Below are 135,769 nucleotides of genomic sequence, written 5' to 3' on the forward strand. Positions count from 1 at the left end.
TTGGGGACCCTGGGTTTATGGACCCGTTAGGAGCCCCTGAGCCCCTTTGGGGCTTTGTTGAAGCCGTGAAGGGGCTTTCGATCGGCAGGTTGCCGTTCCGTCAGGGGGAACACATAGTGGTGTTGCTTGTTTTTGTCTTATTCGTGAAGCGGACAAGCCATATTACGGGGTCTGACCCCGTTTCCAAGATGATAAGGATGAACTTCCACGGGGTTCATACCGTTGCCTCGTGACCCGGTACCTTCGCCTCGATTTCTGATGCCTTTTACCGCGTAGTAGTCAAATGCGTAGGGTAGCCGAGTAGGTTCAGGCGTTCTAGCTCCCGAGTAGATATGGGTGCCCAGCCCTCGAGAGGACAAGTGGCAGAGGCCGCAAGGGCACGTTAGATAGATGCTGACACCTAGATCCCAAGGGAAGGACTAGCATGGGCCGCGGGTGCACGCCGAGTTGCGGAGGGTGCCCGGCTCCCGAGAAGGAGACTTGTTTGTAGTCTGCCTTCTGTCAGGTTTGAGCGAGCGGACCCAGTGGGTCTAGCCCCCGAGCCTGCGACTAACTAAGGAGTTTTCATGCATCACCCCGTCCGCGGTCTCCTCGACCGGAGGGGTTGAGTTAACGCCGCTTGCCTCGATAGCTTGAGTGACGTGCTCGGTGAGCTCGCTAATAGGCATGTCCGAGTGGAATCCGGGTCTGTTGTTCGTAACGGGGTCGGCATAGCCCTCATGTGGCATTCCACTGCTCCTTAACCCGCCTCCCGGTAGATGCCCAAGCCGTTTCGGAGACCGACTCAGGTGGCCCGCTAGCCTCCCCTCGATGGAGATTCTATGGGCATGGATCGAGGTCAGAATCGAATGAGAAGGTTGAGATGATCCCGTCCGCTTCTGAGTGGGTCAGGCGAAGGCCGTTGGGGCTCCATCCGCGTTTTCCCCTAGCTCTGTTTAACGCGAGGCAGCCTCGAGCCCTTCGCGGGCCGACCTTCGAACCCCGGTCGATCGCAGCTCATATTGAATGAACCGCTATTGCTTCTTGACACGACGCAAAGCAATTAAGATGCAATGGTTGCACGTATGAGATGAATGTATGATGCTTGAATGGATGCATGCATGCATGAAATGGATGAATGAATGCGTGTTCGCTCGTAGAGAAAGTAAGTGGGGGGCTAGTAAAGTTACCTTGGTCAGACATTCAGGCATCACCCCATCTGTGGTTTTTGCACCAGAGGGGTTAAGCTGTCGTTGCTTATCTCGACGGTTTGAGCGACAGGCTCGAGGCACCCTTAACGGGTACGCTCGAGTGGAATCCGTATCCGTCGTTCGTGACGGGGTCGGCATGTCCTGCATGTTAGTTTTCCATTTGTTTTTGCTTGTCTCCCATCGGATGCCCGAACCGTCCGACTGACCCAAGTGGCCTGCTGGCCTCGGTTCGACGGAGACTCTGACAGTGGGTCCCTTTGCTTTGTTCAACTGACCCAAGTGGCATGTTGTCCTCGGTTCGATGGAGGCTCTGATAGTGGGTCCCTCTGCTCCCTTGCCTCAAAAGGCGAAGGGGCGCTTGTGTGCGGTTGTGCCCTGTTTTTCGCGATTTCGCTGCAATAGCAGGTGGGCTCCTCCCGGGCCATGCCCCATCGCATAGGGTCGCGTCCCGTCAGTTACGTCCTGTCTGCCAGGGCTCCGCGCCCCCTTCCCCATTAAATAGGGGGAGAGGCGGAGGTTTTCTAGCCCGTCCTTTCATCTTCCCCGATCGCTACTGCTTTCTCTTCCGCCCTTCCGCCAAAACTTCCTTGCGCACTGTGGTGAGTTTCGGTAGAGAGGAGGGTCAAGGGAGAGAGTGAAAGAAGCCTTACAGATCCATTCGTCGCCTCCCGTTGCGCGATGTCGAACTGGAAGCCGTCCATCGTGAAGGAGGATTTGCTGGAGGACTTCACGAGGAGGCGGTTGCGGGTTGGAGAGTGCCGGAGGCGGGGACCATCATCCCACGACCCGAGCCTGACAAGGTCATCTCCTTCCTCGCTTTCCATGAGCGTGGGCTTGGATACCCCACGCATTGGTTTCTGCGTGGGCTCCTTCACCGCTGAGGGTTGGAGTTGCAGCACCTCAACCCCAACGGGGTGCTGCATATTGCCGGTTTCGTCACCGTCTGCAAGGCATTCCTCGGGATGGAGCCGCACGTGGATAGCTTCACGCGCGAGTCAGGAGGGTACCACCAATTCTGATGCAGTGGTGCAAGCTGGGACGGAGTCGGGCGTTGTCCCGACCGGGACCGACCCAAGCATCGACCCGACTGCGACTGGGGAGCCCTCGTCCTTGTCAGTTGCGCCGCCAACCGATCCGGCCGAGGGGGAGCAATAGAATAGGGATAGTTAATTTCTTTATGTATGAAAGAAGTTTGCGGGGGACTGTGAGCCTCCGAGTGAACAATTTTAAGTTCGTTTGTGATCGTGATGGGGAGCTTGTCCCGCCCGTTCTTGTTTTTGCCCTTAAGCAATTTCTACTTTTCACCCTTTCCCTTTCAGACCTGCCCGTTGACCGTAGGCTGCAACCTTAAGAACCCGGGCGTGGCCCGCGAGGCTCAGCTGCTCATAGCCGTAGCCGTGGCGGGGTCCGATCAGTCCGCAAGCTAGAGCATACGTTGCTTTTAGGGCGAATTAGAGGATGGGGTGCCCTTTCCTTCGGCACGCCCTTTTGTTCGGGCGAGGCGTGTGATTACGCAAAAAGTAAAGAGGAGGTGGTGCCGCACCCCCGTGGAGCCCCCGAGCAACCCAGGCCGAGAGTGCTCGGGCTGGGGTGCTGTAGGAGCAAGTGTTGAATGGAAATGGACTAGTAATAGACCGAGTTAAGGAAAGAAATGGCGCAACTGCTCAATGTTCCAAGTGTTGGTGAGGATGTTGCCGTCGCCGTCCTTCAGTCGGTAGGCGCCTGGTTGGATCACCTCGACCACCGTGTACTGTCCTTCCGATGGCGGAGAAAGCTTGTGCTTATCCTTGGTTGTTTGGGTCCTCCAGAGCATGAGGCCACCGATCTCGAGGAGGGGCCCTCGTCGCGATCTTCGCGCTTGTCCTTGCCCTTGTCCCTACTGTCGTTGAAGACCGTCCCGACCGCCTCCTCGCTGGAGGCATGATTCGTAGCGATGTCGAGCAGCTCGTGGGTGGTTCGGGGCTTGACGCGGCCGAGCTTGTGGACCAAGGACTTGCATGTTGTCCTCGAGAGGAATGCGTTGACGAGGTCTGCATCGACGATGTCAGGGAGGGAGTTGCATTGCTTTGAGAACCTGCGGATGTAATCCCGTAGGGACTCGTTAGGTTCCTGCTTGCAACTCTTAAGGTCCCAGGAGTTCCCAGGGCGGACGTATGTCCCCTGGAAGTTTCCTACAAAGACCTTCTTCAGTTCTGCCCAGTCGCGGATGTTGTTGGACGGAACGAACTCGAGCCACACTCGAACGAACTCCCCTACGCAGATGGGGAGGTACTGTATAATGAAATAGTTATCATCGGCTCCTCTGGCTCGGTAGGCAAGCCGGAAGTCTTCAAGCCACACTTCAGGTTTAGTCTCCCCAATGTACTTGGTGATCTTGGTGGGCGGTCGGAAGCGCTATGGGAAAGGTGCTTTTTGGATACGACGACCGAAGGCCCACGGTCCTGGTCCGTTTGGGCTAGGGCTCTGGTCACCGTTCCGGTTGCTCGGTCGACCGACTCGCCTAGGGTGCACTTCTTCGCGCTTCTCGTCGGATCGGTCGTGGGCCACATCAGCCGCTCTTGCTGCCATCTGTTCAACGTCAGCGTCGTGCCGTGCCAGGCGTCGCGCGTGGATGACGCTACGCGCATCACAGTTCAGCCCGATCTGCTCGCGCATGAGCTGACGCCGCGGTGCTGGTGCCGGGTCGGGCTATGGAGCTGTTGTAGGGCTCTGCCCTGCCCGACGTGCCTGCAAGGGCGAGCGGATGGAGTGGTTCGGCTGGTGTGGCCCCAACGCTCCGGTTGGGCAAGAGGTTGCGTGTCGCGACGCGGAGCTCTCCGCCTGCTATACAGCGGCGGTTTCCACCAGTGCCCAAAGGTTCCAGTGGATTGCCTGCTCCTGGGGGTCAGCTGGCTCGGGGAGGCTACGCAGAAGTATCACTGCGGTGGCGATGTTCTATCCGACCTGAGCGAACTACGGGAGGTCGTCCACTCCTGCCAGGATGTTGCGTTGGACTTGGCGGGCGCGGCCTCAAGCGCCACTTGCTAGGTTGCGCGCGTACGGCGTAGAGTGATGCGTTGGGTGCATTGGTCCGGCTGCCGCTGTCGCAGCTCGTCGCCGTGCGCCTACGCTTGCGTCAGGGCCTCCGCACGGTTTTTCGATGGGGTGTGAGTCTCAACAGACTCCACCACCTCCGGAAGCTGTTCCGGGGTGTCAGCTATGGCACACTCCCAGGACAGAGGATGGTCAAGTGCCATCATGTCGTCAATGCTGGAGCCGTCACTCTCGAGCTCCTCATCGCAGAGGTCGTGGAAGGAGGCAGGAGCATAGTCCGCTGTTCCCACGAACTCGCACGGGTGGATAGATGACGTCATGACCCTCTAGAGCCCCCATATGTACGCGTCCACGGGGGACGCAAGACCGAAGGGGAGCCAACCACATGGCCAACATGGTAGGGACAACGGAGCTCCTTCGGAGAGCTGGTTGAAAGTGTTAGCTAGTGAATACATGATAGTATCCACATCATTCATCATGTGGATCGTGCCCAGCATGGACTTGATGCGGAGCGTAAGTGCCTTCACGTCGAGGTCGTCGAGCGGCTCGCGGACGACGATGTGAGCCACCTTTTCCGGGGATGCCGGGAGAGTCATCTCCTCGCGGAGGCGGAGTACGCCGAGTTGATCGGTGACGAAGTCCAGACTTCCAAAGCGAAAGGCCTGGGATGGCACGAAGATGGGTGGAACCCACGTCCCATCGAGGGTGGGTGTAGGAAACTCCAGCGAGCCGAAGCGAATCGTATCGCTCCAGCCCTCCATGCCGAAGATGGCGGTGAGGTGGGCCATCCGATGACCTGCAGAACGCGAACGCAATGCCGCATTCCCCACGGACGGCGCCAACTATCAGTGCGAAATTTGGCTGACAAGTAAATATTTATAGTTTTGCCGTGCGTTAGATCGGATGTGGCCTATCACACAATGACACAGGATGTATACTAGTTTGGGCAATGCGCCCTACGTCCAGTCGGGTTCAGTTGGTCAATTTTATTCCTGAGCTCAGGTGCTTAAAGTTTGCAGTGGAGGTATAAACAAGAGGAGGATGAGAGTGGGTGCCTGAGTCCTGGCCTTGTTCTCATCTCAGTGGAAGAGAGTGGCAGGAGCTCCGACGTGCGCTAAGTGTGTGAGAGTGTGAAAACGTAAGAGTGTAAGAACGTAAGAGTGCGTAAGTCGTAGAGGTGGAGGTTCTGTCTCCTTTTATAGTACAAGGGAACGGCCTTATAGATCGGAAAGGATAAGAGAGTGAGTGTACAGGCGCTGCCTAATCTTGTCGAAGCCCACGTCGTCTGGTGCGGTATGACCTCCGTCCTCGGTTCCTGTTCTCCTTGTCAGGCCAGTCCGTCGTAGCGAGTAGGTTTATGGCGGTACTGTACAGACATGAGCAGGGCGTGGCACTGTACGGTTCTACGTAAGGTCGGCTGACCCGGGTGCTTCCTCGTTATCTGTCCCACTTGCTCCTTGGGCCCACACTGAGCGGGCGTTCCCGGTCGGTTGTCCCAGTCGGCCCCGAACGAGTCGGTTGGGAGTACCCAGTCGGGAGAGCTCAATCAGGGTCGGACTGTGATCCAACTCCTGATTGGCTCTTTCCGACCAGGTTTCCTGTTCGGAGGAGTCGGCTGGTGGCCGGATCGTGATCTCGGCCCAGCTACGTGTAGTTGGGCTGACGTGTATTGTTGCTGTGCACTTTGTTAGGCCAAGTGTCGCGGGAAGGTAGTTCCGTTGGGGTTTCCGGGTCTATGGACCGGTCACTATGTATAAAAAAAATCAAAAATAATTTAGGATGGAGGGAGCAGCATTTTAGCGTCGATTGTGGAACTGTTGCACAAGGAAACGTGGCCGGTACTCCAACCTGCCAGAAAAACTGAAATGCAATGAGATTTACCGGTAATAAGTACAGAATCAAGTAAGGTGGCGACACAGAATCTTCATAATAGTTTTAAGTACACCAAGTTTCGTTTCCTAATCTGTATTCTTCCTTCCCTTTTGGTTGTCCCTTTCCTCTGTGCTTTACTCTCCTCCTGTCCCCCTCCCTCCTGTGCGGCGGTGCCCATCGCAATAAAAATAAAAATCAATAAGAGAGAGAGAGAGAGAGAGAGAGAGAGAGAGGAGAGCAACACCGGCTGCTTAATCTCTTCTTCTCCCCGGCTTATCTCCAAGGGCGCATCTCCAGAAGCGGGAGGGAGGAGCGGAGCGGCGAATTCTTGTTTTTGCGCAGGATGTCTTCTCCAAGCAAGCGCCGGGAGATGGACCTCATGAAGCTGTGAGGATCCTGGGGGTGTTTCAGTGATTTTCCTTTGGGATTTCGATGGGGATTTCCTTGATCTGTGTTTCTGTTGCCTGTTGATGGCTGCAGGATGATGAGCGACTACAAGGTGGAGATGGTGAACGATGGGATGCAGGAGTTCTTTGTTGAATTCCGTGGGCCTAACGAAAGTACGGATTTTGGCGCAGGAGGCCGATTTGATTCCATCTCTTTCGTCGATGATTGTGTAGCTTCTGATTTCTAATCTAGATAAATTGAAGAGCGAGTTTTCAGGAAGCTGAGTTTTTCTTGATCATTGTGGGCTTGTGGCCTTTAGCTTCCATTGATGTAGCTCTGAGGACAGCTATAATCAGATCCCCAATTTAACCTGTTGCTGAGCTGCTTTTGCTTTCTGTATTGCCATTAGTATCTGAATGATGTACTTGAAGCGTCAGTCTTGTTCCGCATTAGTGATTTAGGATGATCAGCAACACTATCTGAAGGATGCTTTGTTGAATTTAATAGGCATTTATCAAGGAGGCGTGTGGAGGATTAGAGTAGAATTGCCAGATGCATATCCATACAAATCCCCATCGATTGGTTTCATCAATAAGATATATCACCCAAATGTGGATGAAATGTGAGTACCTTGGACTCCATGATCTGTTGATTTGTCAATTCAAACCACAATAACAGTCTAGTTACTAACCACTTCTGGATCAATGTGAACTGTAGGTCTGGTTCAGTTTGTTTGGATGTCATCAACCAAACATGGAGCCCAATGTTTGGTAATAATCGATCCTTACATTGCATTTGCTTGTATAGACATCCAGTTAATTTTTTGTTTTTTTAAAAAAGACATCCAGTTAATTTTCTCTGTTCTGTGCAACTGGAGCCCCAGTTGCTTTGTACTCTGTTGCAAGAGGGTCAAGTTTAAATATCTATGTGCGATGTTTTGCAGACCTTGTCAATGTATTTGAGGTCTTCCTTCCACAACTTCTACTATATCCGAATCCTTCTGATCCATTGAATGGAGATGCAGCTGCATTGATGATGCGTGATCGGCCTGCTTATGAACAAAAAGTGAAAGGTAAGAAGGTTACACATTGTCTGTTTATTAGTACCTTTATTGCAACCTGCTTGGAGATTACATAAAATATTTAACAATGGCACTGAGCTGAGATGCAGTCGTACTGAATTTTCGTTGCAGTTTGCACCAGTAGAATGAGTCAATCCATCTTCTATACATGGCAGTCTTGTAATTCTGACTAATCAATTTGATCTCCCACGCTATGTTTGTTTAGTGAACAACCCATCTTATGTGATAAATACAAGTTCAAGAATACTTCCAGACAGGTTTTTAAGTTCTTACCAAAAGCCTTCCTAGAATATTGGTTATTATAGGCGCTCATTGGGTTCACCATATATAAGTAAATACAACTGTTAGGTTCTAGTAAATATTCTTGACTAGAGCAGTTTTATTGAGTAAGGCCTTGTTGGAAATTGCTTATAGGTTTTGAGCTCGGCATGTGGTTTGAGTGGACTTCGAATCTGTAAGCTGATAAAATTGTTTAGTTGCCAATGTAAGAAAATCCCTGTGTCAGGATGGGAGTTGGCACAGGATGGGCTGTTTCTTATTGATGCGGTCATGGGGACAATGCAAACAAACAGGGTTTATTGGTTGCAATGTGGATGTCCTCCATATCCACAAGAAATCCTGAAAATATTGTAGAATATGAATATATATCTTCAATTGGAATTCTCTGGTGGGGAAGTTCCATGGACCTTCCAGCACGTACCACGTGTTCTGGTGTTAAGAGCTTAATTATCCCTGTCCTTTAGAGTTCCATTTCATTCACTGAATTAACTTATCATGATGCTATGGAGCTGTTCCTCTACTAGAATGTAGTTCCTTAGCCATTTTGTTTTTTTATTGAATCCTAGTCTCTTCCTCAGTACTCAAGAGATGAGTTTTCATTGACCATGTTTCTGCAGAATACTGCGAAAAATACGCCAAACCAGAGGATGCTGGGGTAGTCCCAGAAGACAAGTCTAGCGATGAAGAGCTAAGTGAAGAAGAAGATGACTCCGGTGATGAGGAGATCCTTGGGAAACCAGATCCATAGTCAAGTTGGAACCTATATCTCTGGTTGATCAGCACACAATGTTTATTGCAGCAACTGCAATGAAACAGTCTCTGAACCCTTCCCGTGCAGTCTGAATGTCGTGTAAATAAACTGCAGTGTCATGTTCCCTAATGTTGTTTCCATCCTCAAATTGACCAATTCGATGTCCAGCAGCACTAGTTTGCCCCCAAGTACCATGATGTGCAGATTTCTGCATTGGAATTGGCCGATTGTTTCAATATCTGCGCAATTGTTCACAAGCAAATACCCCAATAATTCAGATGATGTTGGGATTGCTGGCGTACACATTTTCAATCTGTGCAGAGCTTCTTCACCCTCCTTGAGACATTGACTGACAATGAAATCCTGAATTGTTGGCTAGCCTGGTGGTATATGAATAAAAAGTACTCCGTACATCATAAGTGGTGGTGTGGATGCAAATTCTCCGAAGATTTTAATTCTTTTGGATTAGCAATGCGATTTAAGAACTACTTATAAGGTTTTATAAGCAAAATCCTCATGGCTTCCATGCAACTCGGAGATGGAATCAAGCCACATGGAGGAACACGCAACAGATTTGACTTGATCAAGCCGTTTGCGTCGTGCGCGATAGTGATTTGGTTTGCCACGCTTGTGCCGTTGGCCGCCCAAACCACACCAGTCCTCACATGGCGAGATTGGCGTGGCAAGGCGCACTCGCCGCCGCCTTCCTCCTCCTGTGCGCGGCCGCGGGGGTGGCGCTGGGGGCGAAGCGGGTGCCCATCCCTGACGACCTGCGGGACGTGGTGGACGACGAGGAGGACGACGAATGGCGCAACTGGGGCGCGAGCCATTCGCGGGGGCCGAACCGCGGCGACGGCCCGCCGCCTGACCTGTCACGGATGGATCCGGCCGCCCTCCAGGCCGAGCTCCTCCGCGGCCAAACCGGGCCCTCGTTCGGCTTCGTCAAGCTCCGCCCCGGCACTCCTCGCTCACGGGTGCGGATCCCTCGATCGCCGCCACGGCCGCGCGCTCGTTGCCTCGTTTGACCATGGCATTATTTTTTTTCCCAGGAGGATGTGGTGGGGATTGCAACGAGGTGGAGCAATGTGCTGCGGACCGGATCGGTAGAGGCCAAATTCGTTGCTGTTGATTTTGGGACGCTCATGTTCACCATGGAGAGAGGGCATGACATTCTAGAGGTTGGGGCTTGCTTCCTTTGGATTGATCTTCTTCTTTCTTTCTTTCTTTTTTCTGAACAATGCTGGGCTTGACGATAAAGTGGGGTAGTACCGTGGTCTTACGACCTAAATAATGCTACCCTTGATCTGACCAGTTCACCTCAAGGATTAGGCCTTGAGAAAATGTGATCAATTTACTGGAACGCTCTCGTTCACGTTGAGGCTCCACTGGTTCAAAAGTGTAATTAGTAGGGTAAGGTGAGGATCGGCTAATATACTTCAACTCTACCCTTTTAAATGGGATTGTGATGTAAACTGGAAGTGGACTGCAACTAGTTTTACCTGAAATTTGTGGTAGCCATGTTTCAAAAGTGGCTCCTTTTGGCTTTGATGAGACCATATTTGTACCAGTTCATCCAAAAGTTTAATTTCTAAGTAAACTTAAGCAGTATGCATTATCAGCATCTGCCACAGATCATTAGCTGAATAAGTGTTTATGCTTATCTATGGCCATGGAGTAAAAATTTTATATACGGATACTAAAGGGAATAGTAACAAGTCTACAAATGTCTACTGATCTCACGGTTCTATTTATATTTGCATCTAGAATGGACCTATTTTTTTTTTAGAATGTACCATTTTTCCGCTACAATCTTATTGTGATAACTCAATGGTAGTGACTAAGCATCACAATTGTTATACCAGAATAAGTAACAGACGTGATTATCTTTATACCATTGGGATCGAGGTGTTTTCCCAGAATTGCATCAGTTGCCATTTTCATAGCATAGGATGTGAATTGAGGCCTCAGACTACCGGAAAACGTGATTGTGCAATAACCCATTCAGTTAAGCATGATCTTTGCTGTTGGATTTTCTGATTCTGTTCTTTTCATTTTATTTGTTCCAGCTGAAAGAGTTTATCTTGAGCCAAGCTGAGGCCTACGAGTTTAAGATTGGTGATCAGATTTTCCGCAGACCTGGAGACCCACCCCTGGACCAAGTTCTTGAGAAGCTAAAGAAACAGAAGAGTCATAAATCAAAAGATGAACTGTAGTAGATTCATTTGCTAAATCGTACTGCATGCCTTGTAACACAAGTTCCTTGGCCTATTCGTTCATACTTGTTTTACAATTTCGCTTGAGTGGCCGTTTTACATTTTACAATCTTGGACGATCACAAGTAGTCCTCTTTGGTAGAAGGGTTCTCTTCCTTTTTTTTCTTATTTTTTTGTGGAGGGCTAGAACGGTTCTCTTCTTCTAAATGCTCTGTGTCACTGCTCGAGTATTGTAACCACCATGCTTTTGCCATCCATTTTGAGTGAAAGAATGCGGTCGTCCTTGATGCTAGACGTTGCCCGTTGTTTTCTCTTGCTGTTTTGTCAGTTCATTTGTTGCTGTCTGTGTCTGGCGTAGTATTTGTAAACTTTTGTTGAATGTGCTCAGCACACTGTGAGCGGAACTGAAGAACCAATCATTTATGAGCATCAGAAGCAACTGCCAAGATCCTCATCCAGAAACCAATAGCGACACCGACACAAGTACGTGATGCCTTTGGCTGTCTGGCGTAATCAGCGACCAACAGCGACGTCACTGCCCATCACTGAAGCCTAGTCGCGTAGAGACCGCAGGCCAACAGCGACGGCCGCCATGCCACCATTTGCCTGTCTGTCTGTCCAACGCGGTGTCTCTTGTGCAAGCCACTGCAGTGTTGAAGAACTCTGTCGCTAAACTTAGTATCATGTCTTGTTAATCCTCTGGCATACAGAAGTGCACGACACCAAGACCCTGATGGAAGTCGTCGTCGAGCTTCGACTTCCGCGAGCAGTACACCAGCGCGCTCTGCACCGAATCCTACAACAACTTCTAGGCGGTAGGCGCGCGTCCTGGACATCACCCTTGCGCAAGGCGCCGGCCGGCCTGGTGCCGCGTCCGGGCGGCGGCACGGCGTCCAAGCGCCTCCCCTCCTACCGCCTCTTGGCGTAGGTGGACTAGCCGCGCTCCTGCCCGTTCAACTTCAGGACGAGGCCGTCGGAGCCGCCGCTGTAAGAATCCGCGCCGCCGCCGTCGAACGCGCCGCTCTCCGGGCCGCGCAGCAGCGACCCGCGGAGCGGCAGATGCTGGCTCCGGCTGCCGTCGATGGTGGCTGTCTCGGAGACGGGGCGCGCGGCGTCGCACCGCGGGAGGAGGAGGTGCAGGACGGCGAGCAAGGAGATCGCCAACGTCAGAAGCTCTTCTTGCTCATGATGACTCCCATGGTTGTGGACTGCTTGGACCTTGCACTGGTTAGCACCTTTGCCGGGTACGGCGCCGGCAGCAAGTCAGGTAGGTCCCTCCGCTAGTCCGTGAGCAGATCCCAGACGGTGAGGGCGCAGCCCCCGGAGACGTCCCTCTTGGGGTCCCAGCGCAGGAGAACGCGACAGCGGCGGCGGGCATATAGCGCGCGCCAGCCGCGGAGGCCGGCGGCGGGCATCTAGCACGTGCCCGGCGAGGCGTTGCAGAGGAAGGCCAGCGTGGGTGGCGCGCGGTGGCGCTCGCGGAAGCCGGGGCCCGCGACGAGCGCGGGTCCGCGGGCAGGAAGCGCGGCACCTCGACAAGCTCGAGCTCCGAGATCGACGTGACCGTGGCGAACCGCTTTGACTTGGTCATGGGATCCTAGCCGTGCGAATGGGATTCGACGGTCCAAGTTGCCTAAGGCCCGGACGGTAAATGAGATACCGTCCGGGGTGGGCGGTAAATGAAATACCGTCCACCCCGGGCGTCCAGCGCGCGCTCCCCGCTCGCCGCCGCCGTCGCGCCGCCCCGGCTTCGTCGGAGATCACGGCTTCGCGTAGATGCGCCGCGCTCCCACCGGAGGTCTTCGTCTCCGTGTCCGATGCCACAACGCCACCCGTTCCTGAGCGCCTCCTTCCGGCGCGGCGCCTTCGCACCTATACTCGCCGCGCAATGCCCGCGCACGCGCTGCGATGAACCGTGGCGCGCGCGTGTCGCCGCCGCCTCGTCGTCGCCGTGGCCCGCCGTCCTGTTCTCCTCCGAGATAACCGCCGCCGCTTTAAGGTAATCGCAGACGGTGGCCGCAGCCTCCGCGGTGCCCCTGTCCTGCTGTCCACGACAGCGCTTGACCTCAGCTTGGGCACTCTTGCTTGAACTTGACTGACACGGTGGGAGCGCATGTCTGTCTACAATGGCATATCTGCACAATACACGGAGAATCGCGTCGCCCGTACACTGCAAATGGCAAACTGATGGTTTCTTCGTGCAGATTATCAATCAGATCACAATCAGCAACACGCATGGATGGCGGACTGGCGGTGAACAGTCCGTTGCGTGCTGTCAAAATTCCAATCAGAAATGGGGCCGGAAGAGAAGTTAAACGACGCATCTAATGTTCAGAAAACGCTCCAGCTAATGTCGCCCGACTAAATGATCATCTTCTTGGGACTAACGTAACGTTCCTGTATACCTGATTTCAATCCGTGCATGATGTACATTTGACCCGGAACCTTTCAGATCTCTGAAGTCTTACTGCTCTATACCCTTATCAGTGTCTGCATGTTACTCATTCTTCTTTTCCTGTTCAAGGCTAATGTTCAGGAACAGGTGCAGGCTAACGCATCAAAACATAGAGCAGCATTACCCATTATTCTTTCCCTTCTAACTCTACGGTACAGGTGGCTGATCATATCAGTAAAACAACTACTGTAAAGTGAGCTGAACTTTTGCTCACACAGAGATTTACTCGCAAAGCATTAGAGCACCAGCACTTTGCCTACACATGTATTCTGAAGCATCAGAAAGAGCAAAGGTTGACAAACAAAACTTTGACTGTTCTGAATGCTTAAAACTGCAACAAAGTGTAACATGCTGTCTGCTGCATCTCAGGACCTGAAATAAAGATGATACGCACGCAGCAGTCGGGGTGATCGCCGTCGCCCGCGCAGAGCAACGCGGCGGCGTTCTGGCGGTACGGGTACGGCGGCGCTGGCAGTAAGTCAGGTAGGTGAGGAAGAGGGCGCAGCAGGACGCGACCGTGGCGGAGGCTGGTCGGTTGCGCTCGCCAGGAGCGGAGGCCGGCCGGGACGGAGCCGGGGCGAGCGGAAAGTGGAGACGGGGACGAAGTGCGTGCCGGGCCAGGCGTCGCAGGGGAAGCTGAGGATGGGCGGCGCGCGGTGGGGCTCGCGGAACGGGCGGCGGAAGCCGGTCGGGGCCCGCGACGAGAGTATGGTCGGCGGACGGGAAGCGCGGCACCTCGACATGCTCGAGCTTCTCTCCCGTCGTGCGGTCGTGGCGATCCGCTTTGACTTAGCCTCGAGCTCCTGGCCTCGCGAATGGGATCCGACGGTCCAGATGGCCTAAACCCCGGACGGTAAATGAAATACCGTCCACCCCGAGTGTCCGGCGCGCGCTCGCCGCCGCCGTCGCGCCCTGCTTCGTCGGAGATCACGGCTTCGCGTCGATGCGCCGCGCTCCCACCGGAGGTCGTCGTCTCCTTGTCCGAGGCTATAACGCCACCAGTGCCTGAGCAAATCCTTCCGGCGCGGCGCCTTAGCACATATACTCGCCGCGAAATGCCCCACGCACGCGCGGCCCGCGTGTCGCCGCCGCCTCGTCGTCGCCGTGGTCCGCCGTCCTGTTCTCCTCCTAGGTAACCGGCGCCGCTTTGAGGGCCTTGCCGGCGGTGTCCGCGGCCTCTGACATGACCCTGTCTGAAACAGCGCGTGACCTCATCTTGGGCACTCTCTGCTGGAGCTTCACTGACACGGCCGGTGCGCGTGTCTGTCTGCAGTAGCATCTCTGCACGAAACATGTAGGATCGCATCGCCCCTACGCTGTAAACGTCATCGTGATGGTTTCTTTGTGCAGTGCAGGTTATCAAACATATTACAATTGTCAGTTCATCTGTTGCTGTCTGGCGTAGTATTTGTAATTTTTGTTGATTGTGCTTTGCACACTGTGAGCCGAACTGAAGAACCAATCATCTTTGAGCGTCGCAGAAACAAACTACAAACATCCTCATCCAGAGACCAATAGCGACGCAAGTACGTGATGCCTTTGGCTGTCTGGCGTAATCAGCGACCAACAGCGACGTCACTGCCCATCACTGAAGCCTAGTCGCGTAGAGACCGCAGGCCAACAGCGACGGCCGCCATGCCACCATCTGCCTGTATGTCTGTCTGTCCAACGCGGTGTCTCTTGTGCAAGCCACTGCACCCTGGCCACCCATTTTGCCCCTCGGCTGGCTGGGCCGGCCACGATCACGAGGAGGCTTGAGATACCCGCAACCCGCCTATATCCGAACAATCCCCAGCTCCACATCCGCGTCGTCGTCACAACTCACAAGAGAACACTGTTCCTTAAGGCAGAAGGCGAAGTATAGCGGGATAGATCCTCGGAGCCCACCCCTTTTGTGCGGCACCGCAGAATTAATCAGGGATCAGAGAAAGATACGGGCGCCCGATTAGAAATATCTCAGGCTCTCAGCAGAACGTTCTCTGAGTGGCACGTATCTAATCCTCCTGCATTCTGGACCACACGGCCCTGTGCCGTGACGCCGCCATGCCGGTGGCGTTCGCAGCTGGCGAAACGCTCGGGCAGACGCAACGCAACCCGCGCGTCCGGATTTCCCGGTGCATCCACAGCCACCCTCATGCACGTCGCGGTCGCGCCCATGGCTCGCCACGCGGGCAGCCACGGGCAAGCAACGAACGGGGAGCGCGGGGCCGGGCCGGGGGGGGGGGGGGGGGGGGGGGGGGGGGGGGTGGGTGCCCCACTTGCCACGACCCGACGGGCGGATGGCGTGGCTGCTGTGACATTCCAGTACGTGCGCGTGTCGTCTGCTGGCCTCGCGTAGACGCGCGGCCACGGCGGCGGTTTTCTTTTCTCCCGTTGAGTGCTGGCCAACCTCTTGTGCTTCCTTCCAAGCTTCCGCCTAATCGCAGAGGTCTAGATAGCGGGTGGCGAGCTGGAGATTGAACGGGGAGACTTGTCTTCGCGCCCAAGGCCGGTTTCCACGTCGAGATCGATCGACAGATATCTTGGACGGAGCCGGCCGCGCGCCCGGGCCTTATAAGCTCTCTCTCCGCCCCCTGGCTCTCCTCACTTTGACTGGAAAGAAACACGGGTCGGATCGATCGAGCTACAGGAAACTGAACGCTCGCACTTTGCCTTGCCGAGGAGAAGGAAGGAGCTTATTGGATCGATCGAATTCGTCGTCGGCCTCGATCGATCGGCAGCTTGCATTGGTCGATCGATGGGCGTCGCGTTCGGGTGCTTCGGACTCGGAGGAGGGTGCGTGCCGCGCGACGGAGATCACGGCCAGCAAGGTATGCATTGCATTCGTGTATGTACATTACATTGATGCATTTTAGTGTGAACTGAATGATCATGTCGTTCCTACATTGATATAGGATAATGCATGCGCACCTGTCGATTAATCGTACAATGTCTGATCATGCTATCATCACCGCGCGCACGTGCTTTGAATTCGTGCGGTTGCGTCCGTGCGTGCATGCGTGTAGCGACACGCCAAAAAAAGGACCAGCCGCAAAACATCCGTAAACGATGCATGTTGTCGCTTCGCTTTGACACATAGCAAAATGCACAATCTTGTTTACATCATCCATCATTTCTGCATTATTAGGAAACTTAAGAAATTATAAACCCACCCCGTATATAAAGACCCTGCGTGCACATGCATACCCATTCACGAAACCTTGTGGACTACTGGATCATAGAATGGGTGGTAATAACATGCTCAAGTGTTTCGGAGCTTGCATCCATCACCATCATCGCCAAGGTAGCTGCGCTGCGGACATCCATCCATGATGCGTGTTTCGTCTAACTAGCTTCTTTGCTTCATTAAGGTCTCGTGACCCATACACATTTAGTGGATGTCCAAGAACTCTGTCGCTAACCTTTAGTCTCATGTCTTGTTGCTCTGGCATGCACAGCAGTGCACGATCCCAAGCCGCTGATGACGCCGTCGTCGAGCTTCGACTTCCGCGAGGAGTACACCAGCGCGTTCCGCACCGAGTCCTACAACGACTTCTGGGCGCGCGTCCTGGACATCACCCTCGCGCACGGCGCCGGGCTGGTGCCTCGCCCGGGCGCCACCGGCACGGCGTCCAAGCGCCTCCCCTCCTACCGCCTCTTCGCCGAGCACCTCCTCGAGCCTGACCAGCGCGCCGTCCGCGCGGCCCTCGCCTCGGCCCGCAAGGGCCGCCTCCACCCTGGCGTGCGCGACCTTCTCGCCGCCTACTACAACGAGACGGCCAGCGCCTCCTTCCTGTGCAGCCACCTCCTCAAGGACATCGAGCAGATCCGCCTCCGCTACCGCCCGCTCAAGAACACGCTCCGAAAGCTCGCCCGCGACGTCGGCGTGTCCAGCCTCGCCGACGTCTCCGCCGCCCTCGGCCAGCCGTTCACCGCGCTGGCCGTGTCGCAGGGCAAGCTCCGCCAGGTGCAGCTCAGCTCCGCCGACCTCCTCAAGAGCCTGGACTCCAGCAGGAAGAAGGCGCGCCTCCGGATCAAGACCCTCGCCCGCCTCAGACAGGCGCTCTCGGTCTCGCTCATCACGGTCGTCGCCGCCGTGGCCGTCGTCGGCGCCTTCATCGGCGTGCATATCCTGGCCGCGTTCGCGGCCTTCCCGATGATCATGTCGCCGGCGTGGCTGGGCCTCTTCTCCGGCCGGACGGTGCGGCGAGCTCTGGTGCAGCTGGAGGCTGCGGCCAAGGGCACATACATACTGAACAGGGACATGGACACCATAAGCCGGCTCGTGGCGCGGGTGCGCGACGAGGGGGAGCACATGCTCGCGCTGCTGCAGCTGTGCGTGGAGCACCGCGCGCTGGCCGGCGAGAAGGGAAGGCTGGTGCAGGAGGTGTTGAAGCAGCTGTGCAAGAACGAGGAGAACTTTAGGCAGCAGCTGGACGAGCTGGAGGAGCACCTCTTCCTGTGCTTCATGACCATCAACAAGGCTAGGAGCATGGTGATGAACTTCATGGCTGCCGCGGAGCAGAGTTCCGGCTGACCACGAGAAAGACAAATTTGTGCGTGTAGAATGTAGAACAGCGTGTACATACATGCATACTAGTTTTTATTTTTCAGTACAGAAAAAAAGAAAAAAAAGATAGGCAAAGAATTCTCAACACAGGCCTTTCCGCTTTTGTTTGATTTTTTTCCTACCCATAAACAGCATATTAAACATTCGGAATAATAGCCTGATCTAGTCTAGGGTTTAAATACCCAGCATACATTGAATTTCAATATAATGAAGCGGAAACAATATCCACTCAATTTTTCTGGAGCTATGAGTACAATATTAAAGTGCAACCGCTGGGGTCACTACTAAGTATGCTGAATACAATAATAGCCTGATTTTGGGTTTTACTACCCTGCAAATGCTGAATACCAGTATTGTGAAACTGAACCAATAGCCACTCTAAGAATTTTTCAAGAGCTCAGAATACAAATACCCCAGTGCAATCACAGGAACTTTGTTCATTCACTACTAATATGTACTTATGCCTTTACAGAACATATGACACGATGCAAATGGCCCATGATGGGAGTTTTCCACTTGATTGTCTAAAAAACCAAGCCGCTTACATAAGTACATAACAGCAGAATGGTGAACAGAAGGAACTGTAGACAAAACTGGTGCCAAAACTTGTAAGGCTCAAATTTCGATCTACACTTCTACTATCATATCATAAATGGCAATTGAGCAGTTTATGTTATAAATGAATTTTCATCCATGTAGTAGGGAGCCAAATCAAACAGGTGAAATTCTCCCTTCAGGCATCTTTCTCTCCACTTGGCCAATCTTTGAGGGTGGCCAAATGATGTGGGTCACCCTCCCCTGAATTAGACCTATGGGAATCTGAAAAAAAACAGCACAAAAAATATTAAGTACCAACGCAGCATACTTTATATTAACAAATGATATTGGTTTCTTATAATTATTGTGAGTTTATTCACTTTTGCGGCTCAAAGTAGCCAAGAACAAACTGTGCGCCCAATTTAAGCTTTCTCGCCAACCCCTATATCAACTTGTTGATTGGACCAATGACAAATGAACTGAACCATAGTGTCTATCTAAACAAGCACACTACAAATATTGTTGGTAGCAGTTTTAATGCTTTATGATTCAATAATTCCCATGCTTGGCAATCAATAAAACAATATGTTCAGAACACAGACTAAACCAAGTTTGTTGCCTGTTTTTTCCTGATGTAAGATCAAAATAGAGCTATATAAACAGGAAGACAGTTCTGCAAGTTGTTAAGCCTTTACTGTTCTCATCAAGTATAAAAGTGTGTGATCCTGACCTCAGGTGCACTAACATGATTGCTTGTTGTGAACTTCTGATATAGGTTGTCTTGACTGTCACACTTTTTTGCTTTGTTTTCATTTGTCAGTTTCTGCTTTTTTTTGTATCTAGTTTGTGCAGTTTTGTCCATTGTCCGCAGTGTCCATAGGAATTTGATTTTCAGCAAAAAAGATGCAACAAGGAATAAGAGATAATTTACCATTTTGTAATAATCTTAAGTATTGTAGTTTGATATTAACTATGCATATTTGAATGTTGTAATGTATAATATGATATAGCATTATTCAAAGAGATACCAGCAAGGGCAAGCATGAATGAATTTTGTATATTCTGGTGTGTTTGGTTATCTGCTGCCCTCTATCACCTAATGGTTAATCTAGCCCCAGATACTCCATATGCACATTCTAGGCACCCAGTCTCCATTTAAAATGATGGGTAAGTATCTCAGAACTTGACCAGAGCACTCCCATGAGTTTCAAATTTTATAACAAGAAGTTAAGCCTCAAATTCTTTGCATAAGTACCAGTGCTGGGCGGTTTGCTACAGCCTCCATAGATTTCAGATCCACAAGCGTATTAAGAATACTGCCCCTCACGATTGAAGTACGAAAAAAATCCAACCATGAAACAAAAAGTTCCCTAACCTGTCAAAATTCGATACTAAACAAGAACACTGAATGCATTAATAATTTTCATTCAACCAACTTGTACATTATTAACCCAGACAAGGGTACAGATGCAGGTTTGGAGAAGAAGCAACTTACTGGGCCAAATGCTCGAGAATCCCAACTACGAGCAGCATTATCACCTTCAACCCAGCAATGCCCTTCTGGGATCTTAGTAACCTTAGGGGACCCAGGGAGCTGTATCCACTCACCAGGAAGTGCAATCAATCTCTTCACAAACAACTCCTTATGATTGCTAGGGCACCTGCAGACCACACAAGGAACAATCAGACTCGACTCTCGAGACATGGAACAAGTTAGCGCATCAATCTTTTTGTGGAATTGCCCCCATCCTTACTTGAACAAAACCACATCACCATGTGAGAACTTGTACTTCTCAAGGCATCTTCTTTCTGCTAAAACGAAATCACCTGGTTCCAACACCCTGGTCAGCACAAACGAGAAGACAAACTACTTGAATAGGGAAGAATGAACCAACTGTCCATGACAGCTTGATATGTACAAATTGAAATCACAATACCCTGTAAGACACTGTTGGCTGCTGTGAAGGTAGGATACATAGATTCACCAGTCACCGAGACGAATGTCACACAACGATCGGAAATGGTGACGCCAAGTAGAACTGCCATTACATTCTTCTTGGCAGTTGACCAAATATGGTTGTAGATTCCCATATCCAAGTACCCAACTATCCAGGCAGTCATAAAGATAGCAACAGTAAGTGAAAATACTGAATAAACACCAGTACATCAATAACTGGGCAGCTAAGACAATGAACGGCGTATACAAGAAATGTGTGGAAGCAGAAATTCCTCCGGCGGATTTAACTTGGAGCATGTGAAATCAATCAAGACTTACCAAGAAATGGGGGTAAGGTTGGTACGGGTGGGTTTCCACTGATCCAGCGGAGGGACGAGAAGATTTAGCGCTGGAAATTCGGAGAAGCAACTGCACTCTTGTACAGTTATATTACGGGGTAGATCGAGGATGCTTCCGAAGAGGCGCCCGAGAAGAACGGTGGGATGCTGCCGTCGTCGTCGGCGGCGGCGGCGCGGGCGCGGGGGTTTGGTTTGGGTTGGGCCTGTTCAGTCGGAGAAGGCAGTGCGCGCCCTAGTCGAAAAGAAAAGGCAAAGCAGCCGTCCGATCGCGCATCAACGGTGTAAATTAAAGCCCGTTTACTGGGGACTGGTGAGGGCGTGAGGCTGGGGGTTGGTACGGGTCTGGCTCCAGCCGAGCTGAGCCGAGGGAGGACCCAACTGTGCATTAGGTCGGCTCCGACTCCGACCCGCAGCCGGCCCTGCCCACAGACATCGCCCCCTGCCACCGTCGGCGGCGGCGACTGACCCCCGTAGCAAGGCGCCACCGCCACGCTTCGCCCCTGTCGCGCCGCGCGGCCACTTTCTGCGGCTGCTCTACCCCAGGCGAAACCTCCCATCTCGTCACGGTAAGCACCACTTCTATCACCGGGCGTCCGCGCCCTGTATCCGTGCTCTTGGATTCGACGAAATCTGGCTTCGCACGGGCTTCTGTAGTAGGGTTTTTGCGTTTCAAATAACGAAATTTTGGGTTCGTCACTGGTCCGCCATGCTGTTGCTTACAGCTTAAGTCACGGCCATGGATTTTGATTAGGGTTTATAATATGGTTTAGCGTCAGCAAAGTCTTGTTATCGGTGCCTGTCTCAGGAATAGGGTTTTGCGTCTCGGTAGAATGTGTTATTAGTGGCTTAAAGCGGAGCTGATGATCAGTTTGCAGCAGCGGGTGGTAGGCTAGAGAATGCCGTGGATCCTCAAGTCACAAATGTGCAAATTATCCATTTGTCCGGATTTGATCTGGTTTTAATTGGGTTTCATTTTTCTGAGTCTGTGACCTCTGTTCTATGTTTTAGTATGGGATATTTGATGCTATAGTAATTTTGATACTGTTATTAGAAGGATTGTGGAATTTAGTTCCATGATATATGAAAAGTTATGGTGTCAATTACTCATTGCTGTGTTTATTGAACTTGTTGCCAGTCAATTGTATACAAGTTTCTTGTTTTCCCCAATGCCATTTTTAGATTTTTATCTTATATTACAGATTCATCCATTACTTCCAACTCGTTATAGTTAGGATTCCCTTTTATAGTTATAGCAGCATAGCAGACGTCTGTGGTTCCTTTTTGGAGTTCCATTGTACTATTGGAATTTGTATGCTTATTGCTACTACTAATGCTTAATGTGCAGCAAATTTATATTAGAGACTTCCTTTCGATTGCAGACCTTGTTCTGCAGTTCTATTATAACAAGTTCAACTGTGGAATGCTTATTTCCTTTTGCTATTGTCTACCTCAATTTGATATTGTTTATCATTCTTTTGTGTATAGATACCTCAAGTTTCTAGCTACCTGACTGTATGCAGTAGGAACTACGATGGATGGGTCTGAGTCTAGTAGAGGTCGCAGCAAGCAGGAAGTTGAGGAAAATGTTAATACAAGGAGCAGTTGGAAGGAGGAACATGAAAATCAGGAGAATGCAGATAGCAGAAAGTATTCTGACAGATCCAGAAAACATGGATATGAATATGAAGTTGGGCATCAGGATGATGATAGGATGATCACACCTTCAAATGATAGGAATGAATCAATGAGGAACTCAGATAGAAGCTCAGGCCTGGCCCGCAGTGCTGACGAAGACATCTATAATGTGAGAAAGGACTCACGATCACCCAAACTTCCAAGGAGAAGCCCTGATGATTCCAAGGATAGGGACTATGATAGAAGGAGGGGAAGAGAGGACAAGAATGAATGGGAACCTTCAAGAAGATTTAGCCCCGATGCTTCTGCTAGGAGTTCCGAGAGGAGGGAGGGTAGCAGGGAGAAGCAACAACGGGACCAAGAGGAAAAGGCTTCAGTCAGGAGGACAGATGAGGTTTATGCTGATGAAAGTGGTGGTTCTCTTAGGGTTGACACAAGAGAAGCCCAAAGGGATGATAAATCAGACAGAGGGAGGGACAGAAGTTGGAATGAGAAAGCCCGAGATCTTGAAGGGTCTAAGGATTATGGTAGGAACAGTCAGTTGCGAGATCCTAAGGAGGCAAATGATGCTGAATGGAGAAATGCACAGGAAAGGCTAGATGGTGGGAATTTCCATGGCCGAGGTGGGTACCGGAGAGATTCTAGGGGTAGATCTGAAAGTGTTAGAGGTCCCTCAACCTATGGGAATCGATATGACAATTCTGATTCCATAGAGATTCGGCCTAATAGTAATCTTAATTTTGGAAGGGAGGGCTCTGCTTCTGGGAGAAGATTTGAAGTGGGAGCACATCGGGATTCAGTACCAGGAGGAACTGATGATAAATCCACTGATTATCCTGAATCAGATCCAAGTGGCGGCACCAGCATGGTTTCTTCATTTCCTCAACAAGGTCCAAAAGGTGATAGACCATCTAGAGGAGGAAGGGGGAGGCCAAATGGAAGGGATTCTCAAAGAATTGGAGTTCCAATGCCAATCATGCCTCCTCCATTTGGTCCTCTCGGCCTGCCACCAGGACCAATGCAGCATATGGGACCAAATATTCCGCATTCCCCAGGTCCTCCTCTTCTACCTGGCGTCTTCATGCCGCCATTTCCAGGACCTCTTGTGTGGCCTGGAGCACGAGGTGTTGATGTGAATATGCTTTCTGTTCCTCCCAACCTTCCCATGCCTCCTCCAGTTGCTGCTGAACATAGGTTTACACCAAATGTGGGAGCTGGTTCTGGTCATAATATTCACTTAAATCAAATAGACACTGGGTTAGGTGCTCCAACAGATGTATCAGGATTGGGTTACAATCATATGGGCCCGCAAAGCCGTGACATGCTCCATGATAAACCAGGTTGGACGCCACATAGGAACAGTGGACCAAACAGAAAAGCTCCTTCAAGGGGTGAACAAAATGATTACTCACAGAACTTTGTGGACACTGGCATGCGGCCTCAAAATTTCATTAGAGAACTGGATCTTACAAGCGTAGCAGAGGACTATCCAAAGTTGAGAGAACTCATACAGAGGAAGGATGAAATCGTTGCGAAGTCAGCTTCACCGCCAATGTATTACAAGTGTGACCTGCGGGAACATGTTCTTTCTCCAGAATTTTTTGGTACCAAGTTCGATGTTATTCTTGTGGATCCTCCATGGGAGGAGTATGCCCATCGTGCACCAGGAATCACAGATCACATAGAATATTGGAATGCTGAGGAGATTATGAATTTGAAGATTGAGGTTATTCCCGTTTCTTTCTTCAAACCTTTCTCTTTTGGGGGTTCACTTATGCTGCAGAATTAACTTGTCAAAATGTATTTTTGAATCAACAGGCTATTGCAGATACACCCTCCTTTGTGTTCCTTTGGGTTGGCGATGGTGTAGGCCTTGAACAGGGTCGTCAATGTCTAAAGAAGGTAGTATAGCTGCTATTTTTTTACTTTTAACTAGCTGGTTGCCTGTGCTGTGCATCATATTTCCATTAAAAAGCATATAGAATTCTAGGCTCTAACTATTTGATTACATATAAAATTAAGCCACAAAGGAACCACATATGTATAAAGTGGAAGGCCCTCTATGCATTATCTTACACACATAGGTACACACAATTGCCCAGAAGATCCATATGTAGAACCAACCACTACTATCACTAACTGTGCTTTCTACAGAAGTAAAGATACTTGCACAATTATTCTTTTTGTAATGACATCCCTTTTGGGGGGTGGGAGATTGAAATCAGTTTACAGGAGGGCGACCTGGCTGCTATAGTCGATCTGCTAAACTTTACCCATGATGTGCTTCATTCATGCATTTTGCCCTCTGAGGGAAGGCATAGCAATATAAACAATGTTCTATGCTTTCATTTCATCTAGATATGTCTTTAAATTTAGAGCTGTTGATGAAATGCTGCATTAACTAATATATGATGATCCTGACTGACTTTTTCTATTTTCAGTGGGGATTTCGTAGGTGTGAGGATGTTTGTTGGGTGAAAACGAACAAGAAAAATGCAACACCAAGTCTGCGGCATGACTCACATACATTGTTGCAGCATTCAAAGGTAATGTTGTAGTTAACTAGTATGTGTTGTATCATTGTGCTGCCTTGTTTATATTTTTTTGGAAAACATGCCACGCTTATATTCTCTTATCCCTGTATTCTCTGTCCGTCTTATGAAGTATATACTCTTTCCATGTGCAGGAGCATTGCTTGATGGGCATAAAAGGAACAGTGCGTCGTAGCACGGATGGTCACGTCATCCATGCAAATATTGACACAGATATAATTATAGCTGAAGAACCAACTGATGGTATTGTTTTCTTAGGTTTTATATGATCTTTATTCCTGTTCTTCGTATATGCTTGTGATATACTATTTGCTTTATGACCAAGGGTTATCATTTTCAATGATGGGGTGCATAAACTCAATAAACTTAACTTCTCCAAATTTTCTGTTCTGTTTTCGTTGCTGCGATGGTATGAATATTCCGGTTTGGTCCACCAAAATGTAGTACTGTTTTGTAAATTTGGCTTGGTTGGCAAAAACATATTTGTCTTGGCTTTTTAGGAATTTGGGATTTACAAATTATGTGAAGCAAATTGTTCGTTGCTACCATTTCCTCTGGGACATGCTTAGTTGTTCATGGTGAGCTTGGTGTCTTTTGATCTACAATAATCAGAATTGTGATTAAAAAAATGAAACTAGATCATATATTATTGACTTTACTCAAACACCTATAGCAAGTATTCCGGTAGGTCTGCATCTCTTAGTGGTAATATCACTAAGCCCTTATTGTAATAATCAAATTGTATGCATGATTGTGAATTATTTTTTTCATTTTTTTTCGTATGGTTGATCTTAATGTGTTCTCTTCTGTAGGTTCAACAAAAAAGCCTGAGGACATGTATAGGATCATTGAGCATTTTGCTCTTGGAAGGAGGCGGCTTGAACTCTTTGGCGAGGATCATAACATCCGTCCAGGCTGGCTTACTCTTGGGAAAAATTTATCTTACTCGAACTTCAACAAAGAGGTATAGCTGGACATACAACATCATGAATATACTTACACACGCAAGCCCTTCTATGCCATCAGCTCCGCAGATCTTTTTACATAGTCTCTGTTATGATTTCTCTCTTGCAGACATATATTAGGAATTTTGCGGACAAGGATGGAAAAGTATGGCAAGGAGGTGGTGGTCGAAACCCTCCCCCAGAGGCTCCTCACCTTGTTGTGACAACTCCGGAGATCGAAAGCCTGAGGCCCAAGTCACCCCCAGCAAAGAACTAGCAGCTGTGGTCAATTTTGCAGAGCTGGCTACATTTTTGAAACTGTAGCTTTAACGCTGTTGAAGGTCCAGCTGAGGCCTTGTGAATTTTCCGTCCGCACAATTAAAATTTTTCCGACGGCTCAGTCTGGAGCAACTATCTGTGATGGAAAATACGATTCACTTTCTCCTATTGGTGTTCTTTTAATGCGTCCAATACTTTTATGCTCCTCCTTGTTGCTTCAAGGTTGCAGCCAGTATATTTGTTCTTGCTGCATGCCAAGCCCCTCAGAATAGTAAGGTTGATTCTAAATTCGGATGCTCCCATTGTGTCTGTCGCATCGTGCAAGAAACAGAAATTGTCTATGCCAGTTTTGCAAATCGTTTCTGGAACCCTGCCTACCCTGCCTACCTGATTGATACTAAGATGGAGCCATGGATAACTATCCGTGGTATACAAAAACCATTTTTATTACGGTGTTATATTTGGAAGGAATTCTCTCGAGACATGCACGCGTACGCTTTCAGACAGGCGCCGATTTGACAAACCCGGGATACTGACGATAGTTTCAGACTAAACAACTCGGCAAGGCGCTAACCTGATTAGCTAGCATTACGTTACAGCATATGTGCAACGACAGCACTGCTTTGTCCTTTTTATCGGCCGCAACGAAGTGGAATACCAACCGTGTGACGCACGAGTCGTTCTCGCCCAGAAGCCAAACCGGACCGTCTCGCCGCCGGATGATTGCAATGCATCTTTTTTTGAAATGGTTTACGCGTTGTCCCTGCCGATGGAATCTTGCAGGGGATGGAGATTTTGCCGCGTGATTCGAGGGCCACGACGCACGCTCCCATTGCGGGCCTCCATCAGCTTCGTTTTGGCCTGGCCCCAAGCTAAATTATTCGCCGAATCTGCTGCTGCTTGTTTGTTGTACTACTACACTAATTAGGTGAATTTGTACTACTACACATTTTGCTTGGAGATGATAGGCTTCAATGAATTGTCTGGAATTATTATCTTGTGTGTCTCTTGTCCTCTCATGTCGCTGTTGTGTCCTGTACTCCTGTTCTTGTCAGCCCTTTGCTTAGGATCTTAGCAACATTACCACTTGGCCGCGATATCCCTTCCGAGACAAATCCTCTATTAATGGCTACAGCGACGGATAAAGCGTAGAAATCCGGCCATCCATCCACTCATCATCCCTTCCTCTGCAACACACAAGTCAATACTTGGATATATCTTGGTTTAAAAAAATACTTGTATATATACAAATATTCCAGCTGCACGCACAACACACGGCTGTACAGTACAGCCAACGTCTCTGTCCCGCTTTTCACCGTGTCTGTCCTCTCCCTCGTCTGCACTACGCTGTCAGCCATCAAGGAAAATCACAGTGGCACACTTACTCGGGCATTGACCTCAGCCTGCAGGGTGAAAACGATGGCGCCGTGCCGGGTTAACCTCTTCACAGGATCTGAAACGGCTGCTGGATCCTGATGGAGAAAGAAGAAAGCACGGCACACAGTTTGCACGCTGTAGCCTGAAACAACCCTCAGGAAAACGTGCTAGTGACCCATCGCCGTTCAGACGTGCATGCAAATTATTTCGCGAGGCGATTGATGGATGGCGCGCTGCACCTTCCAGGAGCCGAGTTGGTCGGAGAGAGCGCGGCGCAGGACACGATCGGACGGCCTGGACACGAGAGAATGGACGTGTTTTTTGTTGGGTTTCTCTTCTCCGGTGTCCCGCTCCGTCGGCTTCGCGGCGGGTTGTTGGGGTTGGGTTCGGTGTGACGCGCTCCGGATTCTGACGCGCGCGGGTCAGGTGAGGTAGCCGGCCAGGGCTTCCCAAATTTGTCAGGGAATCGTACCAGCTGGGTGTCGGGTTCGAAAGAACCGGCAGGGTGAAGGCTACCACCAGCCGCTGCTGCTGCTCCACAAGATTTCAGCGTCAGGCGGTCAGTGTATCAGTGATGGATGGACGCACGTACAGTGAGCTGGGCTCCTGAAGAATCATGAGCCTGCCTGGCTGAAAACAGCTCGCATCGCGTCCTGCTCTGCTCCTGTGCGCGCGTGTTCGATCGAGAGAAAAAGGAAGCATAGTATTTACTAACGGTAGTAGGTAATGGATGTGTGGATCGATGGAAATGTACAGATAGCCTTGACATTTGCGGCCACATCTTGCAAAAATATCTTCTCAACACTAAGGTTGCACTGGACTGAAACGTGAACTGGGTGTGCATATCTATCTAGCTTGCTGGATAGAGGGAATGGCGTGTTCTAACTAACCAAGCTAGCTAGTTCACTTCGCGTACTACATACAGACTAGGCCGGCACAAAGTTCCAAGAGATAGGATGTGTAGGGTGTAGGTCGAGTACCCATAGCGTACAATCTCATGCATAATCAAATCCGGTAACACTAACCATGGAAATTAACTTTGGGAGGATCTGATGCATTCCCACGTTTGTCAATTGTCAAAGAACCCTAATGATGAAAAACGTACTATACTACTCACTGCCGAACAAATTAAGGAAGACCATCGACCGATCAGCTAGCTAGCTGAAAAATGGATCCAAACAAGCTGCTTTTGTCAATGCCTGCTGTTACAGCTTTGACTCGATCAGTCGTCTTATCGTCCAGAGTAGCTTAAATTAAAGTACGGCAGCAAGTCAACAAGTGAGGCCATCACACAGGTAACGATGAACCGCTTTATCTTGTACGTACATCGGTACATGTACATCACCCAGCAGGTGCCACGCATACCACGATCCCAAAAACCCTACTACACGTCGTACGTACGCGAGCAACAGTGTCCATGCATGTATCCATCGATCTCAACATCTGGGAAATGCTTGTGTGGTCGTCTGTGCTCATGGTCCAAAGTCCAAGCCGTAGCCTTCAACCGATCCCTAGCGGGAGATGATTGAGCAGCGACCATTCCACTGCTGTTGCTGGGGAAAGCGTCTCAGTATCGGTTTCTAACCCCCTTTTATTACTGGTTGTGCAACCGGTATTGCTACTTCGGTACTAAAGGGTCCCCTTTAGTACCCTTTAGTACCGGGTCAAACAACCGGTACTAAAGGATATTAAAAAAATAAAAAAAGAAATCCGGCCGGCCGCCTGGCCCTGCATCCCGCTGGCCGCACCCGGCTGCCCCGCCACCGCGCCTCGTTGGCGCCAGCTACCCCTCCCCCGCGACCCGCATCCCGCTGGTCGCACCTCGCTGCCCCGCTGCCGCCTGCCGACATCTGTGGCCCCACTAGATCCGGCCGGCCGCACCTCGCTGCCCCGTCGGTCTGGCAGCCGCCAGAGCTTGGAGCGCCGGAGCTTAGGCACGGTAGGAGGGAAGGGAGGTGCGGGGGAGGGAGAGGGGCGTGGTGGCGCCGCCGCCGTCAGCCCCGGAGCAAAAAAGAAAAAAGAAAATACCTATGCCCCGCGCGTCGCCGCGTCCGGCCTGCCGCAGCACCCCTGCACCCCGCCGCCTCCGGCTGGCCGCTGCTCCCCCGCGCGCTGCTGCACCCCCACACGTCACCGCTTCCCTGCTGCCGCTCCTCACTGCCCTGCACCTCGCCACGCTGCCGCTACTCACTGCCAGTGAGGGACGAGTAGAGGGGGAAGGGGAGGGGCAGCAGAGCTGGCTGGCGATTGAGCAGAGATTGGGGGAGCGAGAGAGGAGGGGGTGAGGCCTGCGGCGGGAGAGGGGGCGGCTGGGGAGAAGAGAGAAGGGGAAGAGATAAGTGTGAGAGAAGAGGAGATAAGTTTGAGAGAGAAGAGATAAGGAGGCGGGTGGGCAGTTAGTACCGGTTGGGAGCTCCAACCGATACTAAAGGTTGCACATTAGTACCAGGCTCAGGCACATTAGTACCGGGTGCAGACTCCACCCGGTACTAATAGGTGACCTTTAGTACCGGTTGGAGCCAACCGGTACTAAAGGGGTCACGGGAGGCTCTTGGGGAACTAGCCGTTAGACACGGTACTAATGCTCATATTAGTACCGAGTCAAAAATCAACCGATACTAAGGGTCAGAACCAATGCTCAGTTTTCCAGCCAGCGATTTGAAAGTGAAGCCGCAGCATATGATGGAGTGCTGGGAGAGCGAGAGCATTACATGTGCTGATAGATGGTGTGAATGGAGGGAAGACTTCGCAGGGAGCTAGCGAGCTAGCTGCATGCCGTCGAAATCGATCGGAGGACCATGGTTTCGTGGCGTGCAATTATTTTGGCGAGGCGACTTGTGAACGCATTCAATGCGCGGGCACCATCTACTCCCAGTATAGCTAGCTTATCGACGACGTGCATCAGTGCCTGGCTGCAACTGGCATGCTGTACGCACTTGCAAATCGTAACGCTGACAATTCGGTGTACTAAGTGTATCTACATCTATATATATCGGTAGTAGGTCGAATAGGAGTATAAGACACATCAATTACATCGTACAGCCAACAGAATTGGTGTGATATATAACACGTGAGTACGTGACAACAAAGACAACCACTCTGTCGTCTGAAATTGCAAGGGTGGTTATTTCAATTCTTTAGAAAAAAGGAGCAACCATTATTCTACTGCCACATAATTTTTGCGATACAAGGTTGATGCTAATAGATTTATATTTAAAAAAATACTTTCTTACAAATACACATTTATATTATGTAAACAACATATTAATAGAGTAATTGTTGGATATACATAACTATCTTACTAGAACATGAAGCTTCAATCATGTTCTGAAGTCAAGAGCAGTTAAAACGGAGGAAAAACTGCAGTACACGACGAGGCCGTGGACGAAATCATGCAGCTGCTTTTTCAGTGTTGAGGTGATATCCAAATACACGCATTGAAACTCGTGGGGACGAGCATCCATAAATGCCTTCCCACCTGGACAAGCACGCGACCTCGTCCGCTTGCCCTTGATCCTACCGAATTATTTTTTTATTTTAACCCTTTTACATCTAAAATTTTGAAAATAACCCCACCCAATCTAAATTACCAAAAATTAGCGCTTTTGGTCGCGCTAAAAGATGCGGTTCGACTTATAACAGAGTCACGCCACATACAATGGTGTGACTAAAATACCACAATGGTGCGGTCACGCCAGCATGTATGGCGTGACCAGCGTCGAGCTGGTTGCAGGTTGCTAGCCTGTGTAGTAAGTGCAAAAAAATCAGTTCACTTAACCTTATTTCCTTTTATACTTTAATTAGCTAATCAGCACTTAAATTCTCCAAACTTGATAGACATAATACATAAAGTATACATGTTCCATTTTAAGTGCTTGCACTCCAAAATATGATGTAAATAATGAAAAATCCTATTTCAAAATAGTCTAAGAGTTATTGTTTCCCAAGTGGCTGAAATGTCTGTGTTGTGGATATGTTATCAAATAGCCATGTTGAGGGGTGTGGATTTTTAGATTTTGGCCAAACACTCCAAATTTGGACAACATGAAAGTTGGAGTAGAAATTATACACATTGTCATAGAAAGATTATGGTTCAACGATCTAGAGCAATGAGAGTTCAAAGATCAAGTCCAAGGTTGCAAATTATCCCATTTTCAGCCTCGACGGGAAATCTCACCGAGTCCTGAAAACAGTGATAACTATGCTTCTTTGGATTATGTTTTAAAAAGATTTCATGTATCAACTTTGGTTCACCTGAAAATTGAGTAGAAATATCGGGATTTGGGAAGTTAAGAAGGACCAAAACGGAGACTTGATTATTTATTTTGGAGCCTAAAGTTTGAACTTATCACTATTTTTAACCATGACAGGATATCACCGAAACTCTGAAGCTAAGCTCGAGATCACTTAACCTATTTATAAATTGGATACTTCATTTTATACACCATATTTTAGAGTACCAACACTTAAAATGGAACATATACACTCCATGCATTATACCTGACAAGTTTGAAGAATTTATGATCTCATTAGCTAATTAAAATATAGAAGGAAATAAGGCTACTTAGAAAAAGGCTAGCAAGGAGCTTGTCATGCCATACTTTGGCGTGACTGACCGTCACACCACGCAACTTGGCACGTCAGCCCCACGTGGTGACCGCGCCATCATGGGATTTTAGTCACACCATTGCATGTGGCGTGACTCTATTATAAGTCGTGCCACGGCTTTTGTGACTGACCGTCACACCACGCAACTTGGCACGTCAGCCCCACGTGGTGACCGCGCCATCGTGGGATTTTAGTCACACCATTGCATGTGGCGTGACTCTGTTATAAGTCGTGCCACGGCTTTTGGCACGACCAAAAGCGCTAGTTTTTGCTAATTTAGATTGGGAGAGGTTATTTTAAAATTTTAGATTTAAAAGGGTTAAAATAAAAAAATTCTGATTCTACCGGGGTCGGAATGGATAGAATTTAATTTGGTCAGGGATCCATACTGCCAATAATCATACAACTTGGAGCACTTTGTTTTGGAGCTACAGTACTACTAGAACTCGAGGGCAGTCGCAATGGCAGTCATCTCCATGATCGCACCGTGAGAACTCGAGGGCAGTGCACATGCCGGTGTTGGCGGATTCACATTCAGAACTTTCAGATGATGAGGTTCCGGCATGAACGAAGGGATTAGGCAAAAGCAGTAAGGGGAAGCAGGGTTGGAGCTAGAAAGCCATTTTTCCGTTTTTTTTGGGGGGGGGGGGCGCAATTTTTCTTCAAAATTTGATCAAATTCAAAAATTTAAAGGACCATGACTAAAGAAGGCAGATTCTGAAATACTTCTGGAAATATAAGGTTCATGTTAATAATAGATTCATCATGAAATACACTTTCACAATATATATATATACAGCAGTCATTTCTATTTAAAACAACAGTACAGTTTTTACACATATTTTTTGAGCAAATGTTTTTATAAAATATTTGCACAGTTAAATTGACACATAAGAGATCGCGTCGATGATGTCTAGATGAACTTATATTAATGATCAAGATGAGCTATTAGGAAAGCGGGGGAGCATACACGAAGCGAAACAGAATCTGGTTGAGATGGTGCCAATAGCAAATATTTAGATATGCACACTGAGGCATCGATCCCTACTAAAATTATCAGATAAAGAGCAAACAAAATTTCCTACATTTAGCATATCCAATCAATCGATCGTCTATATCATAGAGCAATCATCAGAGCCGTCGAGATGACCCATTTGAGCTCATTACGACAAGACCGAAGAAAGGAAAATAAACCTATCAACTTCTTCTAGGTCGTACTACAAAAAAAGTTTGTTTAACATTTGTATCGTTTAAGCAAGAGCAACAGCTAGCATGATTGAAGCTTCCTTGCTTTTTGCCGTTGCGGAGATGACGTGGTGCTTAATGTGCTAATTAACATTGGACAGCAAAGATTGTTAGATTATCACAATCTCATCAGCTCCCTCCTCCTCCTCTGCCTTCGTTCGCACGCCTTCGTTCGTACTTGGAACCTAGGATACACATACACGCATCTATGCTGTGCCTATGCGTGCGTCAACCGATCAAAATTCAGCAAATAATTAATACCGGGACATGATTAGCAACGATTATAAAGACATTTTACTGCATTGATCCTTCTCTCTGCCAGCCGGTCAAATATCCAATCCGAACGAACGTCGTTGATCTGATGCAGTGCCATCATGCTCGCTTTACGGGGAAAAAAGCGCAGCCATCCACCAGTTCATGTTCATCCATGGATAGATTCTGCCGCAATGCAGGCACGGATTATCCTTCCTCATCCATAGCATTAAGATGGTCATCTTCCCCATTATCTAAAAAAAAAGATGGTCATCTTCCCCGGCCGGCCCTGTTCATCGGCTCTTCCAGTTGAACAGTCCCGGGTCCCCCACCAAACACAAAGCGATAATCCAACGCGATTAGTTAGGTAAACCACGCGTTGTTAAACCTTAATGAGCCCGCCTGACTTTTTTTACCCGCACCACGTACCCAGGGTGCGCAACGCACGCATACGACCGGCCGACGGCGACACGGCTGCGGATGGATTGGGCGGACGGCGACGAGCCAACCGTCCTGGCTCGTCCCCGGCGAGAAAGGGATCGGATTCATACGAGCTAGTAGCTCTTAAGCTGTGGTGCTGCTGCTGCGAATGAAGCTGCGGCGTCGCTGTCGGCGTTAACAGGGCCGTGGACCGGTGGCGTCCGTACCTACAGAGATCGCGCCCCGGCGGCAGATCGATTCATGGAGCTGCTGGCATTAGAAAAAAGAGCGCGGGCGCGGCGAGCCTTTGGTGGCCGCACACGTACGTCGCCCGCCGCGCCGCGCCGCTTATTTAAGCCCGGCGTCGTCTGCCTCACTTCACCACCACCACCAAGCAGCCGCAGCCATCCACCGGCCTACCAGCGCAGCGCTGGACGTATATAAACAAGCCTGGCCGCCTCGTACCAACTACGAAGCAGGTAGGCGCGCGCACGACAGATTGAGCACCGTGCGCTCGCCAGCACAAGAGAGTTTGGTGCCGTGTTGGGCGGCATCGGTCGGTCGGCCGGCCGGCGGCCATCATATCGGAGGATAGTCAGCAAGGCGCAAGCTGAAGAGCCGGCTGCTACGCGGAATCGGGGCATTGTGTAAGTTCCTTCTGTATATCTCAACTCCTAGTTCGTCCGATCCTTGCTGGTTCTTGCTTTGCTTTCAGGCATGAATGGTAAGATAGGGATGTGTTATGTGACATGATATATAGCAAGGTGCACTTGCCGCCGGCCTGCTAGGTTTGTATGCATTTGTATCCGTGAGAAGGAACGCTTTCATAACGTACATATGCACGTACGCGTACCTACCTTTCTTTTATTTGACCTCGTATATGTGTGTAGTACTCCGCAGCTTCAGCCTTCAATCTCTTTCATCAGTCTATCCCCTGAACCGATCGTCATCAGAGTAGATGATGGTGATCTCGAATTTGAAGCCGGCCGGTCTGATAAGTACAAAGTACTAGTAACTGGAGTAGCCAAAGAAGCGAGCGAGGAGTAGTGCACATGTTTCGAATCCAGCGTACGTACACAGCAAGCAGTCGTCGCGGCTGGACTGAAACGCTCATGTGTGCATACGCGCTTGACTGTACTCGGTGCGCATATATACGTACGTCTCGGTATGTGCATGCGCGAACAAGTTGCAGCACTACATGACATATCCTGAACTAAAGCCAGATCGCACTAGTATAGATCGTACATGCAGTATAAATAGTTGCAGCACTAGAGTAGGAGTAGTTCATAGTGGAGACTGGAGAGACATGGGTGCAGTACTGGAGCCGGCACTACCAGAACAGCATGCACTGGTCGATCGCCAGCAACTTGGGACGGGATCACGGGGACACGCACACGCATACGGCATACATGTCGCCAGGGCCAGGGCAATGAGCTAGCGCCCGGGCAGAACTTGTTGGAAGCGCGAGTACTTCAACATCCCCGGCTCCCTGTCATCAGTGAATTTTCGATCCAAATGGGGGCACCAATCATCCATTCACAATATTTGACAAGTCAGCTCGAAGATTTTGTGCACAAAAAAAGAAGAAAAAAACAGCATCAGCCACAGGTACAGTAACAGTGCAAAAAATCAACACCATTTTTTACGTTTTTTTTTTCTGTCAACACGGGATCACTGCGGTGGTAGCTAGGTAGGTAGGCGTAGTTATTTTGAGGAGAATCAGAAGGCATCGATGATGTGTCCTGGGCGGGCGGAGCAACCGTGACAGGCAGCAGATCGAAATCGAACCGAAGCTTATCCCTGAAACAAGTTGACAACCCGGGCCTTTTTTCGCGGTGTTCCTTGAAGCTGCTGCTGCGAGTCTGCAACGATCAACTTTTTATAGCTCCCAAAGCGACGGCCACGAAAAAACCTGACACCATCTTATCCTATCCCCCTCTCTCTTTCCCAGCATGTGATTGATTGCACGGACGCGGGCCTCAGTTGGGCCAAAAGCCCGGACTTGGTGGACGGCTGGATGTTGGTGTCGGTCGCAGGCTGATCCGATCGAACGGTGATGCGTAGCCCTGATGCTGGCTGTTGTGCTGCAGCAACTTGCGGTACTTGTAGGTGAATTGTCCCGGTCTGATGTCGTTAGGGCACTTATGAAACACACCACATGACCTTGTCTTCAAATCAAATCAGACGACGCGCGCGGGCGATTAAATTTGACGCCGCCGCCCTAGCTATCTGGGGGATGGAGGCATCAAGCTCTGCATCTCGTCTCTGATCGATCACTGTTCTAGCTAGGTTTACTGGCATGCAGTGAAGCCACAGGACAGTAGGCTATCTAGCTGGTCGGCGTTGCTGACATGCAAGTTCAGGGCTTCCATCGGTGGCCACTTGCCAGTGTTTTCTCTTTCAGTTCATGGGTCTGGCACTTCCAAGTTTCCAGCAGTGTAGTGTGCCACTAGGCTCCGTGCTCTGCCTTTTGTTTAGACAGGGTAGGTCATGTGCCCAAGCTAAATTATTTTTTTCCTTCATCTGATCTGTGGCTGTCCACAAGTTTATTGACACGTGGCTCCGCTCTTTGCCACTATTGAGACTGCAAATCTCTTTAACAAAAATACAAGCAGATGACAGAAGGCACCATCTGAGGGAGCACTGTTACTAGTGGACACTGTACTGGGTCTAACCGCACTTTTAAGACCTCATCACAGCTGATGCCACTAACGTCAACCCATCCCTGTCAGTCAGTGCAACCGACGCTTGATGATGAGCTAGACTAGAAATAAAGCTTCGTTTCAAGTGCCGGAATTTTCTCTTATTCCTGTAGGAGTGGATCATATTTTTCTTCTTTTCCAAGCATATGTCCTTATAACTATGACAGGTTCCTTGTACAGCTCCTACCAAAATCTAAAATTGATCATTGTCCATAGAAATCCTATTTTTATTACACCGAAAACATGTCGCATAGGGTGGTAATGGATCATGGCCCCATATCTTCTTCACAATCCAATTCAGCCCTACGTTCAAAACCATATCATATTATGTGATCCGATCTTTATTGAGCCTGATCCTTTACCTCTCCTAAGTAGTAGGAGTACTCCTATTTCCTCGTAATCCCAATATCTCCTTTTTATTCTCCAGAAAAGATTTTTCATAATTGCATTTATTCCCCGGACCGGATATATACCGGGGGACGTAAAGCAATCGATATTGATAGCTGCCCTCTAGTTTTGTCGCTTCAACCGGACGCGTTTTCTTGGATCTGAAGAAATGGGCACCATCAGCAGGAATCCAATTCAAACATCAGTCAGCTGGGCAAACTCCCACGCGCTAAATTCCAAATCTGAAACATCAAAAATCTGGGTTCCGTCTCTAATCGTAGTTCTCTCAGGAACCGAATAACGGATTCACTAGCACGGGAAAAGGAAAAATGCTAGGTGTACTCTGATGACAACAGCTCCATACGAAAATTGAACCAGTACCCAACACAAATTCGACCGTTACTTTCCATGACATGCCCCTTTTAGAAGTCGACCAAAGTTTGGTGATGTGAGGGCATTTTTGCATGGCAAATCTATTAGTAGTCTCCTTATCCATATTGCAATGTATAGTTTCAATAGAAAATGGTCTTCAGAAATTATTTTTTATGTTTATTTTCTCATACAATATATTTTCAAACTTAGGATTTTGCACCAGAAAAACACCCGATCCTATATCCCGAAAAGAGTCGCGAGAGGAACATGAACTTTTTTATGTTTGCGACGCTCAATCTAGTCCCAACTTACTAAAAAGATTGTTCACGATACAAAAAGAAGAGCAATTCCTTCACAAGAAAGCTAAATAGGCTATCCATGAATTAATCCAGTTTATTAGATGCACTTTGATCCACGAATTAAAAAAAGGTTATCCAGGTACAACCTGTCCATATAACGTTCAAGTATAGTCGGAGACAGTAGCGAATTATGTTTCTATACTTAGGGTACGTTTGTTTTCCTCCTAAATTATATAAGTTGGATTATGGTCCAAGGGTAGGAGGATAAAAAATCATCATCGGACCGCTAGAGGATCACAAATAATCTGAAATAAGCTAGCCTTGGATAGCTTATTTCAAATTATACATGGTCCCAAAGTAATATTTTACCATAGTACCCATGACCCATAATCCAACTTATTATAATCCCAAATAAACATGGCCTTACAGGATCAGAGAACAAACATATCCTCTAGACGAAAATAATCACCCATTACCCAAAAAACGGGAGCTCCGGCTGAGTACGCGTAGTAAAATGCCATCCTAGAGCCCCACTGCATGTGGAACCCTTGACCCAAGTCCACCACATCCCGTGAAAGCGGAGGAGGCACTGCCCTCCCCCACACGCCCGCCCACACGGCTCCCATGGCGACGCGCCCCTATTTAGCCGCCCCCACCTCCATGCCTCCATGCCCACCACCGCCACTTTATTCTCCCCTCCGCTTCCACCAATCCACCACCTCGTCCTCCTCCTCCTCTAGCAGCCTGGCAGCACTGTGGACTAGCCGCCCTCCCATCCGATCCCCTACTCGAAGGTGAGCAGCCCTGCGCCATGCCAAATTTCTCTCGCAATCCGATCGTAGCGTAGCACACAAATACCCCTTATTGATACCGGTGCCTTGCGTGGATTTGTGCCGGATCTTCTGTCTTCGGTAAGGCCGGCTCTAATCCACTGCAAAACCAGTTTGATCTGCACCGAAATCTTGTAGGGGGCATGTAGGGTTCTAGTGTTTTACCTGCTTGTTCTAGTCGTAGCAGCAGCAGCAGCAGCTGTCCAAAATCTTGGGATCCTTTTGGCTTTATTTGTACTAACTGTGTGAAAGCTCTGTATTGATAAAGGCTTTTTTTTCTCTCGCTTGAATTGTTGCAGGATACACCGTGAGTAGGCGTGATGGTGCTTGATACCAATACGTGTTCCCCGTTTTCGTGCAGTCTAACATCGTTTCATGCTAAATCGCATTAGTTTAATGGGACGAATACACTACTTCATTTGAGATCATTGCACATCCTTTAAGATTTTATTCTCTTTTCTTTTTTTAGCAATATTACTTTCTAGCTCTTTGGTTTATGTCCAACATTTTTGTGTCTGCTCCAATTTTGCAGGGTCTTGAGTTAATTGGTTGGGCAAGGAGGTGGTTGATTCCAGCAGGACCCTTCTCGTGAGCCTAGTCTGACCGGCCTTGGTATTTGGGGGTTGTTCTGTACTCTCTTTAATTTGTGAGTTGTGACAGGTTCTTGAAGTGCAATTGTTAGAGTTTTAGTTGTAGCAGAAGAGAGAATTTGCTAATATGGCGTTGGCAGGGACTTCCAAAGTAGTGCTGGGATGTATCGCCTTTGGGATTTTCTGGGTGATGGCTGTCTTCCCCACTGTCCCGTTCATGCCTGTTGGACGGACGGCTGGGTCCCTCCTTGGTGCTATGCTAATGGTCCTGTTCCGTGTCATCTCCCCGGAGGACGCATATGCTGCAATTGACCTCCCGATCATCGGCCTGCTCTTTGGGACAATGGTCGTCAGCATCTTCCTTGAGAGGGCTGACATGTTTAAGTACCTCGGTAACCTGCTCTCATGGAAGAGCAGAGGTAGCAAGGACCTGCTCTTCCGAGTTTGCATTGTGTCTGCCTTTGCAAGCGCACTTTTCACCAATGACACATGCTGTGTCGTGCTCACTGAATTCATCCTCAAGGTTGCTAGGCAGAACAACCTACCACCACAGCCTTTCCTTCTGGCCCTTGCCACTAGTTCAAACATCGGCTCTGCTGCGACGCCGATTGGTAACCCTCAGAACCTTGTCATAGCAGTGGAGAGTGGGATTTCATTTGGTCAGTTCCTGCTAGGAGTTTTCCCAGCAATGATTGTTGGGGTTCTGACAAATGCTGCTATCCTCCTTTTGTACTTCTGGAAATACCTGTCTGTGGAGAAGGATCAGGAAGGTGGGCAGCCAGAAGGGCCAGAGGTTGTTGCCGACGATGAGGTTACCTCACATCGGTTCACACCGGCTAGAATGTCACATGTTTCTTCCCTGAATCCAGATGATGTGGATTGCATAAGTGAACCAATCATCAGGAGCAACAGTGTCAGTACCAGTGTGAATGAGAACCTGAGGAGCAGAAGCATCAATTCTGAGGCTGACATTCAACTCGCCATCAAGTCTCTGCGGGCATCGAGCATGTCACACGAGATGGTAGAGGTCTCGACGGTTCCTGATAGGAGAGATGAAGGTGCATCCTCAAGGAAGTTCACTAGAACTGCTAGCCAACAAAGGAGTGTGATAATAGAGGACCTGCCACCCTCCCCTGACACCAATGGGGAAAAGGACAAAGAAGCTGAAGTTGCAGAGAAAAGGTGGAAAATTCTTGTGTGGAAGACTGCTGTTTATCTTATAACTCTCGGTATGCTCATTGCACTTCTAATGGGGCTTAACATGTCCTGGACTGCAATTACTGCAGCTCTTGTTCTTCTGGCACTTGATTTTACAGATGCACAGGCTTGCCTTGAGAAGGTATGTTCCTCAAATTTTGATCAATGCTTAGAGAGTTGATACTTTTCTTAGCATGAATGATGATCATCTTCTTGACTTGCAGGTGTCATACTCATTGCTGATCTTTTTCTGCGGGATGTTTATCACGGTTGATGGTTTCAACAAAACTGGCATCCCGAACACATTATGGGAGTTAGTGGAACCATATTCACGAATTGATAGTGCCAAAGGTGTTGCACTTCTTGCGGTGGTGATTCTTATCCTTTCAAATGTGGCCTCAAATGTTCCCACAGGTACTTTTTCTCAAATTGATTTCTTTTGGGCACTATTGGAAATTTTATGAACACGGCCATCTGTAATCATTTAATACTTTATAACATATATGCTATTTTGTTTAAGAAATCTGTTATATTGGTATTTTAGAGGCTGTGTGCTCATATGGCCTTCTGGTCTCTCTGTTCTTTTCTGGTGCCTAGCATGATTAAAGGAACTGGAATATTACTCTAGCATTTGGTGCGCAAAACTGAAATTTGTACATCATTTGCAAAATTTGTACAGAATTAAACTGAATTGCCACAACAATTCATGATCCACAAAGAGGAACACTGACTTTAGTAAGACTTAAAATATTTGTAGTGCTTTATCAGAGTACTTTCTGTGCTGTAAAACATTCAACCCTGAGCCTATATTTGTGGAAAGTAATCATGGAAGTTATATTGTTCTCACAGAAATAGGTTTGAAGGCATTTAATTTATCCAAACCAGAGATCTATATATTATACTGAACTGAGCAACTTATGGTCTTTTAGTCTGTACTGTACTTCAGAACTCAGAAGTTTGCGAGAGTAATTAGATCCAGCATGTTCATCCTATATCGGAACTTTTCTTTTCTTTTTTCAGTATTGTTGCTCGGTACAAGAGTGGCTGCATCAGCTGCCGCAATTTCTCATGGTTCAGAGAGGAAGGCCTGGCTCATTCTTGCATGGGTCAGCACCGTGGCTGGGAACCTCACCCTCTTGGGTTCCGCCGCGAATCTGATCGTGTGCGAGCAGGCCAGGCGAGCCCAGTTCTTCGGCTACAATCTCACCTTCTGGAGCCACCTCCGATTCGGGGTGCCATCGACCATCATAGTCACGGCGATCGGGCTGCTCATCGTCATCAGTTACTGAAGTCAGCTGAAGGCAGGCGATAGTGTACGAGAAGCAGAACGGATAAATCCATCCAATAAGAAATCACATGTAAAATAGGCTTGTAACTCTCGTGTGTGTGTCAGTATGTGTATGCCTCCGTCTGTGTTCTTGCTCATTTGGCGCTGCTAGCAGACTGCAGATAGCTGACCGTGTAGCCTGCATTTTCATTCCTGAACGGATGTTGCAAATAGGGTTAATGAAGAACGGTATGATAATCTGATTGCTGATTTTGTGTTCTAGATGCTTAACCGTGAGTTTCTCCAAGCTTGTGTTTCGATTTCTGGAGCAAAGCGTTTAAATAGTTCGTTTCCGAAGCTGAAACTCTGTTAACTTCTGCTTTCAAATAAAAAATCCGAAAGTGAAGTTTGGGCAAAAATTGGAAGCAGCCCATCACCTCATTGGGCTTATTGTGCCCAACAGCTATAACTTTCGCCCACCCACCACTAAGCCTAGGCCCAGCGGAGAGATCCTTTGCAGTTCGCCCATTCCCGCCGCCGCCGCCGCCATCGTCAACGCCGACAGGTCCACGAGCGCGGCGCCCGCGGCGAGAGGATCATCCTTCTCCGCCGCGATAGAAGTGGACGCGGAGAGGCCTCAGTTCGAGCCTTCTTCGAGGCGCTGATGCCAAGCGAGATGAACGGCGGGAGGCCCCAATCCCGGAAGTAGCCAGTGCCGATCCACCGGTTCGCGCCGCTGTAGAGGTGTCGGATGGAGAATTGGAGATATACACTCCCGTCAACGGGTACATGAAAATCGACATCCGCATGAACCTTAAGGTGCGTGGCGTGACCTTGTGATTTGCGCTTGTGCTTTTTTATTTGAGCGTGAAAAGCGTCTGGAGTTGTGGTTATCCTTGCATCATGGATTATATGAGTCTGCAAATCCTTAATAGTCCATTAGACAACTGTTCGTGTAATTTTGTAGGATGATATCCCAACGTAGAAGGTGTATATTTGACGAATGCTCATATAAGCTGAAGTATAGAACCAACAGTGTAGATGATGGTGTGCTGTTGTTATTATGAGGATGGAATTTGTGGACGGGCTGATAAATTCGATCAGTGTTGGAGTATCTGTGCTGAAGGGATAAAATTCAGTAGTATAATGGATCCAGCTTTGCTGCGAATCCGAAACAAGTAGTGCAAAAAATAATTCTAATTGTGGATCCCTTCAATCACTTCTGCCTGTCATGAACATAGTTATTCAGTAAGGGGTTCCAACTTCATTTTTAAAATGAGCAAGCACAATTATTCGAAAGGATAGCTCAGTACTTGTTCACAAATACCATCAATCATTATTTTGATCTTCATAGATATGCATGACAACAGAACCTTATATTTTGAATAATGAAAATACTTTCTTTGTTGAATTGTTGTGAGCTGTCATGACGCTTTGGCTCAATGGATTCCTGTATTATCCCCTTGTTTTTTTTTGTTTAAGTGACGATATCACCAATGCTTGCAAGCCTAGACCTCCTGACTACTGTTTCCTGAACGAATTGTCATTATTTTATTTCGTATTCCTTAACCGCTCTGCTGTATGGTTAGGCCATTTCCTACGAAGCAAACCCATTAAAACAATAACTATTTCGTCTACCTCAGGCAGGAAGGGCAGAGCTGAAAACAAGCAAGGCACACCTGACGTGAGCAACCTGCAGAAATGCTTGGACTTCTTCGTGCATGCATTCATGCTTGGATTCGGCATTCGGATGCCATCGCCTTACGACCTTTACGTGGATTCATTCGAGGTAAAAGGACGTGAAGAGGCTCCGAGGGGAAGGTAGGCAAGACCAAGTATATGCCGTCGAGGACTCGACCAGGCCAGGACGCGGACTGTTATCACGGACACGGAGATCCATATCCTTGGGTCCTTTCAACATTGTGATCGATGCCGTCCAACCGTTGCTAGCCGCGCCGCCCAAGTCCCTCGCCGGGAGGCCGCATCCCCTGGGATTCTACGGCCCGGCCGGAATTGGGCGCGGGGCTTGTCATGTGCGTGAACAAAAACAGCACCTATGTTTCAAACTTACAAATCACAAAACGTCCAATGATTTAACAACAAAGTACTTGCAGCAGCAAACTTATTAGAATACCAATTCTCATCATCTCATCTCAACGTATCAAAGAACACACATATGCCTCTCATGCCAACTCATCGGCACAATCAACCACTTCACATATGGATCAATAGCAAGTAAGATGGTGACTTAATCAACACATATGGCAAGAAAAATACCAAATCAATAGTAGACACCAAGATTCATGTGGAAACCCCTTGCGGGAAAAAACCACGAGCGGCGGCAAGCAATCCACTATATGAAGAAGCAATATAAGAGGTGGGAACCAATAAGGATGGGAAGCTCCAAATCCCCTACGGATTTCACTTTCTATTGGATGGATTTGGTGGATCTAAACCTCTCCTCTCCTTAACCCTAACTCTCGTCCAAGGTGGAAGAACATAATAGAATACTCTGTTCCTATTCGAGTTGGGCTGCCCTTAAAATAGCAAACTTGTAAAGAGGTTCCAAAGTTGCAGATTGTCACAAACAGCCCCAATTTCAATATACAACATGTATAGGCAAGGTTTGCCATAACAAATGAGCTAATGGGCTTCCAAATTGATGAAATTAGGAGCTGGACATCAGGCACAGGGTTGGCAAAGCTTCGCGCGCGTGCACGCACGCCCATTGGATGGAATTGGCACTTGGCAGATCAGTGAACGTCCTGTTCGCTGCCGTACGTAGCTAGCTGTGTGACCGCGTCTGTGTGCACGGCGTGCATGCATGTGCATGGCACGCATCGGTTCAATTATTTGCACCGTCAAGTACTTGCATTGGTTCTTTCTGCATGCAGTAAATCACTCAACGCCCAAGGCGAAAAATGGCCCCTCGGCCGAGTTGGTCGTGTCATTTTCTTTTCTTTAGCACCAAGGGGACAGGGTGACGTGTTGCCTGATCATCATCGACCCGGCGGTCGTTGCAACATCGATCAAAGCCTACGAAAAGGGTCCACTTTGCATGCTACAAACGTTGACTGGGGGGCAAGGAGAGAAGAGGCAGGAAAGTACACAGCTCAGAGCTTGACGCATCTGATTTATTTTCAGTCGGTTGCGTAGCTTATATGTTCATCGTATAGATTTCTGAAACACAACAAGTAATTTTCCAGATAAGAAATAAACCAGAACAGATAAATGCATGATAGAATATATCTATGGGACCAAGTATTTTCTTAAGTGTTTGAAAACAAGATAGATTTCACCGTCAATCTATGTGATAGTAGCGCGCGGAACAATCACGACACGGGTGGAGTACGTATACACTGGAAGGATAGCCACAAGATATGGCATGACATACGCCAGGAGTAATAGCAGGGAAAATAATCGTAATAAGCAAATCACCGTCTAATACTAGTTTGTTTCTCTAGATCAACAGCAACCACCATAATACGTAAGTAGCTGGTTGTTGATCTTGATCCAAGATCCTAATACGGCGATCGAGCAAATAAATTGTTTTCAAGCACTTGAAAAATAGCAAAAATCAGAGGCCTACTACCAATATTGGTTGTGAACAAAACAATCAGCGGAAACAATACATAGGATGATGGATGCCGAGATACACGGAGGCAATCATCAACATCTTTGCACACAGCTTAATATCTCAACTTCATATTATTGATGACAGTAGTCAACGCATTGAGGAAACCGGGTAACAAAGGAGTAGCGCGCTACAACACCAATTAACTAATTATTAGCGGTACAAAAGAAGAACACCAAGGCTTATACCACATATCACACCACTTCGATCATAAACCCCTGGATATTGGTACAGATACCCAAGAACACAAGGTTCATCCCCCTATCTTCATCCACGTACCCGTCATCAAGATACACTACCACCCCCAGATCAGACCAGAACAATTGCCAAAGGATACAAGTTGCCCTACCTTAGTAGAGAGGTAAAAACACGCCGCCGTCGACGACGCCGAGGCCACGGCCGCGGCCGTCACTCCTCAACGAGGGGAGTAGCCGCCGTCATCTCCATGGCCACGAGCCCACGCCCCCACCCTATAGGCGTCGTCCGAAGCGCAGCCACCCGTTGCCGAGACACACGCACGCTCCAGAATAAGAACACGGCCACGCACCATGACATAAGCCTGTAGATCTTTGCGTGTGCTGCTTGGATAATGTGTGGAGCTCGCGTTCCCCCCTGCCGCCGCCCTGGGCGTACGTGGGCTTAAGAGGGGGAGGAGAGGGAGCTCCCATTGGGCGCTTTTATTTGGACGCTTCGCTGCCTCTTTGAGGATCCGAGGGGGCTTTCTGCAGAAACGTTTTTTCTAATGCCAAAAAGCTCCTCGCCTACGCCTATGCTACCTAAATCCTCGCGGTTTTGCGCCGAACAACAACAATTTCTCACGAACCACGATCTGGTCCAGATTCCGGAGCAAGCAACAGCTCCAGCTTTGCCTACCTGTTAAAGCAAAGCGAGGAGCACCAGCGTAAAGTGATGACCACACGGGAGTGTGCACATGACCTGAAGAAGCGTTGCCGGTGGCTTGCATGCAATTGTTGAGGAGGAGAGGGTGCGGACGCGCAATCTGCCCGGGGGCGGGGCTGCGTGCCTTCCGTCCCGTGCCTGTGCAGCGGCGGGGTATCTTCCGGCGGATATGCGGCGAGCATTAGCGCTTTCTCGGGGTGATGCCACCAACTGCAACTTTGGCGTGGCTTTCGGTCTTTAATTTTTGCGGCACTTTCCCCCGGCGCCCACATGAGCGCGGGCGGCATCTCGGGGATATCCGACGCGAGGTGCCGTGCCCCCGGCAGCGCGGGTGCGTTCGTGTTCCTCCTCTGGGTGCCCCGGCCGGCCCAGAGTGCTTTTTGGTGATCGATGTTGGGGAGGAGCACAGCCAGTTCGTGTTGCCATAGTGTCATCATCAGCATCCAGTGCTCGGCTCTTTGCCAAAGTGATGACAAGTGCTCGAAATCTTCGCGAGATCGCCGAGAGATCGATCGATGCATGTTGGAGGCAGCCTGATGAAGAGCTATACGGGTTTTTGTGGTGTCATGGCCCATGAGGGGAGGCTGTGGAGCTACAGTTTTGCGATGGGTCGAGCCATCAGCGTCCTCAGTTGCTTTTGTACTTCCTTTTGGAGGAAGTCAATGTGTACGCCACTAGTAGGTACGATGTGATGTATTGTACATCACAATCATGACTGACCGATGTGTGCCAACATTTGCTCGCGGGAAGGGAAATGATGGTATCAACTATATTTTATGTAGTTCAATTTTTGACGTGGCTTCATTAGAGCATTGAGTTTTGGGTTGGTGATGAGCAGGTGTGCTCACAGTAGTAATGTACCATGTAATTTTATAGAGAGATCAGGGGGAAAACCAAGGTTCAGCTGGTCAGATAATGAAATTTCTGTATGATTTACTAACGTCTATCAGTAATTTTATAAACAATAACCGAAGTGACATTGTTTAATGGTAGGATAATAACGTGCGAACTCTGAGCTCAACACGAGCTAAGTAACACTCTTGTTCACTATAATACACAAAAGCACCAGTGGTCTAGTGGTAGAATAGTACCCTGCCACGGTACAGACCCGGGTTCGATTCCCGGCTGGTGCAACTGTTTTTTCCAAATCGTTCTGATTTTCTTTTATGCCGGTCAAGTTCAGCAATTATTCCTTCTATCTTCATGCGCTACGGCTCCTGATATCGAGCGAACATTTCTTGTTTGAATCATAATATTTGTTGCAAATTTCTTTTTGGTTGGTGATCGCACAAACTCGCTATTAGGAAGTGAAGCTGAAAGTTCAGATGAGCTTTTGCTGTCTGCAGGTTAGATGCTAGACGAAAATGTTTTGGTGTGATTACACAAACAAAAGGTAAGACGCTTCCAGAAATATTTTGCCACACAAAGAAAAGGGATATGAAATATTACACCACATCGATTGAAGGTGCATATTCAACACATGTTACATCAAAGGAAATTCAATAAATAATCATCAAACTGCGAGGGGTTGCTGTACAGGTGTAGGGAAGATCTATAGACATGGCAACTGAATTTGTATCTCTACAGTTCATATCTTCAAGGGAAGAACAACAATATACACAAGCATGTACAACTTGAATACTGTACATATACAAGTAAATTTACAAGAGTGGTCTGGCTTCTGTCACCTCTATTGCTCTACGTGCACATCATTCGGACTTCCTCCTGTTCTTCCTGAAGTTCCGATGGTGCCTTAGTATCAGAATCACCACTCTGCGAATTGCGTGACGATTCTGCTCGATCAAATCGTGAAATCATTGACCTCAGCATGTTAGACCTCTTTATAAGAATGCCCAGCGCAGAAGATGCTGCCGCCCGAACAATTGCGTCTGGTGATTGGCTCATTCTACCTACCAACGTAGCAAACACCTTGACACAAAAGAATGTTAATCAGTTCATCAAGAACTAACAGTAAATAAACCACCAGAATCTAGTATTAATACCTGGGAGAAATAAGGGGCGATGAAGCGTTGATCATCCAAAAAGGATAGCATGCAACTCACCAAACAAACTGCATTTGCTCTTATGACCGGCCAAGGTGCATCAAATGCCTAAACCAAGCAAAAACAAGAGTTGGGTTTGCTTCAGTAGTCTCTTAGTGTACAACCTCTCATGTAGGGAATTCTCTCTAAAAAAAAAAAACTCCAGCAACTAAAAGTTGGCCGTCTATTAATTAAGTAGATATAGGCACCCAAATGAGTTGATTAAGAGTCAAACCTGGGTGGTAGGAATATACACCTCACACCTACCTCCCACCAGCTGAGCTAGGCTCACTTCCTAATGTACAACTAAAAAGAAAACTGTACCTGTATAGCAGATTCTAGGTAGCTGTCAACTCTGGCAGGAGACAGTCGGCAAAGTTGTCTTGCTAAGTCCTTAATGAAGTCCTCATAATCAGAACTGTAGGGAGAAAAGCACTGAAAATGTCACTTAAAAAAACAACAAATCACAAAACAAATAGCTAGGAAAGTTCAAAACAAACCGGCGATCAGAAGTAAAATACTGCTTGCTGAGGAGCAAAGATAAACCATCTACTTCCATCAATGGGGCAAGGAGCTGAAATGTGTTCTGTTTTGACAAAACAATGAATGGTAACATATGCAAGTTGAAGCAAATGTCTGGTAAGGGGAACGTAGTGACTATATACCCGACATGCAAGACGAACACTTAGGTCATCATCGTGAAGATGGAGGATCAAACGGGGAAGGGTTGCATGTATCTGCATTAGGCATAAGAAAACAAGTAACAGTAAAAGGCACATGATGCGCGCATCAAATTGTAAAAACTATCTAGTTTGTACTTCCCAAAAATTAATACAATAAGAAAATCAAGTGTCATGGATGGCACAACTTTATGTAACATTTTTAAGTTTGTAATTGCCTTGACATTTTATATGGTCTCTAGTCTCCACAACCGCATCCTACGAAGGTAAGCACTATAATGCAACTAAAGTGGAAGCTGTATGCTACCTGCTCAATGAAAGCAGTCCGCTGCAAGCCTACACCATAGGCACTTAAAGCACCATAAGCTGCAAATGCATTGGACCTCATTTTTGTATTCATCGAAACCTGTTACACAACAGTTGCAGAATAGGTTAAGCCATGAGCTGTCAATTTCAAAGAACAAAATTATAAATAAGCATACCACCTGAGTGTTTTTCGCTAAAAACTAAAACACATGATAAATTTAAATAACAAAAAAGCTCCAAAAGGAACATCAGTGAATTCTGATTTACTTGTGCAACATGCAAAATGTTGAAGTTTCCATTAACCATAGAGAACTACAACAGTCATCTTGCATCACCAAAACCTTATATAAGAAATATCTGAAAATTTTAAATACCAAAAGCTTGAGGATTCTTTGAACAGAGATCAACCCAAAAATTCATGAAGCACTTAGGTTGCATGTACCTGTTATTGGTTAGTACAAAAAAAAAGATAAAATCTAAGGCAGTGCTCTGGTCTTCACAATATTGCCAGCTAACACCAGAGCAAGTGCTACATGCTAGTTGGGTCGATGCTATTATGTGCAGACATTATGGTTCCAAATTATTCCCTCCATTTTTAAATATATACGAGCTAATTAGGGTGTCCTAAACGTCATATGTTTAAAAACAGAGGGAGTGCATATTCACTTTAATTCCACATTATCTCACAGATACATCAACACTCTGGTACAGTATAATCCATGCACTCCCTAAATTATGCTATTAAAACAGTAAAACAAAAACGCTAGATCTGGATGGTGACCTGGAGATTCCGCAGCCTTATTAAGAGATTTATTAAGATGGGATCAACAGCATCTTGCTCTGACAAATTAAGAACCTGAAACCAGTGCATGCTTTTAAATATTCTGTTAATACTGATAAAAATAGAATTACATTAAAAATAAGAACTCACAGTTAACAAGCATTGGACAGCAGTTAATTGAACAGATTCATTGGGGTCTTCAAGTAGTGCTAATATAACTCCTAAAACTTGCTGGATGTATTTAAGCATGTGGCTGTCAGGAATCTGAAAGAGAACAAAAAAGCAGATCTCATGGTTCACTCAGCAATTAGACTACGTTAGTGTACTAGCCATAAAACCATACAATTTGCGGGAAAGAAAACGCAGGATCTGATAAGTAGACAAAATAACATAGATAGGTGAATGATCGTGAAAGAAGAAAATAGAAACACCTTCAACTCTATCTTAGTGAAGCAACATCCAACCTATATTACTCAAATAACAAAACAGTATCTAATGAGAGAACAGGTATCCATGCTTTATTCAAATGATAACCTGCACAAGTCCACGCAAACAGAGACTCCTGACAGTCGGTGAATCATCAGAGACATGCTGACACAATTCCTCAACCAATTGTTCAAGCAATGTAGGTTCTTTTTCACTGCACAAGTAAGCAGCAAAAGTTATCAGTGAGTTTATTGGTGTGGGAAATAAAAAGACAAACTTGTTTTCAGTCCCATGCAAAATGTAACCCTGATCCTAAATATGAAACCAGAAACTAAACATACCAGAGGTGCAGAGAGCATTTCCAGATTCAATTAAATTAGAGAAAGGAGCACTATTGTAAACTAGGGAGTTATTCGATTACATGTGGCGTATAAATTCTGATAGTGCAGCAGCAGCAGCCTCCCTTTCAGCCCTCTGATTTCTGTTCAGAGCTTTACTCAAGATAACACAAGTTGGCAGAACCTGCGGTAATAATATACAAACATCAACGGTGCCACTGAAACATATATAAGGATCCTCTAGAATCAAGAAAATACCTCTTTTGGTCGTTTTACTGAGGAACTACATGCAACCTCTTGAACAAGATCAATCCACTTCTCCTTCTCAGTTTGTTCTCCATCTCGAGCAAATATCTATCAATGGTAGGTATCTTACATAGTCAGAAATCAGAATTGATCCACATATTTGGCAAGAAAAAAACAATTAAGAAAAAGCACCTTTCCCATTTCTACATCACCGACACACTCACAAAATGACTGAAATGCAATTAACAACGATCTGCAGAATATTGCGCCACCCAAAAAAGACGTCCTTCAGTTCACAAATAGTCTTGATGTATTATGTTACAAGCTATAAATGGTTTAATTGTTACCGCAGAAGTTCATTTCGGCCCAACTCTGCAAGACCATGAAGACTCCCCAGTTTTAGTATAAGGCCAGCAAGAACGGAAGGGTAACTTTTCTCAACTGCTTGTTTCCCAATCTTCCCACCACCTCTGTAATGTTAGAATATTAAGCATGTAAAATTGGCAGATGGAAAGGTGGCCACCATCAGTCAACATCAACAGTCAGCCATCAAAATGGTGAGTGGTGAACAATACCTCATAAATGCATTGACAGCAAACATAGTTGCTTGTAGAATACAGTCGTCAGCTGATGACTCAGAGGTGGTTTCTCCCTTCTCTGAACTGTTTATTGTGACAGGTTCTTTATGAAGTATAGATAAGGTGTACTCCAAGAAGAGAAGTGCAAGCTCCTTATGCTGGGAAAATGCCTGAAATGGAGGCCAAACGATCAAATACACAATAAGAAGTGTAACTCCATGGTTCATGAAGCTAAATTCTGCTAAGTTTTCAGGTAATAGAAATTATAAATTATTTAGCAGAAAAAGCAACGTAATTCAACTGCCATCCTATAGACTTTAAAGCCTATTATTACATTTACAGTGCAAGTATAAACAATGTAGTAAATCATGACATACCTAAACCAAGTTGATCCTGGTCTTACAGACAATTGTAGGTAGTATTTTTTTTTTTAAAAAAAAAGTTAATTGTAAACTATGTTCATTTAACTAAACCGAAGGACGAAAACTCGATTCTCAGTACATGATGGTTCTAAATTTTGAATAATATGTTCTTATTTTTTTCATACCAACACAATGCTCAATAATTTGTGCATTTCTGAGCATGGAATCTAGTGCGGTAAACTAATTATAGGTTTAAAAAAATCAAATGCTAATTAGCATATTTCAGATTGTAACACTCTATACATCACTTTGTAAGTCATGAATAGACACAATTACGTGGTAATAGGCCCTTTAGTCCATTATCTTAGCTATGATGCTAGTTCAAACTTGCAAATACCAGAGTAGACAATCAGGCAGGATTATCAACTACTTCCATGAATAAATATTCTGTTGCACAACTTAATATCGCAGTAATGCATAACTAAATGAAACAAAGATAATATATTAATGCATGACTATAGTATTAATACATATTCAATTAGTTCTTAACACATGGTACTAGTAACTTGCAGAATACAAGCACAAAGGCACCACCCAGTACTCACATAAAAAACATCCTGTATGGCCCAGCCTCCACGAATCCTTGGTATGTCTTTTGTACAAATATCTCTTCCAGCCACAGATAGAACCTCATCAAAGACCACAATGTGATTGGTGTTTTCTGCTAGGCATGATATCTATCTCAAATTAAGGTGAAAGCAGCTTAAGGTATAATCATAAACTGGAATATTGATATTGAAAAGGTAAACCATATGCATGATCAATAAAATCAATGATGGATACAGCATTCAAAACCTCTTGGCGTGAGTGCTTGTCAGTAAGAGAAACAGCAGATGAGAGTAAAGATTGAGTTGTCCTATAACATCAAAAATAGGATCATAGAAATATTAGATTCTTGCAAAGAAGAAAAAGAGGCGCATTGCACTGTGCTAATACTTAGATCAACAAGACAACTACCTGAAAAAGATGCAATTAAGAAAATTACATCACATATTCACATCATCAAAATAGTCTGTCTACGCAAATTGCCATGTCACTTTATCAACATGACCACAAAATAATCCTCTTTGGTGTCATTCTTTTGCTGGATATATCTTTGTGATTTATATGGCCTCTCTAGAAATTGTCTACAGCAGCCCTACTCTGGTAAATGTGGTGCCATGGCAACCTAAAGCTACTGTTGTATGCATATCCCTCTATATCCTCAACTGAAACATAGGGGCGATTGGAATTTCCCAGCTAGAGATCTTATTTTGCAAACACGTGTTTTCTAGTGTCATCTAGCATTAGCTATCTATTAGGATGCATATTCTGTTAATAAACTAATTTCATCTTTCATAAACTATCTATTATTATCTTTTGAAATGTTAGTGAATTAAAATCATCTTTCATAAACTAACCTCGAGACATCAGCTTCACGTAGTTCCTTGCCTCTTCTTGTAATAAACATGATAATAGCTTGAATGGAAGCATCTGCTGATTGTTTTACTTTATCACATGTTGCCAACGTACAAGAGTGTAGCAAGATAACCAGCTAAGCAAGTAGACAGATATGTTAATAGCGACCATGGCATTGTAGAACTTCCACTTAAATTGAATTAAATTAGTTACCTCATCCTTTGATAATAGAATACACACTGAGGAAACAACCCTCTGAAATACTTCTGTCTGGTCAACAGATGCCTCCTGAGAATAATATAAACATAACCTCAACAAGTTGCTCGTTGAAGTGCATTGAACAGATTGTAAAGTAACACATCATCATACTTACCCTTCTGACGACAGAGACTAACTCCTCAAGGGAGGACAAAGCACTATACGAGGATTCCAGATCAATATCATTAGCATATGCCTTCTGCTTCGGAAGTGACAATGAAATGTTGAAGAAAAGTGCAATGATCTACGAGAAAAAGGATCATATGATCAAAACAACTTGATGTGCTCAATTTCAACATAAGATGAAAACTTTAAACAATTCGGTTATACATTATGCATGACAGTGTCTTCTGCAAACATAGCTATTTCACAGTATAATCATACAGCACATGCCAAAATGGAAAACTGCACTTTGGGCGGAAGGGTAGAAACATACTGTAACAAACAATACAATGCAACTAGCTTTGTTTGCACAAACCTGAATTGCAGCTTTCCTAACTTCAGCATCTGTATCTGCACAACGAGGAAGGTATGCCATTGTCCTCTCTCCCAAGCTTAAAGAATCTCGACTAGGCAACACAAATGCAGCTGCCATAAAATTAAAGGCATCTTACACAGAGATGATATCATACACTTATAAAAGCAATCTAAGAAGATCATTAAACATACACGGCAAACTTGATAAGCTCCTAGTCCCTCCTTGATCAATTTGTTTGTTCATTGTGAAAGTTGGATAGGAGCCCAATGCACCGAATCCACCAGAACAAAGATTGCGGAACTTTATTAGCACCTCCTGTACAGCAACGCATCCTCTTCTTCTTTGGTGTTCCAAAGATGACGATACATATGGATCAAGCTGCCTAAGAATATGCAACAACTGCTCTGCTCGACTTCGACCATCTTCACCACTGACAAAGGGAATATAAGGTAGGTGATAGGGATTAAGGAATACAAACATGAGATGTACTAGAATGTATTGGCTGAAACAAACATGATCAAGCTGCCCAGGATTCCAGGAACTAATATGTTGCCTATTACAGGTACTTACAACCCTTTCTAGCATATATCTACTTCACCTCATGTTATTTCAAAACATTAAAGTCAATCCTTTGTGCCTAATTAGTTGCAGCTGACCCGTACTGAAGAACTAAACACAATTGTTAGACAGTTACTGCAACAGAACTTGTGGAAATTACCTATACTCCCTCACTTGCAACATGTCTACTGAGGAAATGAACGATGTTGTTCTTGTAATATTTCAACTCACCGTAACAGGTTTAAAGCTGTAAATAAGGTCAAGTAGTTATAGTATGCCATTTAAGAGTACAACTGGCCCGATTGAAAGTTTGGTGCTTCCTTGGTCTGTTTAAATGGTAGGCTAGGACTTATATTTTCAAACTAACGCAGTATACACAAGAAACCAGATATTCTCACAACACAAGAAGACACAACTAATGGTAGAGAAAAATTGGCCTTTCATGAAAGACGTAGCAAGTAGCACTAAAAAAATGAAAATACAGAAGAAATTCACAGAATAATAAGAAATATTATTTAAATAGAGAAATAATACAATTGAAATATAAGTTTACAGCATTACCTTGTAAGCAAAATGGCACCTAACAGAATAATGAGGTTTGTTATGAGACTCTCAACAATGCTTGAGGGCTCTGTTGGCAATGCAAAAAAACCTAATGTTGCCTGAAAGTGGAATATAAAACAAGTCAAAACAATACCATTATCGTTCAAGTAGTAGACAGACCATTAGAAAAGTTTTGCGGTGTTGCAACATAGCCATGCAGACCTTCATGACACGGTTTCTTGTTTCCATAGGTAATCTTGGTTCTAGTGAAACCAGAGTAGTACAGGCACTTAAAGCAACACTCTGCATATGTATGAATAATTTAGAAAAGGGTACAAAAAAGTTCTAAACTTGAACCAGAAACTGTATTGTTACATAGTGAACAGAAGTGAAAGAAATATAATTCGTTCTACATATGGAAAGAAAGAAGGGTCCAAATTTGAGCAAATACCTGAGTGTGCAAAAGCTCAGAGTTGAAATCAGTGAGATCATCACTTTGATCCCTACCCATTAGAGTTAAAACGTACTCCAGCAACTGATCTCTTCGTTTCAGTGGGAATGAGATTCCCATTTCAGCAGCGCTAATAACAGCTCGGCCTAAACAATAAGACTGATCACATACGATACAGCGAAATGTACATAACCATGAAGTAAATATTGTAAATGCAGAAAATTAGCTGCTGCTATATGAAAATTGGTACCATTCCCATTGTACTAAGATTGCATAGTAACTTGGTTATGCTATATGGTTACATGATATTTAGAATTACAGATAGCTTAATTCAGCTGGCACTATCTTACACCTACCCACCACCTCAAGGGTCAGGACAAACTTTTTTTTTTATGCACCCATACATCACCCAGCACTCAAGTGTGAATTGGTATGTGCATTTGATATGACCCCTCATAAGCAAACCAATCTCATCTGCCAAATACGCATGAAGGTCTCGAATCCAAAGGAAAAGTGGGGTACAAAAAATATGTCAATGTGAGCCTTGATCTTTTGTGGCCAGGGTCGATGCACCTCATTACCTACACTATAGAGGATGCCTCAGTATGCTTGCTGCTCCATGTTTCTACTTAAATTTCAAATGGTGTAGCACAAATCTCAGTGCTCAATGGAGTGGATATGAGCAAGGCAGATTTGTTAGGATGTTCCCCTACTGTTCTCAGGAAATAAAAATATATTTTGAATGAAAAATGGAATAACGGATTGATGCACAAACATTGAATATTAGTATCAAAGGTATAAAAGAGATCATATTCTGTGTGCAAATCTATCAAATGCAAACTGCCAATTAAATTTATCATGGGAGTAATAGAGAACAGCAAATGATCAAATAGTGTACCGAACCATTTACAATGGAAACATCTATACTCTCTTAGTATTAGTTTTGCCTTGGAAAGCTTTTAAGTTAATTCTCAACTCAGTCATAAATCAGGGGAATCGGACATTTTGCTTACACTTCTTTTCGACAATATTTTTGCATAATGTATTCATGTAGTGAAACAATTACCAAAACCTGGCAGGAATACATGGGAATTCTTAATATCACAATGAGATTCCAGGTATTTTTGCCAATGCTTGTTTCTAACCAGATTTCTAAAAATTAAGATGAACAGTCATTATGACGTACATAAAAATGGATAAACAAAATACATAAAAAAACAGAGTTGAAGACTACAAAAGCCATTGCAATAAACAAATAGAAAAAGACTTGTAGAGCAATAAAGGTATTTGTCTATGCTATCAAAAGTAAATTCACAGAACATATATCTACCAGCTGAAAAGTTTATAGTGAAACTAAGATACGATTTGCAGCCATGTCATAAAGGAAATCACCTAAAAGGTCGATTGCAGTAATCACAGCTTGCTTTGCAGTAGGATGCTGAACATGAAGCAACCTTCCAAGCATATTAGTCCCCTGAGTACAAGAGAATGGTATTCATTAAGCTAAAAAACGAAATAAACCATATTTGAATATTCTATTGACCAGAACAAGGATACAGAGGTGATTTAGTTAAAGTGTCTAAAAATACAACAGTGTAAAATCTGGTCAACACTAAATATAATGTACAGTAAATAAAAATGGCCATAGACATGGCAGATGCCATATTGGTGGATGGAAATTTGGGTTCAAAATTCAAATAAAGGCAAAAGATTGACAGACTATTTGTGTACCATTCAAAATAGAGTGTTAAGACTGAACAAAACAATTTTTTTATGGAGTGCTTGAGTTGGTCTCAAATGCATGCGTATAATATTATCCATCAGATTGGTCGTGTAAGAAAAAAAGTTGTTTATAAGTGGGATAACATACCACAAGTGCATTGATTCTGGCTTCAATAACAGTTGATGGAGCATATCTTGCAGCATAGCCATACATCAAAGCCAATGCTGCATACGTGTCATCCACATCATCCACCTTTGCACCAAATGAGAAAAATGAGAGGAACCTGCAGAATTGGATGTCATAAACTCATCAATAATCTGAACCAACTGGATACATGACCTGCAAAAACGAACTACAAGCTACAATAGTGCCTTCATATCCACTTTTGAAAGGTCTAGCCTCCATTTCTGTTTCTTCAAATACAAGATGGGATATGGAATGAAGTATTACAAAAATGAGGCAGACTAATACCAGATAACTGAGTTAAGAACAAAGTACAGGATCCCATTTGGGCACAAAATTGGCCACAGGAGTGTACATGTGAAGCAACACAATCGTAGTGTTGGTACAGCTTATGAATTGCAGCTAAACATGACTGGCACTGAGAAGAGCACAATAGATAGGTCTCTCCTACCAAAAAGATAATATAAGTACCTCTGGAGAGCACTTTGCCCTGCGTTATCTAGTATGTTCTTCAGTTTTTCCAACACTGTATCCAAATGAGAAGCTGCAACCTGCAAGGGAGACTTTAGAGCTGAAAGCTCCAAAATAAGCCCAAAATAAAGGGCTTCACAATGGCACCTTACCAGCCCGATGCCTTGTGCAAGTCCAAGGCGATTAATAGGAATAGACATGCTTGAGTGTCTACACATCCAATCAATCTTCTCGCTGACATAGATCCTATCATCAACCTTCTGAAGAAGCATTCCTAAGCATCTGCAAATGAAAAAGGGTAAAGCAATGCCAGTTTGCAGCCTCATTTTCATGTAGATTCTATAACATGTCAGTCAATATCATCAGTGAAGGATAGCATGGGGTCCTGACTCTGCAGCATCTGGCAAAATTAACTACAACAAAGGGTAGAATCTATGCTGGTAATCGGACATGTTGCACTGGATTGGTATCATGTGAACGGTTAAACTTGCTATTTTGTACCTCAAATCATTCATGTAAATCTTGTATACATGCTTAATCATATCAGTCCCTTTTTTGTTTCAAATATCAGATCATTTGATGTCAATGCAGAATTAATTATTCAGATAACACTTAATGCTTTATTAATAATGTCAGATAGGTTAACCATGTCAACCGAAAACCAGCATAAACAGTTTAGTGTGTTGGATTTTGACAGATCTAGCACAATGATTAACAAGTGCCAAAGGACGAATGTACAGAATCTAATGTGAAACGATGAGATGCCAATTCACTCTGATGTAGAAGTGCTCCAAAAAAATCTGACAGAAGAGCACTTAATGATCCATCTACTGAGCTCCAAATATATAATAGCAGAAACTTCTTTGCTTATTCTTTTTCTATGGTATTGCATTAAGTTGGCATAAGGATGGCCCTACCACATTATTGACTGATTGTACAAAAGGCAAGTAGATCTTGAAGCAGTTGGCTTATTTAAGAGTTAAATTAGCTCTCTCTGAAGGAACCACACGAAATACAAAAAAGAGACTGCAGTCTCAACAAAATGATGAGCACCACACGAAATACAAAAAAGAGACTGCAGTCTCAACAAAATGAAGAGCATGTGGCACATGTTCAGAATATTTTGTATGCATCGAAACCAAAAGCATAGCTTCCATAACATAGACAACATGGCACCTAGTAATTACTAAAGTAGGTATCACATTGTGAAGCATCCAGTATGGAAAGGTACCCTAGAACAGCATTGATTTAATTGTACCTGTGCAGCAAAGCAGCGTGTCCATCAGATATACCATACAGATCATACTGTCGTGCAAATGCATCACCCAAAGAAATGACCCACTCACTGTCATTCACAACATCCAAAGATTCTGATAAAAACTGAAAGATGACAGAAGATTAGTTCTCCAGGGAAGATAGTATATCATCTGAATACTTACCAAAAAAACAGAGAGACAAGTTCTAAATATATAGATTCTTCGTATTATAAAGATTGACATAGTATAGCAAATCGAAGTATCAAACACAAATGAAAGGCCTACAATGTCCATGGAACCATTACAGACCTGCACTGCAACCCTTATGAGAATGCGGTGATAGCATTTGTCCAAATTGGGAATAAGTTCCTTAAAACATGCACCACCCCAAGGCTCCATGAATAACAAATACACAATGACAGTAATGACAAAAAATTGGCCATTTGAACACTGTACGCCGTCATTTTTTCCTCGTATTTTTGTTTTGCCCAACCTCTTAACAAAATTTGACTAAAGCATCTAGCACTACAACGTTATCATGATTCTAGCTGCTAGCAGCACACTTGTAAGCTCCTTGTTACAACATGAATATCATCTGAACCAACAAAAATAAGATACTTACATTTATTATCATGTCATCCCATATTTCCTGGTATGTGCTATCTTGCTTTAGGTCTTCAGGATCACTGATGTAAGCTTTCATCTTAGGGACCTAATACTTGCCAAAAGATACTTTTTGTAAGCCTCTTTAACAGCAGGATGACGGAAATGAACTTTTAAATCTCTTTTGTTTTTAGGGTGCATTATACAAATAACTCAAGCACAGCACAAGTATCATATGAAATACCGGGTACGGCCAGGATTTGCAAATAGAACTTTATTTGGGGGATTTAACATTAAAAACGAAAGAATCAAAACTTTAAGATATGAATGCTGCAAGATATATAGAAAATATAACTTCATCCTTAATACTTTACTTTCTGTTCTAACAAAAGAATGGTAATTAATAGAAAACTGGAATAAACATGCAGTCTTCATGTTCTAACAATACTGGCCAGTTAAGTGCTATACCTCATCTTGCCAAAATAATGAAAGGTTTCTGGGGAAAAGTGGACCCAAGTAGCACAGAACCTACAAGATACAAAGGCAAAGTGAACGCGGATATAAACAATATCTTAGGGTTGTTTCTTTCAATCAGCAATCTTCGTGAGCCCAAAGAGTAGAAAATGTTACAAATATAATCGCTTATTGCAATGACAAGCAAGCATTCAGAAATGCCCAAGTATCATATAGTACAGATACCAGAGTAAAGCAAACAGTATCAGAATCCCATCAAAAAGGCAAATAACAGCAGGTAAACCTATCACTCACCCAGTACTTCAGCTATTCTAGCGCTTTCGCGGAGTAACCTTTTTTCATACTAAAATAATGTCTCATCCCCCATATGAGTATAATGTCTGTAAAAGCTAAGAGTGCTAGATAATATAAAAAATGGATGAACACAAAGTCACCAGGACTAAAAAGGACATGCCCAAAAACAGTTGTCAAGATCATCCATTGAAATCTTATTTTAAATTGGTAAGCGGACAAACCGTCAGGATCTGGGTGGCCAGTTGGCCCCTAGCAAGTGGATTATGCAGAAGCACAACCAAACGAGCAAACAAGTCCTGCATAAAGCACGTCATCATGAGAAATAACTAGCTAATTGATGAAAAGATTTATTATAAGATAAAAGCCATCAGAGAACAAGCAAGCTACCTCAGGATTGGGGGTTTCATTCAAGGCGTTAAATTCAGTATATAGTGGGTTTGTCTGTGACAATTTATGCCTACACAATTCAGTTATGCATTTGCAGACCTGCAGATATCTCCATGTTAATCATATCTAGAACATAAAGTGTGAACGGTACAGTATTTATTCACAGCAAACATAAAGCTCTGCAAAGTCTTTGTATGAGTGTACCAAATGCTCACCGTAGCTACTGCACCCGTATACTTCTTCGGGATTATCAACTTCAAGATGAATGGCCATAGAACAAGCTGGAAAATAGGAAAATTAAAGTGCAATATTTATTTAACTATGATGAACATGATTTGCATAAATTACAAATTATTTGAAGCCAGCTAAGCAAACTGATTTCCTGATTCGATGAGCATAATGCAAAGAGCTTTTACCTCCATTTCAGGAATGGTGATCGCTAATAAAAGTAGGCCCTTTTCACATATAGTTCTTAGTTCTGATAAGCCAGCAAGGCTTACTTTCATCTGACAAATGGAAGTAGAATACTAGAATTAGAATACGTATCATCCTAAAGCAGTGACCCTTAACAATTAATTAAATAACACATAATCTAAAATAAATACAACCTCAAATCTTTTGTCCTGGAAGTAGTCATTTTTCAGAGTGCCAAGATCATTTAGATCTTCATCAGTTATAGCACTATGCTGCACCAGGAACTCAACTGCCAGCTCAGCAGGGGGTCCACTTAAATAGCAGTGTGAAGCCATAACAACAATTAGCTGTACGCAATTCAAGTAATGTCAAAAAAATGAAAAAATGGATTAAAAAAAAACAGAAATCAGTATCATATATACTATTGCATGTATCAAGCATTAAACGAGGATTGGCCATAATAAATATTTGTAATCCAACTCTGCTTCATGCAAACAAAAATGACTAATTCCACAAAAAATTTACATTGAATGCATTACCTCAGCTAGCGCCATACGTATGGCCAAGCTCTGGTGCTCTAAAAGAGATTTCATGATTTCAACCAGTGGTGCTTGTTTAGTATGCCATGATTCCAACAATCTATAAATAGATCATAGGAGTTGTCACAAACAGTTTTAAAAGCAGGCACAGAGCAAGAAAGATCAATGAATAGACGGACAAATAGAGAACCTGGGCAATAGGTGTTTTATTGTGCTAAGCGCCCCAACAATAGATGCTTCATCTTTTGACTTGCATTTCTGTATAGCAATAGACAGTAGCAAAAATAATATTATTCTACACAAGCCTATCTTGTGCAAACTTGAAATTGTCATGAAACATGGAAAAATACTTACATTCAAAAGGAACATGCAAAGATCCTCAGGATATGCTAAACCAATTACCAAAAAGCAATGCTGGAGTTCATTGTATGTCTGCGAGCAGATGAATTGAAACATGAGAATCTCTATAGACAGCAGTATGCATATATTACACAGCAATGCAAATTTTTACAGGAAAAATTGTATGGAAACTTTGCTTAAAAATTAGACAATAACACGGTCTCACAGAAATACTGGAGAAACACTGTATCTTCATCATTTATACTTAGCAAGTGCTAAAAAAAACTTTATTTTTTCAGCCCTTCAATTGTCCTTTCTACCAGTCAAATTGATATGGCTAGTTGATTGGATAAGAGTACAATAGCAGATCGGCAGATACCTACTCGCCCTCCCTGGGAGGCTCTGAGTTTAAGGTCTGTCTCTGCTTGATTCTAATCTATGGCGCCTATGGCCCTTATATACTGAGCCAGCCAACAACTCTTATCTGACTAGGATTCTTATCTCTAATCTGATTCTGTTACAAATCTTAACTAACTAGGAATCTAATCCTTATCTGATTCTAACTAATCTGCTGAGCCAGGAGTGGCTGGCCCTTTGTTCCTTCGGTGGAACTTCTTGCCAAAGAAGTTGTCCACAACACTTCCGCCCCCCTGACAGAAAAGCTCGTCCTTGAGCTTGAAATCAGGGTAACTTTCCTTGAACTGGTCCAGCGGCTCCCAGGTTGCATCAGCAGCATCACGACCCGCCCATTGCACCAGAAGGTCCCAAGACGAGGCTGTAGGCTTAGCGCGCACCACTTTCTCTGGAACAGGAACGGCACAGCCATGAACCACAGGCGGCAGTGACACAATCTGCGCAGGGACAGGGCCCTGGTGTTTCTTCAGGAAGGCTACATGGAAAACATCATGAATCCGAGCCTTGGGTGGCAGTCGAAGACGATAGGCCACCTGCCCAATACATTCAACCACCTGAAATGGCCAATAGAAGCGTGGAGCAAGCTTTGCATTAGTCTTGTCAGTGATGGCCACCGCCGAGCGTTGATGCAGGCGCAACCAGGCCCACTCGCCCACTTCAAATTCCAGCGCCCGGTGATGCTTATCATGCGAGGCCTTCATATAATCCTGAGCCTGAAGAAGACGCTACCAAATTTCCGCCAAAAACTCGTCGCGCTGGATGAGTTGTTTGTCCAACGCGACAACACGCGCCAAGCCTGGCTGGTAAGACAACAGGGAAGGCGGATCACGGCCAAACACCATGCGGAACGGCATGCTCTGCAGGGCGGATTGGTAGGAGGTGTTGTAGCAGTATTCCGCCCAAGGTAACCAGCGTAGCCAACTGCGAGGTCGATCACCGGCCAAACAGCGAAGATACACCCCCAAGACCCGATCAGTCACCTCCGATTGGCCATCTGTTTGGGGGCTGAAAGCTGAACTCAAGCGCAGCTTGACACCGGCAAGGCTGAAAAGCTCCTTCCACAATGCACTGGTGAACACCGGACCACAGTCACTGACAATATTGCAAGGAAGGCCATGGAGACGAACGATGCCATCAAAGAAGGCATGAGCCACTGACAGGGCGGTGTAGGGATGACCCAATGCAATGAAGTGCGCCATCTTGGAGAACCGGTCGACCACCGTGAGGACAACTGACCGGCCGCCCACCTTGGGAAATCCCTCAACAAAATCCATAGCAATGTCGCTCCAAACTGACTGGGGAACGTCCAATGGCTGCAGCAATCCTGCCGGATGGAGATGTTCTGTCTTGTTTCGCTGACAGACAGCATAGCCCCGGACATAGTCGTGTACCAACTTGGGCGCATGCGGACTGTAAAAGGAAGCGCGCAGCCGATGGAGTGTTTTCTGGGTACCTTCATGGCCGGCGCCATGGGCGGCAGCAAGGAGTTGTGGCCACAGGACAGAAGAATCAGGAACAAAAATTCAGCCCTGATGCATGACGAACCCATCAACAACAGACCATGCCGCCCCTGCTGTACCATCCGCAATTTCCTGTTTCTTGGCCTGCACCTCCGGCAAGGATGATGCCTCCTCCCGGAATTCTTCGAACAGAGCAAACTCCGGGCGAGATACGGCGTGGACTTGGCTGGTCAGTTCCTGTTCATCCCGGCGAGACAAGGCATCTACAGCGGCGTTCTGTTTCCCAGGCTTATATTCAACTTGGAAGCTGTAGCCAAATAGCTTGCTGACCCATGTATGCTGCAGAATTGTGGACAAGCGCTGATCAAGTAAATGCTTCAAGCTGCAGTGATCTGTGCGAATGATGAACTCCCTGACCCAAAGATATGGCCGCCAATGCCTTACTGCCTGGACCAACCCAATTAACTCCCGTTCATATGCCGCGAGTTTAGCACGCTGAGGGGTGACTGTCTTGCTGAAGAAAGCTATTGGCCCTGCGCCCTGATGCAACACAGCTCCAAAACCAGACCCGGACGTGCCACAGTCCACAATGAAGGGCTCATCAAAATTGGGTAGCTGCAGGACTGGTCCCATCGTGAGGGCGGCCTTGAGTGCCTCAAAAGCCGCTGTTGCCTCCGAAATCCACACAAAAGCATCCTTCTTCAGTAGTGTCGTCAATGGGGCAGCAATGAGGCCATAATTGGCAATGAACCGGCGATAGTACCCGGTGAGCCCAAGAAAACCCCACAGCGCCTTGACAGGTCGAGGACGGGGCCAAGCTTGGACAGCCGAAATCTTTTCAGTATCCATGGCCACGGCGTCGTCAGCAATGACGGCCCAAATAATGCACCCGGCGTTCCCCAAGAAGGCACTTGGACCGCTTGAGGACGAGGCCGTGCTCGCGGAGGACGGAGAACACGGTGCGGACATGCTGCAGGTGCTCAGTCCAGGATCTGCTATAAATCAATATGTCGTCGAAGAAGACGAGAACGCATCGGTGGAGGAACGGCCAGAGAACATCATTCATTAGCGCCTGGAACGTGGCCGGCGCATTCATGAGGCCAAACGGTATGACCAGGAACTCGAAGTGGCCATGGTGGGTGCGGAATGCCGTCTTTGCAATATCGTCGGGGTGCATCCGCACTTGGTGATAGCCGCTGCGGAGATCGAGCTTGGTGAAGAAAATAGCGCCCTTGAGTTCGTCCAGGAGCTCCTCCACCACCGGAATTGGGAACTTGTCGTGGATGGTCTTGAGGTTGAGGGCGCAGTAGTCAACACAGAAGCGCCATGTACCGTCCCCCTTGCGCACCAAAAGCACCGGCGAAGAGAAAGCTGGCATGCTGGGACGGATGATCCCTTGCTTGAGCATGGCCTGGCATTGGCCTCAATCTCATCCTTCAGAAGCTGCGGGTAGCGGTAGGGGCGTACCACCACTGGAGAAGTCGCCGGAAGGAGATGAATGCAGTGGTCAAAGGCGCGCAGCGGCGGCAGCCCTGACGGCGTGGCGAACAGATCAGCAAACTCTTCAAGCAACAGCCCAAGCAGGTCCGAGGACTGAGCGACGGCTAGGAGAGGGCTGGCCATTGACCCCGAACCACTTGACGCGATGATCCTTGCGCCAGAACGCCATGGACAGCCGTGTGAAGTCCCAGAGGATGGGCCCCAAGGTGCGAAGCCAGTTGCAGCCCAGGACGAGCTCGTAGCCGTCAAGCGGGATGACGAACAAGTTGATGTAGAACTCCTCCTGGCCGATGTGGACGACGACGTTCCGGTAGATGCCGGCGGATGGAACGCGGTCGCCGTTGGCGACGCCGACAGTGAGGCCTTGGCGAGCCTCTAGGGTAAGCCCAAGCGGGGCGGCGGTGTCTACGGCGATGAACGACGGTGGCAAGCTGCAAGGTGGAGCTCGTCTGTATGCCCGTGATGGCGTTGCGGGAGATCGTCGGCTCATCCTCAGCGGAACCCTCCGAAGCGTCGCCGTCGCCTTCCAACTCCATCCAGTAGATGCCCTTCATAGAGCACTGCTTGGCGTGCTCGCACGAGAACTTCTCCGGGCAGTTTGAAACAGAGCCCCTTGAGGTGACGCTACGCCATCTCCTCCGGTGTCAGACGCGTGAAACGAGCGCCTGGTGGAGCCGCCGGCTTGACTGGAGCGCCTAGAGTCGATGACGCCACACTAGAAGCTGGCGGTGTCGCAAGAGGCCGAGGCGGAGTAGAGGAGAACGATCCAGTGCGGCCAGAAGGGCGCGACGGGCGCACCAAGGAGCAAGCGCCATCGTCAACCACCTAGGTGTGGCGCTCGTAGGCACGCGCTAGCGCCATGGCGTCTTCCAACGTCTCGGGCTTATGCATCTCCACATCAATGCTCATGGGCTGAAGGAGGCCGGCGGAGAAGATGGCGATCTGCTGCTGCTCGGTGACGCCCTCGCATCGCACCAGGAGTTTGAGGAACTGCTCCTGGTAGTCGTCGATGGAGCCCATGCGGCGAAGATGGGCCAGCTCGCCGAGGGGGTTGCTGCGCACCGGTGGTCCAAACCTCTTGTTGACGCCCTCAACGAAAGCCGGCCACGTGGGGACGCCGCGATTCTTCTCCAGGCGGTAGTACCACTTCTCCAGCCATTCCATGGCATGCCTCCCCTGTGGATTCCTTTTTCTGGGGCGTGCCTGCGACCGCTGCGAGTCCCGAAGCATACATGCACGCCCTCTTGTTGACGCCCTCGCACTTGTGAAGCCAACCCAGGGGATCCTCAGAGCCGTCGTACTTGGGGAAGCGGAGCTTGTGCACTGGCGGCGGCGGCAGCCCATACTTCCCGTCACCCCCAGATGAGGAACCAGAGGCGTCGAAGCGGCCGTTCTTCTTCAGAAGCTGAATCTGGACGTTGCTGATGGACGAGGCAAGGCGGCCCTGCTCCTGGCGGACGATGCCCAGCTCCCTGTCCAGTTTCATGCTGATCTCATTCATCTTGGTGATCATCTTAGCAACGGCGTCATCGAACACAGCCTGGGTGACGAAAGAATCGCCGATCTTTGCGGTGGAAGCGGTGGGTTTGGCGGCGCACAGGGGAAAGTTGGGGCGTGGTGGAGCTGTGATTGGCAGCAGACAGAAACCAAGGAAGGTCCCAACTGATACCAGAGATGATATGGCTAGTTGATTGGATAAGAGTACAATAGCAGATCGGCAGATACCTACTCGCCCTCCCTAGGAGGCTCTGAGTTTAAGGTCTGTCTCTGGTTGATTCTAATCTATGGCGCCTATGGCCCTTATATACTGAGCCAGCCATCAACTCTTATCTGACAAGGATTCTTATCTCTAATCTGATTCTGTTACAAATCTTAACTAACTAGGAATCTAATCCTTATCTGATTCTAACTAATCTGCCGAGCCAGGAGTGGCTGGCCCTTTGTTCCTTCGGTGGAACTTCTTGCCAAAGAAGTTGTCCACAACACACATTTACATGTGGCATTATTGATTTGAAATAATCCAATAAAAACTAAGAAGTTAATGGATATAACAAAAAAAAACAGCCAGAAGACAGCAACCTTCAATCCCTTTGAAACATAATGCTCATCTTTGCTGTTATTGACAGATACTAACGGAAGAAGCGTAACTAAGATAACAGTAAGCTCCTGCAACACAAGAAACAACAGACACAGAGTGATAGATTATTATGCTCGGCGTACATTTATAATTTATATCATATCTTCGTGCTGGATATTTCGTGGAGTAATACGATCCATGAGTTATAAACGTATGGAAGTGACAGGACAGAGCATAAACATTTAAATAAAGGTTACATTTGTTTGTTGAGGGATGGAGAGATTGCTAGAATATGATCTGATCATGTGGTCAATGTTCATAATCTGAAATCTAAAACCAAAATGCAGATCCACTAATTTGTAGCGATAAAAATATGCAACCTCAGCTCATTGTGACCCAGGCAATGCCATTGTATCAAAATATACTGAATGTTTTCATTTTTAACCATGTGTATCATGTGAACAGTGCCGTGTAGTTCTGTAGCAGCATCTTCGATAGCAGCACGGAACAGCATTAGCTTGTCATGGTTGCGATATGTTAAAAAGGAAAAGGGGAAAAACTAATAATATATTTAAAAAATAAGTGAAGAAACCATGTCTTAAGCATGTTCTTGATTTACCTCGAAATCAAGTAAAGGAGGGCCACTTTCAGACAACAATGATGCATTAAGAAGGTTATGAAGACTGTGAGACGCAACAAAAGCAACTTCTGGATCTTTCCTACATCTACAAGAAAACAAGAGAAGAAATTAACGTCTGGGGAAACTTGGAAAACATCTTCAGGGAATATACAAAATAGAACACATACAGATCCAACATTGTTGGTATAATCCTTGGCAGTGCTGATTTCAACTGTGACCTAGTGACCAGACCAACCATTTCTCCCAAAGCCTCCACAGAGGACGAACGCACCTGGTGAGAATATTAACAAAACAATCAGCAGTATTAGCAGTCAATTTGAACAAGCAGCATAAATTTGGCATACGAAAGAAATGAATATTCTACAAGAACAGCACTAAACCACTAACATTGCAATGTTCCAACAAACTATAGCAACTTTACAGCAGCCTGGAGTTAAGTTATCAGTATTCTCTCCCCTTCTCTAGTTCTAATACTCCTATCAGTTGAGACACTACATTGTTTCCAAGGTGTATGAAAAAAACAAGCCAAAAACAAAACAATCGAGTCAGAGCCAAGGCTCACACGTACCTTTAGATCACGTGAACCCATCCATACTTTTATAAGTAATTCAAACACTGAATTCATAAAAGACCTGTCATTGAAATATTAGATATGTGCTATACCAACTTCCATTACCTCCAAAAACAAGTATTAACAAACTGAAAGCTTACATAACATCAGTATCAAAAGGACGCTCTGAGGGGGCATCTCCTAGGTACTGCCATGCGGCCTGGCACCAACACTTAAATGCTGGAAAAGGGAGTTTTCTAAATCTTTTCAAGTTTCCAGAAACATTGAAGAGAATTACTGATGAATTCAGGAGCCATAGCAGTACCATTGGCAAAAACAGGCCGTTGGCCATCTCGTACATTTCCTAGGATTGGTAAAACACGCAGAAGCACGTCCTTTAACCGTGGGGTGAACTGCAAGGCTTCAAAGAAACAAGCACATGTTGCAAATTCAGAAGTCCAACTCAATCAGATGGAAATTAAATTAGCAAAATGTGATTAACCTTCAGCTGACGCAAAATGTGCAAGTATCTGTAACATGGCTGGCAAAGCAGAAGTTGGTCCAGAGAAGTGAAGAAATATTTCCTCCATCATCTACAAAATGTTAGGGACAAAAATTGCTATTATTGAAATGCTGAACTACTAGTGAAGATTAATGAGTAACTAGCACACAGGACCAACATAAACACAGGAGTTCTATTTTCCATGAAACAGGGAACACATGACCAATGTATGGGGAACAATACACTCCCACATTTCCATTGAGAATGTAATCAATTTCTGGTGGTCATCCAAGATAGCAACTGACTCTCCTTAAAAGAAAGACCTCTCGTTTTAGAGAACTTAGAGTGCAGACTTTGAAAAGAGTTTTGATGTACACATTTATAAACCCCAATGTGAACAGTGAATTATCAGAAGACTGACCCTGCAGAACATGGAATGTGGCTACTAGAAAATCTTAAAGTTATAGGCTAGCGAACCATAGGCAACTAGAAATCTTGCCATTAGAGCTTCTTGTTGAATTGATGTTATAGTTATACCAAACGTTTGGTTTTACTATACCAACGCAAACTATGCAACCAAAATAACATTTCATCTTTTAAAGAATCATTCAATGTAATATCCTCCAATAAAGTGAAAAGGATGGCTCCTGCTAGATGACACATTAGCGTTGAAAAGTGCAAACCTTGGATGTGTTGGATCAGATACTACCAGTGTTATGCTCTTCCAATAACCGAAATATACAACAAACACCTTCAGTTTCCTTTCACATTGCTTCTTCTCCAGTCAAGATGTCATCTATTAAATAGCAGGCTCTATGACATCATCGATAGAGATAGATGGGACTATTGGTTTTTTTCCCAACAACTAAGGCCATTTGATTATGTTTATAACCCAAATTTGTCTTGCAGTGTCATTTGTTAGCAACAAATTTTCCATTACTGAGTAACAAAACCTTTTTAGGTGTTATTGAGTAAATTACCACTGCGCCTTGTGTCCCCTTAAGTAAACATGCATACATAATGTTAAATCATACACAATTTATCTAATAGTTGTCTCCACTAACAAAAGGGATGATGGTTGAGAAATGGCATACCAAGTCTGGATCATGTGAACCTATGGCAACAAGAAGATTAGCAGCTGCTCTTTGCCAATCAACATTGAATTCCTGTTCACCAAAAAACAACAATTTAGAGCTAAACAAAGATAGGCAGGTGAAACAAGAAAATAGCGTAAGTATGAAGAAAGAAAAACAAAACAATGAATCATTGTCATTAATGTTTGCCTAGGATAGCCCACACCATCACTGTGTAGCATTATTAACGTTCATAACCATGATAAGAACAAAGTTTTTTTTATAGTACTTCTCAACATCACATTGCAAACCTGAAACCATTTTCACAAAACTAACTATTCAAATCCCAACAACATGTAATAACCAGCTGTTGCAAAAGTAATTCCTTGGGATTCAGGAAACACCTCGATAAAAAAGACAATAGCTATTTTAAGGTCTCTTTAGCCTAGTTTAAACTTCAGGTTATTTGGCTTATAAGCTTAGAAAAGAACTAGTCAATCTGGTTATTTCTGGGGTTGAATGTACACGCTAAGCATGATACAGAGAGAAACTAAATGAATTATCAGATAAAGTGCTGCACTGCATGCTATGATCAAATCTGGGAAATTAATTTGTTTATTTCATCCTAACTCAATTATCCCACTGTTTAATGACCTTCAGGTTTCAGGAACTATATAGTGAGTGCATTAAGATGAATTGGTTGTGTCTTACCATATCTGATTCACCTCTATACATTACGTAGATGTCAATTAATTTTATGTTGTATTGTCTTTCTGTTGCTATGACTTGACGTTAGATTAACGTGCTTCCATCAAATATTCATAAAGGTATGCAGATCCTCATGGGCGACGAGCGTGTTCTCCCATCATGAGATGATCGTCCAGTCACCCGTGGTCGTTCATCCAACTGACTCTCCTGTCCCAGGTCGATAGCAGCCTGCAAGGCCGCTCTTCCACACCGACTCACAAAGGGCAAGAACACCGACCATCTTCAAGCAACGAGACTGATGTGACTACCCCATGCCGAACACTGTGAGTGCATCTTTTGGTCTGCCCATGCTGGTTGTGAATGACTGGAGGTGCATGGCTGACTAATGCAAAGCGTGCTTGGCTGAATAATGCAGTGCTTAGCGCTCATATAATTAGAACAGTTAACATTCAAAATTTCTGGCCGACCAGCTTGTTGGTTGTGTCAATAATCTCAACCAATGTGTGCATACATTATCTGGTAGGCATTGTGAATCTTCAGGTTGTGGTGTGGCAACGGTATGCAATGTGAGTTATCAAAAAAACAAATAGTGTCGGATAAATTGTATGTACAGATTAACATAAGGGGAAATGCCGGTATGCAGTTATCTCTGAAATGCCACTCCTGCCTGTGGTTCTGAAAATGCATTGAGGTAATTGGTATGTGGAGCTAGCCTGCATATGCAGAGCTGCCCTGCTCTTGCCTCTTTCAGGTATCCAAGTTATTGTAAAACAAGCTTCTATTTTTCAGTCTGATTTGGCCGGGTGGTAAATTTTAGTCTCCTCAAACTGTGGGTACATTTACATGAAAAACGTGCTTAGCATGAATTTCAGTATCCTGACGTACTGGAAAGACAATGATAACAAGTAATCTTTAAAGGATCGTGATACCATTTATTTAGTCCACTATAGCACCTATAGCTAGCAAATTTCCTGTAGCATAGCTTAACATGCTGGAAAATTAGTGCTACTACTAAAGAGTTTTGGGTGCTAAGATTATAATGCCAGACAATCACTTGTAATTGGTTGATGTATATGCTTAGACTGAAGTGGTAATTGCTGATTTTGTATTGAGGCCGGAGGGATTTTTAGCTACATTCTTGAATGCATTGAATGCTGAATGTATTGCAATATAAATGTTTTCTAGCCCGTAGCAACGCACGGGCACGATCCTAGTCAGATAAAGTGCTGCACTGCATGCTATGATTAAATCTTGGAAGTTCAACCTAATTCTGAATATTGTGAAGTTTAAAATGCAAATGATATGACTACGACATAGAGCTGAAGTATCTAATAGCCTAATAAACTGTAATGCTCAAATCTTCTTGCTACCGTACAATCAGTTTATAATCGACCCATTCTTATTTTCATATCATACTGTTATGATAGCTATTAGTTTCATTTCTCCAATAGTTCATCAATCATCAGCCTAATGTAAATATACAGAAAAATCAAAGAACATTATCGTAAATGTAGCTGTTCTTTTCTTTCTTCTTCCATAATATCCATGATCCCCGTTCCGTTCAAAAATCAAAATTACAAGGTGTGCAGGTATTTTACGATTCAAACTTTTGACTAACAATTAGGATAACTATATATGAGTTTAGTGATACAAAAGTGGTACAATTAGATTTGTATTTCAATGTACATTTATATGGTTGTGATGTCTGAGTTAGTAAATGTGCTATATAAGAGAAATTTGTGGTCAAGGTTCCATTTAGAAGACCATGCCAAGTAAAATTATGCCTCGTAAAAATGAAAAGAGGGAGTATTATGCTACTAACTGGATGTGAGTGTGATATGCTTAGCAATTCTTCACAATGTTCTGTACAGTTGTGCAAATTGGTGCTGGAAATGAAGGCATTAGTTTCCAGCTCATTGTCTAGCATTGAGCTCAAATACGCAAGGAGAGAGATTGACAGTATCTGGTACCTTTGAGCTAACAATCTCTGCAGTTGCAATCTTCGCGATTTTGCGAAGGAACTCACGCTCAGCATCTGAGTTGTCGAGGGCCCTCACGGCGGAAGCCATCACGAGAAAAACCCCAGCCATGTTCCCAAACCGCTGCATTCCACAAAAACCAAAACCAATTCACACTCCCCCAAATAATTCAAAAAATCGAAGAAGCAAATTTCAACTGAGAGGCTGATGAACGCACCCGACGTCCGCCTCGTGAGACGGTGGCGCAGCAGTCGAGGACGAGCATCGGGTTCCTGCACCCAACAAGCAACGAATTTCACCGAGCTGCTTCACACGGAAGGATGGAAGAGAAGAGAGCGGGCGGCGCACGGGAGAACGAATACGACCACTTACAGAGGCGCGATGTCGCAGAGGGCAGCAAGCGCGGCGTCACGGGCGACCAGGGAGTCGTCGGCGAGGGAGGCGACGAGGACCTGCACGGCCTCTGGAATGGGGGCAGGGGCGGGTGAGGAGGACCGAAGAGCGGGCGGAGGGGAGTAAGGGGAGATGATAGGTCACCTAGGGCGGCGGCCGACGCCGCGGCGGCGGAGGAGGCCATCGTAGCGGCCGCCGCGGGGAGATCCGCGGCGACAGCCGAGAGGGGAGGGAGGGAGGGAGGAAGGCGACGGACAGCTCAGAACGGCGCGAGTCCGAGAGGGCGTGACACGACGCGAGGAGGTGAGGTCATGTGGGCGGGCAGGGCGGCAGGCGGCGCTGTGGTGGTGGGGTCGCGAAGGAAGCTGACGAGGAGAAAAGGAAGGACCGGAGAAAAGGAAGGACGCGTGGTGGAAGGAATGTCGGCTTGAACTGATCGTCGTTCAGGACTTGTTTTGGGTTTTGTTTCTGCTCACCTTCCTTCTGGGCTCTGGCACTGGCAGTGGCTCAGCTCGGTTCTTCGTCGGTTTCAAAATTTTCTAGCTTTATTTGTCCAATTTTATTCCATGGATAATGGATTGTTCAGTACTTTGTTGAAGCCTTGAAGGTACCATGATTCTTTGTTAGAACATATAGAAGGGTAATGATACGTATTTACTCGAGTTGAGAATCAGTATGTGTGAGGATAGTGATTTGGAATCCTCGGCAGTTTTTTTTTTAACTTCTAAATGAGTTGCTGGCAAATGAGTGCTGTTCGCCGCACATAGCTTACTGTCACCTCTTCACGAATTGCATTCGTAAACGACAATAGGCAAAGGGTGGTATCCTGAAGCTTATCTACAGCTAATACTTTATCTAACCATGTGGCCTGCGTGCTTTAAGTTCGCAAAATAAACTGATAAATCCATCTCGAGTCTCGACAGTCCTCGCCTTACCATCTGACATCAAACGCAATAAAGTGCAGCCAACGGGTCAACTGCGCATGCTGATGATGCCTGCACCGCGCCCAGAATCCCAGATCAAACTGCCAATCTGCAACCACTAAGGACAATATTGTTCATGAAACGATCCTTGAATCAGTTTACACTTCCGGTTTCTGGTTAACTAGTTTTCTCGCGAAAGAAAGAGAAAAAACGAGTACGTGGGCACAAATGACAGTTCAGATGCTATCATCTTCATTGTGACTGTGAATGCTCGATTTACAATCTTCAGAACTCGTACAGCTGAAGAACAGCAATAGAAAACGGCAATACCTAATTTCAACAGATTCAACATACAGAAATTGTCGTGAGTGACATTCAGGCAGGATTGCTATACAACATAGTGAGTTCAACGAACAAACTATCATGCCTACTGGAGGCACTGTGCAGCTTCATATTTCGCCAGTGCCAAGTGGTTTCCTTGAAGAATCACCAGAAGCCCAAGCTTGGTAGTCTTTAACAAGCTGAAACGACAAAAAAGAAAATAAATTTGTAGAGAAATATAGAAATGTTGCTCACAACCACCTACGACTCAACATATTTACATCTGGCAAATAAACATGTCTTCCTCATAAATGGCTATTTAAGTCAGCTAGTTCATGACAGGGATCATGGACAGCAAGTACAACTAAAAACTGAATCATTCAGTGGACTGTGAATATAGATGAGTCTGGCAGAAAGAAATACTACAAGTAAAATAGAGCCTTGACCTGATAGGATTCTGTTTGGGGGAAAAATGAAAAATAGTTCAATTTAGAATAAAGTGAGAGGTAATTTGCAGATACAACTTCGTCTCAAATATACATAGACCAAACCATCCTTGACTTGCTTAACAATTCACCTAAAGTTGTTATACAAAAGAAACATGTACTGCAGCTTGGAAGAAAAAGTGAAGGCTGAAATGAAGAAAACGTTAATAAACAAATAGCTATAGCACGTCAAATAAAACAAAACCAACCTGATTCAGAAACCTTGGAAGCATGACTCCGAGCAACTGCTCAAGCACTTGTCTGCCGCTTGACTCAATGGCTGTAACTGGTATTGCTCGAAATGGAAAAGGTATATCGATTGTGACCTGAAGATTATCATAATAAGCTGATTGTGTATAACTCAATAATGATTCAGTGGGAATTTGAGAGTACAGTACCTCTATTGTAGTATCTGATGTAAGCTGTTGAAGGGTCGAACCTTGCAAAGTGCTACTGCAGAAAACCCTATTCACCATAGAAGCTGCATCCCACAGCAAATCATGTCAATGATATCCTGGAACAAGGGGTTAAATAATTTATCTTAGACTATGAAAAGAAAATCACTATGAATAATATGGATTAAAGTCTACTAGAAGAGCTAAGTTGGCCATGCAAATCCTTGTTAGAGTATATTTAGTAGTTGTAGATATACGTATCGCAGACTGCCATATGTATCCGGGGGAGCCTTGCCCCAAGTCTCTGTACTCTATATATACCAACCGAGGGCTCAATGCAATACAATCCATCTATTATACGCAATCTATTCTTCCTACATGGTATCACGAGTTTAGATTCTAATTCTCGGTGACAAACCCTAGCCGCCGCTCGCTTCCGCACCGCGCGCCCCCGGGGAGATCAATCTCCACCGGGGGCAGCGCCACAGTTTTTTCGACGGATCCGTTGATCCGTCTTCTTCAAGCGTCAGTCAAGCAGCACATCTAATTTTCTCTGTTGAGCCGTGCTGCCGTCGTCCATGCTTTGCCGTGGGCCGTGCCGCGCCGTGGCTACTGGACGTGTACGTGGCGTGTTGCATGCCGTGACTAGGCCAAGCGCCGCTGTGCCATCGCTCCCGGTCGCCGCGCCATGGCCATGTCGGGTCCCCACGGGACTCGATCTGCTGGCCAACATGCCACTCCAGTAGGCCCGCGTTGCCTTCTGCGGTTGTGCCTCTGTGCAAGGCGTGTGCTGGCCTCTGCTCAGCCTCTGCTGGCCAGCCTAGCCTGTCTTCCCCCTCCCTCTCTCTTTCCTGTACACGATTGACCACAGGAAAAAGAGGAGAAGGGTCCATACGGAGTCAGGCTAGGAGCACCTACAAGCTCTACACGGAGATTTGTTGCTGTTGTACCTTTTTCTTTTGCCCAATCTTTGATTGCGTCGCCCGCCGCCATACCAACTCCGCTCACCTCTACTTCGACATCGGCGTCGACTTCACCAGCTCCTGCCCCGTCTCCGACTGTGCAGCTTGGCGAGATGGACGGCGCCCTAGGGGACGCCCGTGTGCACCGCCCTCCTCGCTGCTTCGTCCGCATGTCGACCTCCATCGGCTCGTCGTCGCCTCCACTGATCGGGACGCCTCCGACGACTTCGCCAGTCGTCGTCTCGCCTCGCGCATACTCGGTCTGATCAGCCGATGTGCGTAATCCACCCAACTCCCGTGACGTTCATCCTCGTATTGCGCGCCTCTTCCCCGAGTATGGAGGGCTGCCGCTGCATCGCCTCTTCGGGCAGCAGTGGCGCCACCCGTGGTCGTTTCGCCGACCACATCAACGACCTCGTCGTCGACTACGAGTCGTTGAGCCTTGCGCGCATGGTCTTCATCAGGCTATTCGAGTTTTTCACCGTCTCCTTCGAGCTCCGCTGCCGCGTCATCCAGATCATCAGGCCTTGCATCAGATCGTCCGGGTCTACCTCCTCGCTTCGTCCAGCACCACCTCGTCGCCAGTGTCGCCGTCTAATCTCCACCTCGTTCGTCTACTCTAGCAACCGCGAGCTACATCGGCATCTTCTACCTCGCCATTCTTTTGCGCCTGCGACCGCCGTGGAGGCCTTCTCTGCTGGTCCCTCAGACAACGGCACCTGGTTGTGCACTCTCCCTTGCACGTCTGGTATTGGCAACGCCAGTGCGTGCCATCGTCCCCGATGCGTTCCCGGGCCTGGCAAACCCAGGAATGTCTTGCCCGATGGCTTGACTGCATTGACTTTGGCATTGACCCCCTCCTCTACGATTGCCTCGACGCGCCACCGTCTTCATCTTTGGCGTCTTCCCCTACGCGCCACCATCCTCACGGCGCCTCCTCGTGCGCCCGCAGTTTCATGTGCGGCTCCCTCATCTTCGGCAACCTCGACAGCTACGTCGAGCACGGCTACTCTAAGCACGGCATCCTCGACCACAGCTACTCGTCCTCATGCTCGGCTACCTCGACATCGGCACAAAGGGCTATCATCTGCATGAGTTACTCCCCGATTTTCTCTTCAGTTGCAGCATCCGCACCGCACCGACGTTATCACTAAGGGGGGATGTCAGTCCGTCGGCTTTTGCCTTCGGCTTCTTCTCTAGTCTCACCGTCGCAATGCTCCCGCTGTGATTGCGGGGGGATATTAGAGTATATTTGGTAGTTGTAGATATACGTATCGTAGACTGCCATATGTATCCGGGGGAGCCTTGCCCCCCAAGTCTTTGTACTCTATATATACCGGCCCAAGCCTCAATGCAATACAATCCATCTATTATACGCAATCTATTCTTCCTACAATCCTTGGTTATGTCACTACAACCAAATTCGCCTCTCTCTGTCTATCCAAACCATATGAACTTCTCAACAAATTATTGAGTTAAAGAAGTTATGCAGCACAAGAAAAGTATGTATATCACAAAAACGATTTAGAATCAATAACAACATTGTCAAGAAGTTAGCTAATATCTACTAGGATATAGCCAAAGTATTATGTTTACTTTTTTTGCCCTTTCTAAAATAAGCAGAAAAGGGTACCTTCAGGCCTATGCAGAAAGATTAAACTTTAATTTTTCATGGGTCCAGTGGTAAGGTCACAAAGACTGCCATAGTAGGATGAAAATTTATAAGAGGAAACAGAGCAGCAGTTTAACAATGACTTTACAGCTTATCAGCAAATGGAATAGGAAGGATATTCTTTTCAAACAAAATTTTGGGGTTCATCAATTTTGCTGTTATCACATCAGTTAAAGATTGGCCATTACTAAAAACAGAAATCAATGTGCTGTGAGCATCATAATCAAAACATTGTAAGCATTGTTTCAAACTACAGTTTTTGTGAGTGGATTCCCAGTTTATATTTCATACAATTGTGGCCAAGCTCGTACTCAGCAATTTAGCATCCACCACTTTATCAAACATGGAATGAAAATAGCAGCTACTTTGAGCATTTATTAGTTCATTATTTAGGCCAGTCTCAATGCATAGTTTCATCACACTGTTACCAAGCATGTCATCTTTTCAATGAAATGAAACTATCACTCTCAGTGCATAGTTTCATTGCACAGTTTCATAGACAACCTGTAGCATTTAATTTTTACGTGGAGTTATGATCAAATGTGTCTTGCGATGAAACTATAACATCCTCGGTACAAGTTTTATTGGGTTTCATGGGACTAAGTAAGATGGGTTTCATGGGGATGAAACTCCCCTCTCCTCTCTCCTCATAATTAGGTTGCCACACCAGTAAAACTGCTGAAGTGGCATATGATTTAATGCCCATGAAACTCTCCATGACACCCTGCTGAGACTAGCCTTAGGACTCCTGTCGACTGAGCCAATGACTAACAACGAGCAGCAATCAGGCAAGTAAAGTCGAACAGCCGAAACAACACTAATGTCAAGAACGAACCTAACCTGAGAACTTATCATTCTGCGCCTCCACAAGTGGCGATCCCTCCAGCTGCAAGCAAACCCAAATAAGCGTATCAACGAAACCCATTATTTAGCGAGCGGATTATTTGGGTCAAAATAAACAACTGCCGCCATTATTGAAGCATGACGGTACCTTACAGGAGAGGAGGCGAATACAGCAGCCGTTGGGCTCCTCGTCGACGCGGACGAGCAGGACGGGGCAGACCTCAAGCGCGAAGAAGCGGAAGCGGTATACGTAGCATCGGAAGGTAGAGTCGTCGACGCGCTCGATGCGCTCCGCGTCCAGCACCGAGTACTGGCTCGCCGGCAAGCTCATGTACTCCGCTGCAGCAGCAAGCAGACACATATCTCAATCGAACAAGGCGACCATGAAGTTTGGGGAGAGCAAGGGAGGAAGGCTCTGAGTACCGAGGGGGCGGGCTAGCTGCTGGACGGAGACGGACTCTGAGCGGCGGGCGACGAACCGCGCCTTGGGGGCGGACGAAGAGGAGGAGACGGCGGATGACGACGACGACGACGACTGCGAGGAGGCGCGGACGACGGCGCGGGAGCGGCGGAACGCGGCGGGGACCGGGGGCGGCGAGCGGAGGGACGCAGCCATTTGGGCGCGCGCTGTGTGACTGTGTCGCGTGCGTGGCCGGCGTCGGTCGCCGGTGAGTGGCTGCGGGCGGTTGCTTCCCCCGGGGGACCGTGCTGAGCTAGGAAATGGAGGTCTCGATCTTCTTGCTCATTGGACGGATAAGATGGAGTGGGAAGGGGATCTAGCGTTATGATGGAGTGGACCTCGCGACTCCAAGTTCCAGGGTGGGCCAGGGGACCTGTCATTGTCAAATTTCCGTAGCTTGCTGGAGGAGGATGGGGCCGGAGCCCGGAAGCGTAGGACACGAGTCATGCAAGTTCTCACGTGTTTTAGTAAAGTTTTATCTTTTTCAAAATCCAGTGTTGACGTATGCTCCACCCACCCGCTTCAAACTAGAGGATCATAGGCGCCTCTGTAACAAAGTGTTGAACCTGATGTTTATCACCACCTCCGCTTACCATAGCTCGGTTCTCAACCGAGATTTAGAGGGGTTTGTCGTATCAAATATTTAGATAGAAGGTTTGAACATGAGCTAATTATAAACCAATTGCACAGATGGAGGGTAATTCCCTAGATGAATCTATTAAGCCTAATTAGTACACGATTTGGCAATGTGATGCTACAGTAAATATGTGCTAATCATGAATTAAATAGGCTTAATAGATTCGTCTCGCGAATTAACCTCCATCTATATAATTGGTTTTGTAATTAGTTTATATTTAATACTTCTAATTAGTATCTAAACATTCGATCTGATAGGGACTAAATTTTAGTCCGTGTAACCAAACACCTCCTTAATAATGGTCATGTCTGTTTCTCATCGCAGATTGTGATCGATTGAATCTGCAAATATAGAGAACATATTATTATATGGTACTCCCTCAACTTTAAATTATAAAACATTTTTAAAATATATAACTTTTATTATGCATCTAAATATATTAATATAATCCTTTTTCACATAGTAGGTTTTAGTGATGAAACGAGCTTGTGGTGCTAAGATAGGATATCAATAAAATCACAATTGAACTGGAGGATAAAACGGAGGGAGCAGTAAGCTAGCTCTTGAATTGCTATAAAACTTGTGAGAACCAAATTCATATCTGAACCAATGATTCGGAGAGTTTTTTATCCAATGGATAATATATGCAAAATTATGTTTCCGCTTTACATCGCTACATCCTACTGCCTATTATACACAAATTGGTATTGAGCTTTATATCCGGTAAAAAGTTACATTCCCTAGCTAGGCGGCCTAGGTTACACGTTACAGAAATGAACATGTGATGTCGCTACACCAGATGCTCGCAAAAATTTTAATCAATGTCAGCGTGCACGTAATCTACGAATACAAAATTCTTCTGGAGATCATGGAATGCGTATGCTAGAGCAGCGCTGACCAAAGCAGCTGCACCAATCAATATTCTGAGCTGAACTTCAGCAGGAATCCCTGCGGTAGCACAGCACACTACTGTCGCTCCCATGAAGACCTTCTGCAGAGTCTGGAATGCATCATATGCTCCTTTGCAAGATGAGCATTTCAATGTGTGCTGCTCGTATCTGTCTAGCATCTGCATGACACAAAGCCAATCATAAGAATACAAGAATTAATGGAATGCAAAAACACAACTGACGTAAATTAGGTAGATGATATGGTTTCAGATTCACTGGGTATTAGAGAAAACAGAAGGTAAACTTTGCTGTTCTAGACTTCTAGTAAAATGGAACCATTACAGTTAAGCAAATATTCTTGGATGCCTAACCGTAAGAGTAGTCCGATGCTAGCAACTTTCCAAAGAGATTTGAAATCTATCACTGAATTTTGCCCATTCTATTAAGCAGGTTGCAGTGAAGACACCAGTACATATGACAGATGCTAATTCAAAACATAGATTGTCTATTATAAAGATGAAGTGTGCTAACAACGAAGACATGATGTCACATTCTCCCCAGAAAGAAAAAACATACAAGTAAGAAAAGGATAATTGCAATCAATTTTTAATGCGTAGTCGTGTAGAGTATTAAGTATGTAAGCAAAACAAATCCTTGACCACCAAAAGGATTGCCATGTTAAGTCTGAAGGCAAAAAAAAAACTGAGATTCCTAGGTAACCCAGATAACTTTTACCTCGCGCTTTGAAAGGACAGTGGAAGGCAATGTTTCTTGGCTAGCATTTCCAAACCACTCAGGTTGGCTATTGCCAAATTTCCTTAGCCATGTCCGGAATGCTAAAACAAATCGGTCAGCCTGAGTGGGTGTGAATGTGATCTTTGTGTACTGCTGGTTAACATCTGCAGAAGATTCCTTGGATGCAGCTAAGAAAATCTTCTCCTGGCCTTGAAGAACGATCATATCACCATCATAGACCAAATTTGAAGTCCAATGTTCATACCATCGAGGAACAAGCTGCACCAAAAATACGAAAAAGCAAAGAGAAAAGGAAGGTATCAGGATTTGACTGTAAACATATAAATTCAAATATGGTGAAACAATAAAGTCCGTCAATAATAAATGTTTACAGTAGGGACCTTCCATGTTGTTTCCCCACAAAAGTATGACAAGAAGTTCATTTTAACAGTTAAAAAGGAAAAATATCAAGCATAAGATAACGTTGACAGCATAACCAGAAAATAAAGCACAAGGGAAACACTATACAAGCATGTACCTGCCACCATGCTTTTCCTGGCATTGTAAACTGGAAAAAGTTCCGAGCACTGCAGACAATAGAACGAGTCTTCCCTGGGGCCATTGGAATGTTAAACGAGCAAATCCATATGACCCATTTCTGGTCTCCAAAAATGGGTAACTTTGTGTCTATCTCTATTCTGCACAAACCGGCCAACAAAGTTCAGAACCATGCAACAACTGAATTGCTGACCGATAAATAAGAACCACTACACCACAATGATGGCAAGTGAAACAATAAAAAGGATGGGAAAGACAACCAGGCACTTTGCTGAAACTTACTTGTTTAATGCATAGCATGGGGCCTCAAAAGTTGCAGTGATGCGAGGATTACCGGAATTTGCCCCTGAGTAACCCCAGGCACCACTTGATTCCATCTTGAATGTCAGAGGCCTGGCCCTATCTCTCCGTCCAGTAACCTATGAGAGGAGTAAGGAGTTAAGCTCTGAAACATGAGTAGATTGGCTGAAACCATGCATCTCCAGAAAACAAAGTATATCATTTGTCAGCAAATGACAGACAGATAGCCTAGTTAAGTCAATCCAGTTATTTACTGTCCATTCAGAATAAGCAAGTAGCAGAAGTAAATAGAACAAACTATTATGCAATAAAATATCAGTATATTCATAGTTAAGGTGCAACAATTAGTTAATATTTCACACTGGCAACAGGAAAAGATAAGAGGTCAGACTCAGATCATTCCACATTTTTTCCCATCAGAAGCCATTTCTAAGGAATTCAATGTATTACTTAAACTAAATTGAGTTGGGTTTTATTGGCAAACTAAATACTCCCTCCATTCCAAATTATAAGTCATTCCAAGAATCTTGGAGAGTCAAAGCATCTCAAGTTTGACCAAAATTATAGAGAAAATTATAAAGATTACGACATCAAACAGGTATACTATGAAAATATAATTGATGAAGAATCTAATGATACTTAGTTGACATCATAAATGTTATTATATTATCATACAAATTTGGTCAAACTTGATATACTTTGACTCTCCAAGATTCTTGGAATGACTTATAATTTGGGATGGAGGGAGTACAATTTATTACAATAAAAATGTATTTCCTCAAATCACAATCTTTCAACTGCAAATTAATCACGAGTCATGACTAAGCATGAGGTTCCAATGTGGTCAGCAACTAAGGTGGTGTTTGGTTAGCTAAAATGTAACGTAATCTGATTGATGAAGATAACGAATCCCATTACATATGTTTGGTTGCGGTGGTTTGTAATCAATTGACACTGTAATCGAATCTCTTACCTAAATAATATAATATCTATACAAGCTTGTTACCCCTCCTCCCCCATCGTAATCAGATACAACACCCACACCGTAATCTGATTACGTTACTAGAGTGCAACCAAACAAAGAGGGTAATCACCCATTCCGCCGCCAAAAACACTGTAATCTGATTCCCTTTGCGTTTACGTTACCTTTGCACGAACCAAACACTATCTAAACATTCTCAAACAAAGACTCCGTAATAAGTTACCTTGTGGTGAGCAAATTCTATATGAGACGGATCAGAGACGTTCTCCATCAACGTATCATAACCATAGTACAAGTCTCTCTGGATCGTCACCGTGGAGAAGGCCGGGTCATCAAACTCTTTCGGCAACCTGAAACCAAAGCAAGATCAAATTTAGTCACAGGAATGCAGAACCTAATTCAATCGATAGCCATTGTTACAAGCCAGACTCTACGCACATTGGAGGCTTGGTGGCAGTGGCTTTCTCCCACCCATTCTCGTCGGGCCACACGAAGAGCAGCCCTTGGGAGACAAGGGTGGGGAATTTGGTTGCGCATGCCTTCGGCGACTGCACCGCCCGGGCCTCGGGACCCTCGGGCATGGCCTGCGGGATCCTGGTGCAGGCGCCGGAGCCGTCGAATGACCAGCCGTGGTACGAGCACTGCAAGCACCCCGTCTCATCGATCCTCCCCTCCTGCAAGGATATCGGATCAAAATTAGTCCGATACGAGGATGGGATCGGATAGGACACAGATGATGCGTGGAAGAGATGCGGTCACCATACCGAGAGCGGGGCAAGGCGGTGGGGGCAGCGGTCATCGAGCGCGACCCACTCGCCGGACTTGGGGTCCTTCCAGATGACGAGGTCGCGGTTGAGGAGCTGGAACGGGGTGGGGCGGCTGGGGTCGAGGTCCTCGACGAGGGAGACCGGGTACCAGTGATCCCTCCACGAGAACTTCTCCCCGGAGTCGGGCGCCGACGTGCTCGGCTCCGCCTGCTCCGCCGCCTCCCCGGGGGCGGACGGCGGCGCCGCCACGCGCAAGCGGGTGCGAGGACGGCCCACGCCGCGGGCGGCGTGGTGGCGGGAGGCCGAGGCCAAGGCCGAGGGGAGGGCGTGGAGCCGCGGCGGCCTCGGTGTGACGAGGAGGGAGGGGGTTGGGATCGTCGCGCGCATTTTCGCCGACTCGTGTCAAGCGGAGAGGTTTTGGCTTCGCGTCGGAGGTCCTCGCCGCGCCGGGTTTTATGCGCCTGCGGTCGCTGTGGATGGGTGGGAGCACTCAAGCAGTGCAGTGCTTCTAGACTCGGCAAGAACAGAGTTCTGGCACGCCAAGGGGAGAAACCTCCTGTTTTTGGCGGAAAAAAACAGTGGCTGGTCGAGAATTTTCTCACGTTCTCACCGCCGAGAAGTGAACAAGAGCTGAAGAACTACTGCCACGACTAGAGGGAGTACACTTTACAAACGGGGAGGAGGGGGTGTGAGGTTGCGTGACGGCAGGGGAGGGAGGGAGGCGAGGATGGAAGATATGCGGGAGCACGCATGGCTTTTTGCGGCGTTCGTGTGGTGGAGCTTTGGCCAGCCAGCCAGCCCCCGACCGGGACACGAACGCGAGCCGAGGGCCCGAGACCTGACCGGCGAGAACGACACAAACCGACCCGCGGTGGCGCATCCCGCCCATTGTTTGCAGCACCAGACAAACGAACACTGAACCTCGAATCTGAAACGTTCGACAACTACCAGGCTTCACAGAACGATTCAAATCAAATTTAATTGCGATTTGGTTCATGCAACCTGCATACCAACTGCTCGTCAGGGAAAATGACAGCTGCTACACGGTATCAGAAATACCGACATCATCAGCGCCGCGAAATTATCACAAATCCATTCCATATCACACAGTGCAACAGAAAAATAAACAAAAAATCACCTTCCACTTAGCATCATAGTCGCTAAACCAAAACTAGTACGCATCAGCATCAGACAAGCAATCATCATTCATCAGGACTTTTGCCTCCTCACGCCCCCACAATCACTGCCAACATTCCAGGGCCCATTTCACTATAGCTAGATGTTAATGTTTATACAATGTTTGAAATGCATAATTTTCACACAAACTATGTAGGGCAAGTCATTCATCACATATGCACTTCAAAAACGCATACGGAGCACACAAGGAATCATCTTGCAATCTCTTAGCTGCTAGACAAGCACCGAAGTTCATAGACAAACATAAGCACAACCAGATCATCACATAACAGATTAATTAGCCCAGTACTACAAACCAGAATAACACCATCAGGAACAGGAATGTAAACCAGAATCGCAACACATGGTAGTGTAATTAAGAGTACTCATCATAACACAGCCTAGTACATGCCAGTTCCTTCATAGGCATTTCAACGAACACAAAGTGGACACCACCAAGACCAGTCACTTGATTCCAACCAACAGGAGGAGAAATTAATCGGAAGCATAGCGACGCCCCTTTTAGAGAGGAAAAGGGGCTTATGGTTTAAACACTCCAAACCCACGGTCGCCGCCTCCCTCACCGGAGGGCTCACTTGGGCAGCATCTGCGCCGCCGCTGCGGCAGCCGCCTCCTGCTGCTGCTGGTAGTTGAGCGGGCGGCGGAACAGCATGATGTGCGGCTCCGGCCGGTGGATCGCGTAGTGCACCCACCCGCGGCTCTGCTGAACGCCGATCGCACGCCACTCGTTCTGAAAAAAAAAAAGAAAATTCCCAACAAAACCCCAACATTAGACCACCAAGACAGCGGGGCAAGAAGGCGATCTACACGAATGCAGGTGAAATTCTTCGCGTTTACCTCGGAGAGGAGGCGGTTCTTGGGGAGAAGCTTGGCGACCTCGGGCGGGAGGACGACGTGCCTGCGCCGGACAAAGGGGATCGGGTTAGGGTTTTGCCAACCACGGCAAGCCAAAGAGATGGAAAGGGGGCGAAGATCAGGAAGCTAGGGTTTCCCATCTACCTGTACTCGTAGGTGTCGTCAAAGTACTTCTCGGAGTACTGGATCTGGCCCATGTCCACCACCACTTCTCGATCAACCTCTCTACAGAAAAATCCCCAAAATTTCAGCGGAAAACCCCAAAAAGACAACCGAATCGCGCAGCAACCAGAACAAAACCACGATTCACAGGTTAACATTCCTCAGGAAACACGAGAAATCGACGGATTTGGAGGGAGGCGGCGCGCATACCTCGGAGCGGAGCGGAGCGGATGCGGTTGGTGCGAGGAGCTGAGACAAGAGCCGCAGCGAAAGGAGCGTCTTGGAGGAGACGGTGGTGGTGGGATGGGTTTGGGGAGCGTATTTAAAAAGGAAACGGAGGGCCGCGACCGTTGGTGCGGAGATGGACGGGCGAGATGGCCCCGGGCGGATAGGGCAAGTAGTCGTTGCGGATCGCCACCGCCGGATTCAAGGGCGGCGTCGGCTGGACTCGCGTTCAAATCAGCGGAAACGTGTTGAGAACGTGGATGGGAGGGAGTTTTGAATTTTGAAATCGAGGACTGGCGCGAGTAAAATATTACTATAGTTGATTTGCCCGTTGTTCCTACTGCTCCACGAACTCGAATATGATTCCTGCCATAAAGGGTTACAAGATTTGAGATGGGAATGAAGTTCTTTGGTGCCGTTACCCGTTAGTATCTTCCACAGGAAGCAACCTACAGTCCTGCACTCCTACACACTCCAACGTTCTGAGAAACTTCCGCAAGAAGCCAGAAAGGAGGCAGAAAGACCTTCAAAATCCGGTCTTCAGTCTGGGCCCAGTCCATCAGCATGTGTGATAGAGAAGTTCCGCATGCACCGGCCCAATTTGCCTGTCCCAGACTGCTGCTGTCGCTTCAGCGGTTCAGCCCAACGCCTTCATTTGGGCCGAGCCTGCGCATAACGCTCTGCCTCCGCTCACACAACCGAGACAGGGAAGTTCTGCAACATTTTCTTCGTGAAAACTAGCGAAAGAACAAAAAATGAGGCAAAAAACTTGCGTTTTTATCAATCGCACAAAGCTTTAAGAGGAGCGATGCGGCTGCGACGCATCAGAAATCGTGAAGCAAATCCTGGGACGAAGCCAATCAGAGCCAAGTGTGAGGGGCAGTAAACAAACTGACAAATGATGGCATTTCATTTTATTTCTCTCTTTCGTAATATACTTCACGAATGGAGGTTTTAGTTTCATCAAAGTCTAAAGAAGTGTCGTGCCGTGCCAATTCATGTGATCCCTTATATTAACCCAAAAGGGAAAAGAGCAATGTCCATTTTTCTCTCCAAGGATTCTTTACATTTTCCGTGATGGCAACAGAGGGCCTAATGCTTGTTAGTTTACAGGTAGACTTGGTACTGCAAGCCCGCAACCTACCCGAGTTGCCTCAATTCTTTTTCTGGAGGACGAATTGCCACATGAATTTGTTAATGTCCCCACAAGCTAAGTGCTCCAGCTCACGAAGCACATCCAAATATTTGACCAGGAGTGCCAGCTCATAATTCGCGGGAATTTGCAAGTTTTCAAGCTTGATCAGGGCATTCTAAATCTCTAATACACAGTCGATGGATATCAAAAATTATCGTTCCCTACCAGATCAAGCTTGGCAGAGAGGCAAATCGATTCTCCCGGATAAAATGGGCTCCACGTCCAGCAAGGCAACGACTACGATGAGGTCGACTGCTACTGCTCAAGCATGTTAGGATCGATCTGCGATGGGATCAGGCGATATTGAAGCATCGTCTTGCCTGCTGTGATGTCCACTGATCCACAAGCAAAGGCAGAACAACCCATGTTTTACCAGTTAACAACAAGATGCTTATCTTAACCCTAGTAGCGCTCTGATAGTAGAAAGTCTTGATGACGTTTGCGCTGTTAGAGCTGGATGTATGCAAAATTCCAAGCTTACTGTATATAGTGCATACATGCAGCCACCACTAAATTGGCATATGCTTTTAGCAGTTCCGGTGACTGGTGGTGCAGATCTGAAAGGTTCTGCAACGTGGTGATGCATGTGATGAGGCGCAGCAGCATCATACGGACGGCAGCAACAGGGGCAGGAAGGAAACAAAAAGCCGCAGAATAGTGGAGCAGCAGCCGCTGCTTAAAGAAATCTTGTGGATATGGATGTGCCTCTGCTAATTAGTATACGAGTAGTGGTCAAGATAATTCTAATGTAATTAGAGGCTCTCCTAATCCTCGCAAAAAAGAAAGCAGTTCTCTCCTAATCATGGAGCTCAGCTCGTAGTAGTAGCAGACTACTCCAGGTCGTACTCATCATCAGACATCAGTGCAGGGGTGTTTAGATACTGGTACCAAACTTTAGCAATAATGTTCGGATGTCTAGATATGAGCTAATTATAAAACTAATTGCAGAACCCTATGCTAATTCGCGAGACGATTTTATTAAACTAATTAATTCATTATTAAGTAAATGGTTACTGTGGCATCACATTATCAACTCATGGACTAATTAAGCTTAATAGATTCGTCTAACGAATTAGACTCCATCTGTGCAATTAATTTTATAATTAATCTATATTTAATACTCCTAATTAGGATCAAACATTCAATGTAACACGTGCTGTGCTAGGCGCATGGAGCACGCTTCGAGAGCCCCAGGGGATCGAGAGGATGCCGCCCGTGGCGCGCCCAACGGCGAGCAGGGCAGACGACGTGTCCCCATCGTACGAGCCGAGTAGGCAGCGAAGACATGGAGTGGACATGATGGTTGTTTTTGTCCACGGCCGGTGCCGCTGCCGCTGCCGGAGTGGGCGAGTGGCGCGTTGAACCATCTCATCGTATTCGCCGTCCTTGAAGTAACTCTGGCTTGATCCTTGATGTGTGGTGCTGTGCATATATCCTGAGAAGAACCTCGAAGGCACGATGCTCTCGTTTCAAGGAGATTAGACAAAAAGATATCTCCTTTGGACTCTGCAGGTATCTTTCAAAAAGATCATTTTTGAATGAGACAGATAACGAGGGTGAGCAGGACAACTCATACAAAGGAACGGCCCTGTAGAAACCTGAAAAAAATTGCGAAAGGAAAACAAAATACAGCTAGGTATTTATAATTCGCACAATTTCGTATGATAGTTTTCGGAGGTCGCCGATACAGCTAAATTGGTCGAAAACATCTTGTAGCAGCTGCAGGAGGAAGATAAATACGGATCACTAGCCTCATCAGCATCGTGGAGCACATGTTGTGATGGCAACGAGCGCAGGAACAGAAGCGACGACTCCAGCCACGCACGGCCAACCCCGTGTTCCATCGCCACCGGCTCACCGCCGCAGCGCCAGAGACACCGGATGGAGAGGGACCAATCCGCTGATCCCGGCGGCCCAATTAGCAGCGAGGGGTCACGTCGGCGGCGCCTCCTAATCCACACGAGCCACGAACGCTGCCTGCCTGCACGCGTGGCTCGCTGACAGCACCCCGGGCGGCTCTTTGCCTGAGCTGGCGCCGCAAGCGACTCAGCCACGAAAGTGGAAACGCTCCCCCGGTCGCTGTCTCGCCACAGCGCCGGAATCATTGCAGACCCCAGCATCCGAGCTTACGAGAGGGTTAACAAAAGTAGAGCGTACCTCCTGTGGACAACGTTGTTACCGACCATGACGCCGCGAAAAAGAAAATAAAATACATTTATTCATCTGCCAGAGAATAACACAAATAGTAAGAGCGATGGTCGAAATTTTCATCTGAAAATATTTCCTTTTCCTATTTGATGATCTATCAAGAGAAAAAAAAGTTTATCTTGTACTCCTTTTTTAAAAAAAAAAAGTTTCTCTTGTTCTTCTTCCCAGGATTCTTTATGTTATCATATCTTATCACCCATTCGCCTCTATCTGTACCATTTCCTCGTCGATCTCCCGAACTACAGAGCAACGCTATTCTTGTACATATAAAATACTCTTAACTTTTTTTAGAAATCACAAGCACACTCGCTTGACATCTAGAAACTTCATCGCACAGGAAAACCAGCAAGCGGCGCAAAATATGACAACTCCGGCTGTAGGTGTCACAGTGTCACGCTCAAACAGCTCATTTCGCCGCTAAAAAATTTGGCCCTCGCGTTCCACCGGGGATGAGCGCTCCAACCGGATAGGCGCGGGGAGACCGGCCACTCCCGGTGGCCCTGCCCGGCCGCGGCAGGGCCCCCCGCGCCTGTGTATATATACCACCTCCATGGCATCTCTTCCTCACCACCGCATCTCATCCTCCAAGCACAGTCGTCTTCTTCTGTGGTTAGAGAGTGAGAGAGCTAGAGGGCAGTGAAAATGCCGATCAACAGGATCGCCGTCGGGAGCCATGAGGAGGTGTACCACCCGGGTGCCCTCAAGGCGGCGTTCGCTGAGTTCATCTCCACCCTCATCTTCGTCTTCGCCGGCCAGGGCTCCGGCATGGCCTTCAGTGAGTGCCCTCCTCACAACACGCGTCCTCATCTTGCTTACTAGTCCTCACTCAGTATCTTGATATCTTCCACTCACTCGCACAATACTGACTAGAACATAATAACATAGATAATCTGATTAGTTAGTCTGTACGGTAAATCAGGGATGCACTAGCACAAAATTAAGTTCATGGTCGTTCTCTGATGAGTTCATCACTGAAATGAAGAAAAGATGAGGTCCTTTTCTTTGGCAGAACCTTTTTTGTTTAGCACAAGGTGTTACTAGAAGCTCAGAGAAGTTCTTTTTTAAAAAAGTCAAAAGTGAGGGGAAGGGAAGTCTTTTAGGTGACATGATTAGTGCAAATGGCATGTTTAGCCCTGTGATCATGCAGTAGAGCAGTAGAGGAATCCTGGGCAGAATCAGTACCTTCTATTCAGTCTTTGCAGAGCCTCCATGTGCTGCTTCTGCCAAGAACTAGCATAATCCTCTACTGACACGTTCTGCATCCCGAAAAAGAAACATACTTATTAGTAAACAGGCTAGTGTAAAAAGTGAAAGTAGTAAATAAAACCACTCAAATCAAGCATAAGGCAGTGAAAAAAAATCCTGAGCAGTTTTTACTTGCTTGTCAGTATCTGAGCGTGTTACGTGGTGGACGAGTCACCTGGTGGTCAGATCTGACTTGTGTTACTAATCACCCCGTGCTCCCCTCTCGCAGGCAAGCTGTCCCCAGGCGGCTCGACCCCCACGGGCCTGATCGCCGCGGCTATTGCCCACGCCTTCGCCCTGTTCGTTGCCGTGTCCGTCGGCGCCAACATCTCCGGCGGCCACGTGAACCCCGCCGTGACCTTCGGCGCCTTCGTCGGCGGCAACATCACCCTCTTCCGCGGCATCCTGTACTGGATCGCCCAGCTGCTGGGCTCCACCGTGGCGTGCTTCCTCCTCCGCTTCTCCACCGGCGGACTCCCCACCGGCACCTTCGGCCTGACCGGCATCTCCGTGTGGGAGGCCCTGGTCCTCGAGATCGTGATGACCTTCGGCCTCGTGTACACCGTGTACGCGACCGCCGTGGACCCGAAGAAGGGCAGCCTGGGCACCATCGCCCCCATCGCCATCGGCTTCATCGTGGGCGCCAACATCCTGGTCGGCGGCGCCTTCGACGGCGCGTCCATGAACCCCGCCGTGTCCTTCGGCCCCGCCCTCGTCAGCTGGTCCTGGGGATACCAGTGGGTGTACTGGGTCGGCCCTCTCATCGGCGGCGGCCTCGCCGGCGTCATCTACGAGGTGCTCTTCATCTCCCACACCCACGAGCAGCTACCCACCACCGACTACTAAGCTGAGGCTTCGGTAGCCGCCGTCGACGACGTCGCGCGCAGCGGCCGGTTCCGTCCGTTTGATCAGTGCTCGCCGCCGTTTGATTAGTTTTCTCGCATCGCGTGCTTTGCATCGCCGCCCATCATCATCACCGTGTAGTCATGAACCGAACTCCGCCGCTGCGCCCGCTCGCATGGTTTGCTTCGATCAGTCGCATCAAGTTGGAACTGTAATCACCGCCGTGAATTCCGGACCCAGTTTGCTTCTCTAAAATTTGTGCATTTGGCCGCGAGTATTTATCATCCAAGTACCCACGTAGTAGCTATCTCTATGATCTCTACTCGATGTCTCCATGTCATGTGCTTGAGGATCTGCGACGATTTTGTTCGAATCGGGATGATTTCGACTGGGAATCGTCGTCGTCGATGATCCGCGGGGAGGTGGCGCGGCGCCGAGGCGTGCAGCGCAATAATGCGGCGGCATGTGCGGCCGGACGGGGTGGTACGCGCGCCACGTCGGAGTGGGGGCAGTAGTGATAAGGCTGACCTGTGCTTGTCGGCCTGACCGGGCTCGTGTTGCATGCGTCGCGACGCGGGACGGACAGACGTGCAGTCCGCCGCGTACCATAAGCACGCGAGCTTGAACCCCCCCCCCCTTTGGGGGGGGGGGCCGAAGAGAAAAAGGCACCCTTTTTTTTTTCCCCCCCCCGGGTTTTTTTTTCCTGGGTTCGGAAGGGGGAAGAAAAAAAGTACAATTCCCCCGGTACCAATAGAAGGGGGAATTTAACCCCCCCCCCCCCCCCCCCCCCCCCCACGCACTGGACAGTGAACACTAATGCAGGGTGCCAGGCCTGGTCCTCCATGCCAGGCATCTGGCGTGGGTGGTTGGCAATGGCAATGGCAATGGCATGGCATATTATGATCCGATCAAGCCACAGTGTGCAGACTACAGAGCCGTGTGCAAGCTTACGTAGTGGTGTCTCGTGCAAATTTTTGAAGTGGTAACAAGTACTGTTAAGTGTTAACATCCTTGTGGTGTATTGGTGGCACTTGGTGGTTGTTAGCTACTGAAACTAGCAGGGACCAAAAACTATAGCTCGGCTCAGATCAGCATCAAGCAACAACTCCGTCGAGCCGGACGCAGCTTTCAGGTTCTCCTCCGGGTCCGCGGAATATGCCTCCCCACGGGCTCCTACAAGAGGCAGGCAGGGTACAGTGGCTGGTCGCGGCGCCGGCGAGATGCGTCCAGAGGCCTCGTGCCGCTTTCTGCCAGCCTGACGCCTGCCCCACGACTAACTCCGAGACGACAGACAAGAGCAGATACTGCACCCCCACGCCCATCGGTCACCTTCTCTCATCTTCTCTTATCCTTAATCGGCCTTAACTATCTCCTAACTACCGTTGGTTCCCTGCCATAAACTAAGGACCCGGTGAGGTTGTTGCGCTTGTGCCACATGTACGTGCATGTAGAAAGCTAAGTCAACGAGTTTGTCCCTTGTGCCGCGCCTGTGAGGCCGCAGTTTCCGTAAGGGCAAGTACATTACTACACGTCAGCGGTCTCATAGGTCGTCTCATGCAGTGCCACGTAGGATTTTTTATGATGTGGAGAAGAAAGAGCGAGGAGAGAGAAAGAGGTCGTTGCTTCGCGAAACAACCACCTCATGAGCTAAATTGTAGGATTATGAGACAACTTAACAACCATTGTACGAGTTATTGTTGCCATGCAACTCATAATGTTTTATTTTTCTTATGCACAAATTAAGGAATTATATACCACTATCAGACAACTTATAGGACAACCCATTGTACGGATTGCCTGTTGAATCGTCTCAAGATTACGTGTCAATACATGAGACCGCCTATTAGACGACACCAATGCACTTGTCCTAACATCCTTCCTGCGCATGTGGTTAGAAAGTTAAACCAGAGTGTGGAGCTGGTCCGATCAGGGTGGACCGCAAAAATGTCTTGTTTTCTTATCTTCTTGTGTGTTGCACTTATTAGGCGCCCACACACCACACATAATTCAGATTTCGATACATGCAAAATCATGCCAGCCTGAGCTTGTTTGGAATCTCGGGCAGAATGGTATGTTGATATGATCCTCGCTAGCTAAGCTTGTCCGGGAATTATTAGCCTCCTAACCAATGAGGGAGGCTCTCCCACGTTTGGATATTTTTGTAGGAGGCTTGCAGGACCACATCAATCATTGCCTCTGCATAGCAAAGCATAGCCCAGCATCATCTCCTTCTCAAGCTGTCCTTGCTTGGCTACCTCACCCCTCGATCGAGACCCGCTCGAATCGGTGTGTGTTGGTATGAAGCTGATTTCTAGAGTCTTCCTGACCTTGACAGTGCTAGCTTCTTTTTGGCGGGAATAGCTTTCCGTCGACAAATCGAGATGTGATCGATGGCAAATGAGGCTCGATTGAGATGGAAACAATCACACGCATCGCAAAGTACGTTGACGAGGCGATGGCGCGAGACCGAAACGTAACAGTACTCGCCCTGATTCACGTTGGCGTCCGGGAGAAGAGGAGTAGAGGAAACGAGTGGCTCCGAGCCGCCCTCGGCGACGAGTCGCTCTCGCGCGGCGCTGGCTCTGATTTGCTCCCGCGCACCGGCCGCCCCGGTCCGCCTGGGCTCCCGACCCATCGGCCTCACCATTTCCTGATGGCCCGCCGCCACCGTGCGCGTGACGGCCAGAACCAACGAACAACCCCTCTGAAACCTGACGAGAGTCTAAGGATTTTCACGCGCCCGGGCCGCTCTGGTGTTTTGAGCGATTTGCCACTGGAAACGCCTGGGACGAACGCGCTACGCTCGCGCTAGTACGAGTGCTCGTTTTAGCAACAACCCTTGCGGAGACGTTGGACCAACCAGGTAATGGCTTGCAACGGATATGGAGGGTGTCGTTATCTTGCATTCAGAGTCCCTCGATCTGCTTACCAAGATACGAAGATATTATGTGATGGCAGAAAAACAGAACCGGAGACGATATCCGTGTATTTACTAGTACTATATATCGGGTGATTCATATGATGGACCGATGGAGGCAACCACGGAATTCGCATGGATGGATAAAGGTCCACAACTATTCTATGTTCCCTGTAACATTCCCTCGGTCATTTCCCCCCCTCCTGTGGATATATTAGTACGGCAGGTTAGCCCTGCCAGTGGTAACGTAAGGGTAACCACTTGAAGCACCACCCTGAATCAGAATACCTCCGATGCAAATATATCGAATACTTTTTTTTTGAACTGGAAGGTATATGGATCACATGTCCTGCTGGCCAAGCCACTGTGGCAAATTTCATCTGACCGCTGGCACCTCGCCGGTTACTAGTCCAGCCCACCGGGGCACCGGGCGATCGAGAGGTGTTTGCCAAGCTAAAATTTAGCAAGGCATTAAGAAAATTAAGGTCTAATAGAGTTGTTATCCGGCTCTCTATCCCATCAGACTTGTCAAACTTTTCTTCACACTTGTCAAACTTGGCAAGCCTTTGGCAAGTCAATCTGCCTTGCCAAAATGTAGGTCCCATGGACAATAATTGTCAGAATGGAGAGGCTCTTGTAGTGCGAAATGGAGAGGCTGTTGCAATGCGAAATGAAGAGTGTATATTTTTAGAGAGGAACCTGATTGTTGGGAGTTGGAGAGGAGGAAATGAATAGTCTGTTGGAATGAGAAAATCAATATGGAGAGGAATCTTTTTACCGACTTGAATAGAGAGTTAAATGAAGAAAAAAAATGAATAGTCTGTTGGAGATACTCTTATGTACGTGCAATTGCCACTCAACTAGGCCCGATGGCCATTAGACCCACACGGCAGTGATCGAGTCTCTCTGCAGTTACTGAGACTCGTCGTGTTCTTCACCACATGGATGATGCAGCAACCAGCAGCTCTACCGCCCTTGCCTGAGACGACCGGGCTCGCATGCGCCGCTGGACCAGTGGATCCCGCTCCCGCGCCGGGGCATCCGCGGAAATTATGGGCGGACCAGCGTGGCCGCAAGGCCCACACCCGCATGGCCATCCATGATTCCCTGCCCCGATGCTGCAGATCACTGTCCAAACACAAGCGTCGCCATAATTCTGCCGCCTACTCCGGGAGGGCCCTCCTGATCGGACCTGGCCTCGGTGAAATCTGGACCTGTTCGGTAGAACGGGGAAACGACAGTGCAGAATCAGCACAGCACTGACTGCTGAATTGCTGATGCATCAGCCAGGTCACTGTTCTCTTGGCATGTACAAATGGATCCTGACCTTTCTTGCGTTGCGTCGCGGCAACTTGGCTGCTAGCCATGGCCAGACGGCCATTTGGGCGTTTTTTGCTTGGAGCTTTCCTGTCCCTTCAGTTTTGGCTAAATGCTCCTTTTCTTGTATGCAGGCTAGTGCATTTGCAAAAGCGGTTTCGTGGCGACGCTCCATTTGCCTAGGAGTGATTTGATGAGCAAGGAACGAGTCGCATATCAGTCACCTTGCCCCTCAATTCAGTGGACAGGCAGGCTGTTTCTTTTCTATGTTTGGATGATTTGGTATCAAATTTCCAGAGAACGAATGAAGATGACAAAGTTTGATTGGGGAAAATTAGTTAAAGATCACCATATTCGGAAAATACTATTGAAAGTTCATCGTCCCCTAAAATAGCATTGAAAGAATGAACCGTTATCTTAAACTACCATTCTATCACTTTTGCAGTTAACGCCGTCCATTCGTCCGTCCAAGCACTTGCTTGTTGCTGGATGACTTCCTCCGCATCGAAACGGCCATGGTAGCTTCCGCCCGGCGCTGTACAGGCCGACACGCGCGCTGCCCTGCGGAGACCCCGCGAGTCTGGCGTCCCGGCCGCACATCGGCTCGCAAGTCGCGCTCGTCGTTCGCGGCCGCCATGCACTCCGTGTTTGGCAAGGTCCTGGCTTCCGCGACATTCGCCCGTTCTCCTCTCTCTAGCAACCAGTTAGCTTGTTCATCACTCTCTTCCACATTCCAGTGTTCTAGCAGTGTGATTACCTGCGGCCGTGGTGTGGTCGAGGGCATGCGCGGAGGTAGAGCGCGAGTGTCAGGTCCGGCATTTCATCGAACACCCTAGTGTTGGTGTAGAGAGATAGAAAGAAGGGGGAGCTCGGGTGCAGAGGAGCTGTAGTTGGGTGATAAATTCTTGCTACTTGATGTGCCGCCGTCTAAAGCTACGCTCGTGTGAGGCTGCGCCGGCGTCAGCTGCCAGCCACAGAAGCAAGTCAATGACTACGAGGCCCACGCCGAGCTTGCCGACGCACGCGCGCAGCATGCGCCCCTCACCGTGGTCCCTTGGGTCAGGTCGCAACACTCTAGTTGCAGCTAGTTCCGCGACACTCGCGGCTGCGGTGGCCGTGTAGAGCTTCGAGCTTCGCCGCAGATCCGTGTCGAGCTTTCAGCTTCGCAGGGGAGGTCACGACGTAGAGGCAGCCTCAAGTCCTCAACGTGGGCGGAGGCGCAGATGCGGCGTCAGCCTCGCGGCCTCGCCCGTAGCGCAGCACGGCCCACGTCTCGGGCAGGAGCGCGGCGAGCGCGGCCAGCACCTGGCGTAAGTTGCCATGGCCGTTCGGGAGGCCGAGAAAGTTGCGTTTGGATGTACGGACAGGCGGCGTGAATGGCAGGCATGACGGAGTGGTAGTTTAAAGTAACGGTTCCTCCTTAGATGCTATTTCACATAATGACAAATTTTTTATGGTATTTTTCAGATATGATGATCTCTCGATGCTATAGAATTAATTTTCCCATCGATTTTTCCCGCACAATGGCCAACAGCTGCGTTCTGCGCACCCCATGGGTTTCTTGCTGAATGAGTGGATGATCTCAGTCCTTTGAAACGGAGTATGTTCAGGCGACTAAGACGAATCAGAAGGTACGCAATCATCCACTGGACGAGGCCTCGATGCGAGGGTTAGGGTCAACTTGATCCGGTGAAAGATACGAGATCGTCCTTTCCAGGGCTCGTCCGTGCAAAAAGAAATGGTGGATGCATGCATCGGTTCGTCACATGCATTTCTCTGGGACAGGGAGGCCATATGCTTGTCATGTCGTTGCTCACAAGAACCAGCAACACACAGTTGGTGAAAAGCGAAAGGGGAGGCAAAGTGCATGAAGCCATGAGCAAACGCAACCATCATGTGAATCGTGCCAATGCGTGCCGAGTTGAAATATCACGTGAATGAAATCCGACTCACTGCTCGACAGCAACACGCAGCCGCTGTAGCTTGGAGTCAATGATCTCTATCGTCAGGTAGCCAAGTGATCCTGGAAAAGAATCATACTCATTAGAGGGAGAAAGCATCAAATGCAGATGTGCCATAAAGCCTCAAACTCAGAGAAAACTGAACAAAGAGTAAATCACTCCAGTTTTGATAACTGAAGGCAATTTCACAGCTCAAACAAACTGGACATGTTAAACTCAATCCAGTTGAGACAAGAACCGACTGTACATTCAGCACATGGATCAGTCAGCTTGATACTTCACATGGTTGCAGAGCTTCCATAGCTAACTACAAGCCCTGAATTATGTACCCGCATACACTTCCACACATACAATTAAGGAAGTGATCAGCTGGATGGATCTCACTGCAAGCAGCAAACCAAATTGCCACGTCAGGAAACGGGAAAAACAAGGCCTTTCTTTTGTACAGACCAATTCACACCAAAACCTCGTGGTTAATTCTCCCTTTACTCGGATTGGTTGCGCCATTTGAGCATTTAGATACAACTCATCTACATCCCAATTCAAGGGCAGCTAAAACCTAAGATACCATGAGCAGCTTGCATACAATAACCGGTGGATCTACTGACAGCATCCTCCACTTTGGTTTGCATTCTCCTGCTTCTGCTTTAGAGTGTTCCTCTTGACAACTGAAGAACCTTCCTCCAAGAGGCTTGGAACCTCAAGAATCTGCATTAGATCAGCACAAGGAATTTACATTTCCCAAAAGTGGCAGCACCGTTGCACCATTGCACCAACAATGAAGAGGTAACAAAGACAATTTCCACCAACAAGTAAATGATGTACTGCAAAACACTGTTTAAGCAAAATGATAATCTGACATTCAACATACTAATCAGACTGCATACTTGTATCTTGCTTAAAATTGAGTAAAATGATTGTTTTTAATAAAAATACTACATATTCAGAAGGAGCTAAATGAGATTCCTAGCACACTGTTGATAATCAAATAAATAACTCTTCAAGCATTGGAGCTTTTCCTCTGGGAGTACATCAGAAGAACTGCGTTGCATAAAGTCATGAATCCAGCAAACAAATGATACATTATTAAGGATTAAGGCACATAATCTGTGGGTTTCTTCAAACAATACCGTGGGCAGAAAGCAGTGCATCTCCGTGCTTCAAAGATATAGCGCATGCACCCATGCGTTTATGCGGCATAACCAACATTTTTTTATATGAAAACGGTACTCTATGTAACTGAAGACATAAGCAAAGCACAAGCAACCATGTGCAGAGCTTGCACAGTGCACTTGCATCCATAAGGAATAATTATACCACATCTAGTCAAATCATCTGGGAGGTTCCCTTAAGTATGTTCCTTGTTGGTGCAACAGTGCTGCCCAGTGCCATACATAAGTTATGCACAATTAATTGGTTGATCGAAACTCAGCAGGTGAGAAACTAAGACTTCATATTCCTACATGAAACATTATGATCCATAACAAATAAACAAACGAGTCATCCCTGAGAAATGGAAAAAATTCTGATAAAAGAGAAGGCAGAGAAGAAAAGAGAAAATATTTGTTCAGAACAACGCAGATCATTGATTCTTCTTACTACCCCTTAAAATTGGACCTCCATTGATTATGCAAACTTGGAGGTATAAAGTCACAGCTCCTCAAGTTTAGGTACTCAATACTAGACCTATGCCCTGTGCAAATCCGGGGACCTATGGTGCACACTGCTCCTAAAAGAACACAGGAATGGATAACCAGTCACTGCAAATACGGTGATTACTACTGCAATGAGCATATCCGACGAATGTCACAAGCAATAGCAAATTTAGAAATCCAACCATTTCAGGAAGAAACATCTGATAACAGAAACAAATGAAGTTAAATCGCTGCAACAGGAGTAATTCTACATTTTCCAGAACCTGGCAATAGGATGGTTGGATAACAGGTCATCTGTTGTATTTGATAAAGGAATGCTAAATGCCAAAAGGATGCAATTCAGAAGCATATGGCCATAATAGCTTTGCCTTTTTTTATGAAAGAGTAAGGTTTTATTGCACTAGATACTAGTGCACATAATTGATTCATAAATCATAATTTTACAAGTCTACCGGAATTCTTAGAAGGTGAATCTTGAAAGGTATCAAGGGCCAAGATGTAAGCTTTTGGTATTAAGTATCTTTCTGGTTTGTGCAGATATACCTTTAATGCAAGCTCTTCAAAACATTTCTCCACGTTCTCTCTTGTTTTGGCACTACTTTCGAGAAACAGACAGCCGTATTCTTGTGCTAAGGCAAGACCTTCTTCTCTTGTCACCACTCTGTCCTCATCCTACAAGGTAGAATCATCAACCTTTGTCACTTCATCTTGTATACTGATTCTTTCAAAAAGTGTAATGTTGCCCCAATGGTGCATAAGTCATATGGTTTTATTACCCAATACTACCAACATTCTATTATTACAACAAATGTTACCTACTGGGATAGGTAGAACAATAAAAAACTTTCGCTTACTGAAAGGGAACAGTGTTTACATGAAATAAGAATGATTTATGAAGAGGAAAATGTATACCTTGTCCACTTTATTTCCAACAAGCATTTTGACGCAATCTTTATTTGTTGAGTGCATCTCTATTTCCTTGGTCCACACATCAGCCAAATTCGTGAAACTCTCCCTCTTGGTGACGTCGTAAACTATCAGAAGTTAACATTCTTTTAAGTCATCATGCAACATTTTGGTTTCGCAGAATAAAATAACGATGGTTATAAGGTTCAAACACATTAATGATTCCTTGGATTTTCATTGCTACTGATCATAATATTGCATTTAAGCGCTGATCTTGAAAAGTTAAACCATATCCAATTCCCTAAATATAGCCACCAAATGCTTAGTTGACACATTATCGAAGTGAGGTGCCACCCAAGCTGTAAGACAAATTTAATAGTCTGGCGATGACCGATGACATGGAAAAGTTTACAGTGCTCCTATAAGAAAATATTTACATGAATCAACGTTAGGAATGGGCTGTTTACAAGGTTTTTTTTATGGTCCTGTTTGCAAGCTAAGTTATAGCTAATCAGGAATAGTATCACTTATCACAATACTGGAAAGGATCCACCCATATGCTGGCTAACATTGAAGTTCAAGACAAGAGCTCAAGTTGAGATGTTCGGCAAATAAATTTGTGGTACAAAGTCACTGAGATTTGGCACCGAAAGATCCTAGATAGCAACATATTTTGAGGGATCCCCTTGAAATTTGATAGTCTTGTCAGTTACATATATATTAACCATAGTAATTGCACGAGATCAGAGTGTGCACAAAATTTGAGCGGTAAACATGATCTAGCATTTTATGGCACAATTTAATCATGTGACTAACCTAAACAGACAATAAACTTACTGGAAAATGGGCATAAAAACACTCTAAACTCTAACTTCAGAAATGATAAATGGTTGAAGCTTTTTAATCAGTGATGCACTGTGCACTGTTGTATATGTATCTTGAGAGAGATCAAGTTACCTAGAATGATCCCATGAGCACCCCTGTAGTAAGAACTGGTAATTGTCCTAAACCTCTCCTGGCCAGCTGCAAAATCAGTGAAATAAAATATCTCTAGAGAACTTGAATAGGATAAGATCGACAATCAATACATCCATAATATCAGGATGCTTTGAAAAGAAAGAAACGGTTGCCCTTGCTGCACAAGGTAGCAACTAACAAACATGTTAGGACCATTATCAGAAACAGGAACAAAACTTACCAGTGTCCCATATTGTCAGTTTCAGTTTCTTCCCACCCACAGTAAGAAATTTGATTTTAAAATCCACCCCTGCCAAAAAGTAAAAAGGAAAACTAAATTCAGAAAAGCAGAACAAAAAGATCAGGGGCTGCTATGACTGGACTACCTTTATGGCTAAAAATGTACTGTCATGTGAAGGGGCTTTTCTAGCAAGGTAGTTTGTGCTACACCTTTTAAAGAGCATCAATTGAACTGTGTTGAATTCTGGACTATTTACCAGATGTTTAAGGAGTATCCACAACTTGTATTGATAGGATAAACATGTAGCTGTTAGGAAAAAAGAATTAGGAATCGCTTTTTTCTTCAAACTACTTAAGTGAAAAACCATACGCTCTACTGTATTCTGAGTGAAGATATAGGAGGTTTGCCTGCATTATCAACTTCAAAAGCATTTTGGCTTTTTTTTAATCCATGTGGGAAAAAACCCCATCAGACATGCATTTCAACCTTGTTCACAATTCATGCTTTTGGAAACTACAGGAGATAATCCATCCCGAGGAGCATTTAGAAGCAATTGGTTATTTTTCTTGTCAGCTAGTGATCGAGTCATTATCAGACTCGCAAAAAAAAACAAGTCATTATCAGACTTCTGTTCTATAATCCCCACAGTTTTCCTCATTATTACTAGCCCCTGAAAACGGAGCAGATTTGTATGCTTGGTTGATGGTTCCACCCAGACCATACTTTCAAAGTTCCAACTTAGATACCCGCACTTGTTCCTCTAAATGGATCAGTGGAAACACAGATGCAGGTGGAACCAGCAAGCAGTATATTAGCCTTGTTTTATGTTGTGCACAATAACACAGAAAAGCTACTTCCACAGATGGATGTTTCAGTGTGTGGTGATCCCTCTACCCCCCGTCCCGAAATAAAATTGAAATAGCTATTCACAACGAACGCAAACACATTACATTATTCTGTAAGCAGCGACACGCCCCAACAGTAACCTCCTGATCTACGCTTGAGACAAAACATGCTGCTGTCGTGTTCTCTAATCGGGACAAGCAAGGAAGCGACCGTGCTTCTTACAGGGGTCACGCAACGGCGAGATCCATCGGGGGGCAGGAACGACGGAGGAGCCGACGCGCACGTACCTATGGTGGGCGTGATGTCCTCGTCGATGTGGGCCGCGGAGACGAAGCTGACGAGGAGGCTGCTCTTGCCGACAGCCGAGTCCCCGATGAGCAGGACCTTGAAGGAGCAGTCGTAGCTGCTCGCCGGCGACGACGCCATGCCTCCGACGACAGCGCGGTGACCAGAGAGCTTGGATCGAATCGCGGGCGAAGCAAAGCAAAGCACCCGGGAATGGCGGGGGCGGGTGGGTTGGTGCGGGAAGGGGAAGGTGGCCGAACGCCGATAGGAATAAAGGGAGGGAGAGGGAGGGGAAGGGATCGATCGATGGCGGAAGGGAAGGCGAAGCGAAACGCGAAAGCGAAACGGGGGTGGCGGGCGAGGGGAGCGGCGTCAGGTGGACTCCTTTCAGTTACGGTTGACGCCTAGGCGGAGGGAGCCGGGCGGGCTGCGTGGCGGACAGCGGCGCGGGGCAAAGGGCCACATGGCGCGCGCCGGGGGTGGTGGGGCACTGGAGCCGTCGAGCGGATCGCCGCGCCGCGCAGTCTCGCCCGCGCTTCGGTGCTTGTCCTGGCGTGGCGCCACCGCGCGGCGCGACGTCGCGAGAGGCTGCGGCCTGCGGGCGCGGCGGCCGACCGAGCTGGGCGGCCGCAACGGAATACGCTCCGAATGTCCCAAGGACGCGAGTGTTCTGCGTGCCGCGCCGCGCCGCGATGCCCGGATGCGCCACGTTCCGATACGGGGTACGACGGCGGCGCCTGTGGCATGTGGGAGTGGAGTGCCGCATTGTCTCACTCGGCCACCGCCCCGCTCGGCACCGGGCTAGCCGCTAGTCACGGACTCACGGGGACGTGGGCAAACGGCCGAGCAGGAATCTGCTGCAGAACTCGAGTGTTCGTCGCGGCAGGACACCGATCAATCGGGGTCGATGTCTAATCTAACCCCAGGAGTCCAGGACATCGATCAAAGTTTGATCCGAGCTAGTATTAATTTTCTTGCGCAAGTTAATAACCTTCTCTCTCTTCTTCAGGCGAAACCATTTTTGCAAGCAGACATCACTTATGGGCTGAAAGCGAAAAGCAGCTTAGTGGCCCATCATGTCGATAACCCAATACGAGAAGGGCCGAGCATATACAATTCCACTATTCCAGGCACAGCAACGCAAACGACGGTGAGGTCAACTAGCTGTTCTCTGGGGAAGGAGATCAGGAGAGTACATGGACGCTGTCTACAGGCCTATAGCTTATTGATCACACCAGCTCCTGTGCAGCATGGTTTATTTGCTTCCGGTTTCCCTCTTGGCTTGTTCTCAAACTCTGGAGCATGCAGCTGGACCGCCCCTCGTCTGCCGGGTGTTGTAGGAACTGCAACCCGGGCACTTGTGCGCCAAAATGTGGAACTGCACGTTCGATGTCATTCCACAATCGTTGCAGAGGATCCATATCTGAAGGGGAAAAGGGCCGAACAAAACTGATGAGCGCGGCTGGTTGATCTGAAAGAAGAACCCAAGGGGACAGAGAGCCTCCTCTCTCTGAGAAGGAAGTGCCCTTACCATCTTCTTCTGACAAATTGCCGGCATCGGGGAGGCTGCAACCTGAACGAGGGGTCACTTGGATGGTGCTATATTACATTACGGGATAAGCTGCGTCATGGAGGGCAGGAAGCTGTACCTCTTGATCAAGCTTTCGCCATATGTCAGACATGTCGCAAGCAGACCTCAAGCAAACCGGGCACGAGAACCTGGGAAAATCAGCAGGTTGGCGTCGTAGTACATCAGGTTTCGGAAATGCATCAGGTAAGTCCTTGTCTGAAGTGGAGCGGGGGCTTACTGCTGATGAGCTCTCATCTCGTACAGGCATTGCAGATGAATCGTGTGTCCACAATGGAGCACGCTGACAGCTTTCGTCGAGTCGAATAGATACTGTGTGTGATAGAAACTGGTTAGGGATGATTTATCTGCACAGTTTGTAGAGTACTAAAGACGCTCTCTTTGAAAAAAAACATTCTTTTGCGAAGATTTTTGGATTACGAATGTTCACCTCAAAGCATACAGGGCAGTTATGATGCATTGCTCCGTCCACGCAACGATGAGAATCCTTCAGCTGATAGGTATAGCAACATCCTATCATAGAACCAGCCCCACAAATAGTACACAATTTAATATGAACATTAAATCAGGACTTGTCAAAATGCTTAGTTCAAACCAATTGTACCGCATTTCCCACAGTGATAGAAGTTCTCTGCACCACCAGTTCTGTAAAATAATGATAGCTTAAGACTGATAGGAGAAAACAAAAGGCGAATATTTCAGAAAGCTTGTTGCGTCTATGCAGATGTTACACTACTTGCCTACATATGCCACATCCATCACAGTGAAATTGGTTCTTTGATACCTGAAACACCAGGGAAGAAATACTTCTGAAATGGCATATTCAAAATAGCTTCTGTTTTTTCATCAACTTGACAGAATTCAAATTATAAGCTTACATCGTCATCAAAGAAGTTGCATTTTGCACAGAAGTATTTACCAAAACATGCTCCACAATTTGAACAATCTTGATGTACCTGTCAACAAAGGAAATGATTTCCATGTGATGCACAGCTGACGCTGACGGCACCTGAAAAACACTATTCCTGCTTTGTCTGGTGCACTTACATCCTGTTCTTTATTGCAGAGAGAGCAGATAACCTGTCATGTCCAAGAGAAAAGGTAGAGTAGTAGGAGTAATATCACTATATATGCCAGAGGAGTGATTCAGACGATTTAGAGTGCAAACAAAGGGACAGTGATTGATAATTCCATATCCATAATCCAAATGTGTCGAAGAACAAACTATATCTGTATCTACTCGTGCAAATTGGTTTACGCTAGGCTTACACCATATTATTTTTTGGTTTATAATGCGAATATAGGTTGTTTTGCAGTCTCCTTTAGTAGACCAGGCTAAGAACCATGTCACTGACCAGCTTGATCTCGTGGCGAGGAACCACGTGGCGTTCGTGGTTATTGACCTCCAGTGAATCCTGCAAAGAGGAAATCAGGCCAACACGACAGAGGGTGAATGACACTTGAATTCTGCATGAATCAACTCGAAACAGAGCAGAATTCAGCGAATACAGTGCGAAGTCCTGACCTTGGCTTCATTGTGACAGTGCCTGCAATCAAATATCTCGCCACAGCACGGCGCCCTTATCTTGCATTTCCTCTTGTAGTGCACGCACCTGGCGTCCAGGGGAACAAATAAACAAGAAAGAAAATGATCGCAAGCAACTTAAATGGATCGATCGCAGAGAAAGAGAACAGAGCCATGAGAACGTTGGGGGTTACCCGTATTGCACTGGGCCGGTGTCCGCGTCCATTCCGTGCTGCCTTTTCCTCTCTGTTTTACCTCAGACAAAAGGTTCGCCAACAAATTCCAAGCTCTGCTTCTCTTCGGTCTTCTCGGAGCTTCACCTTGTCTGCGTCAACTTCACGACCGCGTCGTCGGCGTCGCCGAGCACCAAGCACGAGATGGATGAGACACTGAAGGAAGACGAGCAGAGAGAGAGAGATAGAAGGAGAGGCGCCGGGGCAGAGCAGAGCGGGAGCAGCCGTTCGCACCTCCACCGCTCGAGAAGCCGGAGAGAAAGAAACAACAAAATAAAGCCATGTCCGTGCGTGCGCACAAGGTCACACGATTCACGAACACTTTGCAGGCACACGAGGCACCGTCCCACGCGCAACGCAACGATAATTCCACCCGTACCTGCGTGACCACCGGCCTAGCACGAGCAGGGGCGGCGGCACCGACGCGTCCCCCTCCCAGGCGGTTCCTTGCTCTTCGGTGAAGGCTTCCCGAGCCGCCGTGCTGCCAATGTCACTCCGCACGCACGGCACGGCAGACAAGGTGAAGCTTTAAATAGGCAGGCGTGCAAGGTTTGCCTCGGCGCCTCAAAGAAACAGCGGGGGCGTTGCGGTTGCGTCGCTCTCGGTGGGGCTTGACCTTTATGTGACTCAGTAATATAAAGAGAGTACGGGAAGTGGCCGCGCGCGCGGGTACCAGGGAGACGGGCACCTCCGTGCTAACATGCAAACACTTAACCAAAGATTATCTCATACATTAGGGGCACCTTTGACCATGCTTTATCTTGAGCATCACTGTTCTTAGCCAGTCTTTTTCCTCGCCGAGAGAAGCAACTCTTTGCTTTCGGGCAGCGGAAGCGACGTGCACGTACGTTTTCTCTCGTAGAGCTAGAGGCAGCTTCATCTTAATCAACACACGAGCGGCCTAATTAAGCTTTATTTTGACCCGCGAACCAGCGGATCCAAATCTACCGCCAGGTCCTGAGAACGTGCACTTGACATGCTCTCGGACCAACTCGATAAGCTTTTGCGATTTGTTAACCCTGTTCTAGGTCGTAGATTGGAGACAGCGTGAAAGGAATGCGTTGCCCGCCTCGCATTTCCCTTGTCCTCGTGTTACTTGAGACTATATCCAATGTTTGACTGACCGGCTCAAAGAGTTGAGGCACGAGGCATTTCAAATTCGATCAAGCTGGTGCCGGTTTCACCGTAAACAATTAACGCGGGTTGCAGGGTGGCTTATGGGTAAACCAAACTTGACAGCGCCATATCATGGTGAGAATAGACAGGAGGAATATAAATCGTAAGAGCGCACAGTAGATCAAGATGGACCATAGTTTCTGTAAAACAGTATGTATTTGTTGTGCCCACCGTTATTACCTGAAAAAAATGTGTGCCATTTCGAAAATGATTGCAATGGACAAAGGTTATAATATTTAATATTACTATTTTTTTCTAAAAAAATATAGGATTTCAGCTCTAATAAAATCATATCGACATCACAACAATCTCGATGCCCACAATCACCTCGGCTCGTCAAAGTCGAACAAACCGTTAGTCTCGTAAGAGTCCACTTGCTCGAAAAACTTGAAAATATTCCATTGAGTTATTTCGGTTGCCAAATGTTATTGTGGTTCTCTAGGTTAATCTTGTATTGAGAACATGATTTTTATACAGGAAGTTAATCGGATTATAAGCCAGTTTATTTTCTCTGCTCAAGCATCTTAGTTCATGTCATCTCATGGAATCGCTTACAAACTGTCAATAGCATAGCTTATTAGAAATTAGAATTAGCGAATTACCCTAGATTCTGGAATGTTATCAAACAAGTCCTTGAACGGCATGAGCTTGCATCAAATTCGTGCTAATATTATGCCAATGGTTCAATTTGCCACGCACATTTTCCTCTTCTTTGTTGCGAAAAGGAAAAAAAAATGACATCTACATGGCACGGGTGAATATATCCTCCTTGGACACGATATCGGCCATCAGTTTTCGATCCAACGCTGTGGGTTCATGCACAATACAGTTTCCACCGTGATGCTTTTTTGCGACCGTGGTCACCCGGCTGCGGGCTAGGTTTTTTTCCGCCCAGCTTGTAGCCCTCGACCCAAAGCCGCCGCCAAGAGGGTTTCTCTTTTGCTCACCATCTCGGAGTCGGACGCTCGCCGGCCCAATCCCAAGCAGTCCTCGCCGCAGATGGCAGTTCCCGGCGGCCGCAACGGCCTCAGGGATGACGACGACGACATCGCTGAGCACGCCGAGGCCTTCGGTGGCGTCTCCGATGACGAGGAGGTGCCTCCCCACCTCCGCGCCCTCGCCAACGCCGCCCAGACCGGTGACGTCGCCGCGCTCCTTGCCGCCCTCGGTACTGGCTTGATCCGGCCCGTTCTCTTGCGATCCTTGAATACTGGAAAACTTCTAGGGCTCTGTGGACACTTGATTAGATTTGTGTACACGTTTTTGCATAGGTTGTTTATTATGGACGCGTAGTTTAGGAATTTCAAGTTGCTGAGTTGTGCTTCCGGAATCACATCGCATCCGTGAAATTGCATTTATTTTCACTACTCAGGTCTCAGTTTGCGTGGTATAGCTTCAAATTTGGTGCTTTTTTTGTACAGTTCGCTTACTGCTGTATGAGTGTATAGCCTGATAGCCATGTGGCATGTACAGACGTGGATGAGGCTTGTGCGTGCAAATTTCCCAATGTGTCTATGTGGACCAGCTTGTGTGTTGCCTGAATTTTCTCAAATGCTGCATATCATTGCTGCGATGAATGAGTTTGAGATGAGCCTTTGGGGCTTGGGAAATGCACTTCTGTTCATTTGTTTGTGTTCCATGACTATTCATCTTTGGGTTATCTCAGAGGTCAGAGCAAAATGCTATTGTGGTTCCACAGCACTTGAATTGAATGCAGCTCTGCATATAGAAGCACTACATGGTTACATGCTTAGTGTAATGCTGGTGAAGCTAAGCATACCTCTCTCTCTCTCTCTCTCTCTCTTTTATCATACTATCATCCTATCCAGGGAAAAAATTGCAGCTTCGTTTTGTGCAAGTGTGTGACTAAAATTGCATTTATATTTGAAGGGTCCTTGCCGTTGGTTTAGGTTCTTTGCCAGCCAATAAAAATGTTGAACGGGTATAGCTTGTTTGTGTATCTATTGCCTTGATGTTTGTTATGTACTTGTTTGGTTGACATGCTATAGGCATCTCCATGGACTTCTTTTTATCGTCTCTGTTGGATAGCTCTGGTTCTTATTTTGTTTTGTTCGATCTCTGTATGCTTTGCTTCAGAACTTCCACGAATGCATGATTAGTCCTGATTCGGTCATTTAATATCTCTCCATCTACCCTCTTAACATAATATTATACTGTTATAATTTTCAGATGGTCAAATCTCACCATTTGAGTTACCATGCTATATATATGCTAAACATCAGAGTGTGTCAGTACATGTTAGCTGTATTTATTCAGAAGTCTTGTTCCTAAATCCAATGTATTCCTACACTCAACTTTCCTTCGCTGTATCAAAGTTGGCTGCTCTGTCTTCTAGTGTTTTCATCCATTTACTTAAGTGTACATGGCAACAGAAAAAAATCTGTGTATATTTGGTTCTTACTGTCTGTGGAGCTCTTCACTTAGACTGGAATGTTTTTTATTTATGCAGATAATCATGATGGCAGTATTGATGTTCCAGTTGAAGATGGTGATACTTTGCTTCACCTAGCATGCTTATACGGTCATCTCCCTTGTGTGCAGGTTGCATTTTTTATCTTGTTTCTTGCTCCCTTCAATTGTTGATTTGATTTGTAACTAACTGTGGCCACCTTGTCAGCTACTGTTGGAACGTGGAGCTAGCTTGGAATGCAAAGATGAAGAAGGTGCAATCCCTCTTCACGATGCTTGTGCTGGAGGTATGTATTTGTGGACATACAAGGATCTCCATGCTTGTAGTCATCATGCTATTTTGTTTTCTTATTGAGCTATATTTTTGGGGTACAGGCTTCACTGAGATGGTCCAATATATTCTGAACTTTGCTGCTAACAAGGATGGTTGCGTAGTGCGAATGCTCAACACTGTGGATTCTGAAGGCGATACAGTAAATTCGTGAACCTTTCCGACTGATATTTTCAGTTATACACCATCAACATGAAAATTAAAATTCTGCATCTACCTTATGCAGCCGCTCCACCATGCTGCTAGAGGGGAACATTTGGATGTTGTCAAGCTTTTGCTCGAGGCCGGGGCATCCCCCAAGAAGGAGAACACGTATGGGCAGACACCCGCTGATATGGCTGACCAAGACACTGAAGTCCGAGGCCTGTTGACTGCCAAGCAAATTGAGGCAAGCACACACATGAGTGATGATTAAGTCTGTGGAATCCTTAGTTGAAACTGGTAGTGTGGAGTAGTAGTCGTAATATACCGCTGTCTTATCCGCTATCCAATCTTCATCAAACCTGGAGTAATATTGTAGCCAGAATTTTAATGGAGGGATTAGTTACATGATCGATGCTCCTTTTCCATATTGTTGCATTATATGAAAGATATATTTGAACACCCGTTGATTTTGTTGTTGTATTCCTTGATTGTTCCACAGCGTCTTCTAAGTTTCTTTGAGAACGAAATATATTTCTTACACCATGACTAAAGTTGAATTGCTTTGTTACTTACTGGAATGTAACTAAGTCGTAATGGGTTAGATTAAATTGATTTCAAGTAATGTGATGTGTGATTCATAAGATTACAGATTAGTAGATTACTGCTTGGACTGTTGCTTGGTGGAAATAGTTATCATTTTGGTAGGAACTTGTGGGTCGCAATAGGTATCATCCATCGGAAATGCTCCCGGAGGCCGGAGCGCGTCCGATCTGCCAGTTGCAGTTCCGAAGCAAGTCAAATGAAAGCGTGTTTTCTCTGTGCAGCTCCGATGGCGTCTCGCCGTCTCGGACACAGTTTCTCGTATAGGAGGGTTGGAGCCAGAGTCGGAGTCGGCCCCCGTTGGCGTCGTTATAACGCGAACAATCCATCGACAAATGATCGCGTCCCGCATCTCTTCCGTTCACCCTCCCTTCCACCACCTTGTCACCGACTTTAGGTCGCCACTCTCCCGATCGCGATCATGGCGGCGGTGCACCAGCGCCTCTCCTTCCCGGTCGCTCCACCCCATCCGCGCCGGGGCAGCCACGGTCCTCGCCGCGACATTCCGCCGCAGGTCTGCCGCTACTGGAAGTCCGGTCACTGCAGCCGGAACCCCTGCCGGTTCCTCCATGCGGACGTGCCCCCGCCGCCGGCGCGGACAGCTAAGAAGCCCAACAACACCTGGGTCAACCCGTCCTGCGTCGCCAAGCCCAAGCTTCCACTAGATGCGGTGCCGCCGCCGCCGTCGGTGCTGCCACCCAAGCGCCTCTGCGGCGGCGAGGAGCTCGCGGGTTGGTGCGTCGGCGACGGCTTCCGTGGCGTCGCGCAGCTCAAGGGCCACGCCAAGGCGGTCACCGGCGTCGCTGTGCCGGAAGGGTCTGACAAGCTATTCTCCGGCAGCATGGACGGCACTGTGCGCGTCTGGGACGGCAGCACCGGGCAGTGCGTCCACGTCGCGCCGATGCAAGAAGGGGAGGTGGCGAGCCTGGTTTCCGTCGGCCCGTGGGTGGTCGTCGGGGTGCGCGGCGCCGTCAAGGCCCTCCACACCGGAACCGGGAAGGAGCTCCTTCTGCGAGGACCCGCTGCCTCCACGCTGGTCACCGCCTTGCTCGTCGAGGACGACGAGCACCTCTTCGCCGGCACGGAGGACGGCGTCATCTACATGTGGAGGATGAACCAAGCCCAGCAATGCTTGGACGAGGTCGCCGCGTTCCGGGGGCACGAGAAGGCCGTGGCGTCGCTGGCGCAAGGAAAGGGCACGCTTAACACCGGCTCGGCAGACGGCAGCATTAGGGCCTGGGACCTCGAGAGCCGCCGGTGCGTCTGCACCCTCACCGCCCACGCCTCGGCAGTGATCGCGTTGCTGTGCTGGGAACAGTTCCTGCTCTCGTCGTCCGATGACGGCACCGTTAAGGTCTGGCGCGCGAAGCCGGACCGCGACGACCTCGACCTCGAGGTGCACTACGTCCACAGCGAAGGGGAACGCGTGGCCGCCATCGATGGAACGTACGATCCGGACAAGAAGCCCGTCCTGATGGTGTCGCGCGGCGATGGCGTTGTGCGTGTCTACGACCTCCCGTCGATGAAGAACAGAGGGCAGATTCGCTGCAGCGGCGAGGCCAGGACCGTATACCTCAGGTCGCCCGGCGTCGTCTTCACCGGAGATGCGTCCGGCGAGGTCAGAGTGGTGAAGTGGACGCCACGCGCTGAAGCTGAAGCATGAATTATTTGAAAGTTTGGACTGTACCTGTGCATAATCTTTTGAGGCGAACAATCACTACTGCCAATATTTGCTTGTAAGCCGGTGTGTATGTAAGACCCAGCAAGTTGATCCTCTGCTTGTTACTGTCTTAATGAGAAACAACAGAGATGTTACGGTTATTTTTGGACTTTGTGACGGTTTTTTTTTTTGAGGTGTAACGGGGGGGAGAGAAGAGTCCCCACCAAATTTCATTTATAGGAGCTTATGCAAGCTCATTAAACCCACTAGTTCAGCAATTTTACAAACTTTGTGACGTTAGTACACCACATTGCTGAATTGCTGATAATGGATGCGATGGCTATCCTTTTTTCTGGCCCAAGCTAACTCCGTTGTGCTTGCCTATGGGCTTTTTTGACCCACAGTATGCGCCAGATGTTCTCTAGGAGAGCGAATTGTTTTCCTTTTTTCCCTTGTATAGAACTGGAAAGACGACGGTCGACGGCTAGTGCTACTGTTACAAGAGAAGCACCACTCATCCTCTCAGTCTCAGCGAGTAAGAGAGGAGCACAACTCTAAAGCAGTAACGCATAAACACAACAACAAAATGTACTTCGATATCCTTTCGACCAGGTTGTTGAGTTAGCTTTTGCTCTGAGCGATGTGATCAGATAAAATTGTCTCGGTGGCGCTGGCAGCGAGTTTTCGCCACCACCTCTTGCATTTGCATTTACATTGTAAGAGTTCTTGCCATCCAAATCCCAGCCAACTTTTGCGTGATGTGATCAGATACATTATCTTGGAGGAAGGGTAGAAGACTAGAAGTTAGTTTTTGCCACCACTACCTTACGATCTGTTACCACCACCTACGTTTGCAGAATTGCTACGTGTGGAGTAGGCATCGGCTGACAGTCGAGTCCCTGCGCGTTTGGCTGATGGCAGCAGCCGAAAGTGAGATTCGACCACAGTGGCTCGTTAAAAGGTTCACCAAACACAGACACGTCTGAAGTGGACGGTGCTAGTTGACGTTATTACCAGTTTGCTACTAACCCCTTGTCCGGTTGTTGGTGGCAAATTGGCAAGAAGATGCTCCGACCGTGATCACTGTCTCACTGATCACCACCGATCGCGGTAATTTCTCTGATTTGTTATCGATTACAGTTCTGCTGCGTGAGTTGTAAGCGCAGCAGGACGACGCGCCGGCCTGCCTGCCATGCACGACCCTGCCCGGGTGACCCGAGGTCCGGGCAAATTAGCGGGGCAGCGAGGTCTCTGTCGGTCGTGGTGGTCGTCGGCACGAAGCGCTCCAGTTTCGTTCACACGGCTGCAACCTGCAGGGCGCAGGCAGCTGTACCTGGCTCGAACCTTCCATTTCTCCGGTCTCCTCCGCCCGTGAAGACCACGACAACCAACCGCGCGCGGCAGCTGAAGAGAATTAACGTGACCATCGCCTCTTTTGGTTTGGTGCGACCGCTGTTTCACGTGATCCCGGCCGGCCATATTCCACGGGACGGACACCAATGGCAAGGTCCCAGCACGATCCTTGGTCGACAAGCAGCCCTTCTCCTACCACACTGAGCTAAACAATGTCTTAAAATGGCAATCGCTCTGGAGCTTTGTGATTGTTCCCCTTAAGGCCGTCTCTTTGCTCTTACGCGGTCTATCAAAAAAAATTTACCATAATTTGTGCAAAAGATCCCATAAAAAGTGAGGTAGCATTTCGTTTGACCGGCAAGAACGCATCCCGTTCCCTCCGCAGAAAAGGCCAAGCAAATTCATCCGCGCGCACACGGAAGCAACTCAAATCCTACCGAACTGTGGACCCCAACCCACCTGTCAGTGGCGATAAGCAACATGAATTTATAACTGACAGGTGGTCCCGGGGCCCGCACCTCCTACCACGTGCGGCCCTTTCTCAGTTCCTTTCTGCCGTACTACTCCATTTTAAACTATTTTTTCCGTCTCTAATTTCCGCTCATTTTTGGCCATTTATTATTCCTTCAACGATCTCGGCCGCCTCCTCTTCCCCCTTCCGTTCCGTTGGCGTTTGATCCTTCGCACCAGATTGCTGCGACCCTCCGAATTCCCATTTCGCGGTTGAGAGCTTCGATCTCTTGCGCGCATGGAGGAGCTCTCCGGCGAGGCCACCGCCTCGCTGGCACCGGAGCCGCGCGGGCGGGCGGATGAGGACGGGAGGTCGCCGCGGGAACCGCCGGAGCCGCGCAGGCGGGCGGATGAGGACGGGAGGTCGCCGCGGGAACCGGCGTTCGAGGACGCAATGGAGGAGGCGTCGACCGCCTCAGCGTCGCCGGTCGCGTGCCGCGAGGGCGATAGCGAGGCCGCCGCGGAGGCCTCGCCGTCTTCGTCGCCCTCAGCGTGGAGATCGCAGGGCGACGGGCCGGCCGCTGCGGAGGAAGTGGAAACGTACGACTCGCCTTCGGCTTCATCATCGGGGTGCGCGGCGATGGAGGGGGAGGAGTCCCCGTCGGTTGTTGAATCGCGAGAGGAGCCGGGGAGCGTGGATACGGGAAGCGCCGCGTCTCCCTCGGAGCAGCTCGCGAGAGGAGCGGAGGAGCATGAGAGTCCGATGGCCACGCCAAGGGCAGGATCGCCGTTGAGGGAGGAGACGGAGTCGAGTATGCACTCGGCGCCATCGTCCCCGGCGCGCTCAGCCACGTCGACGTCGTCTTCGCCGCTGTCGCAGATCAAGCAGCAGGCGCGGCATGTTCGAACAGGCAGCTTCCAGCGGTTCCGGCAGCAGATGCAGCGCGCTTGGAAGTGGGGGCCGATTGGAGGCGGAGGAGGCGGAGAGAGGAGCCCCAGGGAACAGTTGCTGCGGACGTCTCTGAACATTGAGGCCATGGCGAATCAGAAGCGGCAGTGGTATCAAATCCACTCCAAGGCGCAGGTATAGAGCTCGCCTTTTTGCTCAATCGTAGGTATGATAATTGTGCATTTGTATGCCAACTTTTCCTTAGTGGGATGACTCAAGACTAATTTTAAAACTAAAGGGATAAATTAGTGCAAATAGCTTGCGAGTTTGAGCTTTGCCTTGAAATTGGCAGAATAGTTTTCAAAAAATTTTTTTGGCAGAATACATAAGTTCTTATTGGTGCCATTTCGTAGTTGCTCATTGTTTAGCTTCCTATTCTGACAGAGTTTGCATAACACTGTTTTAGCTTCCAATGCTCATCGTTTAGCTCCTCTTGCAGTGTTTTGATATGTATGCAGTATCAAGTTGCCCTTGTCAATAAGCTATTTCTTCCATCTCTGCAGGATCACTGGCAATATAAGGAACCAGCATCGCTCTTTGAACATTTTTTTGTAGTTGGTCTCCACTCTTATGCAAATGTTGGAGTAATTGAGGATGCTTTTGCGAAAAAGAAAGCTTGGGAATCTAATGTAGCACGCTCAGAGATAGTAGATCTTAGAAAAATCCAGTATCATGGACCTATTCCATCAATGGAACCCCAGGTATGCTGCTTTGATCTTGAGAGGTAAATGTCTTCCAGTTTCAGATGCAGTAGTGTTATCTATGTTATTTTGTGGTACCAAACTTTAGTTCAAGTGCACTTGCCTTTAGATGCCACCATAACCTTAGGTGATTTTTGAAGTTGATTAGGTTGTGGTCCATAATAAGAGGTGCTTTTATTTTTTCGAAGACTATACAGCGGGAGAGGCCCCCGCTGTGGTAAGATATATTAAAAGGGTAAAATAAAACTGTACAAGGACAAAAGTCCAAAGGGCACCGCAATGCCCGAAAAGGAAAAAAGACTTCAGAAAGACCTCAAAGGAGGCTAAGAGCTATGGCTAAAACTAATGCTGTACATTGGTGACCCATGAGAGGAAATCCTGTTTTTTTGCTTTCCTTGATTCTGTGAGCTTGAAGTCTTGCCTCATCTACAAATCTAGATAACCAGTCTCTAACTGTTGGCCTTTTTCCTTTACAGATGAGGCTGTTTTTATTTTGTTGTCTAGGTGCTTTTATTTTGTTGTCAGGTAGCTGAGAATTGCGACATATTTGTTTTTGTTTCTAAATATTTGATCCTTAAGTGTGATAGCACATCACAAAAACGTCTATAGACGATTTTTTCCTGATGTTCAGGTACTAATTAGTAAGACTGAAATACTGCATGTATTCATGATGCATGCAAATTTGCTGGTCTGTGGGCATGATTATATACAAATATTTTAGTTTATTGAGTAAAAAGGAATTCCATGGATCATCACTAGTTCACGTTACTTTGTTGTTATCATTGTACATTGTTGATTCCCTTTATGTGTATGGCAATGCTTATAGAGCACCCGTACTATCTGCAGTATTGTAAAATCTATAGGCATACAGTATCACTTATTTGAAGAAAATGAATTCGTCCTTTTTGCATTAGATGCCGCTTGTGTTCAGATTTGTATTTTTCTGACAGATGCAGACTATCCCTATGGTAAAAAACGTACAACTTTATTTATGGGAGGGAGGGATTCAACAGCTAGTTCTACTCAATTCAGTTGAGCAGAAAAAGCTTACTATGGTGCTTTTATTGACTCTTCATGCTTAAGCCTTCTTTTAGGAGTAAATCATGAAATAAGGGTTGAACACAAATTTCATAGTAACATCTGAGTTTCTCAATTACAAATTTAATTCTAGTTGTCAGTAAAGTTGCCTTTTAGCACCTCCATCTGATCTCATGTTGAAGTCCTTCTCCCGTGCCCTAGTATTTAGTTTCCATCTGGTGAAACCTAGCTAGACATGCTTGAATACAGACAGTTCTGATTTCATGGTCTTCCAGGGCATCAATCTCGTATATTATGCTTGTACACAGGAAAGTGTATCCTTATTTGGACCTTTTCTTTCTCAAGTACGCAGGATAGCTGTGTATCATTGCATTAAGATGAATCCTTATTTGGACCTAGGGCCTTGGCCTCTAGACTGATTTGCTTGTTTTGATAAATGATATTTAGAATAATTTTTATTATTACTTTTGCATAGACTTACAAATTGTAAAATTCTGTCCAATATAAGGCTGACAAGTGGAACCAGAGCCACATGTTGGTGACATTGGATATTAGTTCTGAACTTAGTGATCCTTGTGATGGTAGTGAGTAGTGACCATTATCACTCTATCTTGTATATTCCTTTCTTACTCTTTTTTCTTTGAGAAAAACTGATCCAATTTTAACTTACTTGCAGATTCTTTTCAAGTATCCACCTGGAAAGAGAGCGGAAGTTAGGGAGAATGATTTGCCCTCATTTTGTTTTCCTGAAGGTGTAAAGGTTAGTTACATATTAATTTCTTGGGTGTATCGGTGTATGAATAGTTTTCCAACTCTTTTACATGCCATGATGTGTTCATTGAGCTATCTGAAGATGTTGTTGATCCACCTTCTAGTGGAATTTTCTTTTAATGTTAGTTTTCACAATGTGTTCAGTAAAGGGTAATGTGATGAGCCCGCATGTTGTAATTCTTTTCTCAGAATCCGAGTAATGTATTTCTAAGTAAACTAGTTGTTACTAGTAGCATTAAATACTATTTCTATACAACAGTGCTTGTCCATTATTGTGGGGACTTTGCATATGATTGCATATATAAGCTGTGGTGCTATTTCTTTATAGAAAAAGGGACTAGCCACTCTCTGTCCTCACTTCATGATAATATTGATGGCAGCTGGTGTTCTGCTACCTACTTACATGGATGTTTTTGTTCATGTATTAATTAGCTTTAGAAACCCTCTTATTGATCCCCCCCCCCCCCACACGGTTCCATTTAGTACTTTATTTTGTATTCCAAATTTCTTCTTTCCTTTGCCTTTTGTTCTGTTATGATACGTTCCACAGCAATTTTTATGATTCTTCTCTAATTTAAAATTTCAGGCTCGCTTAATAGAGAGGACTCCATCCATGAGTGACCTGAATGAAATGATATTTGGGCAGGTGAGAATTAATTCTAGCAGGATTCATAAAACATCCTGGAGTCCTGGTTATTGGTGGTTGTCTGTTTTACTGGCCGCCAGTGGTATTTAATAAACCAATTTAGGCTTTAGGCTTGTGTTGAGCTAATGACTAATGACAATTCTGCCTAAATTTTACATCCCCCCTCCTCCCCTGCAAACAAAAGTATACTCCACAGCATTCTTTTGATAAAATACGTGAAGAAAAATAGCATTTGCTGTTCAAAGAACAATCTAACAGCTAGAATATATCCTTTGGAATGTAATGCTCATGTGGAGAACTAGCATTCCTGATTTTTATCACTGAATGAGTGTACTTCTTCTGCCCTATTGAACATGAGATTCCAGCTTGAGAGTGTCAATTTTCGTACCTTTTTTTTCTCAATTGCCATACTTACTAGAAGTTGCCATGTCAATTGTTTGATTAAATTTCACAAACCTACCAATATTTTGGGCTTATAGTCACAATTCTACACATTTTGTACCCATTTCACAAATCCACCACTATTTTGAGCTAGTTCCTCACAGAACAGCAACTTTGTGACTTCATGACGGACCAAGCCCTGTCAGGGATAAATTCATGAATGGGCTTGGCCCACATATTAACTTCCATGAATATGTTGCTGATATCAGTGGCGGAGCTTGAACAGAGAAGTAGAGGGGCAGCACTAAATAAATCCTCAGTATCACTGAATAGTAGCTGAATCAATGGAGATTTTAGTTTGGCGGGGGGGGGGGGGGGGGTGGCATGGTCCACCCTAGCCACAACTAACCTCCGCCACTGGCTGACATGTGGGCCCAACTGTTTGTTGTAGTTCTATGATAAGCCATCCCAAAATGGTGGTTGATTTATAAAATGGGCACAAAATGTTGTAGGTTTGTGACTATTATCCTCAAATAGTGATAGGTTAGCAGTATTTCAATTTTCAACTTTCTAACTTATACAATGATTTTTACATAGGAACATTTGTCTCGAGATGATCTGTCTTTTATCTTCTCCCTTAAGGTTTGTTTATCTCTTCCTTTCCTGGATGTTAGTACTTGGTTCCAGATTATTCCAGTTACTATGTACTGATATTGCATTTTCCTATCTACAAGCTTGTGAGTCTTATTACAACTCTCCTTTGATGTTTTTTATGGCTGTTTATGAACCAGGTATCAGACAATGCACCACTATATGGTGTTTGTCTGCATGTCCAGGAGATAGTTCAAAAGGCACCAGGTATACTAGGCGTGGTCTCACCCCTAAACCCCACTTCCTATAAGCCAAGTCGTTTCTTGGTTTCTGCACCACGTTGTTACTGTTTACTCACAAAGGTACCCTTTTTTGAGCTACACTATGAGATGTTAAACAGGTTTGTTTTCGGATCTAACATATATTTAATATATTTTGATCTGATATTTCTTCAATTCAGTTCTAAGGATATGTTGGTGTGTCTATTCTATGGACAGCATAATTGCACAGGAGAGGCTTGACAGGATAACACAGTTTGCTAGTGAAATTGCTCTAGCTGAACCAGTTCCTCGTTCTGTGAAAGAACAAGATGGAGTAAAAGGGGATTTTGATTCCTCAAATGGGATTCCATACATTGACTGGACAGAATATGCTGTACCTGCCAACAGTATATCAGGTCTCATTTCTTCATCCGGTGTTCCATCAGAAAGGGACATGCCTTCATATTTGTTCAGGAGCTGCGGACCTAATTCTCCTGAAAGTATATCTGCTAGTGAGATTTCAGATTCTAGTTATGTCAGAGAAGTTGATAAGGAGGGAAGGCATAGTTTCCAGCAATATGAAGACTGTCTATCGGAGAACTTGGAATCCCGGTGTGATAGCTTTGGGAGGGAAAATTACATACATGATAATGGACAAACTTCCCCAGATCTTCTGTCCATGCACTCTCCTATCTCTAGAAGATTAGAGCGTGCACAAAGCGTGGAGTCTTTTTTAGACAGGTAAACCTGAAAACAAAGATTTCCTGCTATTGTGAAGTGCAATTTGGCATTAATCATGTCTGGTAGGAATTATGTGAAATTAAATCTGCTCTTTCTCTGAAACTGTTACTGATTATGGTAGAATACATATTGTTGTGAACGGTGACACGTCTTGTATGACAGTTCAGTCAAAGTTGCTCGGTCAGATGACGAAGATGAAGTAAGTTTGAAGCATGAAATGATTGTTGATGATGAAAAAGTTATAGGATGGGCTAAGGTTTGTCATACATATTCAAGCTTCACAAATACTACCAGATGGCTCTGGTTCTTATTGATCATATACATAATGTATTATTTTAGGCACACAATAATGAGCCTCTACAAATTGTTTGTGGTTACCATGCTCTTCCTCTGCCACCTCGTGGTGGTGAACTTGTATTCCGCCCCCTTGAACATCTCCAACCTGTGAAATACTCCCGGGCAGGATTATCCTTGTTGGGTTTTGGGGAGACAATTTTAGACAATGGTTTGACTTTGGCAGAAACAAATAAGGTAGATGCTTTGCCTATCGCAACTGTATTCTGTAGTATTGTTCCCCTACTTCCCTAATCATGAAATTTGATTGTAGGTCAATGCACGTTTGGCGGCTGCAGAAGAAGCTCTTGCATTATCGATATGGACTACAGCTACACTTTGTCGTGCTCTATCTCTGGAAAGTGTATGTTATATTACTACCAGTTTTTCAGTTAATGGTAACATTATGGAAGGCTTTAATACTATTATTATGTTAAAACAAATACTCCCTCTGTCCTGAACTATAAAGCATTCTTGCTATGTACCTAGACGAGTACTTGCAGATACATAGCCAGAATGGACAGAGGGAGTATTACGCTACGAAGACTAAAATAAATCCTGTAAAAAGGTTCACAAAACACAACAAAATGGAAGCAGCCCATTGATTCAGCACTGAATTGAAACAACTACAATCTCAGCCTTATACAGCTCAAATAATAGTCACGATCAAGAAATTCTGATAGCTAATAAAGATAACTACTTCTTGGGCGATACAAGGATTCAGATTTAAGTATTTTGTTCTTTTGGAAAGAATATTAAATGTATATATTCTTGAACTCAGGATTTCTTATATGGGCAGAAACTTTGCTCTTCAATTGCTAGGATTATCTTAGTCGAGACCTTTTCTCAAGATTATCCAAGTCCTTTACGCTTTAGCATGCACTTGTTCTTCTTAATCTACAGGTTAGCTCTTGAACTACCAAAAATGGTAGCTTTTGCTGTGTAAAATGTAGGTATTTACCACTGCGCTGAATATAGGTCCCATCTTTGCACTTCTGCTTGTTTGATCAATTACTAGCCCATTTTAAGACCACCCATCTCGTATCGAGGGACATTCTAGTTGGTGGAATAATAACAAGTTGTATCTCTCTGACTTATTTTTCTTCTTCTGACAAGACCCCCTCTCTATTGGTAGGCGTACACTGACTGCACATTATACAAGTGATACTATCTTGGTTTGTTTATTTCCGCATAAATTTATTATTTTCTCCTGAAGGTGCTAGGATTATTTGCTGGAGTTCTGCTGGAGAAGCAAACTGTGGTAATATGCCCAAATCTGGTATGGTTTTATTTCAGCGTTGTAACAATGTTCTTTGGTCTCATGCTATCCTTCTTCCCGCTGATACTAGCACTTATATCAAATGCTTAACTGCAGGGTGTCCTGTCCGCAATTGTTTTATCAATTATACCAATGATAAGGCCATTCCAGTGGCAAAGTTTGTTACTTCCCGTAAGTTTTACTATTTCCTGTAAGATTGAAGTTTCTATCTTAAAACAGACCAAATCAGGTGGAACTAGGCGGGTGGCTTTTATTAAGAAAAAAATAAGCATCCAAATTTGCCTCTTAATAACTGCATTAATTCCATTTTCTAGGAATACTGTATTAGTAACTGTAGTTTACTTGGGTATTGGATCACAAGAACTTGACCTTTTGATCTTCTTGGTTTTGCATTTTGCCATGTTTTTTGAGGGGATCACACTGCTCATATTTATTGAATCATATCATTTGCCATAAGCTTAAAATTGTCTGTCTTTATGTGACTATATAATTATATAAACCTGTGAGTATTATATCGCCCGATCTAGTTTTTTAAGAGTTGTCTATGTATTTATTTTTATCTTCATGTTTCTATCAGTTTGTAGATGAATCTTTTCAGCAATTAGAATAGACTACTGCATGAACTAGGGGATTTCTAGAGTTGCTCAGTAGGTGTGTTGTTTCTTTTTTTAAAACTTATAGAATGGCAGGCCTGGCTTAGTACTGGGGTATATCCACTTGTATCCTGGAGGTTCTGTGTTCGAATCAGCCTCCTTTGCAGACATGGTCAGGCTGCCTAGAATCCCCCTTCCCAGAACCCACCTAATGTGGGAGCTTTCATCAGCACTGGGTACGCCTGTTATGACAGCTTATTGCATAACACAGTGTCTCACAAATATTTTGTTGAAGTAATGTAATTGCAAATTGTGAAACATTAGTCCTTTAGGTTTACTCAATGCATCAGCTCATATTGCGATCAAATTAGCTCATTTTGTGTCTTGCTTTTCAGGTTCTACCAAGGAAATTGATTGATTTTCTTGATGCCCCTGTACCTTTCATTGTAAGCTTCTCTGGCCCTTGAAGCTCATTTGTTTGGTTGCTATTCTTTATTTAATTTACAGTGACCATAGTTGTCAAATTTTAGTAATTTTGAACTATATTATCATTGATTCTCAGTAATCGCTGAAGTGCGAATGATAATCCAATTTCTTCTATAGGCTGGTGTACAACATAAACCCCCTGATATGAAGATGAAAGGATCTAGTCTTGTCAGAATCAATGTACAGAAAGATCAGGCAAGTATTACATGCTATTTGCTTTTAGTGAAAAGACGTCTTGAGAAGGAACGTCTAAACTTTTTTGGTCAAGCAGAATCTTGGTTTTGCTCTATGCTTGTGGATTGTGTTCTTAATACAATATTGTTGGTATGTAAATGTGTGCAAATCAAAAGTAAAATCAACTGAATGTGATTAGGGAAAGTAGAGACTAGGGGTAGATTTTCCCACTAGTGTCCTTTTACTTCAGCCAATCATGAATCTATTGGTGCGAGATTATGTGGTGTTATTGTCTGAAAAGATTCAAGGTAAATGTTATTTTTGTTTAAAAATACACAGGTGAAGGCATGTTCATTGCCTCAACTTCCACGTTACAAGGAGCTTGTTTCTGATCTCGGTCCAATTCATGCCAGACTATCGTGTGAGAATGCTTTGGCTAAGAGGCATCCCATCTATAAATGCAATGAAGTTCAGGTGCTAATTTATCGCACTGTGTGGATGTATCGTATTTTTTAAACTATTCGTTCTTGAGAAAAAGTTGTCTCTGCACTTGATCATTTAAACTTCTCTTGATTGTCCAAGCAAGTTTTTGAATGATAAACATGCATATGGATATCATTGCAGGCTGAAGCAGCTTGGCAGTTCTTAAATGTAATGAGATCCTACTTGGAATCACTTTGCTCTGACTTGCGCTTTCATACCATCACAAATGTTCAGTCCAACAATGACAGGGTTAGCAATGCCAAAGTTGTTCTTTACACTTGGCAATGATGCTGCTTGTCACTTATCGGAAAAATCATAAAATCTAATGAGTAATGTTGCTCTTCTGTATGATCAGGTTTCTTTGCTTCTGAAAGACAGTTTCATTGATTCGTTCCCCTCAAAAGATCACCCATTTGTAAAGGTACTTGTCTATTTGTTTTACACAGCGGATTCCTATGTTTATTTTCTTTAAAAAAAACACATACTTGATGAAACTAGCAAACATTAAATTGGTAATTCAGAGTATGCCCCATAGAGTTCCTTCTGGTCGAGATGCAAAGCATCAAAACATAAACTAAGCCTCATTGATTGTAATTTTCTTGTTGAAACTCCAATGAATCTATGACCCTATCACACTATGCATGTATTCAATGGAACTGGCTTTTTTTTATGCTGTTGTGTGTCACTATTTTGCCTGCATATCCTCATAATTGTTAACATTGTGCAGCTCTTTGTGGAGACACAGATGTTTTCTGTTCTATCAGATTCTCGACTGTACAGTTTTGAAAATGAACGGACATAATGGCATTGTTCAAGCTGGAGATCAAACACAGTGATCCTCCCTGTCCTTGTTGTGTCTGCTTCCTGGTGCTATTTTTACATGTCATTCCAATGTTCTGGCAATGGGAGGATAAAAACAAGGGACATAGGCGAAGTGTGGATGATGTGAAGTCACGGCAGTTAAAAGGTTCTGTTAGAAATATCCAGGCATGTCTGCGATGTAAGAATACTCTGTACTGTCAGGTTATAGGAAACTGATGCAACCTGGTCTTCTAAACGGGATGAGGTACATATGGTGTGGAAGAAAAAAAGAAATGCTGAATATAGTTGGGGCTTCTGTTCCAGTTATCGTTTTTCTTTGTAATACTAATGAGCGCATATAGTGAAAAGAAGAACCATGTATATAGGATGAGCTTATTCATTGTAGTTCGTGTCCCTGATTCAATTCTGTAAATTATGATTTCAGTTACTGATGCACAAGAACGGGGATAAGTTTTGGTGTGCGTTCTGCAGTTAGGGTGAGTTACTTTCAAGGCCAATTGATTGTAAAGCACTTCAATGAATGGTATGACCGGATCTGCCTATCATCACGGCAACAAGTTTTGGTGGTTTACTATTCTTCAAAGGCATTTGAAAAGGGTGTTTGAATGAATAGATGTGTTTGGTTTGATGGACGATTCTATTTCTCATGTTTGTACTAGTAACATGCATATGAGGAATGAGGTGGGGATAGACCAAAGTCATTTCATCTTTCAGACCAAATAAGAATCTGAGATGACTTCATGAACTCGATCATGTAACTCACACTGCAAAATCCATTGCCAACAGGTGCCCTAAAGCAGAAAAAACACGTAGACACCCTAGTGCAACCTACGTCTATAAGTTCATATTCATGGCAAAAACTAAACAGTTGTGTTGTCATAAATCCGGCCAGCTGCTTGGCCGGCGTAGCATGAGAACTGAAGAAGATATAACAGCCTCGGCTCCGCCGAACGGCCGAAACGGCCCGCTGTTTCGGTTCAGAATACTTCCTTTTCGAAAGGACTAAAACGAGAGCCGATGGCTAGGACAGCAAGCAAGGGCACAAGTAGCATGAAATCTAGTAATATCTGCAGCGGCCGTGCAACGGTCTGTTAACCTCTCACCCAACCTTTGGGCAATCACAACTGCGGCATGACTGATCGTGACAACGCACACGGATCATCATCATTGGACTACAGCCTGGTGATCATTGGAAATCAAAGTGATGTCATCTGATTCTCATCCAAACTCGAGCTTCACATTCTTATCTGGTTCCAAACCTTTGCTGTTTTAGGAGCGGGAGACCATGCCAGGTCGCGCAAGCAAGGACAAACAGACTAGGAGATGGCAACCAGGGATCCAACGCGCTGGGCATGCGTTCGGCCATGTTGCCCCAGGCAGCAACCTCTTCTTGTAACAAGAAAAAAGATGAGAAAAATTCCTTCCCCTCAAGGCCTGAAACCTCTCCTCCAATGCACGCAAGAAATCGGCCGTGTCAACGTGCACAGAAATGCGCTTCTAAATATCTGCACCTGCGCATGCGTGCATATAAATAGTCGGCACATGCTACTGTGATAAGCAAGCCCAGCAGACTCGTGTCAGTGTGTCACTAGCAAAGCTCTGTCAAGATAAGAACAGTTCTTGACAAGAACAGAGCGGTAATCCGCAATGGATCGTTGCGTGAGCCTGGCCACCCGGAGCGTGCGCGTGCAGATCCCCGACCAGCTGCCGACGCTGTTCGAACCGCAGAAGGCGGTGATGACCCCGCACATCCGCGCGAGCACCGACGACGACGACGCGGCGCCGCCGGAGCGCAGGCTCACCGTGCTGGCGCTCCAGCTCGCGTTGCTCGAGAAGGCGGCCAGCCGGCTGGGCACGCTGGGCTTCATCTGGGCCACCGTCGTCCTCCTCGGCGGCTTCGCCATCACCCTGGGCCAGACCGACTTCTGGTGCGTCACCGCGCTGCTGCTGGTGGAGGGCGCCCGCATCCTGGGCCGCAGCCACGAGCTGGAGTGGCAGCACGAGGCCACGGGCCGCGCGCCCCCCGTCTCCTGGGCCGCCGGCCGCGTCTTCCACTGGCTGCAGCTGCTCTCCGCCTCCGCCTGCGTCGCGCTCTCCCTCGTCCGCCTCGCCCACCAGCACTACGGCGGCAGCCCGGAGGCCCGCACCAACCGCCGCTCCGCGCTCGACATCTTTTACGGCCTCGCGCTCGCCGAGGCCCTGCTCTTCCTCCTCGAGAAGGCGCTGTGGCAGTGGAGGCTCGGCTACCACCGCCTCCTCGAGCGCGTCGCCGTCGAGTGCCACCTCGCTACCGCCTGCGGCACCGTCGCCGTCCGCCGCTTCTTCTACGACTCCTACTCGCGCTGCCTCAACGGCAGCATCTTCGACGGCCTGCACATGGACCTCGTGTCCTACGCCGACGACCTGCTCACCGCGGGCTCGCACGACGAGCAGCGCCTCGGCGCCAACATCCTCGTGGCGCTCGTCGAGTCTGACCGCTTCGCCGACGCCACGCTCCGCAGGATCGGCACGTCCGCGCCCACCGTCGAGCGCCTCATCGAGATGCTCAGCTGGAAGAACGCGTCGGAGAAGGACGTGCGCCGCTCCGCCGCGGTCGTCGTGTTCATGCTCACGGGGAGGAAGCTCAACGCGCTCCGCGTCACCGGCATCCCCGGCGGGATCGAGTCCGTGGCATCCTTGCTGTACGCCGACCTCGACGAGCTCAACCTCCTGGGGCTGTCCATCCTCAACAAGCTCGCGCACGACCACGACAACTGCGACAAGATCGGCAAGACCAGGGGCCTTCTCGACAAGATCATCTCGTACTCGAGCATAGCCAGCGGGCCGGCGGCGGCGGCGCCGCCGACAGACACGCGACTCAAGGCAGTGAAGCAGTCGCTCCGAGTTGTGAAGAGGCTGGCGACCACGACGGGGACCACCGGAAAGCTACTTCGTGGGGAGCTCTCTGACATCGTGTTCACGGTGAGTAACATCAGGGAGGTGCTGCAGCAGCACGACGAGAAGGACATGTCGGAGCTGCACCTGCTGGCGATCGAGATTCTGACGAGCCTCGCCATGGATGAGGAGGCGAGGGAGATGATCGGCGGGACGGGGGGTGTGGTCAGCGTGCTCCTCGCGATGTTCTTGCCGGGAAAGGATGCCGCAGCGCCCGACCGGCGGAAGGACGCGGTCCGGGTGGAGGCCGGCGAGGCTCTGGCGATGCTGGCGCTCGACAGCCGGGCGAACTGCGGCGCGATCATCACGGCGTGCGGCGGCGGGGTGGCGCGGCTCATCGAGGCGCTGGGTGATCCCGTCGTCATCATCGGCGCCGCAAGGATCCTGCGCAACCTGTGCACCTACGCCGGCGAAGAGTGGCAGCTCGCACTGAGAGGAGTCACCGCCGGCGCCACCAAGGTAAGTAGTTTCTGTCCACTGATCTGTGCATGTGTATCGTCGCAGCTGGAGGTCATTGGCCAACCATTCCCTGAATCTCTTTCCCGATGACTCGAGCAGGTGCTGCGAAATATCATGGTGGAGAAGACCAAGCTCCTCAACATCTCCCTCAGCCTGGCGGCGCAGATGCTCCGGTTCATGGAGCCCGGGGAGCTCCGGGGGACCCTCGCCGCGGCGGGCGTCACGGAGGCGGCGCTGGCGCGGACGCTGGTGCTGGTCCTGCGGGAGTACGGCCGCCCGTCCTTGGTGGTGCCGCGCATCCGGTTGTACACGCTCGAGCTCGCCATCGCGCTGATGCGGTCGGAGGAGGACGCGCGGTTCGTGGCGCTCTTCGTGGAGCTCGGGCTGGAGGGCGAGCTAAGGCGCGTCGCGGAGACCACCTCCGGGCTCGAGTGCTTCAACGTCTTCTCCGGCAGTGTCGGGCTCAACCGCCGCGCCGTCGGTGTCTGCTCGCTCGTCGAGACCGCCAGGGAGGTGATGAGGCGAGGCTGACACGTCACAAATCCTCATCTTGTACGCTGAAAAAGCAAGCAGCCACGGCCGGTGTCTCCCCTGCTCCAGTCATATACTTCGGGGTGCATTGTGAATTTGTGATTTATCCACTTTGATTCCACGGTATTTGCATACGTAGTATCTCTCTGTGTCTCATGCGTATTGTTTCTGTTAATTCTGTATCACTGCATTCCTTGTTGTGTGAAAGTGAAATAAACATATTATGGGTACATTCTGTGTGCGCGCTTGCGCTTGCTTGCTTGTTTGATTCTACTTCCGTCCAGAAGTTCAAAAGGTTTATATATGCTTTTGAGAAAAATAATTAATCCACAATATAAACCCAAAAAACGTTTCGAACAGCAGCATTTCATCTAGACATAATGTAAAATGGGAAACCGCGATATTATCGTTGTTAGAGTACTGCTCAACGGAAATCGTCGAAAGAAACTCAAATTGATATATGGATATAAATCATGTAGTTGCTTATTCTTTTTCAAAATGTTTATGAAATATGAATGCAGAACGGAAAACCGCAAGCCTAGGTAAACAGCAGAACGAGGTGTTACTGTTCTGACGAGCTGCCTGACCTCAGCCTGGATGATATCAGCAGCTAGCAGCAACTTCTTTTTTTAAAAAAAAGGAAAACAGCAGACGAGGGTTTTGCCAGGCATATATAAATAGAGAAGAGCTAGCAGTCAGCAAACGCCCGATTTTTCGAGAGAGAACAAGTTGTGTACTTGTTCGTCACAGATGAGGTCATGAGGATCGGCAGTCTGGTTTGATCGATTATTGTGCCCCGAACGGGAGAATTTGCCATGGTCAACCGAAGGCGCTATCGAGGAGGCGCTCCATGGCGAGCACGGACGAGCCCTTCACCTCGTCGTCCGCTCCGCCGACACCTACCGCCGCGCGCGCCAACTGCTTGAGCTCCGCGGCCTTCCGCCGCATGTCCCTGGCCTTCTCGCCGTCCCCGAGCACCGCCTCCACGACGTCCCTCACGTGCTCCCACCCCTTGCCCAGCCCGCCGAACACCCTCCCGGACGCCACCTCGACGCCGACGCCGAGCTCCTCCAGCAAGCGGGCGTCGAACACCTGGTCGGCGATGAGCGGCCACCCCACCACCGGCACGCCGTGCCACAGGCTCTCCAGCACCGAGTTCCACCCGCAGTGGCTCAGGAACGCGCCCGTCGACGCGTGCGCCAGGATCGCCACCTGCGGCGCCCACCGCCGCACCACCACGCCCCGCCCCGCCGCCGCGGCGCGGTCCTCGAACCCATCGGGGAGCCACTCAGCGCGGAACGCCTCCGCCCCGTCGAACTCCGCCGGCGGCCGCACCGCCCAGATGAACGGCCGCCCGCTGGCCTCCAGCCCCCGCGCCAGCTCCATCATCTGCGACGCCGGGATCGTGTTCTGCGACCCGAACGACACGTACAGCACGGACGCCGGCGGCTTGGAGTCCAGGAACTTGATGATGCGGGCGTCTTCGTCCCGTGCGTCATCCGAAGGTGCTCGTGTTCGGCCGCCGATGAGGGGACCGACGGCGAACGTCGGCAGCCCGGAGAGCTTCCGGATGAGGTGGAGACCTTTCGGCTCGATCTCTTCCGAGGTGTTGATGACGAGACCGCCCGAGTGGCGGAAGTGGAGGCTGATCATCCGGCACAGGTACGCCAACATGGGGTTCGTCGCGTGGTCCTCCGTGACGATCACGTTCAGGAACTCCGTGTACCGGACGCGCACGTCGGGGAAGTCGTGCAGCGCCTGCTCGTCGCTGGGGCCGACGGGGCGCGGGAACGTCGGCGGGCGGAGCCAGATGGAGAAGGTGACGGCGGAGGCGTAGGCGCCGGAGGTGAGGAACACGCGGTGCCGGACGCCAAGCGCGCGGGCGCTCTCGGCCGTCCAGCCCAGGAAGATGTCCGCGAGGACGCACACGTTCTCGCGCCCTTGTCTCCCCGCGACCTCCGCCACGAGCTCCTCGAACGACGGCCGGAGCAGCTCCGTGGCGCAGTAGAAGGCGGGGAAGGCACGCAGTGGGACGGCGTCGGCGCTCTCGGCGTCGGCAGGAAGGCCATGGTCCGACGGCGAGAACGGCAGCTCGGCGAAGCCGATGGACGATCCGGCCGGTACCGCACGCTGGAGGTTGGCCACGTTGCGGGGCGTGCTGACGATTGTGACCTCGAGACGGCGCTGGCCGCTGCCGCCACGCTGCCCGAGGCTCTCGAGGCGCTTGGCCAGGTTGAGGAACGGGATGAGGTGGCCTTGCGCCAGGAACGGGAAGAGGAGGAGGTGGCCGGCGCCGCGGCCGCCGCGCTCTTGCTCGTGACCCATGGCGGGCGGACAGGGCGAGGGTGAGCAGCTTGTCCTAGTGTGGAACAGGCTTGGTATGCTTTGTTGAGTCTGTTACATCCTTACAGGCTGACTACGTGTATATAGACACGCACCCATGACGTCGCCTGTGCCGTTTGGCGCTTGCGTGCTCCCTATGCTGTTACGCTTGGCGTTTGTGCGGTGCAGCGTGGCAAAATGCCAAACTGCCAATGGTCTGAGATGCACTCGTGCAGTTTGCACGTACGAAGAACTCTCTGAAATTTTGGATTATATATGCACTATCTATTGCTAACGCAGAAAATCCGATTGTTCGGTCAGGTGGTAAAAACAAGACACGCCAAGCCATGATAAGTTATGCCTACGAGCGACTTCGTCGATGCCGTAAATTACGCGCAGATGGCACTGTCAGTCTTGACCTAGCTAGCCTGTGTAGATCTTTTCAGGTTCAGTTGGTCCTACCGTCCCTGTTCCGATCTGGTTGTCTTCTGATATATAGTGACATTCCCGGGCAAACTCTAGGTTGAATGATTGAATGACATTAACCTGAAGATTTTAGCTACATATATTACCTCAACCTTTTTTAGGCTCCCAAGTGGTTTCGTCTCCACTCTCCAGCATACCACAGATTGTTGTGTTGTTGCTTAATCGTGCAACATTTCAGCTTATATGGCTGACTTATCTGAGTGGGCAAGTAATTAACGCCTATGTTAACACAAAACGCCAACTAGCGTGGATTCAGCGCAACTGCACAGGGTTAGAGAAAGAATTGCGCGGAACATGATGCACCATATTGCAAGGCAAACACGTACCTGAAGATTGTTGTAAATTACAATCATCAATCCCATATACATTGTTGGGAATAAAAGCTCCGGTATGACAGCCTTTCAGCAAGGAACTTAGCAACTTTTGTGGCTGCAGGCCCTGGTCTAAGAACATCCAGGTTACCTGAAACATCGCATGGACTGTCATGCCCAACACCTATACACCATCCTCCTGTAACGAGCTCTCCAGGCAGGCGGTGTAAAATTTCCGCATCAATGTGATCGAGAACAGGATCATCCTTGGGAAATCTAGTCCCAAAGGCTGCACCACTTTCGGTCATATTTTCTACATCAGCCATAGTCAGTAGGCGTGGCTCATTCTTGGAAGGTGCATCCCACGTTGAATAGTGCAGGTCATGGTTAACTACAGTCCTGTTGAATTCAGGGGAGTTGCAAAGAACTGTCTGGAAATACTTCCTGTGTGGCAAGGGCATGTTAGTGTAGTACATCAGCAGAGTTCTTGGCAGATTATCCATGCCAACGATACAATATTCAATGAATTTCCGAGAAAGGATAACAGACGAAGAGCCTGCAAGGAAGAAGTAGACATATATAAAAACAGCTTAAACTACCAACATAACTGATGAGAAGCAGGTCAAGAAGCAATAAACAATTATGCATAGCAGCTATATAGTGGTCAATGTCATTTAATGAATAAGTAGAAGATTTCTTTGCTGATTTATGTTTTGGAATCCTTACACTAAAAATTTTGCACCCAGGCGTGGGACTGCCACACCAGTCTTGGCATACTTAGGATACAGTGGGGCATTTTTCAAACCATAAGACTAAATTCCAGTGTTATGTGTCAGAAGCCAAAAAAACTTATCTTAAAAGACGATACCCAATATCTATAGACAGTAGCATTCTGGTAAGGTTTTGTAGAGAAGAGAAGTTGCTTAGATTTGAACAAAGAAAACACCACCAGAACAAACTCAAATACACAAGCAATATATGGAAAATTAGAAAAGTACAGAACATTTCGTGTCAAGGGAATAAATATATGTTAGTTAACAATGCCATCAAACATAGCGTATAATTAATGGCAGTAGTTGAAGTCTTGCAGAAATTGGTGGGTTTCACTTACTTCTGCCACTTATCCCAAGGCCTTAGGGTCATACAGTTCCAAAAACTGGCCGTAACCCAAGTACACCAAGGCACGTATGACATTCCAAACCGTGTAATCATTTTGTCATCCACAGTGACTAGTCAACGAAATTTTAGCAACTAGGGCAGGGTGGCACTGCAGGTGGGATTGCCACACCAGTCTTAGTGTGCTTAGGATAGGGCAGGGCGTTTTTCAAATCATACAACCATGAATTCCAGGGTTGCACGGCACAAAGGCAAGACATTTAATCTTAAAAGCATGATATACAATGTCCATAAACAGTAGCATTTTGTTAAGGTCTTGTAGAGAATAGAAAAATTGCTTAGATTTGAAACTAAAAAATAACAAGACAAGAAAAAACTCAAATACACAAGCATATATGGATTACAAGAAAAGTAATGGGCATTTTGTGTCAAGGGAACACATAAATTGTAGTTGATGATAGCATTGAACATAGCATATAGTTCAGAAGAACTTCAGATTTTATGGTTCTAGTTGAAGTCTTGCGGAAAGTGGTGGGTTTCCTGACTTATATTACTTAGCCCAAGGTCATGGTCATACAGTTCTAAAACCCGGCCATAACCCAAGTACACCAAGCCAGTATGACATTCCGACTCACATCATCATTTTGTCGTCCACATTGGCTAGTCACCAAAATTTAGCGACTAGGACAGAGCATCGCAGCAGGTGGGACTACCACACCAGTCTTGGCATTCTTAGGATACGGTGGGGCATTTTTCAAACCATAAGACCATAAACTCCAAGTTTACTTGCCACGAGCCAAGAAATATAATCTTAAAAGCTGAATACTCAGTATCTATAGAAAGTAGCATTCTGGTAAGTTCTTGTAAAGAAGAGAAAAGTTGCTTAGATTCAGACTTAAAAAAATAACAACACCAGAAAAAACTCAGATACACAAGCAATATACTGAAAATAAGAAAAGTATGGAACATTTTGTGTCAATGGAATATATAGTTAATGATGGCACCAAACATAGAGAATATTTCAGAAGAATTCCAGGTTCTATGGTTGTAGTTCAAGTCTTGCAGAAATTGGTGGATTTCCTGACTTATAGTACACAGCCCAAGGTCTTATGGTGATACAGCTCTATAACGCGGTCGTAACCCAAGTACCCCAAGCCAGGTATGACGATCCAACCTGCCTCATCATCTTGACATCCGCATACTAGTCACCAAAATTTTAGCGACTAGGACACAGTAGCGCTGCAGGGGGATTGCCACACCATTCTTGGTGTACTTGGGATAGGGTGGTGCATTTTTTAAAACCATACAACCAAAATATATACTTATGTGGCACAAGCCAAGAAATTCAATCTTAAAAGCATGACACTCAATATCTATAGGCAGATCACAGAAGCATTCTGTTAAGGTCTTGTAGAGAAGAGAAAAGTTGCTTATATTTGAAACTAAAAAAATAACACCAGAAGAAAAAACTTAAATTTGGATGTTCACCCTTCAAATCATAACTTAAGTGAATAAGTGGTCACAGTTTAATTCAATAAAAATATTAAGAAGATAAAGGATCTTGGTAGCTAACAAGGATGTTCAAGCAGAACCTTGGCTATCTTAGCTGTAATCAATAGAATACGAATGTAAGAAAGTAAACTGGTAATACACAACCATGCCCACCACCAAAAGGCTTGCTGGCTGGTAGGTGTAAGAGCGGTAATGTCCACATCTTCATTTACTTATAGTTATGGACAATACAAACTTAAGACCATTACTCGGTGAACAATTTATTGATGTCATTTCCAGATGATAAACCTAAATATCTCTTATGTATATTTGCAGCAAAGTTTTAAAAAGATGATGGCAAGCATTCTAGGTGACAACGAGCTAGTCTATTTTTTCCATGTTCACGAAAGCATATGCTCCACTTTAATAATCCTATAACATGCATCGGACCAATAAACCCATCACACATTATATAGTTAGAGATTTTCACCAATATTCAGGATCAACTGTCCATCACTTGAACATTAGCATCAAAAGGCATTTCATTTTTATTGTTCTAACATTATACAAGCCAATACTCCCTCACCTGTAAATAGTTTATAAGCATTTGGTAGATCACGCTTTTGGGTGGCATAAAAAATGTCATTCCTGGATGAGAGATATAGACCAGGATCAACAATAATTGGCCTTATTTGTCTTGACCTGGATGCAGAGACAGACAATGTCAATAACTTCCCACCCTAAATTCGAAAGAGAGAAACTAGAAATTAAAAAAATGATGAAATGCCCTTACTCCTTCCAACCAATGTAGCTGGTATGT

At 46.8% G+C, this 135,769-nt stretch overlaps 18 protein-coding genes and 1 non-coding gene across 32 annotated transcripts in view; 10 read left to right on the plus strand and 9 right to left on the minus strand.

Moving 5' to 3' along the window:
- The first annotated feature begins 6,261 nt into the window (after positions 1 to 6,261).
- Positions 6,262 to 8,971, plus strand: LOC101760827 (ubiquitin-conjugating enzyme E2 4). Its single transcript, XM_004985644.4, has 6 exons — positions 6,262 to 6,482; positions 6,576 to 6,655; positions 6,990 to 7,104; positions 7,200 to 7,252; positions 7,426 to 7,554; positions 8,460 to 8,971. Exons 1-6 carry the CDS (start codon positions 6,439 to 6,441, stop codon positions 8,588 to 8,590), a joined length of 552 nt encoding a protein of 183 aa, XP_004985701.1. The 5' UTR covers positions 6,262 to 6,438; the 3' UTR covers positions 8,591 to 8,971.
- Positions 8,972 to 9,112: 141 nt separating this feature from the next.
- Positions 9,113 to 11,100, plus strand: LOC101761231. Its single transcript, XM_004985645.2, has 3 exons — positions 9,113 to 9,567; positions 9,643 to 9,771; positions 10,660 to 11,100. The coding sequence occupies exons 1-3, from the start codon at positions 9,259 to 9,261 to the stop codon at positions 10,804 to 10,806; spliced, it is 585 nt and encodes a 194-aa protein (XP_004985702.1). The 5' UTR covers positions 9,113 to 9,258; the 3' UTR covers positions 10,807 to 11,100.
- A 4,667-nt stretch (positions 11,101 to 15,767) lies between these two features.
- LOC101761618 (UPF0496 protein 3) lies at positions 15,768 to 17,897 on the plus strand. 2 transcript variants are annotated; one of them, XM_004985646.2, is made up of 2 exons: positions 15,768 to 16,071; positions 16,699 to 17,897. In XM_004985646.2, exons 1-2 carry the CDS (start codon positions 15,999 to 16,001, stop codon positions 17,775 to 17,777), a joined length of 1,152 nt encoding a protein of 383 aa, XP_004985703.1. In that variant the 5' UTR covers positions 15,768 to 15,998; the 3' UTR covers positions 17,778 to 17,897. The 2 variants fall into 2 exon arrangements, with proteins under 2 accessions (XP_004985703.1, XP_004985704.1); XM_004985647.2 differs by having other exon boundaries at positions 16,702 to 17,897.
- Positions 17,898 to 18,195: 298 nt separating this feature from the next.
- On the minus strand, positions 18,196 to 20,873 carry LOC101762576 (mitochondrial inner membrane protease subunit 2). The gene is made up of 5 exons (XM_004985649.3): positions 20,623 to 20,873; positions 20,285 to 20,452; positions 20,102 to 20,174; positions 19,843 to 20,008; positions 18,196 to 18,629 (listed from the first exon to the last, which is right to left on the minus strand). The coding sequence occupies exons 2-5, from the start codon at positions 20,436 to 20,438 to the stop codon at positions 18,522 to 18,524; spliced, it is 501 nt and encodes a 166-aa protein (XP_004985706.1). The 5' UTR covers positions 20,439 to 20,452; positions 20,623 to 20,873; the 3' UTR covers positions 18,196 to 18,521.
- A 140-nt stretch (positions 20,874 to 21,013) lies between these two features.
- LOC101762983 (methyltransferase-like protein 1) lies at positions 21,014 to 26,256 on the plus strand. Its single transcript, XM_004985650.3, has 7 exons — positions 21,014 to 21,208; positions 22,128 to 24,003; positions 24,096 to 24,179; positions 24,719 to 24,823; positions 24,964 to 25,072; positions 25,642 to 25,793; positions 25,904 to 26,256. Exons 2-7 carry the CDS (start codon positions 22,174 to 22,176, stop codon positions 26,048 to 26,050), a joined length of 2,427 nt encoding a protein of 808 aa, XP_004985707.1. The 5' UTR covers positions 21,014 to 21,208; positions 22,128 to 22,173; the 3' UTR covers positions 26,051 to 26,256.
- An 8,079-nt stretch (positions 26,257 to 34,335) lies between these two features.
- Positions 34,336 to 41,889, plus strand: LOC101763386 (silicon efflux transporter LSI2). 12 transcript variants are annotated; one of them, XM_022823250.1, is made up of 6 exons: positions 34,337 to 34,601; positions 38,844 to 38,851; positions 39,077 to 39,190; positions 39,275 to 40,473; positions 40,556 to 40,745; positions 41,352 to 41,889. In XM_022823250.1, the coding sequence occupies exons 4-6, from the start codon at positions 39,325 to 39,327 to the stop codon at positions 41,618 to 41,620; spliced, it is 1,608 nt and encodes a 535-aa protein (XP_022678985.1). In that variant the 5' UTR covers positions 34,337 to 34,601; positions 38,844 to 38,851; positions 39,077 to 39,190; positions 39,275 to 39,324; the 3' UTR covers positions 41,621 to 41,889. The 12 variants fall into 12 exon arrangements, with proteins under 12 accessions (XP_004985712.1, XP_004985711.1, XP_022678985.1 ...); XM_022823251.1 differs by lacking the exon at positions 34,337 to 34,601 and adding an exon at positions 38,345 to 38,508 and having other exon boundaries at positions 39,290 to 40,473; XM_004985659.2 differs by lacking the exon at positions 34,337 to 34,601 and adding an exon at positions 38,347 to 38,508.
- Positions 41,890 to 47,194: 5,305 nt separating this feature from the next.
- On the plus strand, positions 47,195 to 47,265 carry TRNAG-GCC. Its single transcript has one exon. It is a non-coding gene; the product is annotated as a tRNA-Gly (tRNA).
- Positions 47,266 to 47,570: 305 nt separating this feature from the next.
- LOC101765960 (protein SHOOT GRAVITROPISM 6) lies at positions 47,571 to 73,977 on the minus strand. The gene is made up of 51 exons (XM_012842835.2): positions 73,761 to 73,977; positions 73,596 to 73,686; positions 73,441 to 73,495; positions 73,215 to 73,346; positions 70,558 to 70,629; positions 69,464 to 69,554; positions 69,287 to 69,382; positions 69,123 to 69,201; positions 68,980 to 69,043; positions 68,579 to 68,682; positions 68,391 to 68,496; positions 67,774 to 67,860; positions 62,336 to 62,413; positions 62,172 to 62,239; positions 61,982 to 62,081; positions 61,637 to 61,789; positions 61,445 to 61,534; positions 61,244 to 61,309; positions 61,029 to 61,127; positions 60,863 to 60,937; positions 60,342 to 60,401; positions 59,893 to 59,982; positions 59,273 to 59,394; positions 58,167 to 58,296; positions 58,015 to 58,094; positions 57,508 to 57,643; positions 57,030 to 57,111; positions 55,638 to 55,783; positions 55,409 to 55,489; positions 55,205 to 55,305; positions 54,277 to 54,515; positions 54,086 to 54,195; positions 53,723 to 53,851; positions 53,563 to 53,637; positions 53,352 to 53,485; positions 52,735 to 52,807; positions 52,497 to 52,628; positions 51,527 to 51,699; positions 51,299 to 51,421; positions 51,144 to 51,204; positions 50,964 to 51,059; positions 50,789 to 50,889; positions 50,476 to 50,581; positions 50,092 to 50,205; positions 49,942 to 50,016; positions 49,162 to 49,260; positions 48,840 to 48,911; positions 48,675 to 48,760; positions 48,499 to 48,592; positions 48,136 to 48,243; positions 47,571 to 48,061 (listed from the first exon to the last, which is right to left on the minus strand). Exons 1-51 carry the CDS (start codon positions 73,798 to 73,800, stop codon positions 47,831 to 47,833), a joined length of 5,205 nt encoding a protein of 1,734 aa, XP_012698289.1. The 5' UTR covers positions 73,801 to 73,977; the 3' UTR covers positions 47,571 to 47,830.
- Positions 73,978 to 74,758: 781 nt separating this feature from the next.
- On the minus strand, positions 74,759 to 79,977 carry LOC101766783 (uncharacterized protein SYNPCC7002_A1590). Its single transcript, XM_004985663.3, has 6 exons — positions 79,641 to 79,977; positions 79,366 to 79,556; positions 79,215 to 79,260; positions 75,744 to 75,826; positions 75,555 to 75,671; positions 74,759 to 75,060 (listed from the first exon to the last, which is right to left on the minus strand). Exons 1-6 carry the CDS (start codon positions 79,831 to 79,833, stop codon positions 74,989 to 74,991), a joined length of 702 nt encoding a protein of 233 aa, XP_004985720.1. The 5' UTR covers positions 79,834 to 79,977; the 3' UTR covers positions 74,759 to 74,988.
- Positions 79,978 to 80,886: 909 nt separating this feature from the next.
- On the minus strand, positions 80,887 to 85,248 carry LOC101766370 (pheophorbide a oxygenase, chloroplastic). The gene is made up of 7 exons (XM_004985661.3): positions 84,544 to 85,248; positions 84,218 to 84,453; positions 84,003 to 84,129; positions 82,780 to 82,916; positions 82,478 to 82,637; positions 81,940 to 82,218; positions 80,887 to 81,383 (listed from the first exon to the last, which is right to left on the minus strand). The coding sequence occupies exons 1-7, from the start codon at positions 84,931 to 84,933 to the stop codon at positions 81,129 to 81,131; spliced, it is 1,584 nt and encodes a 527-aa protein (XP_004985718.1). The 5' UTR covers positions 84,934 to 85,248; the 3' UTR covers positions 80,887 to 81,128.
- A 725-nt stretch (positions 85,249 to 85,973) lies between these two features.
- On the minus strand, positions 85,974 to 87,129 carry LOC101767461 (cyclin-dependent kinases regulatory subunit 1). The gene is made up of 4 exons (XM_004985664.3): positions 86,971 to 87,129; positions 86,743 to 86,823; positions 86,581 to 86,641; positions 85,974 to 86,473 (listed from the first exon to the last, which is right to left on the minus strand). Exons 2-4 carry the CDS (start codon positions 86,793 to 86,795, stop codon positions 86,315 to 86,317), a joined length of 273 nt encoding a protein of 90 aa, XP_004985721.1. The 5' UTR covers positions 86,796 to 86,823; positions 86,971 to 87,129; the 3' UTR covers positions 85,974 to 86,314.
- Positions 87,130 to 90,933: 3,804 nt separating this feature from the next.
- On the plus strand, positions 90,934 to 92,783 carry LOC101767863 (aquaporin TIP1-1). Its single transcript, XM_004985665.3, has 2 exons — positions 90,934 to 91,163; positions 91,863 to 92,783. Exons 1-2 carry the CDS (start codon positions 91,031 to 91,033, stop codon positions 92,477 to 92,479), a joined length of 750 nt encoding a protein of 249 aa, XP_004985722.1. The 5' UTR covers positions 90,934 to 91,030; the 3' UTR covers positions 92,480 to 92,783.
- A 6,071-nt stretch (positions 92,784 to 98,854) lies between these two features.
- On the minus strand, positions 98,855 to 104,024 carry LOC101768267 (ras-related protein RABC2a). Its single transcript, XM_004985666.4, has 6 exons — positions 103,564 to 104,024; positions 102,431 to 102,499; positions 102,190 to 102,255; positions 101,239 to 101,360; positions 100,870 to 100,998; positions 98,855 to 99,379 (listed from the first exon to the last, which is right to left on the minus strand). Exons 1-6 carry the CDS (start codon positions 103,700 to 103,702, stop codon positions 99,272 to 99,274), a joined length of 633 nt encoding a protein of 210 aa, XP_004985723.2. The 5' UTR covers positions 103,703 to 104,024; the 3' UTR covers positions 98,855 to 99,271.
- Positions 104,025 to 104,562: 538 nt separating this feature from the next.
- Positions 104,563 to 107,446, minus strand: LOC101768671 (E3 ubiquitin-protein ligase RZFP34). Of its 2 annotated transcripts, none has more exons than XM_012843132.2 (13): positions 107,287 to 107,446; positions 106,869 to 107,008; positions 106,675 to 106,762; positions 106,505 to 106,564; positions 106,197 to 106,229; positions 106,028 to 106,105; positions 105,890 to 105,933; positions 105,754 to 105,794; positions 105,580 to 105,662; positions 105,370 to 105,461; positions 105,211 to 105,280; positions 105,093 to 105,134; positions 104,563 to 104,984 (listed from the first exon to the last, which is right to left on the minus strand). In XM_012843132.2, exons 2-13 carry the CDS (start codon positions 106,898 to 106,900, stop codon positions 104,850 to 104,852), a joined length of 798 nt encoding a protein of 265 aa, XP_012698586.1. In that variant the 5' UTR covers positions 106,901 to 107,008; positions 107,287 to 107,446; the 3' UTR covers positions 104,563 to 104,849. The 2 variants fall into 2 exon arrangements, with proteins under 2 accessions (XP_012698586.1, XP_012698587.1); XM_012843133.2 differs by having other exon boundaries at positions 106,869 to 106,999; positions 107,287 to 107,434.
- Positions 107,447 to 108,958: 1,512 nt separating this feature from the next.
- On the plus strand, positions 108,959 to 111,515 carry LOC101769888 (tankyrase-1). Its single transcript, XM_004985671.4, has 5 exons — positions 108,959 to 109,251; positions 110,554 to 110,645; positions 110,722 to 110,800; positions 110,889 to 110,986; positions 111,071 to 111,515. Exons 1-5 carry the CDS (start codon positions 109,083 to 109,085, stop codon positions 111,257 to 111,259), a joined length of 627 nt encoding a protein of 208 aa, XP_004985728.1. The 5' UTR covers positions 108,959 to 109,082; the 3' UTR covers positions 111,260 to 111,515.
- Positions 111,516 to 111,838: 323 nt separating this feature from the next.
- Positions 111,839 to 113,409, plus strand: LOC101756504 (zinc finger CCCH domain-containing protein 48). Its single transcript, XM_004987118.2, has one exon. The coding sequence runs from the start codon at positions 112,010 to 112,012 to the stop codon at positions 113,249 to 113,251; it is 1,242 nt and encodes a 413-aa protein (XP_004987175.1). The 5' UTR covers positions 111,839 to 112,009; the 3' UTR covers positions 113,252 to 113,409.
- Positions 113,410 to 115,210: 1,801 nt separating this feature from the next.
- LOC101770292 lies at positions 115,211 to 129,280 on the plus strand. The gene is made up of 17 exons (XM_012842883.2): positions 115,211 to 116,129; positions 116,483 to 116,701; positions 118,416 to 118,499; positions 119,097 to 119,156; positions 120,135 to 120,179; positions 120,329 to 120,528; positions 120,626 to 121,129; positions 121,292 to 121,385; positions 121,737 to 121,826; positions 122,679 to 122,741; positions 122,838 to 122,912; positions 123,730 to 123,780; positions 124,334 to 124,468; positions 124,619 to 124,726; positions 124,833 to 124,898; positions 127,418 to 128,692; positions 128,792 to 129,280. Exons 1-17 carry the CDS (start codon positions 115,350 to 115,352, stop codon positions 129,221 to 129,223), a joined length of 4,281 nt encoding a protein of 1,426 aa, XP_012698337.1. The 5' UTR covers positions 115,211 to 115,349; the 3' UTR covers positions 129,224 to 129,280.
- Positions 129,281 to 130,042: 762 nt separating this feature from the next.
- Positions 130,043 to 131,548, minus strand: LOC101757311 (UDP-glycosyltransferase 92A1). The gene has a single exon (XM_004987120.2). The coding sequence runs from the start codon at positions 131,546 to 131,548 to the stop codon at positions 130,043 to 130,045; it is 1,506 nt and encodes a 501-aa protein (XP_004987177.1).
- Positions 131,549 to 132,302: 754 nt separating this feature from the next.
- Positions 132,303 to 135,769, minus strand: part of LOC101757714 (beta-glucuronosyltransferase GlcAT14A) — a 5,932-nt gene continuing 2,465 nt past the window's right edge. The window contains exons 2-4 of the mRNA XM_004987121.2: positions 135,743 to 135,769; positions 135,536 to 135,651; positions 132,303 to 132,898 (exon numbers count right to left, since the gene is read on the minus strand). The exon at positions 135,743 to 135,769 is cut by the window's right edge and continues 49 nt beyond it. Coding sequence (XP_004987178.2) covers positions 132,384 to 132,898; positions 135,536 to 135,651; positions 135,743 to 135,769 — 658 coding nt within the window. The 3' untranslated portion in view covers positions 132,303 to 132,383. The remainder of the gene's footprint in view (positions 132,899 to 135,535; positions 135,652 to 135,742) is intronic.

Source organism: Setaria italica, chromosome IX (assembly GCF_000263155.2).
Source record: "Setaria italica strain Yugu1 chromosome IX, Setaria_italica_v2.0, whole genome shotgun sequence".
Classification (NCBI taxonomy): domain Eukaryota; kingdom Viridiplantae; phylum Streptophyta; class Magnoliopsida; order Poales; family Poaceae; genus Setaria; species Setaria italica.

Bases quoted from the DNA above. Each gene is read 5' to 3' on its own strand.
- LOC101760827 (XM_004985644.4), top strand. From the start codon at position 6,439: ATGTCTTCTCCAAGCAAGCGCCGGGAGATGGACCTCATGAAGCT. The intron at 7,253-7,425 runs GTAATAATCGAT...GATGTTTTGCAG, and splicing joins AACATGGAGCCCAATGTTTG to ACCTTGTCAATGTATTTGAG. The intron at 7,555-8,459 runs GTAAGAAGGTTA...ATGTTTCTGCAG, and splicing joins TTATGAACAAAAAGTGAAAG to AATACTGCGAAAAATACGCC.
- LOC101761231 (XM_004985645.2), top strand. From the start codon at position 9,259: ATGGCGAGATTGGCGTGGCAAGGCGCACTCGCCGCCGCCTTCCTCCTC. The intron at 9,568-9,642 runs GTGCGGATCCCT...TTTTTTTCCCAG, and splicing joins CCGGCACTCCTCGCTCACGG to GAGGATGTGGTGGGGATTGC. The intron at 9,772-10,659 runs GTTGGGGCTTGC...TATTTGTTCCAG, and splicing joins GAGGGCATGACATTCTAGAG to CTGAAAGAGTTTATCTTGAG.
- LOC101761618 (XM_004985646.2), top strand. From the start codon at position 15,999: ATGGGCGTCGCGTTCGGGTGCTTCGGACTCGGAGGAGGGTGCGTGCCG. The intron at 16,072-16,698 runs GTATGCATTGCA...TGGCATGCACAG, and splicing joins CGGAGATCACGGCCAGCAAG to CAGTGCACGATCCCAAGCCG.
- LOC101762576 (XM_004985649.3), bottom strand. From the start codon at position 20,438: ATGGGAATCTACAACCATATTTGGTCAACTGCCAAGAAGAATGTAATG. The intron at 20,009-20,101 runs GTAAGGATGGGG...TGTGGTCTGCAG, and splicing joins GGTGATGTGGTTTTGTTCAA to GTGCCCTAGCAATCATAAGG. The intron at 18,630-19,842 runs GTAAGTTGCTTC...GTTTTTTTTCAG, and splicing joins ATTCTCGAGCATTTGGCCCA to ATTCCCATAGGTCTAATTCA.
- LOC101762983 (XM_004985650.3), top strand. From the start codon at position 22,174: ATGGATGGGTCTGAGTCTAGTAGAGGTCGCAGCAAGCAGGAAGTTGAG. The intron at 24,004-24,095 runs GTTATTCCCGTT...TTGAATCAACAG, and splicing joins TTATGAATTTGAAGATTGAG to GCTATTGCAGATACACCCTC. The intron at 25,794-25,903 runs GTATAGCTGGAC...TCTCTCTTGCAG, and splicing joins ACTCGAACTTCAACAAAGAG to ACATATATTAGGAATTTTGC.
- LOC101763386 (XM_004985655.3), top strand. From the start codon at position 39,262: ATGGCGTTGGCAGGGACTTCCAAAGTAGTGCTGGGATGTATCGCCTTT. The intron at 40,474-40,555 runs GTATGTTCCTCA...CTTGACTTGCAG, and splicing joins CACAGGCTTGCCTTGAGAAG to GTGTCATACTCATTGCTGAT. The intron at 40,746-41,351 runs GTACTTTTTCTC...TTCTTTTTTCAG, and splicing joins GGCCTCAAATGTTCCCACAG to TATTGTTGCTCGGTACAAGA.
- LOC101765960 (XM_012842835.2), bottom strand. From the start codon at position 73,800: ATGGCCTCCTCCGCCGCCGCGGCGTCGGCCGCCGCCCTAG. The intron at 61,535-61,636 runs GTTGTATTTATT...TCCATTTGTCAG, and splicing joins TCCAGGACAAAAGATTTGAG to ATGAAAGTAAGCCTTGCTGG. The intron at 53,638-53,722 runs GTAAGTATGATG...TATTATTCTCAG, and splicing joins TAGTCTCTGTCGTCAGAAGG to GAGGCATCTGTTGACCAGAC.
- LOC101766783 (XM_004985663.3), bottom strand. From the start codon at position 79,833: ATGGCTGCGTCCCTCCGCTCGCCGCCCCCGGTCCCCGCCGCGTTCCGC. The intron at 79,557-79,640 runs GTACTCAGAGCC...TTGCTGCTGCAG, and splicing joins GCAGCTAGCCCGCCCCCTCG to CGGAGTACATGAGCTTGCCG. The intron at 75,672-75,743 runs GTACTGTACTCT...GATAATCTTCAG, and splicing joins CATCAGATACTACAATAGAG to GTCACAATCGATATACCTTT.
- LOC101766370 (XM_004985661.3), bottom strand. From the start codon at position 84,933: ATGCGCGCGACGATCCCAACCCCCTCCCTCCTCGTCACACCGAGGCCG. The intron at 84,130-84,217 runs GTGCGTAGAGTC...CTTTGGTTTCAG, and splicing joins ACTGCCACCAAGCCTCCAAT to GTTGCCGAAAGAGTTTGATG. The intron at 81,384-81,939 runs GTAAAAGTTATC...TGTGTCATGCAG, and splicing joins CTGTCCTTTCAAAGCGCGAG to ATGCTAGACAGATACGAGCA.
- LOC101767461 (XM_004985664.3), bottom strand. From the start codon at position 86,795: ATGGGCCAGATCCAGTACTCCGAGAAGTACTTTGACGACACCTACGAG. The intron at 86,642-86,742 runs GTAGATGGGAAA...TGTCCGGCGCAG, and splicing joins GACGACACCTACGAGTACAG to GCACGTCGTCCTCCCGCCCG. The intron at 86,474-86,580 runs GTAAACGCGAAG...TTTTTTTTTCAG, and splicing joins AGAACCGCCTCCTCTCCGAG to AACGAGTGGCGTGCGATCGG.
- LOC101767863 (XM_004985665.3), top strand. From the start codon at position 91,031: ATGCCGATCAACAGGATCGCCGTCGGGAGCCATGAGGAGGTGTACCAC. The intron at 91,164-91,862 runs GTGAGTGCCCTC...CCCCTCTCGCAG, and splicing joins GGGCTCCGGCATGGCCTTCA to GCAAGCTGTCCCCAGGCGGC.
- LOC101768267 (XM_004985666.4), bottom strand. From the start codon at position 103,702: ATGGCGTCGTCGCCGGCGAGCAGCTACGACTGCTCCTTCAAGGTCCTG. The intron at 100,999-101,238 runs GTATACATTTTC...TCTACCTTGTAG, and splicing joins TTGGAAATAAAGTGGACAAG to GATGAGGACAGAGTGGTGAC. The intron at 99,380-100,869 runs GTATATCTGCAC...GATCTAATGCAG, and splicing joins TTGAAGAGCTTGCATTAAAG to ATTCTTGAGGTTCCAAGCCT.
- LOC101768671 (XM_012843132.2), bottom strand. From the start codon at position 106,900: ATGGACGCGGACACCGGCCCAGTGCAATACGG. The intron at 106,106-106,196 runs GTAAGTGCACCA...CTTTGTTGACAG, and splicing joins TCTGCAATAAAGAACAGGAT to GTACATCAAGATTGTTCAAA. The intron at 105,795-105,889 runs GCAAGTAGTGTA...ATTATTTTACAG, and splicing joins GATGGATGTGGCATATGTAG to AACTGGTGGTGCAGAGAACT.
- LOC101769888 (XM_004985671.4), top strand. From the start codon at position 109,083: ATGGCAGTTCCCGGCGGCCGCAACGGCCTCAGGGATGACGACGACGAC. The intron at 109,252-110,553 runs GTACTGGCTTGA...TTATTTATGCAG, and splicing joins CGCGCTCCTTGCCGCCCTCG to ATAATCATGATGGCAGTATT. The intron at 110,987-111,070 runs GTAAATTCGTGA...TACCTTATGCAG, and splicing joins TGGATTCTGAAGGCGATACA to CCGCTCCACCATGCTGCTAG.
- LOC101756504 (XM_004987118.2), top strand. From the start codon at position 112,010: ATGGCGGCGGTGCACCAGCGCCTCTCCTTCCCGGTCGCTCCACCCCAT.
- LOC101770292 (XM_012842883.2), top strand. From the start codon at position 115,350: ATGGAGGAGCTCTCCGGCGAGGCCACCGCCTCGCTGGCACCGGAGCCG. The intron at 122,913-123,729 runs GTAAGTTTTACT...CTTGCTTTTCAG, and splicing joins GGCAAAGTTTGTTACTTCCC to GTTCTACCAAGGAAATTGAT. The intron at 124,899-127,417 runs GTACTTGTCTAT...CTCGCCCACCAG, and splicing joins AAGATCACCCATTTGTAAAG to CACTACGGCGGCAGCCCGGA.
- LOC101757311 (XM_004987120.2), bottom strand. From the start codon at position 131,548: ATGGGTCACGAGCAAGAGCGCGGCGGCCGCGGCGCCGGCCACCTCCTC.